At 36.1% G+C, this 144,179-nt stretch overlaps 10 protein-coding genes, 2 long non-coding RNA genes and 1 other non-coding gene across 21 annotated transcripts; 4 read left to right on the forward strand and 9 right to left on the reverse strand.

The window, feature by feature from the left end:
- Window positions 1–7,819: 7,819 nt before the first annotated feature.
- LOC110873605 (2,4-dichlorophenol 6-monooxygenase) lies at window positions 7,820–17,419 on the reverse strand. Of its 3 annotated transcripts, none has more exons than XM_022122555.2 (11): window positions 17,115–17,419; window positions 15,603–15,685; window positions 15,361–15,496; window positions 14,361–14,842; window positions 14,209–14,256; window positions 13,334–13,508; window positions 12,554–12,666; window positions 10,939–11,035; window positions 10,636–10,855; window positions 8,847–9,006; window positions 7,820–8,356 (listed from the first exon to the last, which is right to left on the reverse strand). In XM_022122555.2, exons 1-11 carry the CDS (start codon window positions 17,314–17,316, stop codon window positions 7,955–7,957), a joined length of 2,118 nt encoding a protein of 705 aa, XP_021978247.1. In that variant the 5' UTR covers window positions 17,317–17,419; the 3' UTR covers window positions 7,820–7,954. The 3 variants fall into 3 exon arrangements, with proteins under 3 accessions (XP_021978247.1, XP_021978248.1, XP_021978249.1); XM_022122556.1 differs by having other exon boundaries at window positions 15,361–15,509; window positions 17,115–17,414; XM_022122557.2 differs by having other exon boundaries at window positions 15,578–15,685; window positions 17,115–17,368.
- Window positions 17,420–24,159: 6,740 nt separating this feature from the next.
- LOC110873604 (aspartate carbamoyltransferase 1, chloroplastic) lies at window positions 24,160–31,821 on the reverse strand. The gene is made up of 6 exons (XM_022122554.2): window positions 31,506–31,821; window positions 28,935–29,450; window positions 27,880–28,019; window positions 26,274–26,447; window positions 25,229–25,465; window positions 24,160–24,487 (listed from the first exon to the last, which is right to left on the reverse strand). Exons 2-6 carry the CDS (start codon window positions 29,428–29,430, stop codon window positions 24,380–24,382), a joined length of 1,155 nt encoding a protein of 384 aa, XP_021978246.1. The 5' UTR covers window positions 29,431–29,450; window positions 31,506–31,821; the 3' UTR covers window positions 24,160–24,379.
- Window positions 31,822–35,112: 3,291 nt separating this feature from the next.
- On the reverse strand, window positions 35,113–35,901 carry LOC110870480 (leucine-rich repeat extensin-like protein 3). The gene has a single exon (XM_022119658.1). It carries the CDS (start codon window positions 35,899–35,901, stop codon window positions 35,113–35,115), a length of 789 nt encoding a protein of 262 aa, XP_021975350.1.
- A 1,007-nt stretch (window positions 35,902–36,908) lies between these two features.
- Window positions 36,909–38,107, reverse strand: LOC110873603. 2 transcript variants are annotated; one of them, XM_022122553.2, is made up of 2 exons: window positions 37,954–38,107; window positions 36,909–37,345 (listed from the first exon to the last, which is right to left on the reverse strand). In XM_022122553.2, exon 2 carries the CDS (start codon window positions 37,332–37,334, stop codon window positions 37,119–37,121), a length of 216 nt encoding a protein of 71 aa, XP_021978245.1. In that variant the 5' UTR covers window positions 37,335–37,345; window positions 37,954–38,107; the 3' UTR covers window positions 36,909–37,118. The 2 variants fall into 2 exon arrangements, with proteins under 2 accessions (XP_021978245.1, XP_035831752.1); XM_035975859.1 differs by having other exon boundaries at window positions 36,909–37,339; window positions 37,954–38,063.
- A 2,537-nt stretch (window positions 38,108–40,644) lies between these two features.
- LOC110873602 (GDP-L-galactose phosphorylase 1) lies at window positions 40,645–44,705 on the reverse strand. Its single transcript, XM_022122552.2, has 7 exons — window positions 44,142–44,705; window positions 43,352–43,458; window positions 43,197–43,256; window positions 42,449–42,691; window positions 42,164–42,349; window positions 41,271–41,519; window positions 40,645–41,162 (listed from the first exon to the last, which is right to left on the reverse strand). Exons 1-7 carry the CDS (start codon window positions 44,260–44,262, stop codon window positions 40,833–40,835), a joined length of 1,296 nt encoding a protein of 431 aa, XP_021978244.1. The 5' UTR covers window positions 44,263–44,705; the 3' UTR covers window positions 40,645–40,832.
- A 21,047-nt stretch (window positions 44,706–65,752) lies between these two features.
- LOC110871422 lies at window positions 65,753–66,420 on the reverse strand. Its single transcript, XR_002553723.2, has 3 exons — window positions 66,214–66,420; window positions 65,986–66,116; window positions 65,753–65,808 (listed from the first exon to the last, which is right to left on the reverse strand). It is a non-coding gene; the product is annotated as an uncharacterized LOC110871422 (long non-coding RNA).
- A 6,695-nt stretch (window positions 66,421–73,115) lies between these two features.
- On the reverse strand, window positions 73,116–77,047 carry LOC110870478 (protein FAR1-RELATED SEQUENCE 5-like). Its single transcript, XM_022119656.1, has 7 exons — window positions 76,981–77,047; window positions 75,369–75,597; window positions 74,857–75,222; window positions 74,460–74,653; window positions 73,814–73,987; window positions 73,489–73,763; window positions 73,116–73,313 (listed from the first exon to the last, which is right to left on the reverse strand). The coding sequence occupies exons 1-7, from the start codon at window positions 77,045–77,047 to the stop codon at window positions 73,116–73,118; spliced, it is 1,503 nt and encodes a 500-aa protein (XP_021975348.1).
- Window positions 76,970–84,271, forward strand: LOC110873601 (uncharacterized membrane protein YuiD). The gene is made up of 5 exons (XM_022122551.2): window positions 76,970–77,393; window positions 82,503–82,659; window positions 83,029–83,079; window positions 83,237–83,329; window positions 83,990–84,271. The coding sequence occupies exons 1-5, from the start codon at window positions 77,248–77,250 to the stop codon at window positions 84,047–84,049; spliced, it is 507 nt and encodes a 168-aa protein (XP_021978243.1). The 5' UTR covers window positions 76,970–77,247; the 3' UTR covers window positions 84,050–84,271.
- Window positions 84,272–85,595: 1,324 nt separating this feature from the next.
- On the reverse strand, window positions 85,596–92,039 carry LOC110873600 (CCR4-NOT transcription complex subunit 9). 6 transcript variants are annotated; one of them, XM_022122550.2, is made up of 9 exons: window positions 91,890–92,022; window positions 91,755–91,826; window positions 90,369–90,458; window positions 89,855–89,897; window positions 89,232–89,338; window positions 89,051–89,146; window positions 87,662–87,852; window positions 86,368–86,437; window positions 85,596–85,892 (listed from the first exon to the last, which is right to left on the reverse strand). In XM_022122550.2, exons 2-9 carry the CDS (start codon window positions 91,764–91,766, stop codon window positions 85,785–85,787), a joined length of 717 nt encoding a protein of 238 aa, XP_021978242.1. In that variant the 5' UTR covers window positions 91,767–91,826; window positions 91,890–92,022; the 3' UTR covers window positions 85,596–85,784. The 6 variants fall into 6 exon arrangements, with proteins under 6 accessions (XP_021978242.1, XP_035831753.1, XP_035831755.1 ...); XM_035975860.1 differs by having other exon boundaries at window positions 91,737–91,826; XM_035975862.1 differs by having other exon boundaries at window positions 91,755–91,806; window positions 91,890–92,001.
- A 23,925-nt stretch (window positions 92,040–115,964) lies between these two features.
- On the forward strand, window positions 115,965–116,070 carry LOC118481441. The gene has a single exon (XR_004865650.1). It is a non-coding gene; the product is annotated as a small nucleolar RNA R71 (small nucleolar RNA).
- Window positions 116,071–124,252: 8,182 nt separating this feature from the next.
- Window positions 124,253–126,073, reverse strand: LOC110871421. Its single transcript, XR_002553722.1, has 3 exons — window positions 125,928–126,073; window positions 125,333–125,398; window positions 124,253–124,441 (listed from the first exon to the last, which is right to left on the reverse strand). It is a non-coding gene; the product is annotated as an uncharacterized LOC110871421 (long non-coding RNA).
- A 3,027-nt stretch (window positions 126,074–129,100) lies between these two features.
- Window positions 129,101–129,622, forward strand: LOC110870477. Its single transcript, XM_022119655.1, has one exon. It carries the CDS (start codon window positions 129,101–129,103, stop codon window positions 129,620–129,622), a length of 522 nt encoding a protein of 173 aa, XP_021975347.1.
- A 207-nt stretch (window positions 129,623–129,829) lies between these two features.
- LOC110873597 (imidazole glycerol phosphate synthase hisHF, chloroplastic) lies at window positions 129,830–136,508 on the forward strand. The gene is made up of 19 exons (XM_022122546.2): window positions 129,830–130,047; window positions 130,139–130,221; window positions 130,826–130,920; window positions 131,064–131,167; window positions 131,262–131,431; window positions 131,520–131,634; window positions 131,705–131,760; window positions 131,849–131,887; window positions 132,002–132,100; window positions 132,208–132,270; window positions 132,344–132,406; window positions 132,930–133,012; window positions 133,094–133,202; window positions 133,284–133,337; window positions 133,477–133,564; window positions 134,087–134,124; window positions 134,201–134,306; window positions 134,400–134,566; window positions 136,205–136,508. Exons 1-19 carry the CDS (start codon window positions 129,891–129,893, stop codon window positions 136,262–136,264), a joined length of 1,749 nt encoding a protein of 582 aa, XP_021978238.1. The 5' UTR covers window positions 129,830–129,890; the 3' UTR covers window positions 136,265–136,508.
- Window positions 136,509–144,179: the final 7,671 nt, after the last annotated feature.

Consider the following 144,179-nt stretch of genomic DNA (forward strand, 5'->3'; position numbering starts at 1 on the left):
CTACCCTAATTGAATAAATGCATGTTTACGTGATATGTGTTTCTTTTGTATGTTACGAATTAAATGATTGTATGTATGTTACTTGAACTCGAACCACACAACATTTGCTCGATTTCACAAACCCATTCGGCCCACTATGCATGACTCGAGACCAAGGCAACCGGGTGAAGGGTTCGGCCCACTTACCCTTTTGCGAATACACATACCCATTAGGTGGGTTTTGACTCTCATAATTGGTAAAACCACAAACACACATCAACCCTAATACCTCTCTCCCTCTCTCTCGAAGTCTTGAAGCCGGCGGAAAACCCCCTGTTCACCCGAGACCCTACTGGTTCCAATCCCTTACATCCGGTTAGTGTTTTGGTCATTAGTGGTTATGCTATGAGATTTCACATGTCTTAGATGATATACGATTATTGATGTTGTAAACTAATTTTGATAATCTTGTAAGATTGGATTTGCATGAGAATAACCAAGAACCAAGTTGGTGATGCTTGTTAAACTGCTGTGATGTTATCTAATGCTAATTGTTAATGATGATGTTCATGATAGTCGGCTCAAATATGTGCATCGGGTTATGTTGATTTCTCGGTTACATGTTCATATAAATGGATAGATCATTGTTCATGTGAATATTATTCATGTCGATTGGATTAGGGTTCATACGAGTTCATGTTGTGATGGCCTGTTTGATCGATATTAGGTTAACCGTATGTTTGGATATTGTGTTGATTGATCTGTTTTTTCGAAATTGCCAAGATGTTTGCTGATATTTAGGAATTGATTGAGCTGCAAAAGATGGAAATCTGTTACACGTTGTCTCGACCAGGGTTGCGAGTCGAGAACCCTCAGTCTCGACTCGAGACCACCTTATCAACACAAACAACACAAACCGAGACCACGGTTGCGGGTCCGGTTGCGACTCGAGACCGTGTGATCTCGACCTGATCATGACAACCCGAGACCTGCATTTGCGAGTCCCGTAGCGACTCGAGACCTGACTCGTGACCACCTAGTCTCGAGTGATTTAGGCACAAGTCGAGACCTCCTTTTGTTGCGACTCGAGATCCCTAGTCTCGACTCGAGACCAGCTACACATGCACACTGTTTGGACTTGCACTGTCACGAGCCCAATTGATTGGGCCGGATACTTGAACTTGTTTACGTGTCTGCTATTGGACTGCTATGAATACTTGTGCATGCCATGATTACATTTGCCACAATACGTGTAGAACCTATGTGCTATATTCGAATACGAACCTGACTTGTATGATAACCATGCTAGGACGTGGTTGATCACTATATAGCTTAACCGAACTTTGTGTATCTGCCGAGCAAACCCAAGGTAAGTTCACACTCTTACCAAGGCATGGGATTCCCGGGGTGTTGGGAATGGGATGAAAAGGATAAGGTTGCATAGATTCATACGGGTACCATTACTAGACTACCATACCATCGTCCTCGGTTGTGCAGGATACATATGTAAAACCTACGTATACTTGTATTGCTTACTGTCCTCAGGTTGCAAAGGACACTCACGTAAAATCTACGTGAACTGATACTCACTACTGCCTCGGTTGTGTCAGGCACTTACGTAAAACCTACGTAAACCCCCGCGTACCCTTATCCTCGGTTGTGAAGGATACTTACGTAAAACCTACGTAAACCCCCGCGTACCCTTATCCTCGGTTGTGAAGGATACTTACGTAAAACCTACGTAAACTTGTACGTATTACTGTCCTCGGGATAAGTAGAACACCTATGGTTACAAATAGTCTAGTGGATATACGACATGGGAAGCCCCCACCAATAGAACATACTATCGGCCCAGTAGAGCCACCTGTTACTCATGAACTTACTATTACGCATTTACTTTCTGTGAACTCGCTCAACTAGTTGTTGACTTTCTGCTGCATGCCTTGCAGGACCTTAGGTACTAAAGGAGCTTGCACAAGGAGGAGCAGGTCGTTGTGGGAAATGGATCGTGAATAAACACTCATTACTTTTTATACGTTAACACTTATGTTTGGGTTTATACATTATGCTTCCGCTACATTTACTATTGTTGGTTTTGATAAACACCTTTCGTATTGATGGATAACCTTACTATTTATTTACATGTTCAATATGATTGGTGGCTTGATCCTGGTCATGTCACGCCTCCAAGCGGCGGTACTCCGCGTGTGGATCTTTGGGGGTGTGACAGTTTAACCCCCCCCCCCCCCCCCGAGTTTTAGGGGCCCTGATCCTGATTCTGATTGTTCTGAAAATTTTAGGGTTTGTGCAGAATCACTTGGGTGTCTTAATTAGGGTTTCCTATTGGATAATTAAAATAATAATTAAGACTTTTTGATAGGAGTTGTTACAGAATCACCCCAGTCTGTTCAGTCGTCAATTCGTGATGATATTTATGTCAGAATCCGTACTCTGGTTGTCTTCTCCGCTGACAATCCCTTTCCAAGCCGACTCCAGACTAATAATCAAGTCTACAGTCCATTTAGATCCGGATCTCACCGTTTTAAGTAGAAGTTCAAGAAAAAGATGAAGATAACCATAGGTTTTAGCTTGAAAAGTTTAGATCTAGCATAGATTTAGTGTAAAACGCATGAAATTCCTTAGATCTGAGCTAGATCTTGGCTAGAATGACATCACACCATAGTTTGGTACAAACTACCATGATGACATCACCTTCAAGAGTTCAAATTTTAGAGATTTTACGGTGAAAAGTGAGATTTCAAAGGAGAATCTCGCAGAGAATGATATGTAGATCAAAGAAGTACAAGAATCTAGCGTAAAACGTATCGAAATCGCCGAGAAATCAAAGAAATGAAGAGTGCGTGCGTCTGGTCGAGTGAGGTTGTCACATCAGTGAGAATGGTGATGTGACTGGTGTAACACCCCGTGTTTCCGAAAGTCAAAGTCAAAGTCAAGATTGAAGTCAAAGGAAGAAAAGATCGCTAATTGCGATCTGTCTCTCCTTGCTCAATCCTTGTTTCACTTCTTTGACTGTAGTTAGTCAATTTTATGTTTTTTTACGTTAGTTGTATTATGTGGAGTAATTAATTACAATCGAAGTAATCGAAGTTTATTATCGATGTGAACCGCTTTACGACTGTGAATAATAGGAAGTAACAATGCGATAAAGTCAATTATCAGTAATCGAACTAATCTAATCATTATCGAACTCGAAACTCGAATTACGCGAATTTTGGTTGTTATTATACGTGTGTGTGCCTTATGTGTTACTTTTGCATGTTTACTTTATGTTATGGGTGGTAAATCAATCGAAACTCGAATCAAAATCGAAACTCAATCGAACTCAATCGAAATCGAATTATGATAATTGGTGGAGAAGAGACAGTGCAAGATATAGATGCTTGTATATTGATATAATAGTTGGATTAAAAGTAATTTGAATAGGAAACTCTATCGTATTCTCATCAAACGCAATCGAGATCGAAATATCAAAAATCGTCGCACCGAACACTCGAATCGTGCAGCTGATCGATCAGGCTACCAGCCGATCGAACAGCCAGCGTCCGATCGGACAGGCTGTCCGATCGAGCTGCCTGGCCGATCGGCCAGATTTTCCTCATTTGGCATCCTATAAATACCCCTTGTCACTCTCAAACTTTCTACTTTTGGAAACCTCTGTCTGACCAGCACGCTTAGCTCATCCTTTTCTTAGATTTCTCTCGATTCCGGTAAGATTTCGTCCTAAATCTTGTACTTTCTTAATCTACACGCACTCCTACACCTTTCTGTCTTTCAAATCTTGATTTCTAACCGTGAAATCATCAAGATTCAAGTGTTCTAGGATGATGTCATCATGGTGTTCTTGAAGAACTTCATGTTTTGGCCTCAATCCACCAAGAATAACTTGGATCTAGCCGATTTCCACATAAACAAACAAAGATCTTTCATAGATCTAAACATTTACACGGTGAAAAAGATTGAAAGATGGTTTTTCCAAGTTTCTTTCAACTCTTTTACACTCAATGCCTTCAAACCGATAGAAACGGTGCTTGTGCCGACTTGCTAATCATTCCGGTGGTTGCATGACTCAAGATTCGGATTCTAACCACGAGGTTCACCAAATTTCAGGTTAAACGTTAAACTCCGTTCCGAACAGTTCACCGGCCGGATTTGGGTGATTCCTGTCCGAACAGGAGAAACAAGTAAGAACGAGGGTTCCATGGTTCGACTCGTTCTCAAAACACCTCGGTATAACGACACACAATCAGAACAAACAAGTGTTAGACGAACAGGCTGATCTGGTCAGGATGCTGACCGATCGGACTGCTGTCCGAACGGACAGCCAGCCGATCGGCTAACACATGGTCTCACACTTAATCAATTTATTTTGAAGTTGAGTATTGAACGAACTGTTGTTCGATCGGACTACCGTCCGATCAGATTACTCTTCGGATCATGAGATACTATGCTTCAACACTTAATCGATTTTTCAACATGTTCGATGCACTAGGAGTGCCACCCGATCGAATAGCCGTCCGATCAGGTGACACCCTGCTGCTGAGAACTTGTCTTGCTAAAAGTACCTAACCGATCGGGTTGCCGGCCGATCCAACGACCGTCCGATCGACCGACCTGAAGGGTAAAGATACTCCAATGTTTTCAAATGCTACAACGAAAACTTCAAAAGGTCAAACCATCATACACAAACACATCATTCTCAAAGGAAGAAACAATCCACTAAAACAGCCATCCGATCGGCCTACCGACCGACCGGACAGCTGTCCGAACGAACTGCCAACCGAACGGTCAGCCGTCCGATCGACCAGCTGTCCGACTCTCCAACACTTGTTTTCCCTTTTACGCGTTGCTTATCGTTATAGTATCAAACTATTCAGGCTAACCCTACTCTCAAGCGGTCCCTTCAATCCATCAATGCTGTGAGTATACTCGATCCCTTTTTGTTTTCACACTTTTGGGCGTTACATACGTTACTTATACAAAATCACATCGAACACACTACACAACAATTTAAACGCTAACCGTTACCGCATGTATTACGTGACTAAATGAATGCTTGTTGTTATGTTTACACGTGGAATGTTGTCTACCTGTCTTAACGACGATAGTAATATAGTTTGGACTCAGTACCCGTTCACACAGGGGTTGTTAAGGACAATTACTTGCATGGATTACGGTGGTAATCATGTATTGCGAACTGCCTCGGGCAGTCAACCCGCAGTCATTGGTATCGATAGATCCATGTCGATAATTAACATGCTTCATTTTCCTCTGCGTACGTGCTGGTTATGCGTAAACTATTTCGAACTCTATTATGCTATTACCAAACTTGTATGCTCACCTTTACATTTTATGTATTGACTTTATTTTAACGTATGTGACAGGTGTTTAAGATGCTTATCTGCTAGGAAAGCGAGGCTAGAATAAAGCTCTAGATACCAACAAATAGTTGTCTGTAGTGGTCAAATTAAGGGTCTCTAGAAGCAGATAAACAATTGCTGTCTATTTAAATCTGAGTTGTCGGAACAGAATATTTGCCTGGATTTTTGTCTGTAATAATTTATTTTACTGTTTGAGATACGGTATGGGACGTATTATTTAAATTGAATAGTAATGATAGATGTTATGGAAACTTCTGGACAATCTGTTTCGCTTAGTGTCATGCCCCGATGATTCCGCCATCGGTTGGGGTGTGACAACAGGCCTATTTATAGTGTGAGGAGGAGTGAAGGCGATGTGCACTCGGATCGGATGGTGACTCGATCGAGTAGCCATCCGATCGGTTGGTCATCCAATCGGATGGCTATCCGATCGGATGGTCATCCGATCGGATTGCCACTCGGTCAATACCATCTTTCCGTTTCACCTTGTTTGATTCGATTTGCGAGTTAGATTAAGCGTTGCGTATTTTTGGGTAATAGTATAACTAGATTATAGCAATAACACAAAAGTTTTCAAAGTTTCATAGTTTCAGCCAGCAACAAGACTCCAGTCCCTCGTTCAACCAAGTCTCAAGTTTCACGAGCCTCAAGAGTCAAGCACCAAAGTATCAAGAATTAGACATTCCAAGTATTTAGATTTAGACATTCCAAGTATTTAGATTTAGACATTCCAAGTATCTAGAATTAGACATTCCAAGTATTTAGATTTAGACACTCCAAGTATCTAGAATTAGACATTCCAAGTATTTAGTATATAGCATAAAATTCACCAAGTATCAAAAGTATTAATGACTGCATAGATTAGGGACTAAAATTGACAATATCTAAAAGTCTAGGGACGCAGCTGTTACAGTCTCCCCCTCCTTTAGGAGATTTCGTCCCCAAAATCTAGGAAGAAGAATGCTCGAAGAGCTGCGGATACTTGGTCTTCATCTCACTTTTCAATTCCCAAGTGAATTCGGCGCCACGCTTTCCTTCCCAACGAACCTTGACGATGGGAATTTTGCTGGGCCTCAGTCGCTTGACACCCTGATCCATGATTTCGACCGGTCTCTCCACAAAGTGTACAGCTTCGTTTATTTGCAAGTCTTCAAGGGGAACCTGCAGTTCCTCGTCCGCTAGGCATTTACGGAGATTGGATACGTGGAAAACTGGATGTACGTTGTTTAGTTCTTGTGGCAGGTCGAGTCTGTACGCCACCTTGCCAATCCTTTCGAGTATCTTGAAAGGACCCACATAGCGAGGAGCGAGCTTTCCCTTCTTACCAAAACGAACTACTCCCTTCCAGGGAGATACCTTGAGAAGAACTCGGTCACCAACATCAAATTCTAGAGGCTTATGCCTATTATCAACATAGCTCTTTTGTCTGCTCCTAGCCTTGATCAAGTTATCACGGATCTGAAGAATCTTATCCGTTGTCTCTTGAATAATTTCAGGGCCAGTAAACTGCTTGTCGCCAATCTCATGCCAGTTGAGAGGAGATCGGCACTTGCGGCCATACAAAGCTTCGAAGGGCAACCCAAGTTGGTTTTATAAAAGTCGCAACTGTTCATTCTAGAGAGGCAACTCAAGTTGTTTTTTCTAGGGTTATATATAATAATATAATAATTAAGCAAAGGGGTATATATGTATGGGTTTTTAAAAGTCGCAACTTTTTATGCTAGAGAGGCAACTCAAATTGCTTTTTGTAGGGTTACATACTATCGTTTTTATTATACAACACCTTGTAATACAAAGGTCTATAACCTAGTATATATAATTCTACTGGGTTTTCTACCAAGGTGGTTGGTGGGGTATCATCACCAAATGTATTTAAAGATTATCCATTTTTTTTCTTCTATTTAAACCGATACAGGCGGGAGTGTCATAACTTAGCCAACAATGCTACAACTATTTCCATTAATGAACCATGTCAGCAGCATAACTAACCGCTCCTGCAATTCACCAACGGTCAGTTCAATCTCAAAAATTAGCCGGCCACCAAAACAAGCAGACAAGCTTCAACGTTTTTCACATGTTTTCAGTCGGTTCCTTGAAACCGACCAATTCATTGTAGCCTAGTTCATCAGTTCATGACCAAATCAACATCGACAGATCCCTGTTAAGCCGGCCCAAGCAGCTAGTCGTTTGAAATAAAAAACATCACTTGTATGACCTTTGTTTTCAAAGTCTTGAACTCGCCACTTCACAAATCTCGGTTCGCTTTGCTTGGGTAAACCTTATATTTTACCATTTTATGATATTTTAACTTCTCGTATCGTTTGTTGGATTCTATCAATGTTTTTGGGATATATGACATTCACATTGTATTTCATAAAACTCCAGGGGCATAGCTTTTATACTTTCTAAATTATATATGATGCCGTTTTTTGGGCATGGTGTTCAATCAAAAACATTGAGTTTGTTATTTAAAATTACATTTTCAAGGATCAAGTTCACAAATTAAATAACTCATAATATTTACTTTTAAAAATTACAGCACCATGCATTCAGTTCTTCGCCCACAATATCATGGCTTATAATAATCCTAAAATGGCCGAGAAAACCTTTTTCATTTCGACTGTAACATCACCAACCACAGCGGATTTCACACGCCAAGCAATGTGATCATCGGGCCTGACCAAAATGGCACCCCGATGTGTCATTTTACAAATATCCCACCACGATGATGAATTTGACGGTTGTCTAACCTCGACAACATCAACATAGTTTTCCCATGGTGCCAATGATGTTTTTGTTCTTGCATCCTCGTTCACTAAACCGTTTGGCCACATAACACAAACCTTAACCAAAATGTTATGTTCATTCGCCACTTTTAGTACAACATGAGCTAACCGATAGGATGAATCTATTGGTGCAATTATGAGAAGAAACTCGACTTTGTCTCTAGATATAAGATCCAATGTGGAAATTATCACCTAAAACACGACATATGAATGAAAGGTCATAAGAAGATTAGTTTTTCTATTGAAGTTGGAAGATGTTCGGGTCAGACAAGTTGGGTGACGGGTCATAACGAGTGTGGACAGAAACAAATCGTTTTCAATGAGAAAAACAGGCTGGGTCATGTTGAATTGACCCGCAAAAACTTTTTGACCATTTTTTATATAAACAAGCAATGTATAGGTTCTCAAATCTTAGGTATAAAAAAGAGTTTGAAAAGTAGATAAAAAAGAGTCTGAAAAGTAAATAAATGCAAGCTTTTAAAAAGTAACATTATAAGAAATATTTATTTTATAAAATAAAAGGAAAGAGGAAAGTGAAGAGAATATTTATATCGGTTTGGAAACACCTATGGTGGTAGTTTGAAAACATTTTACTTTTATTTTAAGGCTATATATTATATTTGACCCGTTTGAAGTAAAACACAACCCAATTAAACACACTTTTATAAGTAAACGGATATACCTCTTTTTTGACTTCGGATAATACCCTAACATTCATATGAGGTAACCTCGAGCCTGGATCTGCTGAAGGAATATACTCCCGTCTACGACCCATAGGTGGTTCTGGTTTAATCGGTGCGCCCTCACTGTCAATTTCGGGTACCAATGCTCCTTCACGGTACCTGTGATGAATAGATTCGGGTTAGAGTTTGATGGGTGGTTTGACTTTTGACCAACTAGATGGAATGTATGACAAGCAAATTCGTAATGGTCGCAAAATGAATGGGTTGGGTAAGTAGTTCACATTTTCAGATCAAAACAGATCATTTTGATTGGAATGGATCACCCGTCAGCTCAACACCTTTATCAGGCCTTTTTTTTAGTTGACTAGTGTGTGAGATAGATTTTACAAAAACGATATTTTTCAAAGGTAATCTAAAATTATAGTGCGTCAAACCTAAGTTTAATAGCTTCAGGTTAGAGAAAGACGGTGTTTTGACCAACTAGATGCTATAACAAACTATTTTGTGGAGGTGGTAATATGGGTGTGTTGGGTAGCAGGTCATGACGGCCCAACGGGTATAGACTAGGGGCAGCAATTCTTGACACGACCCGACACAAAAAAACAGGTTTGGGTCGACTAACACGAGCCATTTAAAAAAAGGCCGGGTTCGGGTTGACCCATATTAAAAACAGTTCGGCTTGACTCGTATAAAACGGGTTGACCCGTTAACGCATTTAACTATTCAGAAGAAAAAAAACAAAAAAAACAAACTTTATGTTTTTGTTTTTCCGTTTCCATTTACATAATTAGTCATAATAATGTTAGTTTGGCACACTATATTATTTACTTGTCAGTTGTCACACTCATACTCACCATTAAACATGGTATCGATAACCCGCTTAAAACCCAACAACTCGCTTATAATATGACTCATTTAAAAATACGGGTGAAACGGGTCGTGTTCAGATTGACCTGAATTTATGTGTATACGGGTTAGGGTTAAAATCTTTGACACGAAGGAATAATATGGGTCAGGTTCAGGTTGCACATTTTATGTTTTTGTTTTTTCCGTTTCCACTTACATGGTTAGTCATAATAATTTTTTTTTATTGGCACACTATATTATTTACTTGTCACACTCATACTCACCATTAAATATGGTATCGATAACCCGCTTAAAACCCAACAACTCGCTTATAATATGACTCATTTAAAAATACGGGTGAAACGGGTCGTGTTCAAATTGACCTGAATTTATGTGTATGCGGGTTAGGGTTAAAATCTTCAACACGAAGGAATAATATGGGTCGGGTTCAGGTTGCACATTTTAACCCGTCAACCCACCAACCCGACACAATTGACACCCCTAGTATAGACCAACACGGATAAATTTGTACGAGTTGGGTTGGGTCAGCCCAAACATTTTTTAATTCAATTTTAGCCATCTGACCTGTAATAAAACATAACCCAACTCAGTCCATTCATAAGTGAACAGGTCAAAGTTACCACCTCTGCTAACTTCCAACAACGGGTCTGGTCAGCGCGTAAGAGTTTTTGTTTTTGTTATAAATAATTAATTTGTCAAATATGACTACAAATATGTTATTCCAATAATATTATATTTTTTTAGTATAATTACTTAGGAGGAGGTTTTAGGCATTAGAAATACAGTATGAGATTTGGCCCGTTTCCTTTTAAACTAATACTTTTATCTTACACATTTGACCCTTTAGAGATCAAATATAATCTGAGTTGACCCACTGATATGTAAATAGGTCAAAAACTGTCACTTTTACAAAAGTCATACCTGAAACCTAAATCCTCTGCAGGGAACTGCAGCTGAAGGCTTTTTCCTTCTTCAAAAATGCGTCTTACTTTAGCAAGTCTAGAAGATCCAAGAGGATTATTCTCGTTTAAAACAAAATCCGACAGTTGTGCACGGCCTAAACTGAAAATTCCATCTAGCAAAGTCTTTTGAACTGTTGATGGTAGGATTGAACCTACTGTGTTATTGATAACTTGATGTACTACAAAATAAAAATAAAATAAAAGTGAATCACATGTTTATGAAATAAAAATAAGTCAAATATACTGAGCTTTGATTTGGCACCTGAATTTGCAGTAGCTGGATCAAGCCCAAGTGCAGCGGGAACCGCCATTGCTGCTTGAAAATTTTGGATGCTGAGATCAGTATTGAAAAGTGCAATCTGCCGGTCAAATAATTATTTTTAGCTTTAAATTTGGGTTAAAAAAAAAAGCCTATGTGGCCTATGCAGTTAATGCGGTAAAATATCGGACCGATATTTGAGAATTGAGATATCGGTAATCGAGGTGTGATATCGGTAATTGTAATATCATGCTGCATTTATATATATAGCAATTTAACATTAATAATTCATTATACTCTCCTACCACCAACAATTGTAGCAAGCGGGAAGTAACTAATTAACAATTAAGATTTAAAACACTAATGACAGCAATAAGAAGAAAGACGAATGGTAGAACTACGAAGAAAGGTACTGACATCGGGAAAATCGGTGATATATCGGTCAACATCAGTGCTTAGACTACATCAGTGGAAAGTGAAACAGTAGTTTATAGAAACAGTGTCTATGTAATCAGTAGTAGATTGATAATCAGCGGTTGTATGTAACAGTCCTTAGAGTTTATTAGGTTGTTAGATGTCACTTTCATGGTGACGTCAGCTTTGATTCTCAGTGGTTTGATTTGTACTATAAATAGAACAGTTTGTACTGTTCTATTCAAGGAGTTTTCTCCTTCAATCCAAGCATCTTGTACTATCCAAAGTTGAGCTCAGGCTAAGGGGGAGTTTTAGGGGGTGTTTGGGGTTGAGTTTTGAAAATAGATTATGCGTTTTGAATAATCATAATCAGATAATTAGATAATTAGCTGTAACAAAACGTGCTGCAGAAAGATAGTGTTTGGATTTGATTATGTTGTTTGATATCACAATAATCAGATAATCAACATTGTTTGGATTTGATTATGTTGTTTGATATCACAATAATCAGATAATCAACTATTTGAGTGTTTGGCAAGTATATATATTTCAAAAAAATAAATAAGTGAAAACGTAAAAAACCAGTTTTTGGATTATCACGTTTTCCTGCAGCAAGGGGTGACCTACTTATGGATTATCACGTTTTGAACTCTACAAAACGTAAAAAATCACTTTTTATTAATTTTTTACCAAACACTCAAAATAGATTTTTTGTGATTTCAAAACACAATAATCAAATAATCAGGTTGAAAATGCAATCCCAAACACCCCCTTAGTATGTAAGCATGTAATGTAATCATTAGTAGTTTTGTAATCATTCGACTTAATGAAAAGCATACGTTTACTGAAAACTGTTTCTCCTTGATTGTGTTACAAAGTTTGTTTCTATTTCCGCTGCATTTGATCTCTCTTATATTCATCCATTTGTTCATTTTAATCAAACAAACACAATCATGACAGCCTCTGATCCTAACAAAACTAGTACATAGTAATACTGGCATGGATGCACAAAGTTGCTTTAATTCTATTTATTTCAGGTATTTAGATATTTGACAAATAGTCAGCTTTTTACTGAAAGGGCATGAAGTCAAGTACTGCAAATTTGAAGGGATGTAACCTAGGAACTACAGAGAAATGAATATGAATGGAAAGCAAGATAACTTTATACCAAGTAAAGAGTAAAAAACAAAATAAAAAACAGTACCGGCCTACGCTCCATCTCATAAGTGGGAAGAATAGACATTGGAGCGATGCCCTTGATGACTGCAGCCAGTTTCCATGCAAGGTTATGAGCATCTTGAATTCCGGTATTCATCCCTGCGTTAATTAAAAGTTTATTAACTGATATTTCCAATTGTGTCACTAGCCCACAATCTAAAATATTATATAAGAAATTATTACGGATAGGTTTATCAATTAAAGGTTTTTTGGTTTCATTTATCCATATCACGACAAAAGCATACCCGAATACTGTAAAATGACGGATTTACCCTGGCTTTTTACATCTAAATGTTGCCTTTTGATACATTAATACTAGTGTATTTTTTTTTTCTTTCCAAATTTTGAAGATTATTTAAGTAAACACGTTTTGGCCAAGGGTATTTTTGTTTCTATTTGGCATATTTATTAGGTTTCAATTTATTTTTAAGGTTTTTGGTCAAGTTTGATGAAGTTTAAAAAACAATATAACTTGACGGTGTTTGATCTGCAATAGAATTCGATAGTTTCTGTCAAACAGTTTTCTTTTAACCATGCCTCGTATTATTTTTATTGAAATGAAAAGGTTAAAAAACCACATGCAATATAAATAAAAGTGTGTATTTTTTTTCAAAAGATCCATTTGCAGGTTTAACTAGTTGGGCCTAGAAACGAGCTTTGTAAGACCAGTTTCGAACCATTAGGGCCAACAAAAAAACAAACTCCATTAGACTTACAAGGAATATATAACCTATATTATCACCAAAAAATATACATATCAGCATACCAAAACCACCAGCTGGAGGAAACCGATGAGCAGCATCGCCAGCTAGGATTATACGATTGTCACAGGCAAGATACTTCTCAGCAACTTCAGCATGCATCACCCATGGTTTTATGTCTACCACATTAATGTCTGCCAGCTCATGCCCTACTAATTTGAAGATTAACTTCTTACATGTCTACAAGAAGTTGAAGATGTTTCAGGAAATAAATATCTACAACTGCATGCTCAAGAAAACTGATCAGTCAGGTTCTTATTGCTAGTAAAAAGATTGTCACACCAACTATGTCCCATTTTGGACAAGTAAGAAAGATTAGTAGATTTTTATTTGGTTGCAAAATGACAATCCTTAAAAGTTTCAGCTAGAACCTCAACAGTTTCTGAAATCTAGTGGACCTATTATTAGAGTTCAAGCTATTAAGTTGCAGATTTGATCCATATACTTATAACGAAGATCAATTTGGGTTGTGTTTCATCTCAACTGAAAATATTAAAAGAATTCAACTAAATCGGAAACAAGTTAAACGGGCTGGAAATATAATAGAGTCTCTTTTAATGCATAGAGCCATCTAATTGGTTAATTCAAAGAGTCAGATTACTATTGTAATAATGTTGCTTTTGTAATATTAAACATACTAATTGCTTATTATAAAAAAAATGGACAAAAGTCTTGGCGAGTCAACCCAACTGTTTCAACCCGCACTTTCTTACCCAACGCCCGACCTGCCCATCTACCACTTGAGAATTCTTGCAGTTCACATATACTAGATGAAAAGGTTGAAAACGTGAAATTTTGCTTAAGGGGAGTATATCTTCTCATTAGAAGTCTATTTATCATCACGCAAAGATTAACAATTACATTAAGGGGAAAAAAGTACCTCAGATGTGAAATCCTCAAACATCTGTTGTGGTGGATAGAACGGCATCTGTAAAATAGTTTCATAAAAAATTACCATGTTTCAGACACCATTGCATAATAAACGAGAATTCTAAAAAGAACAAAAATGAAAAAAAAAAGACATTTCAGGACCTGCAATATAAATTCTCCTTGCTTCAAATCATGAGCAACAAGAACCCCAATGGCTCCAGGATTAAAAATAAAAAATAGCATGCCAGGTTTCTCATACATTAAATACCGTCCAAGTTCTCGACTTAAAAAATGGACACTAACAAGCTTTTGTATGTCTTTTTCACCTCTCAGTTCTATTCCAACAAGATTTCTGACTGTACTTCCTGCACCGTCAGCGCCAACTAGGAATCTACACGGGATTTGATTCTCTATGTGGTTCCCTTCCGTAACAGAAGATGTGGTTACATTAATAAAGTTATCAGTAGGTTCAACTGATGTACAAGTGTGTCCCATCAATATCTCCCTTTCCGCCAGGTGTCTATGATTCAATCCCTCGTTACGAATTGTGAATCCAATGGCTTCGAGATGTTTAATTAGCAATGCGTTAAGTTTGTATTGCGAGAAATGGGCCACAGATACTGGACTGACAATCTGGTCAAAGTCTGCATAAAGTGTCACTAAATCATTTTATCCTCATGTGATATTATTAGAGCATTCACATTCTATCCACCAAATCTTGAGAGATGGGTTTTTAAATTATAAAAAGTGGTTTAAGTGGTTGTGAGTGGAGGAGAGAGAAAATGTTACTGTTCATCTGTATATTTGGGGGGACACTGTTCACCCTGTATAATTTTTTAATATATTTTGAAAGTGGTTGTGAGTAGAGGAGAGAGAAAATGTAATATATATTGAAAAAGAGAGAGAAAAAGTATTTGTTTTTAGTGGAAATATATTGATATAGAAGTTGTTTTTTAGTGGAATGTATGTATATTTTTAGTGGATTGGATGTGAATGCTCTTACGGCTCATTGAGGGTAAATGTGTCAGATAATGCTAGTGATATATGAACCAAACAAACATTTATTTACCAAAGACCACCCTAGGTTAACAACAGCACAATAAGAATACCATCAATAAGCTGCACAAACTGATAATTAATATAATAAACTGTAAAGCCATACCTTGACTTTGCATATGGTCAACTGACCCTATAACAGAACCAGTCAGTGATGTACAGTATATGAACTTCCTCCAAAGTTCTACAGGCGGTTGAGACCTTTGAATTTCCTCTGCTAAGCCATCTAATTTGCGAAAAATCTGACAAATAAATCTACATCAAAACAAAGTACATATGTCTAAATTCAATGATGCTTTAACTTCTTTGATCAACTATTTTACCGCTTAATTAAGATAAACAACAGACCTCCATAGACCTATTATTGATAAAATGTGCTTGTGGATGTTTGGAGAATTCATTGCTTCTTTCCACAACTGCACACTTAATACCTAAAACAAGGTCAAAAAATTAAATCGTTAAATTCAGTTTTTTAAAATAGAAATACATTAAAATTTCATGAATAAGTCAACCTCTAGACGATTATGATTCATATATCTTACTACAGATCAATAGATCTACTCAAAGTTTCAGAAAACATTAGTGAGCACAATCAACATTCAACAACAGTCAATACATAAGTGAAGAACTTATGATCAAATGCTTCTCTTTAATTTCGATATTTCATACGCATCAAACAGTAACATAAACGAATAACATCAATTAAATACACTCGCATTACAAATTTCAAAACAGAAATTCATTAAAATCTCATGATTAATTCAACCTCTAGATGATTTTGATTCATATATCCTACTGCAGATCAAACAGATCTACTCTAACTTTTAGTAAACATTAATGAGCACAATCAACAATAGTCAATATCTAATTGAATAACTTATGATGAAATGCTACTCTAATTTCAATATTTCATACGCTGTTTAGGGTGAGCAAAAGGAAAAACCCGACCCTACCCGACCATTACCCGACCCGACCCGAGAACCGATCAAACATAAAATATAGAACTGATTCACTACCCTAAATATAGGGTCGGTTCCGGTCCATAGGTCCAAGTCGGGTTTCACCATGAAAAGAACCGAGAACCGACCCGACCCTATTTTATATGAAAAATTGGAACCGATCTAAATACCTAGGTACTTGGGTTCGGGTCGGGTTGGGTATATTTTAGGTTCGGTTCTCGGTTATTCTCTGTTCTCGGTTCTCGGTTATGTCATAAACGAATAACATCAATTATATACACTCACATTACAAACTTCAAAACCGAATTCATCAAAATTTCATGACTAATTCAATTTCTAGACAATTATGATTCATATATCTTACTACAGATCAAATTAATCTGCTCAAATTTTCAGCAAACATTAATGAGCACAATCAACAATCAACAACAGTCAATATGTAAGTGAAGAACAGGAACTTACGATCAAATGCTTCTCTAATTTTGATATCTCATACGAATCAAACAGTAACAAAAACAAATAACATCAATCGAATCCACTCACATTACAAATTTTAAAACAGAAATTCGACAGGATTTCATGACTACTTCAACCTCTAGACATTTACGATTCATATAACTTACTACAGATCTAAACAATCCACTCAAATTTTCAGTAAACATTAATGAACACAATAATCAACAACAAGCAATATGTAACTGTAGAACTCATGATCAAATGCTACTCTAATTTCAATATTTCAAACGCATCAAACAGTAACATAAACGAATAACATCAATAATACTTAATTTTGTAACAAACTTATGATCAAATGCTTCTCTAATTTCAGTATTTCATACGCATCAAACGGTAACATAAACGAATAACATCAATTGAACATATTCGCATTGCAAAATAATACCTAATTTTGTAAGAAGGACAGAGAGAACGAGTCCAACCGGACCGGCACCGACGATCAAAACCGGCAAAATCGGAGCGTTGTTGGAGTAATTTGTTGATAATACTCTCGTTTGTGTATAATCATATGAAAATTTTCTATATATTCTGGTTTTTATATGAAGAAATGTGTTGAATCTTCTGCTTGTGTGGTCTAAAACCCCCATTGCTGGTTGATTGTGAGGGTTTAGGAAGGTTTCTTTCTACCTTGTGAGCTCTGATTTGCTTCTTTGTTTTCTTTGATAAAACTAAAAAAATGGTCCTTAAACTTGTGCTAAAAAGATTTAGGTAACCTTATAACTTTATGTTATTCTACTTTAGTAAAATATATAATATTTGACTTATAGGGTAAGGTTCGGCTATAAAGTCTATTTCTCCTACAAAGTGAATAGAGTCATAAAACACCACAATTTCAGCCATAAAACACACTCCAAACCCACAAATAACAGAGTGAAAATCACTAAAACACAATATCCAAACTCTAACAATCCATGAAAACTTCAAATACACCATCGTAAAACTATGAATATAAAGCACAACATGATAATCAACATAAAACAAACTAATATTAGTCATTCGATAATTAAAGCCTTATCATCCAAAACACGACACAAAACCTACAAATATGTCGTTTTAGTAATCTTCACTTTTACAATTTGTGGGTTTTTAGTATGTTTATGGTTGACATTATGGTATTTTATGACTTTTTACATTTTATAGGAAAAATAGACTTTGTAGCCTACTTCCACCCATAAAAACTTATATCAAGAAATATATAACTATAAGGTTCAAATATTTTAAAGGTAATTTGATGTTAAGTTTTGTGTTATGGTAAATATGCTTTTGTCAAGTTTTGGAGTGTAAACATAAAATACTCTTTTTTTTTAAGAATTGATGGTCGTCTACTTAGCACAAGGTGTGTTTTACCAGATCAGGTTATGTTTAACCTAATTTTATTGGTTAGTAGGATACTAGTAAAATCTCGTAAGTTAACGGTTTCTCACCGCTATAAAAATATAATTGCATCAAGTTTGCATGTAAACCTGTTCCTTAAAGTTAAAAGTTATTGAATGCTCATAAACATTGATAAATAAAATGTATATTTGTTTATGTTCGTTGATTTAACCAAACAAACATAGAATATTTGATAGACACCCATTTAATAATATCATCCCTTCCTTTACTTGTCTTCATACCCGACCCGGATGTCTTGGTTTTCGGGTTTGTAAAACAAAGGATCATATGGTTCAGTTGAAACTTAAACATAAAATTGAGGGACCATTTTATTGAATTAATTTGCTTTATTAAAGAGCATTATGGTATGCGTTGTATTCATAATAAGAAATTGTCCTTGAGGTATAAAGTTTTACACGTCGTCCCCTTGCAGTTTATACTACGTGGTCACTAAGTCACCAAGCATGTATACATGGTGGATTATGCTTAGAGGTGTAAAAAATCGGTTTTAGAACCGTAACCGAAAAAAAACCAAACCGATGACCGGTTACTGTTTTGGGTTTGGAAAACTGGTTGATAACCGAAACCGGTTTTAAAAAACTGGTTAAAAACCGTTTTTTTTTTTCTTTTTGCAAAAACCAGTTAAAAACCTATCTCAACCGGTTAGACCGATTACTGTTTTAGGTTTAAAAAACAGGTTAATAACCGAAACCAGTTATAAAAACGGTTTTTATTTTGGATTAAAAAAAAACCCGGTTCGGTTAAAAACCGGACTGGTTAAAAAAAACGATTTGTACACCTCTAGTTATGTTGGACGTGTATTAAAATGAATTTTATAGAGTTTTGAATTTTGATTCTTATAGTCAGGGGCGGACCCATATGGTACAGGTCGGGTCCACGGACCCTAATGTTTTTTTTAAAAAATAGTAGAACCGGTATGTTAAATTTGTTAAGAACCCCATAAAATAAATTAGTTGGACACCATAGTATTGAAAATAAAGATGGTGTAGTGGTAAATCCTCTTGTGTTCCAACAAATAGATCCCAAGTTCAAGTCTTCTATCTCACCTTTCTAGTGTATTTTTTTCATCAAGATTAAACTAGTGTTTTAAAACAACTCAACCATCCATTGACCCTCTAATTTGCTTCTTTAATTTGATAAATTTAATATCTCCAAATGATTTTATTTCACATTTTATTACCAAATAAGACTTCCAACATATAGTGGCGTTCATAAAAAAAAAAAGAAAAAAAAAAAAAAAAAAAAAACCTTAAACAAAATTTTGAAGTTATGCCTAAAAATGGTTCTTAATAATGTAGTGGTTTCATGTCCACTAAAGGCTTTTACATTATTTTCTAGCCTAACCCGACCCGACTACAATGACCGACCTGAAAACTTTAATGTTTGTTCGTGAATTTTTTTTTTTATACAAAAAAATGAACCCCAATGGAAAAAATCTTAGGTCCGTCATTGTTTGTTGATCTTAACAATCGCATTAAGGGTACTATAAATGTACTGAAAATTATATTTAATTTATATTTAATTATTACTAGTTTAAGAACCCGTGTATTACACGGGTTGATTAAAGATAATATCTTATTATTATCATCGTTTACATAAAATGTTATGATTAAATACACGTTAAAACGCAAACGAATTTGTAAGACTACGACGACAAATTGAAATACATGAATATGTAATGATCAAAATTCGTTGAAAATCTCCTTAAAAACCACATTAGTTGTGTTATACGTATTGTTAACGTCCTACGTTAAATACTGCTATATACACCAAAAGTCGTTAAAAGTCTTGTTTATACACTTACTTAGAACCAACCTTTTAAAACTCTACATGTTGAAAAGGATCAGTTCAAAAGTCTTCTTCATTAAGACCGCTGACATTAAATAGCTATGAGTAGATGATTGCTTCATTAAAGGTTGTGAAGTTTTCCCCCATTCCTGCAGGTGAACTCTTTAACTTCCATCAACAATGCAACCACTTCTTTCATTGTAGGTCTCTCCGCGGGTGAAGAATTCACACAAAACATCGCGATCCCAAGCGTTAGTAGCATTTCTTGGACCATTTGATCCGGCATCCCTTGTAAGTAGTGGCGGATCTAGAAAATCTTCGTGGCGGTAACGTTTTATAAAAAAGCGGTAACGAAATTGAAAAAAGGTCAAAGAAATGTCAAATTTTCCCAAAATTTATATTACTGCCGGAGGGCCAAGCGGTAGCGAAGGCTACCCCTTCCCCTAAGGTAGGTCCACCCCTGCTTGTAACTTGGCGTCTAGTATGGTGACCGTGGGCTCAAAACTGCCCATTTTCTTTTTGACCCACTCGACTATATGTGAAACCTCCCTGCCCCGATTCTCGACCGCACTACGTCCACTTAAGATCTCTAGTAACACCACTCTGTAACTGTAGACGTCACTCTTTTCTGTTATGTTCATTGTGTAACCATATTCTGCAAAAAAAAAATAGAAAAAAATAAATAAGTCCATATATGAATCTATCTTTTTAAAGTGATTAACAAAAATATTCTTCTAATATGAATATTTAGAATTAAGTTAATCATATTAGATATTCTTGTTCCTCAAGTGGTCTTAAAATGCATGTCAATTTCAAGAGACGGGTCAAATAAAAAATCAGGTAAAAAGAAAACGGATCAAATGGGCCGAAAACATTGCCCAAAACATATTGTTGTGCAAAAAAAGTTTAAAACATACCTGATCCCTATTGTGATATTATAGTTTTTTAACAAAAGAAAATATGTAAAATGTATCCGAAATCGGGTATGTTTTGAAATCAACCAAAGATTTAACTGTTTTGACCCATTACTCAACCCGAAAAATAACATACAAATCATAGGAAAAGTTCAAACTCTTAAAATTATTACATACAAATTACAATGGCATATATTCTAATTGCATGTAAGTACACGATAAGAATCAAAGAGTCTAAAGTCTAAACTCTCAAGTCGGGGGTGTTAAGATTTGTAGATACTAGAGGTTAGAAACATAGATACAACAGGGTTTTAAAATTAGTAACGTTTGGTTTTGGCGTTTTTACATCAATATCAACTTCGTGAAAGCCATGGCCGGCTCAAGGGGGAGTGAAATGAAGCAATGGCTTTGGGCCCCACTTCCTTAGGCCCCAAATTCTAAAAACAAAAATATATTGTATGTAGGTGATTCTGGCTTTATGATTGTTGACATTGGGGTTTATGATCTATAATTATACGTACATAAAGATGATATATGACGTATTGCAAAATACATCTAGTTTCTGTGTACAGCTTGTATAACTATCGTTATGTTTTGTGTCGTTTTAGTTAGGTTTTAGCATTGTACTTAGTAGTTTGAGATTTGTCGGGTTCCGTGAGAGATAGGAAGCTAAAACGGGCGAAAATGAGCTAAATTGGAGAAACTCGAGCCTCGAATGAGTCACGAGTGATCGAACGAAGAAATCTGGGTAAAACACCATGTCGTGTCGCACGACAAGGAAAGGAAGAACCCCTCGCGTCACGCGAGGGGCTTGGTTTGACATAGTTGACTTTGATGGTTTTTGTGTGATGTGATCTCCCTCGCGTCGCGTGAGGGGTCTATATTCGCAGAATTTTTGGAGTTGGGTTAGGATTGAAGGTGTTATAACCAAACAAAATTTCCAACTTGTCATAACTTATCTTGAACGAAAAAAGAACCTGAACGGATGAATTTTGGAGTTGCGGAAGACGATTTTGGAGATCATAAGCTAAAGGTTGGAGCTTTCAAGCGTTGGATTGAAGATTACTTGGGTTTTATCATGCGTTTTCTTTCTTTCTTCGTTTTATCAATTGAAACCATGTTTTGTGATTTTGAATTAAACGTTATTACTGATTTAACCACGATTGTCGGTTAGAAGCTTTATACGCTACCTAGGTCGTAATGAATACCATGTTTTGACGTGTTTTTCTATTCGGTTTTAGAGTATTAATTGTGGTTTAATAATAAAAGTATAGACTTGGTTTTTATGATCTAATGTGTATGTGTATCTTTACTTGTTCAATTGCATGATTAATAACTTCACATATTCCTTGTCAAATGTGATTCGGTTATAGGTTTATGTTAGATCAATTACTGTGTGTTTTTAGTTAATTTATGGTATACTAGACGTGGTATCCATAGGAGTTATTGTCATGAATTGAGTAGGTCTAGATATTCAACTAATCTTAATTACCGTTAGGTGAGAGATTGTCAGTTTGTCTAGGTTGTTAAATTGTTAGGGTTAGATCCTTCGTGAGAAGATCCCCTAGTTTACCTAACTACCTGCTTACCGAGTCAGATCAGGAATCCATAGTTACCCTTGACTTTCGCGTTGTGAGGTAGATTGTCTTTTAGGGTACTTTATTATTAGAGTTGGAAACCCGTGAGGGAATCCACTTAAAACCGGTAAATTAACAGCTTTTAGGGTTTTTTTAGGTTTCACCTTGAGAAGAGTCAAGGGTCCTTTAGATTACCTTTGAGTTTAGCAACTTAAGATCCCGATTCCACAATAGTTCCAATTCTGATAGAAAACTCGTCATACATGTATAGGATTCTAACCTAGGCAGTGTCTTCTCCATCATCTGAATTAATCCAAAGTCATAATTCGTGTCAGTGTTCGAGTTAGATAGTATTTTAATTAATTGCATTAGGTTATTAGAAAAACCCCCTCAAAATATAAAAACAATTTAGTCGAGTCTGTAGATAAGTAATTGAGTCTAGTTAACGTAATTAGTAGAGTCTCGTGGGTTCGATACTCAGACTTCTTAGGTTGTACTACATTGATCGGTACACTTGTCGGTTGTGTGATTTAGGTTTATAGAGTCTTAGGTTGTAAATTTTGAACTTAGAGTGTCTAGGTTAGGGTTAAATATAGTTAGTTTTAATTAAACCACTTTGTGCACATCAATATATGAAAAATAAGATCTAAAACAATTTTTATATATATATTTTTTTATTTTACGAAAAAGACCTCAATTCTGTTATACAATTTTGGCCTAAAAATTTTTGAGCCAAACCTGGCGAGCGAAAGCAAGTAGCGGTGGGTGGCTTTTAAGTTTTAAACATAGTTTATATGAAAATGTGGATAAAAATAAGAAAACTAATTATAAAAATTCAAATAATGTAATCAGTTATTTATTTATTATTAAAATTGAAACACTTCAGTATTACCCAAGCAAAAAAAAATGTTGAAACATTAATAAAAATAGATACGTAGTGGGGTTCAATTTTGAACAAAGTTTATATGGAAACTTAGATAAAAATGAGATAGAAACTAATTATAAAATTCAAAATTATTTAAAGTGATCGAGACACGTAACCGCCGCTGCAACACCGTTCACACAACCACTCCGTCCTAACATCACCCATAATCACCACGTAACCGCCTGCTCGGTAGGTATCAGAATCTTCTTAGACGGTGATAATTATTGTTTATTCTTCAGTTTGGTCCGCCGTTGTTTGGGGGAATGAAAAGTGGATGGTGGTGGGGGTTTGGATAGTGGCGGTTTCAATAATAGTGGTGCAGCGGTGGTGGTCAGCGATGACGGCAGTAGTGGTTGGTGGTTGTGGTGGTGGGTTGGTGGTGGCGTAGACTTGAGAGAGAGAAGGATGATTGTGAGGGGTTGGTGTGAATTTCTTTATTTGAATAAAAAACATATGTATTTTCATTCTGATCCAAAACTTGAAGTTAGTTACACAAATAGTCCCTTAAATAAGGTTGGTTTAATAAATGCTTTAAATAAATAAAATAAAACAGAATTGACAAAATTGCCCTTGACTAACAGAGGTTCATGGAAGGGGTTAAGTCAGTTGGACCAAAATGGTAATGGTGAAACCTTTTTGGATCCACTGACGAAAAATAAAACCTTTGGACTATACTGGCAAAACAGCCCAAACCACAGGGACTAAAATGGCACTTTACTCTTCTTGAAAAAATTTAAACCTTTATCAAAAAGAAACTATGCATCCAAAACAACAATCACAACTTTCATTGGAATATATTTCCATGCACTTTGAAATCTGGTTCAGCTTTCATCATTGAAAATCAAATCATAATAACCAACACTCATAAGAAGACATATAGCACAAATGATGTCTTGGAAGCTTATCATATGTCTATTTGGTCCAAAATTAATAGCACATATAAATGCAATTAACATCCATGCAAAAAAAAGTGTTGATTGATCTAATTCATGCATCTTTCATACCAACATTATTATTCCTGCAATTTTCAAAATTTGAATCATCATCATCATCACCAACCAAGAAGTAAGAGCTTTAACAAAGCCATTCGAATAAAGAGTCCATTTTTCGCTTGTCTGAAGTACGCGGCTCTTGGATCGTCATCTACTTCCACTGTGATCTACATATGATCAATAAGACGAATGTCATTGTTTGCATCATCAAATAAACAAACCACCTCAGATTAAAGAAAAAACGGGTGGTTTCAGAAACGGATATACCCATTACGGGTTTGGATGGGTCAGGCCAACCTGCAAACATCTTCTGTTTCTTTTTCTTGATTATATAACTAATCAGTAATCAATGTGATATATATGATTACCATAACTATATGATAATAATAATAATAATAATACTAGTCTAATACTTTTGGATACAAGTGATCTAAAGAGGTTCTAACAATTTAAATACACTAGAGTTCAATTTCAACTTTTTCGACCGTTTGACCAGTTACCTTTTAACTAATTATTATTTAGAGCACACCCATCCGATAGAGGTCAGATATAACATGAATCAACCCACATTTATTGCGGTACTGAGATGAATACGCACATATGCAAATGCATACCAAAATAAATGTTTTTCTTGGTTGTTTTGTAATGTAAACAACTAAAAGTGAAAAATTGTGACTGAATTTGTGTTGCATACGGCATACCCAAATTTATGTTTAGGATTTAATTTCATACGTATCCTTCTAAAAGATTAAAATATCATATCTAAATATAATTGATTAAATATAACATTCTTCAAGTGTTTTGAAAGGGTGAGAAATGGTATTATGAAATTCAAAAGTATATATTTGAAATTTGAACTTTAAGAAAGACAAGAAATGGCCTGTTATTTTATTACGAGTCACGCTTACCTCATCAAGCCTTGGAAGAGGATGCATGACCACTGCGTGCTTTTGCATTACACTCAAGACATCACGATTGACAATGTATTTGCCACGCGCTTCATCATATAGATCAACTCTTTCCCCAAATCGCTCTCGTTGGATGCGAGTTTGATACACAACGTCACATTTGGATGCCACTTCCATTAGATCTGCACTTTCTTCCCATTTGATTCCTTTTGATGTTAAGTAGTCCTTAATGTCGTCCTACGGGCCCATTTTTAAACCAAGAAAACATATAAATAAGCACATAATTCAGGAATCTAGAAAATATTGTAAGTATAGGCGGGAGCGGGTTGGGTTATGAGTCAAAACAGAACATTTTTTGGTATGGGTCAAATGACATGTTGGGTTGACCAGAAACACTTATCCAAATTTATTGTGAAGAATTAGCTTCGAATATGATTACATAAAACATTATTTCAATAAGAGTTAATTACGTTTTTCGTCCCAGTGGTTTGTTGAAAATAACTATTACAGTCCATTAGTTTAAAAATTGTCAAAACATTACTAGTACTTTCACTTTTGTAACAATTAGAGTCCACCTCCGTTAACCCCCCATCCAATTTACCGTTAAGTTTTTGACAAAACCGAAACGACCTCGTTGCGGAATTTATCGAATTAACACCTGACAACGCCTCCGCGACAGTTACAGACACGGCCGTGGTTGCCGTCGTATTCGCCGCCGTGGAGGTGGCGGCAACGGTAAATTGGATGGGGTTATTTTCAATAAAAGTGAGTCCAGGTATTGTTTTGGCAATTTTTAAACTAATTGATTGTAATGGTTATTTTTAACAAACCACAGTTACGAAAAACGTAATTAACGCTTTCAATAAAAACACATATGGGAGAACTATGTACCCATTTGACCCACTTCCTTTTTAAATATTTTGTTATTCAACCCGTTTGACGGTTGGAGTGAAATTGAAACATGACCTGAATCGATCCATTCATAAGTAAATGGGTTGACATTGCCGTTGACTTTTCATAAGGCTATGGTCTATAAAGTGCATACCTTCATTTTAACAACTTCTGGAGAAACAAAGTAGATTTTCACATCATTGTATTTGGCTAAAAGATACGCAAGGGATCGAACGGTACGGCCATTAGCAAGATCACCTACTAGACCAACTTTAATTCCATCCAGCTTTCCTATCTCTCTTTCAATAGTGTACACATCAAGAAGAGCCTGTTACATTTACCACAACATAGAATCAAAATAAGTAATCCAATCAATTGTGGTGATTAGACAACGTATTTTTTTGGAATAATGGATTTAAATAATCCCAACTATTGTTAATTGGCCGCTACCGGTCCCAACCACAAAAATCACCACTGGCAGTCCCAACTATCACATTAGGGGTGTAAACAAGCCCAGAGGCTCGAGAGCTACTCGTGATCGGCTCGGTTAAAAGCTCGAACGAGCCGAGCCTTAACGAGCCCGAGCCCGAGCTCGAGCCTGAAATAGAGCTCGTTTTGTTATCGAGCCCGAGCTCGAGCCCGAAATACAAAGCTTGTTTAGGCTCGCGAGCCCAAACGAGCCCATACAAAATTTTAATTTTTTAATATATAATATATTAATAATGATGATAACATTGATGAGCCGAGCTAGAGCCGAGCTTTGGCTCGTTTAAGCGATGTTGAAGTGAGCTCGAGCCGAGCTTTTAGCTCGTTTAAGGTTGTTCTCAAAATAGTTCGAGCCGAGTTAAGCCGAGCTCGAGCTTTGGGTTTTACTCGCGAGCCGAGCTCGAGCTCAAAGACGTAGGCTCGAACCGAGCCGAGCTCGAGCTCGAGCATCATAAAAACCTAACGAGCCGAGCTCGAGCCTGGTCGAGCTCGGGCTCGGCCCGGCTCGTTTACACCCCTAATCAACATATTGGCCTCCAATGGACCCTGACTAACAGAACCCTAACGCCGTTAGTCGTCTGTTGCCGGAAAAACGTTTTTGGCCGGAAAAAGGCTCCTAAAAGTCCGATCTAAGGTTACAAACAGGTTTGGGAGGAAAATGTTGAGTTTTCCGGCCAAAAAGGAGTTTCCTAGCCAAAAAGGAGTTACCCGGCGACCTCAGTAATTGGGGCTTTTACTATAAAAAGGTTCCTAAAGGTCCGATCCAAGGTTACAAAGAGGTTTGAGACGAAACGGTTGAGTATTCTGGCCAAAAAGGTGTGTTCCGGCCAAATAACGTTTTTCCAACGACCTTAATAATTGAAGCTTTTACTAGAAAAAAGTTCCTAAAAGTCAAATCTAAGGTTACAAAGAGGTTTGGGACGAAAATGTTGAGTTTTCCGGCCAAAAGCGATTTTCCAGCAACCGGCGACTAACAATGTTAGGGTTCCGTTAGTCAGGGTCCATTGGAGGGCAATATATTAATAGTTGGGACTGCCAGTGGTGATTTTTGTAATTAGGACTGGTGGCGGCCGTAGTTAGGACCGGTGGCGGCCAATTAACAATAGTTGGGAGTATTTAAATCCATTATTCCTATTTTTTTAAGTACATTAGTAAAATGATCCCGCTAGTGCATTCAAAACAAACATAATATTGAATTCTTTTTATATTAATCTTGTCATGATGAAATGTAATTAAAAAAATCACAAGAAAATCTCGGCATTTTCAGGGTATACCTGAGTAGGATGCTGTCCTGGTCCATCACCAGCGTTAATAACGGGAATATTAGCTGTCATGGCGGCTCTTCTAGCAGCACCACTTTCGAAATGCCTCATTACAATGATGTCCGAATACCCTTCAACCGTCCTTATTGTATCTAAATAAAGTATCAAAACAAAATAGTTTGAACGATATGAAGGTGGCAATTTCGTCCCATTTACTCATTAGTGGGTTGATTTGGTTTATCTTATTTTTATATCTCTAATGATTCCAATGAAAAAGGTTAACTTAAAAAAGGAACGGCCGGGTTGAAAGTCGCACAAAGTCTATTTTTAATGCATACAAGTATACAACCTCCTATCTTATTTTATTCAGATATTCAGATTATTATTAATAATTTTATTATAGTATTTTTTTTTAAGCATAATTATCTGCAAAAAAAAAAAAAAAAATCTACATAATGAACGAAAAATCTACAACCTTAAACGGGTTCATTAGGGTTGTAGCTGAGAAAGGGAAACGGGTGGAATGGGTTGAAAGTTGTTCATAGTCTATTTCTAGTGCGTTATGCATACAACCTCCTAAAATCATTTTACTCTAAGTCTCTAAGATTTCTGTTATTATTATGATAATATTGTTTTTGCATTCATAATTATCTCATTAGTAACTATAAAAAGGACAAAAAAGTGTGTGGATGCCCAATCTGACCCAAATGATCAGTTTCAACACGACCCTTTTTGACCCAATTCACTACATACAAATTATCTAAAAAGAGAACATGTCGAACAAGTTGAAAGTCGTCCAACGTCTATTTTTATTTTAATTCATACAACCTTCTAACTCGTTTCATTCAAAGATACAGATTATAATTGTGATAGTATTGCTTGTCACTTCCAGTAACCATGGCTAATGCATTAATTATTTATAAAAAAAAAACACCAAAGAATGAAGAAAAGCTGTGTACCAGTCAACCCAACTCAACCCAACATGTTTTGACCCGTACTGAAAACGACCCATTACAACCCAAACCTGTTTTGACCCATCACCCGACCCAAACACCACTTATAATTACCTTCAAGTGTCTCTCCTTTTGCAGCAGACGAAAATTCACGCGCATTTTCTGTTGTCAAAACTTCACCGCCCAACCGCTTCATCGCTGACTCAAACGAAAGCCTGGTTCTCGTCGAAGGCTCGTAAAAAAGAGTAGCCATTAAAAAGCCTTTTAAGATCTGATTCCCACGTGACTTTTTCTCAATCGTTTCCATTTCACGTGCCACTTCGAATATAGCACTCAAGATCTCTCTATCAAACTGTTGTGCTTCAATCACATCATCAAGCTGAAACAATCGCCCTTTCAAGAAAGCATCGGTGTTTTTAACATCTAGTGCCCTGCATTTGAGTCTACTTCCAGTTTGTTTCCATGTCATCGAGTTACGCCAGGTCAGCTTCAGATGCGACACGTCAGCAGAAATGCAGTTTTTCTTGAATTCACTTGGTTTTTTGCATACGGATTCATGATTTGGCAGCGTCTCACGCAACGTAGATGTCGAAAATGCACAAGATGACATTGTCTTGAGTTGATACTCACCTATATAATTTTTTTTCACAAAGTTGTGATTATACATTTATATCTATAAACTTACAACTATTAATATTTCTTGAGGTATACAAATAATGAAAAGAATAAAAGAATATACATTTTGGGATTTTATCCCCAACCTTGTATTTTCCAAATTCAAATAAGACGCCGACATCAATTTAGCAGGCCGTCAAAATCGCAACAATTTCCATTTTCACTTGTATTTTAAGGGAAATACGTCAACTAATAGTAACCAAGTTTCTTCAGTGTTCCACTAAAGTCACTCAAAACTTTTTTCTAACTACGAAATCACTCAAGTTTTATAATTGTTCCACTGTTATCAATTTTTTGTAAGTGTCAAAAATCATCATCATCATACTCAGTAAATCCCACCAATAGCAAAGCTAAGGTAGGGTCTGAGCCTCTGAGGAGGGTAGATGTAGACAGCCTTACCTCTACCCCGTAGGAATAGAGAGGCTGCTTCCAGTGAGACCCGGCTCGATTGTAGTTTTGTAAGTGTCAAAAATAAGATATCTAAATGGAACAAATATAAATGTTGGTTACTTATTTAGTGATTACTCTTTCCAGTAATAACCAAGTTTCATAATTGTTTCATTTTTTTAAAGGTGTGAATTACTCGCGAATGTCGGGAGATCTAGCATACGTCGTCTTAACCGGGTCCGTGCTAGAGAGCCCCCTCGCACAATAGATCCCCAATTTAAACCCCTCAATGAGAAACCCCTATCACTCAGACTCGAACCCGAGACCTGGAGGGAAAAACTCACCCGCGCCGACCATAGGTGGAACTTAAATATCCGTGGCCACCACTAGAGCACTTAGTGATGGTTATAATTGTTTCATTTGGGTCTTTAAACTTAAACCATTATAAAATAATTCAAAGCAATGAAACAATATTGAAACTTGAGTATTTATTACAACATAAACTTGTTCCTGTTTCATGATTTTATCTCATTAGGGGAGTTAGGACAATCAATTATGTGTATAGCCGTATAGCATAATTTAGGCTTGTAAATTAACCGAACGAACATGAAATGGGCATGTTCGTGTCCGATCGTTTAACTTTAACCGAGCAAACAATTGAACACAAAGAATTAAACCAAGGGGTTTTCTAGCTCGTGTTAGTTAATTAATAGTATAAACGAACGTTAATGAACACATACGAACGGACATAACTAAAAAACATATGAACAAATATAAACAAACATAATTCAATGAGCACCAATTAAAAGTAAACGTGAACATCAATTCGTTTGGCCTAAAAAAATAATAAAATAGACTAAACTGTATTGGTCATATTTTAATTTCATAAAACTAGACTAAATTGCTATGTAGTTAATATCCCGATATATCAGTGATATATCATATATCGGTTATCGGTCCCCTACCGAGATAACGGTGCAAAATATCAGTCAGAATATTGGTACCGAGAATATCGGCGATATTGACCGATATTTGACCAATATATCGCCGATTTTCCCGATTTCAGTACCTTTCTTCTTATTTCTACCATTCGTCTTTCTTTTTATTGGTGCTATTAGTATTTTAAGTGTTAATTGTTAGTTGTTATTGTTAAATGTTAGTGTTTAAGTCTTAGTCGGTTCCTACTTGCAACAATTGTTAGTGCTTTGCAAGTTGCAAAAGGTTAAGAATTTGTTAACGGTAGGAGAGTATACTGAATTGTTAGTGTTAAATTGCTATATATTTTATGTATAAATGAATGTAAATGAACAAACTTAATCAAAAGTACACTAACACACATAAACAAACGACTAACGAGACATGCGTTCATGTTCATTCATTTAACTAAACGAATTACGTTCATTTACAGGCTAAAAAATATTTAAAAAACATCTTAATTTCTTAATATCTCATTTGGCTTTAAAAGTCAAATTCAAGCTACTTTTTAACGCAATAAAAATCAATATCCTCACTTAAAATATCTAAATGAGGGATTGTAACGATAACTTGAACAAGAATGAAGAAAACATCGGTGATAATCATAAATAGGTATGAACAACAATGAGACGGAAGATGAGAAATTACCTACGATCACGAACTGGTACTGGCCTCTGTAAATTGATTTGCAGAACAAAGCGAACAAATAGAGAAAGGTGGATTGAGATATAGTGAACTTAAATGGAGATTTAGGGCAAAAAAAAAGAAAGAAAAACACAAGAATCTATGTAGAGTATTATTGGGGGTGACCGTGCGTGACTTTGGATAGGGCCACAAGCCTAAAATCTATGAATACGCTGGTGCGACTGCGTGGTGGTGGTCCGTCATTTGGTGTTAAATCGATATGTAAGCGGTTTGTCATCAGGGTCATCACCACACTCAAGTGATGGGTTTAGGATTTTAGAGTGTGGGTGATGAGTGTGTCCCTTTAATATTCATATCACAACCGTCAAACACATAGCTCCGTCTCCTTCATCTCTTGGTCGACGAAACCGACGTGTCGGGCCCCTAGGGGGCGATGTTAACGGGCCTCGATGGGCCATCACGACCTGGAGACGCACCCCACACCCACCGGCCTAAAAATCCAACATGCTTTTTTCCGGTTTAGATATCAACTTGAAAAATTACATATTCTGAGAGTTTTCACAATGGATCTTACATATTTACGTGAGTGTAACCTCTATATTTTTTTTATTGTTCATCAATAAATTTGGAGGAGATATTGTTCGTCTCTGTATTTTTTTATATTTTTTGAAAGTGTTTGTGAGTGGAGAAAAGAGAAAAGGTAATAATAAAATTATAAAAAGTATTATTTAATTGAAAATAAGAGAGAAAAAATAGTGTTTTTATTGTAATTATAGAGATGAAGTAAGACTGTAAGAGAACTCAATATGAATGCCTTGATACATATTTTTTCTAATCATATTTATCTTGAAATTGGAAAAGTATGTACTTCTACAAGTTTAAGAAGAGACTTCATATATTTTTACGGCTAACTCACACATCTATTAATTATACTTCTTAATCCAAGAATGTTTATGGGTCGAGTTTAAACTTAAATCAAACCGAAAATTTGTTTTATGAATTTTTGAAAACCATTCGGCTTTAGTTTTTTGTTTTCACAATGGATTTAGTTAGGTTATAGTTTTTATGGTTTAGCTATTCAAAAATTTTAGGCCTAATATTTTGTTAGGTAATTGTCAATTAAGTTACAAATTTAGGTCTAATTTTTTTAGGATACACCATTTGTTAATTTGTATAAATTACTTAACATTCAAAAATAAAAGTTATAATACATAAATTCAATAAATAACATTAAAAATAGACGGTTTACTTTTTTATTTCTTTTTTGTGCTCCTTTAATAAAAAGTCAAGCTTTTCGGTTTTCAGAAAATGTATAACCGAAACCAAATCGTAAACTTTGGTTTTCTGAAAACAGATACAAGTTCATCGGTGATAAAACGTACTCATCGTCCTTGTCCTTTTCCTAAATAAAAATCTTATTTCTTCACACATTTCAGTTCGTTTTTCATTAAAACTTAATTCGCCTAAAACTTAAACTTAATTCACCAAAAATTCAGTTTTGTAACATCCCTAAAATTTTATATTATATATGTATATGGTGAATAAATATAACCCTGTGTAGAGGATTCAAGAAATTTTATGACAAAAGTTAAAATTTATAAATAGAATGGTTAAAGGAAATAATTTTACACAAATCACTCTCTTGAAAAAAAGAGAGAGAGATAGAATGATCGAGAAAAAAGATAGGGGCAATGATGGTAGCCCTCTAGGGCCAGTTTTGGTCCAAAATTCAACTGATTAAGCAAGATTAAACACAAATTTGAGGTTGGTGGGTGTGGAGCGGCGTTCCCGTCCACCTCACCCAATAAAGCCCCTTAACGCCCTCGTGTACCCAGCGCTTTAGTTAAAGGGGCCGCCAAAGGTCCTTCTGTCAGCCCCGTAACAAACGCCATCCATGCATGTGTGAGCCCCCTTTTCCTTTCCACCAATCACCCATTTTCTTGTTTCTTTTTCCCTTTATTTTCCTTTTTCTTTTCATTGACGGTTAAAGGGTTATATTTCATACCATGCTAGTGAGTGGGCTGGGCCTTTAAAGCCCCACTGCTTATGTGGCACTGATGTGGTGTCTTAACTACCATGTAAGCTTTATTCCACACCACCCGTCTTAACATCTAAATATCATTTTGATATGACCCAACTTGATCTAAACCAAACCATACCGAAAAATTTAATATATAACGATAGTCAACAGATCCCAAAAGTTCCATGACCCCGTATAAAATTTGTTGGACTGACCACTGACGAGAACAAATGAACACATGGTTAGAAGGACGAGAAAGGGTGAGTAAAGGGGGATGTGGATGGTGGATATATAAGATAATTAATCAGTTAAATAAAAAAAAAACGTGACTTACACAAACACTCAAGCTAATCATCGTGCCTATAAATTACAAAAGTAATTTAAACAAATCATTGTTATTCATAAAGCCAACTATATAAATCTATATAACACACATACAATTTGTTCTATTAGTTGTTATTGTTGATGCCATCACCACTTTGGTGGGGTGGTAGAGGCTTTGTCCCTCTTAGAGAGAAACCAGGGTTCAATTCCTGACAATGTAGTAAACTTGGTGTAATTTAGGAGTAGTGATTATGTAACCTTTGTTGTTAAAAAAAAAAAAAAAAAAGTTGTTATTGTTGATCTTAAAACAAGAAATTACAACTTTATAACAAAAAGGGGTTGAAACGTCTTACACAAACAAGATGTCCCACCAAACCCCTGATTATAAAAACAAGAAACTTGATTAAGGATAGTTAATCTTCCTCTTTTCTTTTATGCCAAGTTTAACGATTAAGTGACAGATCTAAAAATATTTAATGATGAGTTGTATATGAATTAACCACGTTATATCATATCTAAACTAAAACTTTATAAGGATTTATAAATGCGATTACATAGAATACGTTATTATATCTCTAGACAAATTTTGATAATTTCAATCTCGTATCTGATTTTAAAACCATGTCTCCTGATAAATGGACCGAGGCACTATATGTGTAATTACCATCATGTGTAGTTCCTCAATAGAAAATATACATTATTGTTAGAACTTTAGTAATATGGTAAAAAGAATTTCTCAGACATCCAATTATCGCAATACGATGACACTTACTGGATCTACGACGAACCGAATAATATGGTAAAACACACTATATCCGAACGCATGCTAATGGATTTAGATCGTAAGCTCAACTATAAAAACCGATGAAAGCATATGTAGTCAACTAGTCATAACAACATATACTTTGTAGTATAATAATGAAATAAATACTTTATTAAATAATATAGGCCCCAAACAAATGAACAATAACCGTACACAAGTTTACATAATAATTATCTTTATTTATATTATGCCATGAATTAAAAAGAGCTTATCAACTTGTAGAATATAAGCTAATCCAAACACTTAAAAAGAGCTTATCAACTTGTAGAATATAAGCTAATCCAAACACTTAAAAATAGCTTATTAAATGAAAGAAAATAAGCATAAGCTACTTTAAAATATAAGCATAAGCCAAAAAAAAAAAAGCTAGTCCAAACACCCCCTAAAACCATAACTCCATCATGGCAATAGCACACTGACCACATCAGACCCAAAATAACTTATCACGGCGGTGGCTGGACATCAGACGGAGGTGGTTCACCGCCTTCATCTACGGGCGGTGGACTGCCAATAATTGGTGGTTGATCAACTAACGGTGGACCTTCAGGCGGGAGCTCGGGTCCTTTAGGAGGCTTTGGGGGTTTGGGGGGAAACGGAAATGGTGGCTTCGGTGGTCGGGGCGGGAATGGTGGTTTCGGTGGTCGGGGCGGGAATGGTGGTTTAGGTGGTCGGGGCGGGAATGGTGGTTTAGGTGGTCGGGGCGGGAATGGTGGTTTAGGGGGTCGGGGCGGGAATGGTGGTTTCGGTGGGAATGGCGGTTTTGGGGGTCGGGGCGGGAATGGAGGGAAGGGCCCGGCATATCCACACATACCAAAGGTGCAAAAGGTTAAAAACGGACATCGATTGAAACACCGCCCGCAATGAAACGGATTGATATTGATATCGGTGCATAGACCCCGACAACATTGCCAGTTAAACGGGCACCGAATCCCGCATACTCCACAGTTGTTCACATCTGAGGTCACCTCAACACAACGGTTTCCACAACACCGTCTTCTAACTGGAGATGGAAACCCACCCGAATTACAAATCCAGGGTCTATCCGCGCACCCGACGGCTTGGAGCCTAACTCGCCTAACCCATGGCACCACCGCTTGTGACCCATTTGTGACATTTAGACCCAAACCCACAACCCGGGTTCGGTTGTGCTTGTTGCCTTCAGTTTGCACGATATTCAAAACCAGCAGAACAAGAACCAAGAGGGTGATTCGAATACATTTTAATCGAACCATTTGCAGGATGCATTAGTTTTATAAATGTCTACAGATTCTGAAACAATATATATAAGTATCACGAGTGATGTCATGTTTTTCTTACGGGTGAGTAATTTACGGCTTTTGGGTTGTGTATGTGCTGTTGCGCGAGGGGTAATGATTATTAATGTGTTAAAGAAAGGTTTTTCATTGCTTTATAAATTGTGCTTTGGGTGTCTTAACAAAGACTTTTTTGTGTTATATACATTTCATGTGATTAAAGCAAAACTTACAGCCTACACTCTCACCTTTACAACAGCATATTCACACAAGATTGAAAGATAGTTTACCGGTCAATATGGGCCCTAAACAGTGGACCTAAATAACATCTAAGCCCGTTTACCGGTCAATATGGGCCCTAAACAGTGGACCTAAATAACATCTAAGCCCAACTAATTATCGTTATCCCTAATCACATAATCACTTTCAGAACGCAATAATAACGTCCAAACACCCCTTCATTCTTATGACTAACGTGCTAAGCAGTTAATGCAGCAAAAAATCGGATATCGGTCAAGGACCGATATTTGAGATATCGGTAATCACGGTGGGATATTGGTAATTTCAATGTCATACTGAATTTATATATATAGCAATTTAACACTATCAATTTAGTATACTCTTCTACCATTAACAGATTAACCTTTTGCAACTTGCAAAACACTAACAATTGTAGCAAGTAGGAACTGACTAAGACTTAAAACACTAATATTTAACCGTAACAACTAACAAATAAGACTTAAAACACTAATAGCAGCAATAAGAAGAAAGACGAATGGTAGAACTAAGAAGAAGCATACTGATATCGGGAAAATCGGTGATATATCGGTCAAATATTGGTCCAATATCAGTCAATATCACCGATGATATCGATACCAATATTTTGACCGATATCTCACCAGGGGACCAATAACCGATATATCGGTGATATTAACGTGCACATGCTAAAAGAGATGACATCAATAATCTTACTATAGACGATAATATTATTAACCAAAATAGGCGAAAATATCATTAAATGCTACGTCCGTATGAAAATTTGCAAACGAAATCTTGATTCAGAGAAACAAAGATGCTACCAAAGTTGACAAAATATCAGATTATGCAGGTAAACCGAAGAGATATGTGGGAACAAACCCAATGCGGTTCATGTTTATGGTGCAAATTTGGATTAAAATGAAAGGCGACATACTGGTTCACTTAGCCTCGTTATCTTTCTCTTCTTCTTCCGCTTGTCCATAACGACGTTTGAACTTGGCAACCTGACCGACACTTTGAGCCATCTGTTTTCTTGCTTTAAAGTGATAAACCTTGCCTGTCTCGTGAATTTTGGTCATCATAACGTGTATCAATCGGCCACTTTGGGTCACGTATGAGATCCATTGCATCTGAGGGTGAATCCCTTTCTTCATCTCTTCTGCAACTGAAAGAAAACATTAGAAAAACAGTGATTGTGGGTTTCTATTCCACCATAAATCTGAACAAAGGTAACTACTTGACATGGGTATTATGATCAAACAGCAATTACAGAAAGCAGAACATATGTATCGAGACAAAAATGACATAATCAATTAACCATCTTCATTGGGGCAATAGGTCGAACACTTGGTGGGCATTAAGCACATCACTCATTAGTGATAAATTGGACACAAGGCCCATGAAAGATAACTACTTGACAAGGGTATTACGATCAAACAACAGTTACAAAAAGCAGAACAAATATATTGAAATAAAAATGACATAATCAATGAACCATTTTCATTGGGGCAATAGGTCGAACACTTGGTGGGCATCAAGCAAAACATTCAATAATAATAAATTAAACACATGGGCCTTCAATTTGTCAGATTAAAGGTCCTAATTCACTATCAGAATGTCAAACAACAACATCAGGATCCATTTAAGGAAGACTAAATTACTAAAATGGTGTCGAATTTGACATCAAAACTTAACAAAGGCGATTAGGGTTTTCACTAAAACACACAATACAAATTATTTCCATAACGAGAATGGATTCTTGATAGAGAAAACCTGCTGAAACAATAGAACTTCGGTTGTCACAGGTTCGCGTTCAAAGAACTCGCCGCCAATCTCAGCTTGTGCACTTTAAACATTGTAATGTAATGTCTAAATGACACTTATAGTCCCTAGTGTAAAAAATATTGTTTTTTTTACTATACTAGTTTATTAGGTTATTAGACCCGTATTTTACACGAATTTATGGATACAAATTAAGTAATTTGACAATGTCTTTATAAATTTATAGAAGTGAATTTTTTTTATCCAGGACAATGTGTACATAATTGGTCATGTATAAAAAACGATTCTTTTAGAAACAAACCTACTTTACATAGCAATCGTCACTGACTTTTATTAATTATAATGTTAAAACATACAGCGAAAGGAAACTGTCTTCTTTTCAATTCAAACGGAATCCTTTTATTTGGCGGTATTAATCAAAATCTAGGGATAAACACTTGAGCGCCAATATTACTTCCAGATAATAATATGAGTGCCTCAATAACCTGATCACTCAGTGATATGATTTGTAGTTGAGTTTTATTGCATAAACCATTCTTTCTATCAATATTTCTTAATAACGTTACTGGAACAGTAACATTTGGTAACAATCTATGGTTTGACAAGCCTAAAAGTTTAAATCTATTTAGGGGGTCAAGTTATTCTACAAAGTCTCCTAATTGTAAGAAGGATTTATAGAGTGACAAGTGTCGAATAACCTAAAATTAAACCCACTATATCACCACCTAAAACCTAAATACCCACCCCCACCCTACCCCACCACCACCCAAAAACCTAAACCCCCACCCCCCTCCACCACCCAAAAACCTAACCCCCCCCCCCCAAAAAAAAAAAAAAAAAAAAAAAAAAAAAAAACTAAACACCTACCACCACCCAAAAACCTAAATCCCCATTCCCTCGGCTTTTTTTTTTTTTTTTTTTGGGTGGGTGATGGGGGAGGGGGTGGGGGTTTAGGGTTTTGGGTGGTGGTGGATGTTTAAGTTTTTTTTTTTGTGGAGTGAGTTTTTTTAGGAGCCTTTGTACCCTTTTTACAATTAGGAGCCTTTATATTTGATCTTATTCCCTATTTAGGACATTCGATGAATATAGACTTGCATCAAAATTCTTATGGATATATTCTGACTCCAATAAACTATTAGAACTTAGATATTAACATATCAAAAAACTTAATGACCGTTTTGCTTAAAATAATAATTAAAACAAATTGAATCAAAGGAATTATAATGGTTAAAATATAAATTAAGAAAAAAAAATAATAATTAAAACACATGGCTTTTAAAGGGGTGGGTTAAACCTGCGCAAATGGAAAATTTAATATTATTGGTGTAAGAATAATATTTGTCGTTAAAAAGAAGTTAGGTATTGTGCGACAACATGATGTTATGTAACGTAAGGTTCTTTATCCTATGTAACTGATGTTATATAATGTAAGGCTCTTTATCCTATGTAACGATTGTTTAAGTATTATGTGATCGTCTCTTTTTTGTGTATCTTCATTGAAGTCGCTTTAAGGCCATCTGTTAGGCCATGTGTAACGGTTAATATCTTCCCATGGGACATTTTTCGTTACATCAGCATGATAACGCCCATTAAAAAATGTGTAACGGTCAATGCTCATTAATGCCCATTTTATTCATTATTTTCCCTCCTTTTCTTCTCTTTGACCATTATTCTAGAAATGTCTCCCCCTCTTCATACCCCTATAACGTCCAGGGGAACGGTGTTGGAGGTGCTATCAAACCCTTTCACGCCCATATAATGCTTATTACGCATAGTCTAATACATTGCTAAAATGCATATCACCTTTTACGTCTCACATATCACCTTTCAGATATCATAAAGCATCATTAATGACAAATGTTCTTTTTGAGATCCGGTTCCCTTGATGCGTGGGAACCGGATGGAATCTGTAAACCGTCGCCCTCCGTCAGATATCATAAAGCATCATTAATAACAAATGTTCTTTTTTTTTTTTTTTTTTTTGGGGGGGGGGGGGGGGTAGGTTTTTTGGTGAGGTATAGTTTTTTGATCAAAATTACTCTACAAGAACATTTTACAAAATTACTCTACAAGATCAAAATTACTCTACAGGATCATTTTTAGAGTAATTTTGATAATTACCCTACAAGCAAATATTTACGAAAATGCCACCGCGTTTTTTTGTTTTTTTTTTATGCTATTCGTACGTTTAGTACATTAGAGTAGTTATTTGTACGGAAACTTTACTCATTTTATATATATTAAAAGGACAAGAATACTCAAACTAGACAAAGACACTCATGTCATAAAAACATGCAGCTACGAGTCATGCTCTTACCTGTTGACAAGTTGTCAGTGTTTGGGCACCCAAGTTGAACATAATTGAGTGACTTGGATTCATGGAGCAATGAAAGATTGTTCATTAACATAATAATGAATTGGAACACTAAATTGGACATGAACCTCCCACTTTTCTTAGGTGCCATGACCAGTCGTGTTACTGTTATCTCCTTTTGATATACCGATAACATCAGTAACGCCGCTTTCATAAACATCTCTAATTTTATCGCGTAAAGTAGCTTGTAGTTGTAGCATAATAGCAATGTCAAGCTAATGATGGGTGGTAACACAAACTATTAAGCAAATAATAGAATCACTAATCGCCCTTAATCATCAACTCCAAATACAGGATCAAATATCAACTTTTTTTTTTTTTTTTTTTTTTTTGCAAAATTCACAACTTTTATACATAACACTATAACAGTGTAACAACACACCTCCATAACAAGAACCTAATCCCATGTATGTTAAGAAACATAGGACTTTTTCAGGCACAACATACTAGCTGGAAAAATACCAAAATTACCCTTGTGTCGAACACGGCATCCTTGCTACGCAGCCACAACAACTGCCTCAGAAAGTGACACCTCAGCAAGGGCATCGACGTCTTCAAGATCTCTCTCGTCTTCATCATGCACGCTCTTGTTCTCAATAACAGCACATGAGATGGCTTCAAAGATGATGGCTACCACTTCTTGGAACCGTTCCTCAGAAAGTGACACCTCAGCAAGAAGTCGCCACGCGTTATCCTCGCTGGCACCCTCATAGTCCTGTTTCCGTTTCAACACCATGTGACCGCTAATCTCCCATACCGCTGGGTTCACTTGGGTGTCTAGAAGCTCGGAACTCACTTCTCCGAGCGCTTGTTTCTCAGCATAACACTGTTTTTCCAAGTGATTTATTATAGATAAAATGTTAGATCATTTGGATGTTACAAGTTATAAATCAAATAGGCCGGTTTATAGATAATGATAACCAAGTTTGTTTACCTGAGGTAAAAGGAATATGCGGGTCCCGCAATCTGATATAAGAACATTATAAGGTATATTGTTGTCTTGCAGGCACATGCATGAATCAGATACCGCATTTGATAAATCTTCGAGTGAATATCCACCCTCAAACACAAGACCTCTAACGGGGTACTTGAGAATCTCGGAAATTACAACTCCGCCACTGAAGTCGGTGATTTTTTTAACGGGTGCTTTCTCTATCGGAAAGGGAACAGCGAGATAATAAGCCTGAAAGTAAACATATCATAAGTATAAACATATACATTTCATCTCATATAGACATATACTCCCTATTTCCTTGTTATCATTACAAAAATCTTGATAATATGAGATTTGATAACCCCCCCCCCCCCCACACACACACACACACACATAATACATAGTAGATTAAAGAGTAAAATGCCATTTTCATCCATGAGGTTTGGCAAGTTTTGCGACTTTCGTCCAAAGGTTTGTTTTTTTGCATCTGGATCCAAAAGGTTTGAAAATTTGCCATTTTCATCAGGCTCATTAAGTCCATCCATTTTTCTCCGTTAAATCAGGGGCATTTTGTCTTTTTTTGTTAACTTAAAGGGCAATTCGGTCTTTTTCACTTTATGTACAAGCATTTAAAATACCTCTGACCGAATCTGTTAAACCGAATTTGCCCTTTAAGTTAACAAAAAAGAAAAATACCCCTGACTTAACGGGAAAAAATGGATGGAGTTAATGAGTCGGATGAAAATGGCAAGATGTCAAGCCTTTTGGATCCGGATGCGGAAAAACAAACCCTTAGACAGAAGTTGCAAAACTAGCCAAACCTCAGGGACGAAAATGGCATTTTACTCTAGATTAAATATTTAAATGTAACGGAGATCAAGGTAGATTTAAACCTGAAAGTGAAGGTGATTGATAGTAGCAAAAGCACCCAAACTATTGTAACCCAAACGGAAGTATGGGTTCGCAGCTTCGGACGCCATGTAAAGTGCAAGCAATAAGCTCTCGTGATCAATCCTTTGTGGCAAACACTCAAGAATTCGTGGAATCAAAAGCACATGTCCATATTCAATTGGACTTACCTATTGATAATATTAACAATAACATATCAAATCACCATGTGGCTCACTATGAATGATGAATCTACTAAATTAATGTATAATGTGATCGAGTTAACTTACGTTAATGGCAACAACACTAGGTGAACTTTCCACATCAATAGGAGCGTTTGGATAGAACTTGACTTCACCGTCTTTGCTTGATTCAAACTGAAATAGAATCTCTTCCTGACCGACTTTAGTGAAGTTGAACTTGCTCCCGTCAAATGGCTGAAGAACTTTGTCCACTCGAAACTCGGTTGGGCGCTTTTTGAGGTGGCGACCCTCGTTTAGTTGAGCGATAAACCCATAATCTCCTGGAATCACCTGTTCAATTACATATATAATTAGACAGACTATAACTAATATAGCAGCAACTTAATTGTGTTTGCGCATTTCCCTTATCAAAGATTCATGGAATTCAAGAAAGTTGATTTTAAAAAGCGTGACGCGCTTCGAGGCGTTTAGGTCCTGAAAGCTCAGGCGCAAGGCGAGAGCTTCATGTATGCAAAGCGTTGCTCTATATACAACCAAACAAGCTTTATATACAGTTAGAAGTTGCATATCTCATCTCTTTATCATATCAACATTTTATCACACAAACCACTTGTAATTTCTTGAGTTAATTACATGGATGTTCCCTGTGGTTTACCCATATTGCATGTTTGGTCCCTAACTATGAAAAATTACACTCTTGGTCCTTACTGCTCACTCAAATGTAACACGGGTAATCTTTAGCACTGACAGACGTCAAAAACTCGGTTAAGTTTTCTATGAAATAACTAACTTTGACCCGGGAGCACGTGAGACATTAAAACCAAGACATGCATACCTTAGTTTCGCAGGCGGTAACATCATAGCGAAACAATCCTCTCTCCGCGCGATCCTCCCACTTTAAATACAAATAACAAGAAAGAACAATTTTAGCTTAAAGCTAAAGTGATAATCAAAAACCATAAAAACAAAACAGTAGTTTTCGAATATTACCTCTCCAAGGAGGAGAGACTCCAAGAAAGCAAAAGGAGGCTCCTTTTTGTCACTGGCTTCAATCTTAGCATCACATTTTTGGAAAGCATACAAAGGTAGCTTCGCCCCTGAATCAAACCAAACCACATGTTAATTATAGAAGTCAAAGTAAAAAAGTCAATGTTTTTAAAACCGGACCAGCTGAACCACGAACGGAGCATAGAACCGGTTTGGTTAAGCTTCTTTACACCGGTCCGGTTACACTTCTTTGAACCAGACCGGTTAAGCTTCTTTTCGAGTTCCCATTTAAACCAACAGGATTTCTAATTTTTACCTTTTCCTTCAAAATCTCATCTTCTTTTCCATTTAGTATCTCCATCTTTTATTTATTTAAGTCTTTTTTAATAAAAAAATTTGCAAATTCACACCAAATCATAAACTATTTTCGTATATATGTACTAGATGAGTGCCAGCACGATGCGGCAAGAAACATGTTAATATTTTTAAAATTAAAAAACTACTATAACAATACCATACCCAAATTAAAGAGAACAAAAATTCTCGTTTTTATAGTGTAATTTTTATTTTAAATATTAATGTATGAAAAAATATGGTCGTTTAAAAACCAACAATATATTGTAATTGATTGTACAAGATGTTTTATAGATTGTAATTACTTAAAATCGTAAAATTACATTTTTTGTCATCGTTGTTGTATGGATTATAATATAGTATGTATGATGTAATCCGGTTCTGAAAACATTGGTAAGTAAAAAGGTGAAAGTAAAACGAAAGGCATTTAAACAAACACCTGGTAGGCAACAATCTCTCATGCAGTTCCGACCACACCCACCACCACCACCACCACCTTCCTCCACCTCATCCTTTTGGTAATTCGAAACAACAGTAGGCACCCTCTTGATCCTCAACATCTTCTCCAATCAATCAATCAATCAATCAATCTAAACTACCGTAAGAAACAAGAACCAAGACCCACCACCGGCAAGAAACAGGAGGTCCGACGGACTACCGCCTTCAGACGGCAAAGCCCCACGTCCACCGTGCGTAGAAGGACCACCTTCGACAGTTATAGCGCCCTTACAACGAACTGATCGGACATATACAGATGACCGCTGTGCTCCGTGTATAGCCGTGATGTCTGCAACTTTATGGTCCCGGGTTTTACCCCCAAAAACTAGGAAATTGAGTGGTGTTTGAGTTGGGGAAATGGGGTTGGGGTTATATAGTAATGTTGTCGGATAATGCCAGTAGAAAATCGTCCGATGAGTTTATATGGTTGAGGATCGGCCGTGACGATGGCAAGTGTACGAGTCGAGTTTGGTTGAAAATTGTGGTTATTCAAGGTGTAGAAGAGAACACATAACAACATTATGGGCAAAATTTGTTTTTAACTTTTTTTCTTATTTTGTTTTTTATATTTTCAAAATATGTGGACCTTCGAACACTAAGTTTTTATTGAAATGGTAGTGAGTCAGGTCATCAACGTCGTTTACGTTTGCAGACATGGGTTCCATTCTAAAAATTAAAGACTTAAACTTCGCCATGTTCTTAATACAAAGAAACACATTAGCTTAGGTCTTTTCCATAATCTTTATCGAATTCTTTTAGAAATTGTTGAAAACGCTATCATTATGCATTCTTCAAATGAACCATAGAGTAACTAGACGCAACTTAAAAATCAAATTTGATAAACTATGCTTTTAAAATTTTAAGTTTGATATTAAGCTTTTTTGGGTAAAGAAAAGTTATTAGGATTACCCATGTGAATCGTTTGGGGTGGACAGGGTTAACCATTGAATAAAGTGCGGCTTCGTATGGTTATCCAACTCTAATTTAAACAAACTTAAAATCTAGCAACTTGATGACAACATGTTTAACTTGTTTATTTAAATGGGTCACATAATTTATGGATTAAGGGGTTGTAAACAAGTATTTAGTGAAGTTGTAAATATGTCAATGCCTTAATGGAGAGTTGGTTAGCAGGGCTTAACTAAACGGGTTAATATGTTAAATTGTTTAACTAAACGAGTTAAACATGATAAATCAAACGCGTTTATCAAACAACTTAAATATAATAATCCAAAACTTGATTATTTTACATGTATTAAGGATTATGTTATGATTGTCACACCTAATTAAATATTACTATTAGTATTTATAGAAAAGAAACAAATATAGCATATTAATGTATTATGGTGGGAAAAAGTTGTTAATTACAAAAAATAGAATAAAATGACAGGGATTCTGTGGATTTGCTATATTTGTCTGGTAAACTGTCAAATTGGTTTTTTAGTTTGGTCACTTTGTTCACTTTAGTTCAAAACTTAAACATTTTAAATCTAGATTCCTGTGGTTTTAATTTTATTGTTATTTTCCTTCAAAAATCAAAATCTGGTCAGATTTTTCAGTTAACATTCAGTTTTTTTTTCCTTCCTTTTAATAAAATGTAAAATGATCAGATTTTTTAATTTTTTATCATAAAACGTTAAAAGACCATTTTGCCCTTTATTAAAAGGGAGGAAAAACACAAAAAAAAAAAAAACTAGATATTTACTGAAAAATCTGACCAGATTTTGATTTTTGATGAAAATGACAACAAAATTGAAACCACAAAAACTCAGATTCAAAATGTTTGAGTTTTGGACTAAATTGACAAAAGTGACCAAACCAAACCTCAAGGACCATTTTAAAAGTCATTTTGGCAGTTTACTCGTCTTTGAAAAAGAAAAGATACTTGTGGAGTGTGCTTTTCTATTTGTGGACCAATTTTAAATGATATTCGACGCACATTCCTCTTTTATGTCTACACCACAAAATGGTATGTTAATTCTTATACACACCGCTATTTTTTTTTTGGAGGATTTAAAAAGTTTTGTGATTTGATACCGTTTTCTAGGAATCGTAGTGGACCTAGTAATCAGAAAACTTTTCACACACTTAGTCCGGTTGAATACTTTAAAACCACATATTTTCGTTGGTCGATTATGAATTAGTAATTGGAAAACTTTTTACACAACGTATCCAATTGAATATTTGAAAACCACATATACTTTGTTTGGTCGATTATGAAATGGTATTCGGAAAAACTTTAACACATCAGATCCGGTTGAGTATTATATTTTGATTGGTCGATTATGAAATCGTCGTCGACTGATTGATTCAATGAACCAGATTCAATGACAAGTCACGTGTTCTTGTTAAGGGGGAATATTGTATGGGTAGGGTAAAAGAAATTATGTTATGAAAGGATTACTTCATTAAACATGAAGAAGCCAAGTTACAAGTTCTTTCAATAATAACAAGAAATTTCATTCGTTTAATTAAATGAACGAATATAAACAGATGTCGTGTTTGTTAATTTTGTTTGTGAACGTTCGATAATGTGTTCGTTTGGGTTCGATAGTTCATCGGGTTTTTAATTTATTATATTTTTTTATTTAAATACTTCAAAATTCCCACTACTCAAGTGTTTAATAAATATTAACGTATTATATTCTATTTAAATTATTTAATAAATATTAGGTTAGTATATTATGGGTGGGTCTATGTAAATATTTGTGACGTTTGTGTTCATGAACGTTCGTCTGTGCCTATTTATGTTCATGAACATTCGTTTGGGTTCGTTACCTAAACTTTACAAACGAACACGAATAAAAAATCTCGTTTGGTAAGTGTTCATGAACATTCCATGAACACATAAATTTCTTTAACGTTGTTCGTGTTCGTTCGATTCGTTTATAACCCTACTATGAGACGATAATGTCCCTCCACCCTTAAATTTTTATTAAAAATGAAAAATCAGATTATATTATATAGAACATCCAGGGTCCATATATCATTTCACAATGTATGGCATGCATCCTTGGGGTGTCAAATAAGGTGACATTGAAGGATTTTCAAAGGACATCGAACGAATGGAACGAGATGGGCCAAACTATAAATTAATGGTTGTTTTTTAATCTTTCATTTTTTCTGAGTGTATTAATAACTTGTATAATATGCGTTTTAGTGACTTGCACATATTATTTGTTTTTATTTTAAAATATAGTAATAGAGTAAAATGATAAAAATAAATACGTAATGTTTTAGTTTTAAAAACACTAATTTATATATTTTGATTTCACGTATATGATAAAAGATCAAATACAAATAAAATTAACGTACAAAACGTATGAATTGGGTGAAAATTAAAAAAGGGGTGGTGGCAATCTTGTAATTATGCGAATATCTTTTTTCTCATGCTAAAATCGTACAAACCTACAATCAACGTCCCTGATTATGTTTCAAATTCTTCTATGATTTAATCAGATTGAGTAGCCCCATTTTATATCTAGGGTTTATTACGATTCTCTATCATCTTAAATCATACAAACCTACAAATCAACGTCCCTAATTCTATTATATCGATCGCTTCGTTGTTTTATCATCAATGGTTGAAGAACATTTGAATTCTAATTTGGAAGGTTTGCGTTGTTTTTATTGTAGGAATTGATATACTTTTCACATCAGCTGATTGTTTTTTGTAGAATCAGCTACAAATCAACGTCCCTGGTGTAGAGTAATTTTAACACTATGCATATAGACATGATTGTTTTTAGAATATGTAGAGTAATTTTTCTTTGTACACCTACATTCACATGTGTATTGCAATCTTATATCTGTAGAGTAATTTTTACAGAGTAATTTATTTAGTTCTTGTTTTTATATGTCTAAAGTGTGGGTTAACACTTAACATCATGAATATCAATAGAGTAATTATGTCTGGAGTAATTTTATGTGGACGTTTGTTTAACAATGTAGAGTAATTTTTATGGGGAACACTTGTGTTTATAAAGTTAAAAGGAATATAACATCAGAAGAGTAATTTATATAAGTATAGATAAAGTAATTTATATAGTATAGGACTGTTGCATCAGTAGAGTAATTTATGTAGAGTTATTTTAATTTTATGCATATATGTAACGTAATTATACATCAGTATAGTAATTTTTATATATGAATTTACGTAGCGTTATTTTTATACCGGTAGAGTAATTTCTAATTTATAGTGTAATTATTTATTTATTTTAATTTCAGATGTTGGAATAGAAGGTATAATTTCAAGTTTTCAGCGTTTGTTGCCTTTTGTTGAAAGGACTTTCAAACCTAGCGTATCTTCTTCTATAACACTGGTTGTTGGCATGGTTTTCTCATCTTTGGATGTTGCATATGAGTTTTATCAAATTTATGCCAATAAGGGAGGATTTTTGTGTAAGGAAGGGGTCTCAAATTGAAAAAAATGGTTTCATCGCATATAAGTATTATACATGTTTCAAGGAGGGTCGTAAGCCATTTAAGAAGTTTGATGAAGCTCTAGAAGTTGTTAAAGATGGGAAAAAACCAAGAAAGGGTAGGAATAGGCCCTCTATATGTACGGGTTGTCACGCACATATTGCATTATCTTCTGATGATGGTGAATCGTATAATGTATACAGGTTTGTAGAAGAACATAATCATACTTTGATTTCTCAAGAAGATATGCAATTTGTTCCGTCATCAATAAATTTAACGGTTATAAAACAAAAGAGGATATATTCTTTCTCAACGTAAAACCTAGGTCCTGTAAAATCATTTAACATTATGAGGAAAGAATATGGTAGTTTTGAAGAGGTTGGTGCAACTGATGTGGACTGCAAGAATTTTAAAAGAGATTTAAACTATTTTATTGGAGAATACGGTACTGAAATGATTGTTCAAATATTGACCAATAAGAAAGAATATCTGCGGATTTTTCATTTGAATATACTGTAGATTCAAATGGTGGTCTGACATGATTATTTTGGGCAGACGAAGTTTCTAAATAGAATTATTTGGCTTTTAGTGATGTAATATCATTTAATGCAACTTTCAAAACGAACAAGTAAGTTTATATTCTATTTTTTTATCATTTTTATTGTTACTATTAGTTTTTTTACTTATTTATTATTTATTTTTTTGAGCAAATACAAAATGGTTTTTGTATCGTTCACTGGTATTGATAATCATTTTCATAATGTCAATCTTGGAGTTGGTATAATTGCAAAAGAAACTACCGAAACTTATGTGTGGTTATTAACATGTTTTTTGGATGCATTTAGTCATCAACCAAATGTTATAGTTACGGATCAAGATGCCGCTATGAAGGCAACAATTGAAATTGTTTTCAGGGATAGTAGATATCGATTATGTATGTGACATATTATGAAGAAGGTAGTGGATAAGGTTAGTTTGAGCAACTTATTAGAGTAATTATATTTATTATTGTTGAGTAATTAAGTGATTTTTGTAGTAGAATTAAGTGTAGAGTAATTATGTTCATAGGGTAATTATGTAGTTCTAGTTTTATATAAGTAGAGTAATTGTGTCTAAAGTTTTGGTAGTTAAGTAGTTCTTGTTTTTATCTAAGTAGAGTAATTATGTCTAAAGTTTTGGTTTAACATCATGAGTATCAATAGATTAATTATGTAGAGTAATTATGTCTAAAGTAATTTTATGTGGATCTTTGTTCAACTAGAGTAATTTTTATGGGGATACTTGTGTTCATATCTTTATAGGCATATAACATCAATAGAGTAATTTTTGTAGATTAATATATCTAGTTCTTGTTTTATACCAATAGAGTAATTATTTATTATTGTAGAGTAATTATGTAATTTTTTTAGTAGAATGAGTGTTGAGTAATTATGTTCATAGGGTAATTATTAAGTAATGTAGAGTAATTAAGTAATTGTTGTAGTAAAATTAAGTAAGTGTGCAATTATTAATTGATCATTTATTTCTTTACAGGTTGGGTCTGTATTGTGCAATGATGATACTTTTAAATGACGTGTTTGCAATATTGTGTGGACAGATGCAATTGAACCTGAAACGTTTGGCAAGAAATGATCCACGACTTTGGTCTTTTACAGAATATTTGGTTAGAAACTTTGTTTGACTTAAGATCAATGTGGATTCCTGCGTTTTATCGTGATGAGCCTATGTCAGGGCTTATGTGTACTGCTTCAAGGTCTGAAAGTGAAAATCATTTTTTTTGGTCATGTTTCAATCTCGCAATTGACTCGTGTAGAGTTTTTGTCACACCCCCAAAATACCACATGCGGAAACCACCGTGAGGCGTGTGACATACCAGGATCTAGCCACTAATCACATTGAAGTAATAGTAATATAATAAACTCGAAATCTCATTCAACATGAAAAGTGAAATTCAAACATCTGTTTAAATCAAAATACGTTCAGCGGAAGCATTTGAAAGTCGTTCTAAGTAATTTCAAAATAATATGTTCGTTAAGCATAGCATAACATTAATGTATTATTAAAAGACATGACCCATGACATCCTCAGCTCCCCTGATTGCAAGCTCCGTATCGTGAATTCATCTAACGACCTGCAAGCATGCAAAAAAAATGTATCAACATAAAGCTGGCGAGTTCACAGTTTTGTTTAATGAAAATCATGTTAAGTGTTTTAGTTTAAAGACAGCCAATAATAAACTCGATACCAAAGTGACGTCTGTTTGTTTGCCCTCATCAATGCCTATCAACATTGGCCATGTGTTTAAGGTCATTAGTTCACACTTGTCCTCCCCGGTACGGTATGGTTGTCAAGCCTAATAGCGCTATCAACTAATACCCCGTTACCTCCCCAGCAACTAGTTCGGTAATAAGTATGGACTTTCATGATAGAGTTGAGTTTATTAACTAACATCTAAATTAAACCAAAGTAATAAAAGTATTCCTCCCGGGAATATTAGTTTGTTTGTCCCCCCGGGACGCATGCTTTTGAAAGAATAGTGAACTCACCTTAGTTTGCTTGGTATGATAACGTACTTCTAGCGTTAGTTAATTGTTAGGTCTGTTACACGCGACCTAAGATATAAAGTCATATAAGTGAGTATACGATTAGGGTTGTGCATTACCCTAGTGTCTAAACAAGTGAGTATACGATTAGGGTTCTGCATTACCCTAGTGTCCAAACAATGTGTATGCGGTCTGATTGACTAGTTATCATGTAATAACACACATAGTAGAGTCTCTAGTTAGTAACGTATTTTGAACATTAATACTATCCACAAATAATATATAACTAGGGTGGAGATACAATAGAAAGTTTATTTGGCTAGGAAGGCTAGGAAGTGATCTTGACCATCCATTAAGTTAATCAAGGGCTAAGATTAAATCAGGGAAATTGAAAGGAATAAAAGAGGCGCGTGAGTTTGTTCAAGGGCATTCTAGTCAATCCAAGCCAATAGTTTCTCTCTCCTCCAATTCCCCCCCCCCATTTTTTAAACGTTAATAACTCTTTCATACGACATTATTTTTTATAAAAATTGCACCAAAAAAACGAGCGTTTTTTTATCTTTAAAACGAGTATACTATTGCTATATTTAAAAAAAAATTAAAACCCAGTTGCGTAAAACGCAATAGAAAAACCACCAGTTACGTAAAATGCAATGAAAAAAAACCTAAAAATGACATTTTTCTAAAACGCAATGCACCAAAAACACAAAGAAATGACTTATTTGTAAAACGCAATGGCCAGAAAACACAAAGAAATGTCTTATTTGTAAAACGCAATTGCCAGAAAACACATAAAAATGTGTTTTACCTAAAACGCAATACACCAAAAACACATAAAAAGGTGTTTTACCTAAAACGCAATGCACCAAAAACACAAAGAAATGTCTTATTTGTAAAACGCAATGGCCAGAAAACACTTAAAATGTCTGTTTTCTAAAACGCAATGGACTGAAAACACATAAAAAAGTGTTTTACCTAAAACGCAATACACTAAAAACACAAATTAATGTCTTATTTGTAAAACGCAATGGCCAGAAAACACTTAAAAATGACTCATTCTAAAACGCAATGGACTGAAAACACCTAAAAAATGTGTTTTACCTAAAACGCAATGACTAAAAACACTTAAAAATGTGTTTTTTCTAAAACGCAATAGCCAGAAACCACATATAACTCTCTTATTTCTAAAATGCAGTGGACACATAAAACTGTCTATCACTGTGAACTGTCTGAATTGTCTACGAATTACTATCTTCGAAATGAGCCAATTTCTGGAAAATTAATTTTTCTGATGCATTTTTAGGCAGCTCAACCCCAGCCAGGGGCTCTGCCCCTTGGACCCCGCCAGGGGCTGCCGCCCCTGGGACCCGCTACCAGGGGCTGCCGCCCCCGGACCCCCGCCAAGATCGTAAAACGCAATGACTAAATAAAAAACCCAGATCGTGAAAATGAAATTAAAGAATTTCTTACATGGATCGAAGCCGATTTCTTCATCAATTGACGAAATTTGAATGATAGAAACACTTATCAACGCTCGAATCGAGTGATTATCTCCAAAATCACCGGAAAAAACGAGATTTTTTTATGAAATTAAACTGGGTTTCTTCAAAAAAAAAAAAGCTGAAGAACACGTTGATCGGGTTTTGAATCATTGATTGGAATGTAGTGATTATTGAGATAGAAAATGAAGAAATGGTTGAAGATGATGGGTTTTGAAAATGGTGGGTTTTGAAGTTACTGGGTTTTGAAAAAGGAAGAAGAAGGAGTTGGATTGTCTAAAATACCCTTTTTCTTTATTTTAAATGTTGCCACATGTCATAATCATATGGCTTCCTATCCTTCCTAACCAAAATTAACTTCCTATTTGATCTTTTCCCTATATAACTAATATCCAATTTTCTTGGCCCATCAAAATAACAAAATTCTTCGGCCCACAAATCCACCCTTGCACATGTATATAAAAATTTGAATTTGAAATTCCATTATTTTTCAACTCTTGGCCGGCCCACTCTATATTTAAATGTGAATCTATCTACTATAATAAAAGAAACCAAGTTTTGAACACGTGTCATTCATTGAAATTATCCTCAAATCTATATTTATCTTATATTAATTAAATAAATAAATAATAAATTAATAGTAAATCTTATCGTATTTTAATAAAATATTGTCCTCAAATCTAAATTTTTAATTTAATATATTTTTAAAACAAATACCTCTCTTTTCTATTTATCTTATATTAAATATATAAATAATAAATTAATATTAAATGTTATCCTAATTTATTAAAAAATATTTTTTATTATTTGGTATACAAAATTATATTTATTCAACCCGTGTAAAACGCGGGGTTTTTAAAAATATATTTTTTTATTATTTAATATAAATATATTTTTTTATTATTTACTATACAAAGTTACATTTATATAACCCGTGTAATACACGAAGTTTTTAAAGATATAACTTTTTTATCATTTACTATGTAAATTAGATTTATTCAACACGTGTAATACACAGGTTTTTTTAAGGATATATTTTTTTTTATTATTTGGTAGATTTTTCAACCTGACTATACATGGGTTTTTTTAAAGATATGACGTTTTTAGTATTTAGTATAAAATATTACATTTATTTAATCTGTGTATAGACATGGTTTTTAAAGATATAACTCTTTTTTAGATCTATTCAACACGTGTAAAATACGGGGTTTTTAAGGATGTATTTTTATTATTTGGTAGATTTATTCAACCCGATTATACACGGGTTTTTTAAAGATACGACGTTTTTAGTATTTAGTATACAAAAGTACATTTCTTTAATCTGTGTAATATACATGGTTTTCAAATATATAACTTTTTTATTATTTGATATATAAAATTACATTTATTTAACCCGTACAATATACGAGATTCATAAAGATATAAATTTTAATTATTTAATATATAAAATTACATTAATTCAACATGTGTAATATACGGGGTTCTAACCTAGTGTTATATATTTCACATTATGTACCGACCCTTTAAAAACAATCATGTGCCGACATATTACAAAAAACTGGGACCCGTACCTTGGCACTAAATTCGGACCATCGTATGATTTTAACACAAGTTCATACCATTCAACAGCAACTATGTTCGGACCTCTAAAGGATTGATATTCAGACTTTTACAATTTATACACATATTCTGACCTTTTCTTGCTTCCAACCCAAGTACGGACCCCTATAATACAAGCTAAGATCGGAAATATGATGCGGAACAAGGATGTGCGGACCCTTAAAAAGAAGCATTATGTGCGGACAGACAATTTAATTATGTTCGGACGTATAATGAACTATTAAGTTCGGACCCTCTTAGTGTAAAATAAGTTCGCACCATGTAGTATAAATTCTGACCACCTAATTAACATGTCCGGACACTTACACTTCCTTAAGTTCGGATGCCTTTAAAATCAATTTAAGTTCTCCGTTTAAACTTAAATGCAGACCACCATTATTATTACAAGTTCGGACACATAAATAACTCATCTATGTTCGGACTTAACTCGAATAAAAAATGCGGATCATCCAAGGATTTAATAAGTTCGGACTTTGTGATTATCATACGTATACGAACCCTTGTTCACTTTACAAGTTCGGACATCAATGAAATAACAAATACGGACACTTCCCATAATAACTAAGTTCGGATCCCATTATTTTAACAAGTGCAGATATATATATGCTTGATAACAAATGTGGACATGTCAATTAGATCACAAATTCGGACACCTTATGACTTCACAAGGTCTGACACTTCCAAAAATCCATTTTCTTCGACGTAATGACGAACAGAAAACCCCAAATGCACAGAAATCAATCATGTCAGGCATCAAATCAATCAATCAACAAGTATTATCATACTAAAATCATCAAACAATCATGGCACAATCATTTGTCTACAACAATTATAAGACATTCATCAATCATCAAGCAAAACACAAATTGTTTGGATGTCTAGGGTTTTGCATTGAAATCAAAAGAACAAGATTAACAACACAAAGCATGAACACTTACCTTAGATTGATGTAGAGATGATTTGTAACACCCCAAAAATATAAAACTTTGGGTTTAATATGTGATGTTAATTTAACAAGAGTTAACTAACTAGAAAACTATAACCCAGTTAGTTGGTAGTTTTGAAATAACTTGCTCTAAAGTTAAAACACTTGAACTTAAAGCCAAATGGTTAATTGAGGGACTAAATTAGCCAAAACTGAAAGTTTGGTACTAACTTAGTGAACAAAACACAAAATTCACCCATTTTGGGGTGGGCATCGATCGAACAGAGAGAGAGAGGGGGCGACCAGGAGAAATTTCCAAACCCTAAAATCTCATAATCTTGCAAATTGAAGGATTAATCCAAGTAGAAATCGAGAATTGAGCCTAGAATCATAATCCTCATCACAAGAGGATTGTAAGGTATGTAAAATTTAGTGAAATCCCTTAACTTGAATTTCTCATGATTTTGGGAAATCTGAAAATTTGATGTTGCATGTGTGTTATTTGGTTAGTTTAGAATTGATTTGGTGTTTAGGGGTGAGACCTAACCAATTCCATGTGAAATCATGACCAAATTCAGGGAAACTCCATGAACACCTTGAAGGTGGGTTGTGGGTTTTACATGATGATGATGAACTCTAGGGTTTTGAGTGGTTATTCTAGTATAATTCGACCTTAGAAGATAGTTTCAGAAAGATATGATGTTTACATGATATATGATGGCTTTATTGAAGTTAAGTTAACAAATTAGCAAGCCATAAATATGAATACGAATGATGTAGAAATTCTGCCCTCATAATGTTTGCTGAAATGCCTCAAAGAAGGCTTAAAAACTGAATTGTTAAGTTTTAAACGCATAATTATGAAGTGTGACGATTGTGCGATATGTATGTAAAACATGGAGTTCTAAACATAAAATACTTGAACTCTTTAGGGAAGGAAGCCGGGGCATCTAGCGGACAAACCGGTGTGGATGCACGTTTGAAGGGTTTACTTTAAAGGTATGCAACATGACCCGTTACATTAAGTGAAATTAGATCATTGTAGTTGGTATAGTTGAATATCAAATTACTAGTTGTTATGAAATAAAAGCGATGATGTTGTTATATTGAATACTCGGTTGAATGATGAATTGAACTCGTTGGTAGTTGTCATAAAGGAAGGAATTCCATAGACAAGCCAAACGGGTCAAATAATCAAGTAAGTCATGATTTACATTCCGGAATATGATGGATTGTTGTATGTAGTTGGTTATTATATAACGTGCTAGAAATACCAGACTTTTAATACATTGATACCACAGAATACTGAAATCCGAGGGCTGGGATTTTGGGCGTAATGCTTAAACCAAACAAAAACATAGATTCCCAGGTGCTACCGTAAATTACGGTGTTACCGTAATTTACGGTAGAGGTTAAGGATTTACGGTGGATTACTACTGATTTACGGTGGGTTCAAGGATTCCCAGCACTCACCGTAACTTACGGTGACACCGTAAGTTACGGTGGAGCCTGGAAAACTTTCTTATTTTTGTTATTTCCAATGTGATGTTAAACCTTGTAATCCTATTATTTATTAACATCAAGCTAATGATTTAATGGTTGATCATAGGTAACTAGGTGGGTCTCATGGATGGTGATCAAGTGATTAAATGAAGAACCGAACACTCCATTTTGAAGCTTCCGCAATGTCTTAAATCTTTTGTAGTTTTGTGTATGGGTGTTGAACACGGGTTGAACGAATTATAAAACGATTTGCCTTGGTCATTAGTTGACTAAGGTCTTGTTACTTATGAACTTTGTTAACAAATGACATGTAATTTATTCATAATTTTACTAGAGATAAGTGTTGTTTATCATTAAAAATAAGTGAAAAATTTAAGGGTGTTACATGATTCTAAGAGAAATGAAGAGATCAAGATTGATGATTTGAGCGGGACTTGAATAGCCAAAAGATCAGAGGAAATGTTTAAAGAAAACAACTGTTATAACAACCCTTGAAAAATCACCCCTAAACGCTCTTGAATACACCTCGTATGCGATAATAGGACCTGTATAACATTTATTTTAATAAATACAAAAACAAAGAAAATGGGCCGCTCGTGGGCCGCGACCCAGTTGGCCGCAGGTCTCGCGGGGCGCGACCCCATGTTACTTGCTGTATACCCTTTGTGACACGTGTCATTACACGTGTCGACCCTACTCGCTGACTCACCAACCCTATGGCGGACTTTAGAGCCCTCGCGGGCCGTGAAGGAAGTAGAAGAGGCTCTCGCGGGGCGCGAGAGACCTCTGTCTCAGCTATAAAATGGGATCGAAACGCCATTTGTTCGGTCTTCGGTGTTCAGAATTTCTTTTCTCTCTTAATTCTCTAATAGTCAAATCTCTGGAATAGTACCCCCTATTAGCGAAGCTCTGCCTCGTTGTAAGTATTATAACCCCCGATCACGTATTTGTTACCCTACACGATCGATCTAGGGCTCTGTAACGCATGTCAAGGCTCTGCCTGACTCAGTCGTTGGAGTTCTGTCTCGTGTTACACCCGATTGTTCTAGGACTCTGTAATGCATGTTAAGGCTCTGCCTGACTCAGTCATTAGAGTTCTGTCTCAAGTGGTATGGTTACTATGATTTGGGTTATTTTACTAACACGTGTGCATTGTTTAATTTTAATAGATAATAACCAGGAGAATCACCAGGAAACTACAATAGTATCACCTAAGTAACAATGTGAGTACATTTTCTTTTTCTAAACCTATTTGTGAGTACATTCTCTTTTATAAACTCTTTTTGTGAGTCATTCTCCTTATCTACCAAATTGTTTTACCAAAACCTCAAATGTTTTCAATTACAATTACAGTGATTAAGTCTTTGTAATTCTACACTTGCTGCCAGTATTATGAGGTTTGTATACAGTACTTGATAACCTTCACAATTGGGCATGGGTATCTAATGTGTGATATGACCATAGTCACAGATCCGTCGAGTGACACGTACTGAACGAGTGATTGTGTATATATAAACATTGTAATCGCCCTTAATACTGTAATGTGTAACAACTGATGTTTCACAAATTGGAGTGTACTCGCCAGTATTTCTTGCTGATAAAATGTTTTTAAAATGCGTTTCAGGTAACTTAATGTGAAGCTAATAGAAGCCAGCTGAGGAGCACTGAAGACTTAGAAAAGTGGCTATAAAAGTTACCTAAATAAAAAGGAGACTTTGTTTTCAATAAATAGTGTTTATCCCTATAAATGTATTGCAAATGAAACTCGGGTTTTATCCCACTTGCTTATTATAAAACATTGTGTTTTAAACTCTGATAACTATTTCCTAACTACGGTCCTGATGAAAGTTTTCTGCTGCATAATTAATAAACACCGATACCATATGACTAGTTCACGGCTCCCGCTCCCAAGGTGGGGTCGGGGGCTGTGACAACTGTCATAGTGCAGCTTGTGGGAAGATTAAGGTTTTGATTAGGTTGTTAGAGTTTCACAAAGAACTCTAAACACCCCTTACTAATATTACTTTTACACAACAACCACCTAATATCATGTAATCTACAATTATAATATACAATTACGTATTTGTCATGTAGTACATTAGTTTCGTATAAACCATCCGTTTATAATTATTATCCGCGTTGGTTGTCAATGTTCGAGAGTTATCATGTACGAGTTCCAGTAAATTCCCGAATTACCAACGTAGACTCATTTAACTAACCCTAGTTAAATGCAATGCCATGAATATATGATTAAATTAATTATGGTTAGGTTAAAGTAGTAACCTAAAGTTGCGGTTGTCACATCATCCCCAACTTGAAAGAAATTTTGTCACAAAATTTGATAAGCAGTCTCAGAGAAATGAAACGGTAAGTCAAGATGACTGTGGATTTTCCTCGGGTACCACAGTTTTTTACTCATTTTGATATGGCAATTGAAGCTCAAATATATAATCATCAGAAATGATCATGATACGCGTAATACTGAACCTGATTTTTGTACCGATTCTCCTCTTGAACTACATGCTGCTAAGTTGTATACTAGGGCCATATTTTTTGACATTCAAGAAGAAATCCTTGCTAGTTTTGAGAAATGTTTTTTCAGTTAACGTCAAAGAAGAAGCAGAGAATGCAAGGTTCTTTATTAGAAATATTTCGGCTTTTGGAAATGGTTTCTTTGAGGTAACTTTTTTTTTTATTTCATATGTATAGAATAATTTTATTTATATGTAGAGTAATTCTATGAAGTATAACAACCAATGGTTGATCTATTAGTAGAGTAATTTTTTTTTAAATTTAGGGTAATTATCTGAAATTTTGAATTACCAACAATTGATGTATCAGTGGAGTAATTATATCTATGTAGGGTAATTATATGAAATCTCATAACAATACCAACTATCAGTAGAGTAATTGTAAATATATGTAGGGTAATTTTAAGAAATACAATAACACCAACAGAGAATATACCAGTAGAATAATTGTTTTCATATGTAGGGTAATTATCATTTATTTATTTTGACAGGTATTAGCTATTGTTGATGATGAATTTTCTGCTTCGTGTTCTTGTAAAAGATTTGAGCAATATGGGTTATTATGTCGACATGTTTTCCTTGTCATTAGAATGTTTGAAATTGAGGAAATTCCTGAAAAGTCCAATTTGAGGCATTGGAGAAGGGAAGCAGTTACAAATAGAGCCAATTGTTCTTTTTTTGCCGAAGATAGTTCGAATGTCAACATTGATATGGCAAATCAGGTTGTTCGTGAGATTATGTTTGCTAGTGAATGCCTTTGTAATCGATATTTTACAAATAATGAAGAATTGATCAAGATTAGAGATCAACTGAAAGGAATGATGGAAAAGGCAGATGAGAGTAGTAAGACTGGTCCGTTTTTGAAGAAAAAAGATATGATGGCTTCTCTTCTTGGATATAATCAACCATCAACATCATCTGTTAAACTTCCTCCTGGTATTAGAAACAAGGGACGTGACTCAAACATGAGAATTAAATCTAAAAAAGAAAAAGCAGCTAGTCGTATGGGGAAAGGCGTCGAGGATGTAAGGTATGTGGGAAGATTGGTCATGATATTCGAACTTGCAGTATTCGTCCAGTTGTAGAGGGTGCAGTTTCTACGGATAAATAGCTTATTATGTTTTTGAAATTTTGTAAACTGTAATCGATCTCAAGGATTTTTGGATTCGCAGTTTTTTTAATTGAATACTTTTATTATAGATTAATATTCTTCTTCAATGTGTAGGGTAATTATTGGAATGTAACAAATACCAATAGTTGATCTTATCTGTAGAGTAATTATATCAATGTGTAGCGTAATTATCATATTATTAAATAAAACAAGTTGTTCCCAGCCGTAGAGTAATTATAATCAACGTGTAGGGTAATTATCACAATTATAACAAATAACAACAATTGTTCTTATCCGTAAAGTAATTATAACAATGTGTAGGGTAACTATCAGAATTATAACAAATAACAACAATTGATCTTATCAGTAGAGTAATTATATCAATGTGTAGGGTAATTATCACAATTATAATAAATAACAATAATTATTCTTATCCGTAGAGTAATTATAACAATGTGTAGGGTAATTATCAGAATTATAACAATACCAACAGTTGATCTTATCAGTAGAGTAATTATATCAATTATGTAGGGTAATTATCAGAATTATAACAAATAACAACAGTTGAACAATCTGTAGAGTAATTATATCAATCTGAAGGGTAATTATCAGAATTATAACTATACCAACAGTTTAATTATGCATGAAGTGAAACAAACCATATTCTAAAATAAAGTTCAACAGTATACAACCATATTCAAAAGTTGACAATTCTAAAAGTTAAATACAAACATTAAACATAAGTTCAAACCACCAAATTAAAATAGACATTCAAACTAAGTCCTTTTGCCTTTGATCGAACTTTTTCTTTAAATCCTTTTGATGTTCCGCCTTAACTTTATCATCCATTTTTTGATATTCAAGGGCATCCTTTATAAGCTTAGCTTTCAGATTGTTGATTTCTGACAACAGTATTTTTGTCAATAATTTTTTCCTCAATTCAAAAATTTGTTTTTTATGAGATTTCTCATTTAAAGAGAAGCCGCAATCCCAGTTTTCCACATCAAAATAAGTTTTCATATGGCGCATTGCATAAATGCCGCAGTCAACGTAGTTTTCAGCTGTCCTCCATGGCATTTCCAATCTTTTGATGTTTGCCCTTCTTAGTGTTTTTTTGGCGAATTTGATTTTCTTGAACTCGAGGTAGTCGCACAATGCATTTCTCTACAATATATCAAAAATAAAATATATTAGTTTCTCAAAATTCTAAAATTAGTAAAATTGTAAAGTTATTATTAGTCATACCAACCTATTAGGGATCCATTATATCTATCATGGAAATTTTCACCCATTTTGTTGTTATCGATCAACACAATTTTTGAAGTCTTCATATTGAAACACACGACGTAATAATGTTCTGAAGCTAAAATGGGGAAAAACAGGAGGTCGAAATCTCTTATCGATTTGACTTTAAACTGTTCAAGCCATTAATCCATGTTTTGTGTGAACATCAAAAGTCGAACTTCATCAGTGCTTGTCGGTGCAAATGAAATTTTAACTGTAAATTCACAATATCAATAGTAGATCAATTATATGAAATATAATAATCACAACAATTGATCTATCAATAGAGTAATTATAGCTATATGTAGAGTAATTTTGAAGCTATTTCTACACAAATGAAATTTTATCCTTACAATACTACCACAACAGAATTATATTTTTTTGCAGAAATAATTATCAGTAGAGTAATTATATCAATGTGTAGGGTAATTATCAGTATTATTACAAATAACAACAGTTATTCTTATCAGTAGAGTAATTATAGCTATATGTAGAGTAATTGTATGAAATATAACAATAACAATGAATCTATCAGTTTAGTAATTGTATCCAAATGTAGAGTAATTATCCATTTTCATATTCTAAAATCATTTTAACATAATGATTTAACAAGCTCTAAGCACAAGATTCACACTAATAAATCCTATGATACTCATCAAATTGACAAACGACATTATTTTGAACCCATTCGTATACAAATGAAATTTTATGCTTACAATTCTACCACAACAGAATAATTCTTTGCAGAAATAATAAATAATCTACATATATAGCAAAACAAAATCTAAGAGAGTAAATTCTGAAAACGTACCAATAGAATCGATGAGCAAAAAACCTACTCAGAGAATATCGGCTTTTCATTTTTTCTTCATTGTTTAGCACTTCAGACCAATTGTCAATGATGTTTGATGTAAATTTTACATCATCAAACATTGCTTCAAAAATCACCTTGATTGATTCTATTCTATACACTGACTTGTACACAAACTTTCCGTTGTTTTAAAAAAAGATAGATAAATTAATAAGATATATAAACAACATTTGCAAACAACTAAAACAATACTTACAATTCACCCGTTGGAGAAAATATGTAATCTACTATCAATTATTCATCATCACTCAGCTTCGATCCAAGTTCAACTTTCCGATTAACATAAGGTGATTTATATGCAGAAGTTGGCTTAGATATTCTCTTTTCTTTTGTTTTGTTTGTTCAGGGGTAGTGTGGGTTTCATTAGTTGTTTCTTGGTTGATGGGTACTTGAAGAAATGGAAATGTGTCGAGAAGTGACTGTATTTTGTTTTCATTTTCATCTTGACGCTTTGTTGTAGAAGAATCATCTTCAATAGGATTTACATTCCATTGATCGTTTAAAGCAGAAAACTTATTGAATCACCTGCAATTGCCCTTGTTTGAAATAAAAGAATTTACTACTTTTTTCTCCTCACTTAATAACTTCCCTTTTGTATCTGTCATTCTTTTTCTTTTTGTAAGGAGATTTTAAAGCATAACTAATCTTGATGATTTTTTTTCTCTTTATTGACTGGAATTTCATATTTGGATTCCTATATTAAAAGCACACAATAATATTAATTTAATTTAAATTAGACTAATAAGGAAATTTAATAATAAAAGAAAAATCATTACATGCTGAATGCCCTCTTTGTCAGTCAATTTTTCAACTTCTGTTTGTATTTCAAGATTTTCGGTATGCACATTGATATCAACTTCAGCTGCTACTGAATTGATCGTATCATGATAAACTAAACTTTGATCAACTTCTGGAATTTCATAGTTTGATTCATGTATTAAAAGCAAACAATAAAACAAAATTACCACCTTTAAATTGGACAAATAAGAAAATTCGAAAAAAAATAATTGTTACATATTGATTGCCACGATCTTCATTTCTTCGACATTATGTAAATTATAAGAACCCTATTTTTCATTCAATTTTCCAACTTTTGCTTGTTTTTCAAAATTTTTGGCATGCACGTTGATTTCATCTTCAACTTCTACTGAATTTTCGACATCAGGACAAACTATACTTTGATCAACATCTTCAGAACCCGAGTTAAGTATCACAAATGTCATTAAAATCTTTAATGAATGTAACATTTTGCTTTCTTGTTCAATTTGCTTATTCACCACAGGATCTCCAACAGTCGTTTCTTGAGCATAATCTATTTTAACTTCGATTGTTGGATGCAGATTATCTTCTTTGACTTTTTTATCAACTTCATTGGTTCTTAAAGTAACCACTTCAGCAGCAGAACTTTGATTATCAGCACAAACACGATGTCCGACAGTCATTTCTTGAGCATCATTTGTTTTAAGTTTGGTTGTTGGATGCAGACTATCTTCTTTGACCTTTTCATCAACTTCAGCAGCAGAAATTTGATTATCATCACAAACATAACTAGGATCAACATAATGCTCCTCAACTACCATGTCAACTTCCTCTGAACCAACATTAACTATTAAAACTGATAACTCAGGAATCTTTCCATAAACTACCTCTTCAACGGATTTCACATCGGTCAAAACCTTAGATTCAACCAAACCGGTAATTTCTCCCTCTTTTACCACCTCAATCTTTCTCTGACGCTAAAAACCTAATTCCACCAGAAGCATTACAATCCTCACCCAAACCTTTAAGCTCTTCACAAACTTTATTAAGCTTTTCAAATTCTACATAAATTATAAACAAATAACTTATTTATAAATATAGTTATAATATAAAATATAAATTAAATTAAAATCTTTATCACTTGAGCTTTGCATTGAAGATGTTACCTGAATTTTCTTTATCCGCATCATCTTTGTTATTTGAATCTTGTTTCTTGAAATGAACTTTAAAATTAACTTTTGTTCTTTTAAAAGTTCTATATCACCATACTTTCTTTGAGCATTAGAAATCATAAACTCCAAATCTCTTCTAAGCACGGAAACTTTAACTTCTTTCTAATGTTTTCAAAATCTTGTTTTAACTGCATATAAAAAATATGGTTACTTAAAAAAAGCTAAAATAAAAATAAAATTAATAACATATAATAAAAATTTTCATACCTCAAAATTATTATCTTCAACATATGTTTGTTTTTTAAACAATTTTTTTTATATCACCTTTACCAAATCCTCCATTGTTGAGCTCCAAATCAGACCTTTGGATTATATTTTCTTTGCTCCAAAATTTCGTAGGATGGACATCTGTAGGTGTATCCATTTTCTCGAATTTGGTACCGCAAAGATATACCAACTGAAAATAATATAATAAAATATGAAATTATAATACTTATTATTAAATTTAAAATTAAAATAAAAAAGAGTTACAAAAACTTACAATGAGTAGGAAAATTGGCCCGTTAAAATACGAGTTTGGTTCTTCTCTGTTCCACGATTTTTTAGATTTTTTCAAAGACCGAATAATATAATCGCACCAATTCAATGATCTAATTTCAATATTTGGCTGAAGACGTTGCAGATCCATTGTTGTAATGTCTCCCATAATGCCACACTCAACAATGCAGTTAATAAAAAGCATCAAAAAGAAGTTTTGAATCATCCACATTGCTTTCTTGAATTTTTTCTGAAATTTGCTTTGTTCTAATAGATTCTAAAAACATTGATTCCCAATCAATGAAAAGGTTTTTTGAAGGACCAACATTCAATGAATTAATGTTTGTTTTCCCGAAAGGAATACCAAATAAGAATGCAACTGTCTCTGAAGTTATTTGAATACTCCCTTTTTTTTCCAATTTTTACTCCATTTCTTGTGGATTAAAATGGTCAAGAACAAAATATGCTATTTTCGAAGGAATTTCATCACAATCAAAGTTCAACAGTCTTTCAAATCCTGTACTCTTCTTCATTTTCTTCAGATTTAGAGACTCCACAACATTGTAAAACTGTTTTGGTGTATTCCTTAGTCTCAACTTCTAACAACTTTTCATTTGTTGATTTTTGGTTTCTTTAAATTTATGTAGCCTAAAAATTAAATTAAAATAAATTTAATAATTTTAACTTATGTTAAGAATAAAAACTAATTAAAGAATACAATGGAAAATTCAACTAATAGTAAAATACCTTTAATAGAAACATCATTTTCATTTTTCTTTGGTCTTCCTCTTTTCCGTTTCAGAGCGTTTTCTGCGACTTCTTTTGTTTCTTCTAATTTATCATAAAATTGTTACCAAAGAGAAGTACAATTACAAGGACAAAAACTATTCAATTTAAATATTCGATATCAAGCTTAATTACCAAAAAAAAACTAATAAAGAACATTATAACTTTCATCAACTATTTGATATAGTGTTAACATAACAACTTTATGAAAAAACATTTTACCTTTGTCATTTAAAACTAATTCTCTTGATTAAGAAATTTGAAGGGAAACATCAGTTGGATTCGTTTTAATTTTCTTTGGTCTTCCTCTTTTCTTATTTCTGCAAGTTCAACTGTTTTGGTGCTTTGTTGTTCTGCACAAAAATATTTGTCATTATAATGTTATAAAGATATATCATATTATGAGGTACTTTGTACAAGTTAATATTTAAATAATAATTACTTAAATACCTGAAGTACTTGCAGTTTTAGTTTTAACCTTCACAACACCGTAACGATTTGCTTCCCAATCATTAGAGCTACTACTACCGGTTAATGTAATGCAAAATTACATCTGTTTCTATGTATAGTTTGTATAATAATTTGAGTTGTTTTGTGTCATTTTGGTTTTGTATATTATGGTGTCTTGTGTGCTTTGCAGGGTCCTGGGAGTGAAAACGAGCTGAAACTTTGAAGAAACGAGCACCTGGGAAGAGATTTAGGCTTAGTGGAGGATTCTCATGGAATGAAAATGGATTTTTGATAAGATGAGAAGATAGAGAATTGAATTACGAACCCGTAGACGAAAACGGTGAAGAAAACGGAGTTGAAACGAAGAAGTTATGGCCAAAACGGTTTTCTCAGTTCGTAGGGCCTTAGACAAACGCGAAGCTCTTCCCATTTACCCTTCGCGCGACGCGAAGCCTTCCCTGATTTGTGCAGAAAACTTCATATTTAAGCCCCATTTAAGCCTATACTTAACCCTAATCAATCCCAGACAACCCTAAACGAACTTGCAACAACTAGAAACGAAAATCAGCTGATTTGGAAGCGTTTTTGGAGCATTCGTAGCATTGGTTGAAGATAGGAAGCATAAGGAAGCACTCGGGTCGTTTGGGCGACGGCAAAGAAGTGGTAGGATGGGGAGGGGGTGTTGGGGTGGTGAGGGGCGGTGGCGGCGCACACCAAAGAAAGTGATGGTGGTTATTGTGGTGTTCGATTAGTGATGGTGGTGTGGATCGGTGATTGTATGGTGTGTGTGTGTGTTATGATTGAGATTGGACATAGTGGGAGAAAAGGGGGTGGGTGGTATGCTAGAGAAAGAATATGGAAATGTGAAATATTGGATAGAGATATGTTAGATAAAGATAAAGATAAAGAGATCGAATATTTGGTAGAGCAAGAGATGAAATGTTAGCAGGAGGAGGTACGATGGGACATAGAGGTAGAAAAGGGGGTGGGTGATTGTACGATGGTGTTTTGATATTGATTAGCTGGATGAGTTCCCAATGTACAATCTATAATGATAACTATAGTAATAATGATAACTATAAATTTTTAATTGTATAGACTATAATATTGGAATTTAATTGTTTTGATATTGGTTAGCTGGGTGAGTTCCCAATTTACAATCTATAATGATAACTATAGTAATACGATAACTATAAATTTTTAATTGAATAGACTACAGTAACGATAAATTTTTAATTCAGACATAAATTCCAAGAGTTCAATTCTATTAGATTTAGTTGACTTATGAGGTTATGATGGCCTTTCACTTTCTGTATTTATTTAAAAAACGAAGTTTGTAAATAATTTAAAACATGATTATCTGTTTTTTAGGAATCCAAATAATTTTTGTTATCTTTTAGCAAAACATTTTATTTTTATTTTGTGTAAAAGTGGTTAGAATATATAATAAATAAATTTCTTGAGAGAGAAAGCTAGAAAAGTAATTGAAATTATATGTTTATGTTTCCGACAAATAGTCTGCAAAGGCGGCATAGGTGGCGGAGAGAAGTGAGAAAGGGACATTTGCATGATATACATGTTGTTTTGACCAGTTAAGCATACCTTTTCTAACCTTTTCTTTTATTAGTTTTTCGGCTTTTTTATTATATTATACATTGTACATGCTAACATTTGCTTGACCATTTAACATACTTTTTCTAGCCTTTTTAGTACTTTTTTCAGGTTTTTAAGCTTTTTTTTATTATTTTTCCATGGTATACCTGTTGTTTTGACCATTTAAGCATACATTTTCTAACTCTTTTATTAATTTTTCAGCTTTTTTTATTATATTGTACATTGTCCATGCTAACATTTTCTTGACAATTTAGCATACGTTTTCTAACACTTTTTTATTACTTTTTTCAGCTTTTTCATCTTGTCTAACCCTTTCTTTTATTAGCTTTTGAGATTTTCTATTATATTATATATTGTACTACTTCCTTCTTTTTGTTTCATACCTATTAATTTCCATGTCTGATTCAAATATATTTTTAAACTGTACCCATAAGATAAAAGTAAGGAGGTGGTTTCTAAACCATTTTGCATCCACACTTAATTTTAAAAAAACAATTTAATTATTTTGTTAATTTGATTAATGTAAGGATCCTGTACTAAAAAACATATATATATATATATATATATAGAGAGAGAATAAAAAACAACCGGTTTGACTGAATCATAAAGTTTGTAGAGTAAGTTACTTTTTGAGTCCCTACCACTTGAGTCCAAAATCAAAAAGTTTAACAATCTGAGTCGAGAGGGGCTAATCTCCAAAACAAAAACACTAGATAATCCAAATAAACAAGACACCGCAAACTAGAACATGAAATGAAATACTTAAATGAAAAATAAAAGAGTTAGGCCCTAAATTCAGCATTTTGACTTTAACTCTCCTAAAATTTAGCCCATCCAGATTTGAATTAGCATGTTTGTATCAATACTTACGACCCGAAAAGTCGACTTGTCCTCAAGTCGAAAAGAAGGTAATTGATGCGCCAACAAGCCATAACTTTTTGGAGTCACTTCTTTCAAAGGATGGTCCCACTGTGATCACCATTCAAGTTGTATCATAGCATGTACTGCAATTTTGACGATGCACCATGGTGGGCGCCACTCGCGCCATCCGGGTACACCTTCGTTCGAAGTCTTTCGCATGGGTTCTCCGAACACAGTTAGCAAAGAATGAACCACATAAAGGCAATAACTTGGATATGTATGGACAAGTTTTATAACATTTCTAGAAGGACACATGGTCTTCAATAAGGCTTTTAATTGTGTCGTGTAACACCCCGTGTTACCAAAAGTCAAAGACAAAGTCAAGATTGACTCCTTTGACCGTAGTTAGTCTATTTTGTGTTTATATTACGTTAGTTGTATTATGTGGAGTAATTAATTACCATCGACTTAATCAAAGTTTATTTATCGACGCGAACCGCTTTACGACTGTGAATAATTGAAAGTAACAATGCGATAAAGTCAACTAATCAATAATCGAACTAATCTAATCATCATTGAACTCGAGACTCGAATTACGCGAATTTTGGTGTTAATATACGTGTGTGTGTGCCTTATGTGTTACTTGTGCGTGTCTACTCTAGGTTATGTGTGGTGATCAATCAAAACTCGAATCGAAACTCAATCGAAATCGAAATCATGATAATTGGTGGAGAAGAGATAGCGCGAGATATAGATGATTGTATGTTAGATATAGTGGTTGGGATTAAAAGTAATTTGAATAGGAAACTCTATTGTATTCTCATCAATCGCAATCGGAATCGAAATATCAAAAATCGTCGCACCGAACACTCGGATCAGGCAGCTGAACGACCAGGCTCTCAGCCGATCGAACAGCCCAGCCGATCGGACTGCTGTCCGATCGGACAGGCTATCCGATCGGGATGCCTGGCCGATCGGCCAACCCTTTCCTCTTTTGGCAGCCTATAAATACCCCTGTCATCGTCATACTTACCACTTTTGGAAAGCTCTGACCGACCAGCTCGTGCTCTCATCCTTTTTCTCAGATTTCTCTCTATTCCGATCAGATTTCATCCTAAATCTTACACTCTCTTGATCTATACACACTCCTACACCTTTCTATCTTTCGAATCTTGATTTCTAACCGTGAAATCATCAAGATTCAAGTGTTCTAGGATGATGTCATCATGGTGTTCTTGAAGAACTTCATGTTTTGGCCTCAATCCACCAAGAATCACTTGGATCTAGGCGATTTCCACATAAATAAACAAGGATCTTTCACAGATCTAAACATCTACACGGTGAAAAGGATTGAAAGATGATTTTCCAACTTTCTTTCAACTCTTTTACACTCAATGCCGTCAAAACCGATAGAAACGGAGCTTGTGCCGACTTGCAAATCATTCCGGTGGTTACATGACTCAAGATCCGGATTCTATCCACGAGGTTCACCGATTTCGAGTTAAACGTTAAACTCCGTTCCGAATAGTTCGCCGGCCGGATTGGGGTGGTTCCTGTCCGATCAGGAGGAACTAGTACGAACGAGGGTTCTATGGTTCAACTTGTTGTCAAAACACCTCGATATAACGACAAACAAACCAGAACAATCAAGTGTTAGATGAACAGGCCGACCAGGTCAGGATGCTGACCGATCGGACTGCTGTCCGAACGGACAGCCAGCCGATCGGACAGTCAGCCGATCGACCAGGCCAGCCGATCGGCTAGCACATGGTCCTACACTTGAACAGTTCATTGAAGTCTAGTATTGAACGAACTGTTGTTCGATCGGACTACCATCCGATTGAATTACTCTTCAGATCATGAGATACTATGCTTCAACACTTAGTCGATTTTCAACATGTTCAATGCACTAAAAGTGCCCCCGATCGAACAGCCATCCGATCAGGTGACACTCTGCTGAGAACCTGTCCTGTTAGAAGTACCTAACCGATCAGATAGCCGGCCGATCGATCGACCGACCGTTCGATCGACCGACCTGAAAGGTAAAGATACTTCAATGTTTTCAAATGCTACAACGAAAACTTCAAAAAGTCAAACCATCATACACAAACACATCCTTCTCAAAGGAAGAAACAATCCACTCGAACAACCATCCGATCGGCCTACCGACCGACCGACCGGACAAGCTGTCCGAACGGAATGCCAATCCGAACGGTCAAGCCGTTCGATCGGACTACCGTCCGATCGACCAGCTGTCCGACCATCCAACACTTGTTCTTCATATTACGCGTTGCTTATCGTTATGCTATCGAACTATTCAGGCTAACCCTACTCTCAAGTGCTCCCTTCAATCCATCAATCACTGTGAGTATACTTGATCCCTTTTTGCTTTCAGCACTTTTGGGTGTTACATACGTTACTTATTCTAAATCACCATCGAACACACTACTCAACTACTTTAAACGCTAACCGTTACCGCATGTATTACGTGACTAAATGAATGCTTGTTGTTATGTTTACACGTGGAATGTTGTCTACCTGCCTTAACGACGATAGTACTATAGTTTGGACTCAGCACCCGTTCACACGGGGGTTGTTAAGGACAATTACTTGCATGGATTACGGTGGTAATCATGTATTGCGAACTGCCTCGGGCAGTCAACCCGCAGTCATTGGTATCGATAGATCCATGTCGATAATTAACATGCTTCGTTTTCCTCTGTGTACGTGCTGGTTATGCGTAAACTATTTCGAACTCTATTATGCTACTATCAAACTTGTATGCTCACCTTTACATTTTATGTATTGACTTTATTTTAACGTATGTGACAGGTGTTTAAGATGCTTATCTGCTAGGAAGGCGAAGCTAGAATAAAAGTCTAGAGCATAATTGTCTGTAGATCTTGCAGCTCGAGTCTCTAGACATAGATAAACAATATTTATATTTAAATCTGAGTTGTCGGAACAGAATATTTGCCTGGATCTTATCTGTAATAATTTGTTTGCTATTTGAGGTATGGTATGGGACTTATAATATAAATTGAATAGTAATGATAGTTGTTATGGAAACTTCTGGACAATCTGTTTCGCTCAGTGCCATGCCCCGATGATTCCGCCATCGGTTGGGGTGTGACATGTCGTGGGTTTCAAAAGAAAGTACCAAACAAGAACAGATTTAATACTTTGGTTGGCCCTGAAGTAATGAACCTTTATGAGTTGGTCGCAAGGCGCATAGATGCAGTCTTTCGATTGTGCACCACATTTGGTTTTGGTAATGGTGGAAACGATGCAATTAACGAGTTTGGTATTGGTGCCCGGTTTAGTGTTGGTTTTTGTATGGCCTCCTTGTTATACGACCCGGGTTTTGATTTTGACAATGCAAGAAAATGAGCCGTCGGATTATATATTGGATTAATGATCTCTTCATCGAGTCTACACCGCAGGGCCCATCTGGTTATTCGCCCACCGATCCAAAGGGTCCATTTTATACTAAACGCAATAAAAGCAAAGTGGGCCAGCTTCATGTTTCCCTTGCTAAAATATCGTTAAAGAATCTTATTCTTTTTAATTTAGACTTGTTTCCTGCTTGCATTGATCAGGTAAGACATCTATCTAGTCGATGTATTGTTTCTCGAATGGTTATGAATCTTATGATCTCAAGTTATGTTGTTTCTTTTCTGATTTTTGTAAGACCCTTTCTAATGTTTAACGATTTCCGTATAAATTACGAAGAGCATGTGGTCAATATTGCACGACCTATTCGATTAGTTAGACAATTTACAAAAATGTACAAAGTAATTATGAAGCTTGCTAATGTTCTTTAAAATTGTGTTCGAAAGTGCGAACCAACAATGTGATTCTAATTGGTTTGTAGAAAACGGTTTAATGACGTTATTTGGAATGACGAATATCAAACCGGTAATTAAAATGAAGTTATGAACACTATTTAGAAAAGAATCACACCCGAGTTTGGATTAATAAGTATCTAGGGCCATCCACCATGAATGGTTTGATTATGTTATGAACACCAATGACTTCTTTGGTTTGTTAATTTGAAATCCTAATCTTAGACATCAACAATCGTCTATCATACGCAACCAGTGCAAGATAACCATCACAATATGAGACAATAGTATGCTTTATTAATCAAAAACAAAAACCAAACCCTAGCATAAATCACAACTTAATGGTAGCAATCATCTCTCAACGTCAATGTTGCAAGAAAGCTTAACAATTTCGAGTTCAAAGCAATACCAACAAATGATTCACACAATTTCAATCAAAGATTAACAAATGTTTGTATCAAACCAAAACATGAAAAACAAACCCTAGAAACTCACAACCTTTCACCCGGGGATGATCTTGAAGAAATTAGCCACTCATGGTTGATGATTAATCTTCAAAACTTGATGGAATATGATAATGGATCAAATGGAACCTTCAAAAATATCTCTAAATCGCCTATGGAAGTCCATAATGGAGTTTGTGTAACTAGGTATTCGAAATGGGTTCTTAACTAAAGTTTTCCCCAAATTCACGCGGGGACCAGCGTGAATAGCTCCTGGGACGCCGGTCTCTGAAGTCTTTGTCCGGTTTTCGCCGTTTTCAAGTTTCTTGAAACACACCTACAAAAAACAACAACAAAATCAAAATATAAAATCGCATGGGTGGTTAACAAGATCGCATGTGTAAAAAAGGGTTTCTTGAAAAAAAAAATTAAAATCGCATGGGAGTTCATCAAAATCGCATGTTGTAAAAACGGATGTTTTTTCCATAAGTAAAAAATATATTTTGTATTACCTCCAAAAAACCTTCTCCATGAGCTTTAAAGTCTTTAAACGATATCCTTAATTGGTCACCATCGATTTTGGTATCCATCGGCAGACATTCACTAATAGTTCCATATATCTCTGTCTGTTTATCGAAGAATATAGACCTGGTGTAGACTTTAGCAGCATCTGCTTCCAGAGTGGTTTTGCTCCAATCGTCAGGCTCAGTATATCTTGATATATGATCATTCTTTCTATGATTGAACCTTTGGACATCCATTGAACCGTCAAAATGATTCAAAAGCTCTACAAGAGTGAGTTGTGAGTTCGCCACATGGCAAAAAAATGGTTCTTACTCTCTGATCTTGAAGTTGTTCGCATAAGTCCAGACATTGGCTCATGCCGATAAAAAGCCTGAATCCACATGGATCTCATCACAAACATATCATCAATCCATTTATTTTCGGTAAGACCGAACTCAATCATTACCAACTTCCACTCTCTCTCAAATATTTCTGGCTCAATGGAACCTGTCCATACAATATCACACATTTTCCTTTTAAAATCCTCATTATTGCACAACTTGTGTCCAACCTACATGAACAAAATGCTTTTCTTATCGACATGTAATGGATATATATATATACCCATGGCATTATAGCCTAGTGGTATCTTGGGGGTGGGATAAGGCTTATGACCATTAGGTCATGGGTTCGATTCCCACAAAGGGGGTTTTCCCAGATTTATTGGGTTTCCTCCTGAATTGGTGTATAGGCATTATTGCCTAGTGGAGATGGATATGATCAGGTGGTTCTGCTGGTGGCACGATGATACTCCAGTGGTCCGTCAGTGATCCAAATTTGTCGTTCAAAAAAAATGTAATGGATATATAATGTAAATAAAAAATGGTAATGACACACAATATAGCATACTCAACCTTGTCTGCCACTTTTTTCATTATGTGCCACATGCACAATCTATGTCTGTTGGTAGTAAAAATACCCTCGATAGCCTGTTTCATCGCAGGGTCCTGGTATGTCACTACAAACTTTGGCTGACGTCCAAATGAATTTACAAAGGAATTGAGAAGCCATTTATAAGACTCAATGCTCTCTGATGCCAACAACCTAGCTCCAAGGGTTACATTTCCACAGTGGTTGTCTATCCCAGTAAAAGGTACAAACACCATCTTATACCTACAAACTAAGAAATTAAAAATTATTGAAAAAAGCAACAATTCGCATTGGAGCATATTTTTTTGTAACATGCGATTTTGCCAGTATAATGTGCGATATATTGAACTCCTAACTTTCATGTTTATTAACATGCGATTTTGCCATTTTACGAAATCATACAACATGCAAAAATATTAAAAGAAAGACATTAATGTAACATTTACTTGTTTGTTTTGAAAGTAGCATCAAACGATATTACATCCCTGAACTCCATGAAGTTACGCTTGCATAACCCATCGGCCCAGAACAAACCAGTTAACCGCTTGTCCTCACCAACTGAATATTCAAAAGAAAAATCAACTAAATATTCTTTTTTATCAGTCAGCCTATTGATCACCATGTCTGCATCATATTCTCCTATATAGCTATTAATTTGAGCATCGACCATGGCGCCAACTTTCTCGAAACCACCATATCGTTTTCTCATTATATGAAAAGCTTTGACCGGGCCAAGGTTTAGAGTACCTAGTTCCCATATCATTTCCTTTGGACTTCTGACAATTGCCTGTAAGCTGGTAGCATATGAATATCTTTAGGACATACAAACTTATGATTATGACCATCAACAAATTTCTTGACTGTAAATAATGTCCTATCCACCGAACCAAGCATAAGTTGAGCTTTGCACCCAGTTCTAATGGTTCATCTATTCCTTGTTTTGTATGGCTTTCTTGACTTCGAATAAGCATCGTCAATAACCAATGGCTTATGTCCCTCTTTAGAGCACACAAAATATTTAGTTTTGATTATACCACCACTGTGGGTTTCACCACCTTTGCGGGAAGAAAAACCAGCTAACTTAGCATATGTTTGGTAAAACACGTATGCTTGTTCGATAGAATTAAATTGCATTCCAACCACAGGTGTAGCTGATGCTTCAACCACCGGAATATAAAGCCTTTCATCTACAAAATTAAATAAAAAGAGAAACCAACATGTTTTATATATAATGAAAACTACATGCGATTTATGGTATCATTCTATGCGAAACCAGCATGTTATGAACGCGTGAATTGTTGGACTCATAACATGTGAACTTGACATTTTGATTCCGTGTTTTATACATGCGATTTATGATATCATAACATGTGAAATCAACATTTATGCCTTTTCGTGACATGTGAATTGTTAGACTCATAACATGCGAAGTTAAAACACTTTGATTCCATATTAATTACCCTCTAATAACATTGAAAACCTTCCAATCAATTACAATCATACAAAATTATTACACCGATTATACAAAAACAACTGACATTGAACATTTAAACATCTGAATTAACAAACTTACTATTGGAACACTCATTGACACCACTTGCATTTGCAGAATTAGGATTTCTGACTTCCTCAATCGTAACTCTCTAATCAGCAGCCAATTGAACGTGATCACTGACGAATTCATCATCTTAAGACTCAACATCTGTGTTCCGTCCGGTATCGCTATGTGGATCCATTGAAAACAACAATCGATTAAACCCTAAACGCACAAAAATGAAAACCGCAATGTATTGTTTTAAGAATTATGAAAATTTGAAACTGATACGATTCAAATTACTGGGATAGTGGTGTAACGAACTTCTCGCGATCCGCTTAAGGAATAGTCTAATTTGCCCCATGCCGATTGAATGGATTGTCTGATATACCCTTATGTAAGAAAAATGAGTTAGGGACACGTGTAGGGCTGTGGGCATCGTGTACGTAATGTATGATTATGGGATTTATATTCTACACTTCCTATATAGATATATAAACATGACAACAAATTTTCCATTTTATTAGCCAATGTTTTTTCTTAGATTTATTGGATTTCCTTTTAAGTTAGCTTATATAGACTATTGCCTAATGAAGATGAATATGATTGGATGACTATCCTCGAGACACGATAATCCTTCAGTGGTGATGTGTTGGTGATCCAAATTTGACATTTCAAAAAAAAAAAAAAAGAAGAAGAAGAAGAAAGAAAAATAGCATTCACATCCAATCCATCAAATTGTGTGTGTGAAGTTTTTATAATTTAAAGAGTATAAAAAGTGGTTGTGAGTGGAGGAGAGAGAAAATGTTACTGTTCATCTGTATATTTGGGGGACACTGTTCACCCTCTATAATTTTTTAATATATTTTGAGAGTGATTGTGATTTGTGAGTGGAGGAGAGAGAAAAGGTAATGATAAAGGTATAAAAAATATTATTTAATTGAAAATGAGAGACAAAATATAGTATGGTTTAGTGTAATTTAGGGTGAAAATATGGTGAAATGGATGTTCTGCATTTCATAATATCATAAATAACAAAGAGCAGCTGTTACCGTCAACAACCACCAATCGCTAATCGCTCCGTCGCCGACGACCACCGTCATCGGCGAAAAAGGGCCAAAATTTCAACCAATCACAACTCCGGCCGTACAATTCGTCTAATCATACTTCACTAAACCTATATAAATCTTCTTATAACTTCATTACCTGCAAACAGTTGGTGCCGTTGATGAATTAGGGTTTAGGAACAAGATCTACACGATTAAACATCAATTTCAATTGCGATTTCGATTTCGTTATTGTAATGGACGAGGTGATTACAGCGGCTGATGCAACTTCAAGTCTTCGTTCGTACTCATCGGAATCCTCCGTTTTACCGTCGAATCTTCCGCTTCTTTCTGCTTTTTTGTCGCTGTTCATCGCTCAATTTCTCAAAGTGTTTACTCACTGGTATGTTAATGTCTGTTTTAGTGCGAATCTGTTTGGGTGTTCATGATGTAATCATGTTGTTGTTAAATTGGGCGTTTGTTAGGGTTTTGGATCTGTTATAACTTGTAAATTGATGTTTTGGAGTTTGTTTGTAGGTTTTGTTAGTAGAATAATGTGTACTCTATGCTGTGATTCAAAGTGTTTGTTTACTCACTTGTATGTTATAACTCTTTTGTTGCGTTTTTTTTTGTGTGATTCTCATAATATTATGGTAAATTGGGCCTTTGTTAGGGTTTCGGTTATGCTGAATGTTTAAATTGAAGTTTTGGAGTTTTTAAGTTTTGTTAGAATGGATTAGGTTAAGTAGAATAATAATGTGTTGTTTATATTGTGATTCATGGTGGAAAACAATGTGATTAGAGTAGAAGTTCAACTTCAACATTGGTATGTTGTAACTTAGTTTCAGTTTGAATCCGTTTGTGTGTTCCCGATGAAATTATGTTGTTATTGTTGTTAAATTGGGCGTTTGTTAGGGTTTCGGATCTGTTGAACTTTTAAATTGATGTTTTGTGGTTTTTAGGTTTTGTTGGAATGATTTTGCTTAACTAAAATAATGTGTGATTTATACTGTGATTCATGGTGGAAAACAATGTGAATATGTGATTAGACTGTATAACAAAGCATAAGGAAAAGTTTATGGTCTGATTTGGTATTTGCTCTTAGTTTAGCAATGTAATTGGTTGACCATCTAGTTGTGTGGTAACTCCTTTATTGGAAAGTAGGCTGTTAAATTGGGCAGTTGTTTGGCTTTCGGATCTGTTGAACTTCTAAATTGAAGTTTTGGAGTTTTTAGGCTGTGTTAGAATAATGATGTGTGGTTTATATTGTGAATCATGGTGGAAAACAATGTGATTAGAGTAGATGACAAAGCAAAGGATCATATCTTTGTTTTGGTTGTGAATATGGAAGTGATGTTTAATGGTTGAGCGGTCTGAGCATAACAAAAAGTTGGTGGTCTGATTTGGCTTTTGCTCTTAGTTTAGCAATGTAATTGGTAAACCATCTGTTTGTGTGTTTATGATGGAATCATGTTGTTGTTGGTTAAGCTGGCCGATTGTTAGGGTTTCGGATCTTTTGGACTTCTAAATTGAAGTTTTGGAATTTTTAGGTTATGTTAGAATGAATTGCCTTTAAGTAGAATAATGTGTGGTTTACATTGCGATTCATGGGGGAAAACAATGTGATTAGGGTAGATGACAAAGCAAAGGATTATATATAGGTTTTCGTTATAATTATGAAAGTGTTGTATTAATGGTTGCTTAGTCTGAGCATAATGAAAAGTTTATGGTCTGATTTGGCTTTTGCTCTTAGTTTAGCAATTGTAATTGGTAGAGTGATAGCAACGGGCTAGCAACAATATTCAGGTCATTCGAAATGGGTTGTTGGAGCTCCTTGAATAAGGTTAAAAAACATAATTCCATGTAGATTAAAAAGATACCCACTTTGTTACCACCATCAAGTTATTCCCACTTTTTTATTTCATGTTAATGCAGTTGTTTTCCACTATGTTGTCAAAGACGCAAGGCGCAGGCGAGGCGCATCGGCCTCGCCCGGAGCCTAGGCGCAAGGCGCAAAAAAGCGTGGGTTTTTTGAAAAAAAGCGCACATAGAGAAAAAAATATAAAAAATATGTTATGCTTTGAAAATAAATAAGATTCCACATATAAAATAAAAAAAAAACTATTATATATGTCATTTAAGATCATGTAGCTAGGGGCTAAGATAAGCAAGACGCATAAATAGTAAAAATAATATATATATATATATATAATAGACGTAAAAAAATTAATATTATAAGTTTTAATAATAAACACCTCATAATCTAACCATAAACAATTTTAAAAACTAAATATTACTTAACTTTTTATACTTTTTAGGTAAGATGTTAGATGGATTCTGCACTTCTAGACTTCTTGGTCCACTTTTAGGGTCAAACTCTACATTGTCAGTAACTCTTCTCTTCAGTCAAGGTCATGTTTCACTGTTCACTGTTTATAAACAGTGCTAAATCACGTTTCATCTCAATTAAATACAAAAGCAAGCATCTTTCTTTTAACCTCATCTCTTTTCTACCCTTCTTCTCTCTTCATGTATCTGAAACAATTCCGGCGAGTTCAGGCTTACTTTTGGCTGGAAGGTAGCCGGAAACTTTTTTTGGCCAAAATTTTGCCAGAAGAGCGCCTGGAGTCCCTGCGCCTAACACCAAGCGCGCGCCTGGATGCCGTTTTTTAAAAAAAAACTCAGTTTTGCGCCTAGCCTACCACCAGGCGCTATTGGTGCGCCTCGCTGCGCCCGAGCGCCTAGGCGCACGCTTTTTGCGCTTTTGACAACATAGGTTTTCCAAGCTTTGTTTAATTGTATATCTTGCTTTGTAGGTAGTACTTTAGTATATGTCTATTATTCCATACTTCTAGGGTGCAAGTTAGTGGTAGTTTCTTTCTTTCCTATATGTATTCGTATTTTTATCAATGAAGAAGTTAGTGTGTTTTGATTAAAAGAATTCTCTTTGGTTGGTTAATCTCAATGGATTAATGGATTTTGAGTTAAATTGATTGTGTCTATGCTAGCTCAATTGTGGCATATTGAGTGGTGATTTCTGTATCTTCGGGAGCGATTCGCAGCCTTACTGTTGGTTTTGGTGGTGATATCCAAAACGAACCGTAGATCTATCTTTTATTTTACTGTTTATTTGAACCGGTTATTCAGGGTTTCACTCCTATCATTTCTCTGTCTTGCTGTGTGGTAAGTCCTTTCTAGTTTAGCGTTCTATTGTGAGTTGGGGACATTAAAATTGCAAAGTAATGATCCAAATTGGAGTTTACTTGATAAGTTGATGATACCGGGACATTCGGTGAAAAAGAAGAAGAGAGAATCGTTTCCTTTTGTAGAATTCTCATGCCTTCGCTGGAATTTAGGAGATTTGATGGAGGTTTTGGTTGTGTAGGATACGGTTACCATATTTGAAAGATTGGAAAAGACACTATTGCCCTTCAATTTTACATAAGGTCCTTCTAATTAAAACACATTTTACATTTTATACCCTATTGATCTCAACCATTAGATCAAATATCCAATGGTTTAAAACACTTCTTACCCTTCTCACATTTTAAACACTTTTTATCATATCCCTACCCAACTTACTACCGGCTTACCCTTCAAACTGAATATACCACAATGGACTTGACTGTTGTTTTCTAACTAACCAAATGAAGAAAATAAAAGAGAAAAGAAACGCAAAAAAACATTTAGTTTGTACTTTATTTCACCTTTCATGACTCGCAACGCATGCCCATAAGTAGTTAGTTGAGTAGCTTTATTCTCCCTGTGAATTCTGCCATGTTGTCAAAAGCGCTGCGCAGTGCAGAGAATGCGCCTCGTGGTGTCCTAGGCGAGGTTTTGCGTCTTTTTTGTAAAAGCGGAGTTCGAGCGAGCGCCTTGAGGAGGCGTAGTCACACAGAGGCGATGGCTTTAAACGAGAGAGGCGCAATGAAGAAGATTAAGAGGAGTAACGTACCTGTTAGGTTGCTATTTGCTAACATGTTTCTTCTTTCTTCTCTTCTGCACACCAGATGGAGCGGCGCTCCCGTCTCTCTTTGGCCGATACCTTAAAAGGGTTTTCTTAATTTGTTAGACTTTTTATTTTATTTGCTGGGCTTTTGTTGGTCTTTTTTTGCTATTGGGATTTATACATTTAGTAGGCTTTTATAAAATAACATCGTTTTTCACTAAAACCCTAAATTTCATTGCATCTTTTAATTGTTTTTCACTTTTATTGTATTTGTTTGTTACAACACATGCGGAATTGTTTTTTGACAACATGCGGATCCGTTTTTTTACAACATCCGGGTTTTGTGTTTTTTACAACATGCGGGGTTTCGTTATGGGGTGTTATAACTTATAACGTGCGGAATTCACATCGCGTACACTTGTACGTTAAGGCCAATTGTACAATACACTTTCTCTCTCTTTATATATATATATATATATAGGGTGGGGTTCGGCTACAAAGTCTAGTTTTCCTAAAAAGTGTACAAAGTCATAAAACATCACAATTTCAGCCATAAAACACACTCAAAACCCACAAATAACAAAGTGAAAATCACAAAAACACAATATCCAAACCCTAACAGTCCATAAAAACTTCAAACACTCCATCGTAGAAACTATGAATATAAAACACAACATGATAATCAACATAAAACACACTAATGTTAGTCATTCGATAATCAAAGCTTTATCATCCAAAACACAAAACAAAACCCACAAATATAGCGTTTTAGTAATCTATACTTTGTTATTTGTGGGTTTTTAGTGTGTTTTATGGTTGGCAGTATGGTGTTTTATGACTTTTTACACTTTGTAGGAAAAATGGACTTTGTAGCCAACTCCCACCCTATATATATATATATATATATATATTTATATATTTATTATTTTTATTATTGCACCTACTTAAAAAAGCCCTCGCTTTTTTTGCGCCTTGCGACTAGGCTTCGGGCGAGGCCTTTGTGCCTTGAGTGCGTGATAGAGTCAGAAAATAGAAAGCTTTTATTGATGAATTAACGATTATAATTAGCCACATTCGAGATAGGCTTGATCTCCAATTCTAAGGTAAGAACCCTAATTTGATAACAAAAAACATGTAACAAAATTAACAAAGACTCCTACTAATACTCCCACTAACAGCAGTTACTACTCTATTCTTGAAAACCTATGTGAAACTGTTTCCACTAGGTTTATCCCGCTATTTTTTTTAATTAATCAAATCAGCAGCTTGGTCAGGTACTGGGCTTGGATTTGGGTCGGATTCTGGGCTGTTTGGTACTGGGTATGTATCAATGCGCCTTGAGCTTTTGACAACATAGGAATTCTGTACTATTTGGCCCTGCGAAAAGGGTTGAATTATTGGTATATGTCGAGACCTTTACGATGTTGTTTTGAAATATGCTTGTTTTGTTATAGGACCTCTGTTGTTTTTATTTTGATTGTGGTTTTCGTATAGTAACTATATTTGTTATTATTATTATTATTTTTTTTTTTGAAAATTTAGTTTGTTGCTTTGAATATGTAGGTATAAAGAGAAGAAATGGGATACCAGAAGGATGCTTAGCTCAGGGGGCATGCCATCATCACATTCAGCAACAGTTACATCTCTCGCTGCATGCATAGGTTTACAAGAGGGCATTAGCTCATCATCATTTGCCATTGCAGTAGTTTTGGCGTGTGTCGTAAGTACTTACAACACCTGAATTTCATTCTTTGTTTTTCTTACTGTTTATTAGAGATTTTTACTATTGTTTCGAATTGATTTATCTTTTTATGGGAAATTTTGTAAGATCATATATGTAGGCTCTATCTCTACCAAACTTAGCGTGACACTTAAAATGTTCAGCTAGAACCACTACATGTCTGTAACAAATTAGAATAATGGAAGAGAAAATTGATAGGATCTGAAAAATTAGCAGGCAACTTGATTTAATTTAAATAGTCGGCTCGATTCGAGAGGGGGGATGTCGTAAATTAGCTTGGTCTTGACATTTGTTCATTTATCGATAACGTAACTTTTTACATCAATCGGTTACTTTGATAATTAACAGGTAATGTATGATGCAACTGGTGTCAGGCTTCATGCTGGTCGGCAAGCTGAGGTATATTCCTCTACTTGCTTTCAATATATGCCTTCTTTTCAATAAAAGTGTTTTTGAACGGTTCGTATATCCTTTCGATGAAATGATAATGTTTTAGTATCATTTTAACAAAAAGGAATGTGTTAAAATCATTATGTTATTTTATTTAATTATGCAGCTATTGAATCAAATTGTTTGTGAGCTGCCTCCAGAACATCCACTTTCCAATGTTAGGCCTCTACGTGACTCACTTGGTCACACTCCATTCCAGGTTTGCTCGCAATCTAGCTTTTTTTTTTTTTAGAATTATCAATTTATATAGATCAAGGGTTTGGTGTATATGTTTCTTTTCTTGTATTGTGATGTTTGAATTCATTAAGTGCTTCTATGTGTGTGAAACATAATTGGTGACAAAATATCCGTTTTTCTCTTCTGTTTATTACAGTTGCTTCTAGTTTCGTTAACCTTTTCTTCTTACGAAAGTTGATAGATGCCTCTATGTATATACATGTAACTAGTTGTTTCATATCTCTCTTATGTGTCAAGGTATATATGTAAGATGACCATAACAGATTGCCCGTATCATATTTAGCCGATTAATATAAATTAGAAAAAGATATATAAGAAGGCATCACCGGAATTTAAGATACAAGATTATTAAAGGGATTTAGATATAACAATATAAGTTTTGTAACATTGTTTATGTCATTTAATTAAGTAGTAATAAAATTAGAAAGATGGAGAGAGGAAAAAAAGTTTTTATCTGTAATGGTAAGCTTATAGACCCACATTAGAAAAATTACTCATTTGAACACGTTACTCAACCTTACCACGTCTACAAATAAGCATTAAATGATTAGCTTTTATTAAATAAATAGGAGAAATATGAAATATTTTGAAGAAAATAACCTTTGTTAGGATCTTGATGCAGGTTGCAGCAGGTGCGGTCCTGGGAATAGTGATGGCCTTTTTCATGAAATTGTCGACCTAGTAATGGTGTGTGTTTGTATTTGCCTAAAATCAAAATAGCTATTGTTTAGGAGACCTTGACAGATAAACAAACATGCTTCTTTAATGATTAATCCAAGCTGGTTTCCTACCATCGTTTGGTATTCATGTATAGTTTATTTATAACATGTTTTTGACGTATGCGACTCTGAGAACAAGAACATAAGTTGTGGGATAAATGTGAACATAATTTGTGGCTTGATTAGTATATTCTTGATGTGGGTAAGATTTGGTTTTCTCTAGTTTGAAATATACATTAGCGACTATGTTCGGTTAATTTGAACATACAATCTCGAGAAAAAAAACCATAAAAAACTTTAAGAGTAAGAAAACTACGAGGAGAAAACTATTGCGTATATATAACTTACAAATATGATAATTGTTTAAATGGTATAACATCTTCAACAATCTAAGGACATGTAATAATCTGTAGCTTGGAACGTATTGTGTTTATGTTTATGCTTTTGGGGTTTGGATATCAATTGTATGACACGAAGTGTATTTCCATCAAATGTCGGCACATGGACTTCGATACAACAATGATTTTCTAGAGTTTCAATCAATGTTGATTGTGAACCGTATGGTACTATGGTGGTTTTGAGAAGTGGCATGTGGTGGCGGCTAGGATTTTGGAGATCAGGTTGTTGTTTATGCTAAACTCTACTGGGAGTGGGTTGTTTCTGCTAAGGTTTTGGGGAGCATGTTTTCGTTGTTACTAAACCAAGATTAGAAAACAAGTTATTTCTACCGATAGTGGTTGTGAGCGGCCCGCGATGACACTAGGGTTTCCAACATCCACTGTGTGTGTGCTGCTGGTCTAAAGCATACAGGGAATGACAGATTGTAAGTAACGTGCAGGTCTAGGTTTTAAAAGTGCAGGTCTATTTGGTGACAACAAGCTATTGTGAGCCAACACTGACATATTTTACACAATGGCTAGGTTTTAAAAGTGTAGGTCGTGACGCGGCTTGTGATGGTAGATAGGGTTTAGAGAAACTTGGCTTTGATGCCATAACGAGTAGCAAGGGTAAATGCTCAACAAAGATTCAAGAGAAGCCCTTAAGACACATTGTCAGATCTACATGTGTCAGTTGAACCACCCCAGAACTAATCAAAATCGGTCGGCCAAAAACAAGAGAAGCGGGTTCAAATTTAAATGAGAACTTGTTTAATAAACAAACTCCAGCTGAGATTTATTAGTCTAAATAAGTCTATTACTTATAAGATTATAAATATTATTTTATACATGATAGAAACAACTAAATAACATATGATACTATTATAACTATGTGTATTTAAATGAGTCATTATATATATGTAACAAAACAGTTGAAGAACAAAGATATATATTCATCGAGCCGAGCTAAACCTTATAAGTTGCTACCAGTCGAACCCATTCCCCCTTCAATTCACTAACTTGAAATAAACACAGAAAGGGAATATTTAAATTGCACGTTTGTAGCTCATGAAAAAAACTTGAGCTCAACGCAAAGTACCAACACATAACGAAATTTTGAAGAAAACTGAAAAAAAATAAAAACAAAATTCCTAATTTTCAATAACTAAAAAACATTAGTATTTAGAGATATAGTTAGATATACACAAGACACTGCCCGTGGCATCAACAAAATGCTAGGTTAACAGACCCATAACCAAACAATAATTTAAAAAATTAAAGCGTGGTTAAATAATAATAATTATTTGTTGGAACTTGATATTCAGTTGACCAGCATGTGGTCAAATCCTCCAGCCCCCTGAAGACCAACCCGGGGTCCTTGAACATTATGAACCAACTGTTGAAGCCACCTTCTTGTCGTCGGGTCCTCCTACAATATATTGGGAACAAAAACAAATATTATTTCTGTATTTCAGTAACTATAGTAGAACGAAAGACACGTACATAATTAGAGGATCCATTTACTTGAAATGGGTCGATTTTTATTATACTTCATTTCCTACTTAAATTGAATCTATAAACTTATAAAAAAGCGTTTGACGGGTTGACCAACCTGCCCGCTTTTCCATTTAAAAGCTTAGTAGTGTAGTCTCCTAATTATATATATAATACAGTGGCAATTTATAAACTAAAAAGAAATGGGTCGACCAACTAGACCTTTTTTGACCTGTTGCACTTTTTTGCCACTTATAGTTTTAGCTATAGTTTCCTAATTATATATATACAGCAAAGTGATAGTTTATAAAACTCAAAAAGGTGTTGACAAGTCAACCAACACGGCCCTTCTTATTGAAAAGGCAACCCGACACTCATCTTGCCACTCGTAACTAATTCAGAATGCTTACACGAAGGCAACTGCTAAAAGTAGCATCTCTTAGCATATCAGGAAGACAGCTCCTCAAAGCATCACACGCCCTGTAATATTCAAATATTGCAAAGTTTATATCATATCGTAAAGGGATACTATAAGTATGTCCCTTGCTGTCATTTATACCAATTTCACCAAAAAAACACGTTTTTTGTACTTTTTAAAGACAAAGGACACACTTTGCAATGTAGTTAAACATACAGGACAACTTTTGTAATTTACTCTTTTTAAAAAGACTGCAAATTTCAACCTATAACATGTTGACACCTCATTTAACGTAATTTTGACTTTTCAAAATTTTAAGGGCATTTTCATCCTCAACAAGTTTTTAGCGAAAACCGCTATAAAAGAAACCACATAAATACTTGGGTGGCGTATAATTATAAAGTAGTTTCTATATAGAGTAAAGTGCCACTTCGTCCTTGAGGTTTGGCCAGTTTTGTCCAAAGGTTTGTTTTTTCGCATCTGGATCCAAAAGGTTTGAAATCTTGCCATTTTCATCCTGCTCGTTAACTATATCTATTTCTCTCCGTTAAGTCATAGGTGTTTCCGTCTTTTTTTTTGCCAACTTAAAGGGCAATTCGGTCTTTTTCACTTTATGTAAAAATTGCCGAATACCCTTGAAAAAGACCGAATTGCTCTTTAAGTTAACAAAAACGATGGAAATACACCTGACTTAACGGAAGAAAAAGGATGAAGTTAACGAGCTGGATGAAAATGGCAATATTTCAAACCTTTTGGATCCAGATGCGGAAAAACAAACCTCAGGGACGAAAATGGCATTTTACACTTCTCTATAAGGCCACAGGGGGCGGTCCAATATATAACGCGTGATACAATGTTCAACGCGTGGAACAATGCAAATTCCCACCCCCACCTCTTGCTATAACGCGTTATAGCACCACGGGAATCGATTTTCGTTATTTTCTTCACGCGTTATTCTTTTGTTTTGTGAGGGTAGTTATTGGTTGGGGGGAAATTGTTGGGTGTGGTGGTGAGTGATGACCACCCCCACTAAAAAAGGTTGTGAGTGATGGAAAAATGGTTGCTGACATGGCGGAACATGATTGGATATTGTGAGTGATGAAATTTTATCACTACTGACCACCCCCCCCCCCCTCCCCTAAAAGTGAACTTGATGACAGGTTGAATTCTTGATTGGCCGCCACAAACATTATATCATAAAATATAAGCACAATCAACGCAAGTATGCAACAAAAGATTTGTGCTTTTTTGTAGGTAATAGGTAATGGTGATGTTTATCAACTAACCTTGGATTATCTGACAAACGAAGGTAACATCGGATGATGTGTTTCAAAAGTCGTGAAGACGGTTGTTCAGCAAGTGCAGCAACCATATTTCCCAAAACTCTACCCACTGCAAAAAACCGTTCAGCAGTGGTGCATATGTAGTCCAGCCCAACATCGTCCAACAAGATCTTTTGAACTATAAATGTGGCAACCTAGGATACAAACAAAACTTTTATCAGACTTCTATAAAGCCAAATAGGTGCAGATAAAGGAGGTAATTTCGACCCATTTACTTCTGAATACGTTGATCTGGGTCCTTTTTATCACAAGCGGGTCAAATAGCGGAATTTAGCTAAAAGGGGAACGAGTCAAATGAATCAAATAAGTTGATAGCCTATTTTCAATTCATACTAACTCCGTAAATCATTTTATTCATTTGGATTATAACTGAAATAATACTTTTTTTTTTGTAATAAACACAGTAATTATTTTAAACACAAAAAATGGACAGCCAATATTGCAGGTCAACCCAACTCGGTTGGTTTCTTTCGACCAGCATAATAATAATTTGTTTCAGCATGAACCTGCTTTAACCCGTTACCAAACCTCATATTTTATATCAAACGGTTAAAATAACGAAATTTAGCTGAAAGGGGTACGAGTCAAATGGGTCAACCAGGTTGAAAGTAGCCGAAAGTTTATTTTTTATTCATACCTACTAATTCGTTATATTCAAAGATTTTACTCTGATGGTATTGTTTCCGTAATCATAATTAATACAAAAACCGAACCGCTAAACCGAAACCGAACCCAAAACCAAACCGAAAACCGAATTAACCGAAGATCGGTCATCGGTTATTTTTTGTACCCTTGGTTAACCGAAAATAACTAAATTGAACCGAATCATTCATATTTTTATATATATCTAGCTTTTATACCTCAATTTCATGTATTTTATGTTTTATACCTCCATTTCATATATTTATACATCCAATTCATGTATTTATACACCTCCATTCCATGTATTTCTAAGTAAATATTTTAGTCAAAGTTTGGTTTGGTTATTAACTGAACCAAACCAAAAACCGACAAATTAACCAACTAAATCGAACCGATTAGCTGAAAACCAAACGGTTGATAAAATAGATTAACCAATGACTTCGGTTATGGTTTCGGTTAAGGCTAATAACCGAACCGAACCAAACCGTGCACACCCCTAAATTGTCAATCCAACCCGATCAGTTTCCATCCATATGAAAATGAATTTTTAGTAAACTTAAACCCATTTTGGCATGTCACCCAACCCGCTCATCCGGATCCATCTTGCCACCTTTGGTATGGTTAACGCAAAGTGAATATAGCATTGAACCAATAATTCGATATAAGAAAAAGGAAAGGCTAAAACCGTACTGTTTTAGACAATTCACTGCCCATTTCCATCGTGCGCAGGCACAGGGGGATTATTTCTGTTGAAAGCAGAAAACTGATAACTTCTGTGTCATCAACCTGATATATAAAAGACAAGGTTCCCCATTAAATTGCTTCATAATAATGTTAGGATGAAAAATAATAGTCAGAAAAAATGAAGTACCTTCACTAGTGCACCAATGACACCTAAGCTAGTGAGCCTCAGATACTCAAATGGCCTTGATTTGCTAGTTGTGTTGAGAAAAGGGTATAAATATAAAGGAATATGAGCTGCAAATAATAAAATTATTCAGTATGTTATTTTGGTATGTGGTATATTAAATACTTAAGTAGTTAAGTGCAGTACATAAATTTATGGCTCCCTTCATAAAAATCATTAATTTTATGAAACTAGGTTCTCTTAATGCAAATCAGAAACTACATTGATCCTGCTATAACAAAAGAAGATAAATTTGTATAGATGAAAAGCAAATGCTAAAGGCTAAAGCCAAATTTTAGTAAGATACTAATTTCATTCTTATACATTTGCAATTGGTATAATATTTTGGTATCGGGTGACGATGATATGACAATAAAAGAATAAAACATAAAGAAAATAGAAGATAACATTTTTTTCCGATTTAAGATTTCTAACTAAATTTGGTGCTAATACTGTAATAGTATAATGTTTTCCCATTTTTACAGGAGTGAAAGAATATCATTTCTCACATATGCATTGCCTACTCAACCATTGATTCACAAATTCTATTGATCAAACAAGATAATTTGTGGGAACTTATAATTTACCATTCAAGAACAGCATTCTTGTGTCTGGATGAGAAGCTACACACTACAAAAATATTAGAAAACAGATTAGTATAACTGCATCAACCACTCATCACCACTACTAAGGTTACGATTGTGCCAAAAGCAAATGTAAAAGTATATTTATGATGACCTCAAGTAATTAGCTTTCCAAAAGCATTTGCATAAGAACATAACTCTAAAATAATACTAATAGTAGGGAGGAAAACTGATGAGAACTAAAAGAACAAGGCAATAAGCTAGAACAGAATAAGCACATTAATACGTAACTAGGTGCCTTCAATGTTAGACAATGAAGAACAATTAGCTAGCCAACTAGGTATGAGTGTAACTTATTGAATTATGATACATGATCTTACATTATAAAGTAACTTTTATTACCATTGTATATGGATAAAAGGATGCAAGTACATCAGTTATCATTCAATCGACATGATCAAACATGAACAGATGAAAACGCAATAAAAAAATTTGGCACGACTTTCAAAAGGCGCACCTGAAGAAGGGCAAGCGCATTGCAAACTCTGTTTGATTGAGCTGGAGTCAAATTGGGCGGTGATAGAAAAGGATATATTGAAACTATTTCCTGCAAGCATGCGATACTTGGCATCAGTTGTGCTGTAAATTTTCACAAAATGAACTATTTAGACCACCAAAGCAACAAAATACACAAAGACATGAACCCATGTATCATGGCAATGGTAATATAACTTTAGCTACCTACAAGTCCCAAAAATCTATATGCTTTTGCCAAGCATATCAATGTACATTACAGAAAAACGACACAATCTAAGAACTATAATTCTCCTAGTCATTTCAATCAAAGAGAAGCACACACAGTCTCCAATATGATCTTATACAATATTCTCTAACGAAAACGCATCAATTACCTAATTGAACTCATAACTGATCAAATTCACATACGCATACGCATACGCATACGTAAAAACTCACAGATTCAATCATGTTTTCATGCTCCTAAGCTGTAAAATCAAATAATCAAACTCTGCATCATCGAATTGATACCTAAACAGGTTCAATAACGCTTACGAAACGCATCAATATCCTAATCAAACTCCTAACTGATCAAATTCACTGGCGTATATGGCAAAACTAACCGATTCAATCATGTTTTCACGCTCCTAAGCTGTAAAATCACGTAATCGAACTCTGCATCATCGAATTGATACCTAAACAGACTGAATAACTCTTACTAAAACTCATTAATAACCTAATTGAAACCGTAACTGATCAAATTCACATACGCATATGTCAAAACTCACAGATTCAATCATGCTTTCACGCTCCTAAGCTGTAAAATCAATCAAACTCTACATCATTGAATTGATACCTAAACAGATTGAATAACTCTTTCGAAATGCATCAATAACCAAATGAACTCGTAACTGATCAAATTCACACAGGCATACGTCAAAACTCATAGATTCAATCATGATTTGACGTTCCTAAGTTGTAAAATCACATAATCAAACTTTGCATCATCAAACTGATACCTAAAAAGATTGAATAACTCTTACCAAAACACATCAATAACCTAATCGAACTCGTAAATGATCAAATTCGCATACGCATAGGTCAAAACTCATAGATTCAATCATGTTTTGACGCTCCTAAGCTGTAAAATCACATAATCTAACTCTAACGCATCAATAACCTAATTGAACTCGTAACTGATCAATTTCACATACGCATAGGTCAAAACTCATAGATTCAATCATGTTTTCACGTTCCTAAGCTGTAAAATCACATAATCAAACTCTGCCTCATCGAACTGATACCTAAACAGATTTAGTAAAACGCATCAATAACCTAATTGAACTCGTAATTGATATAATTCACATACGCGTTCGTCGAAACTCACAGATTCAATCATGTTTTGACGCTCCTAAGCTGTAAAATCTCATAATGGAGCTCTGTATTGTCGAATTCATACCTAAACAAAATGAATGAAAGGATTGGTTGTAGAAGACAGCGTAAGCGTATATGTATGGCGTACCTTGGAGAGTTCGAGAAGTGCGTTTTCGCGAAGATCGGGACTGCTTAAATCGAGTACCAGCTGCTCGGCGAACTGCATTTTCCGACTGTTGTTCTGGGTTCCGGCCAAGGGTGTGAGTGTGAGTAATATTATTATGATTATGGGTGCCCTATTATTATTCTTTGATATGAGTGTGAGTAATATTATTATGATTATGGGTGCCCTATTATTATTCTTTGATATAACCGTAGGTTAGAACCCGGGTTATACACGGGTTGAATAAATGTAATTTTAATAAAAAAAAAAGATGTATCTTTAAAACTCGTATATTGCACGTGTTAAATAAAATATAATATCATATTAAATTCTTTTTGAATAGAGTATAAAATTGTTATATTTAAAAATGGTGTTCTTTCTACATGTTGATGCAATGTGCGATAAATGATTGGTTTAAACCAATAATAACAGTACGCTTACCATTATAACGATGCGTCTAAAAACACTTACAATCCCGTATGCTTCGTACGTTAATGCATTTTGTACAATAACCGGTCTATGTATATGTATATGTATACTTATAATAAAAACAAACGTTTATACTTATCTAAATTTTTGATTAAAATTATTTATAGAAAAACAAATATTTATTCTTATCTAATTTTTTGTTTAAAATTATTATTATTATTTAATATGATCATAATAAAAACAAACGTTTATCCTTATCTAAATATTTATTCTTATCTAATATTTTGTTTAAATTATTAATATTATTTAATATGAGAGATAAATAGGAAAATAAGATAAGAAATCACCAGAAAGTGACACGTGTCAAAAAAGATTTTCGTTTATTAGTATAGGAAGATTCAGGGGTGTTTGGGTTAGCTTATTTAAGTTAAAAAGGGACTTTTTGTGAGAAGACTTATTAACTTAGGCTATGCGGTATGGGGGACGTCCCCAAGGCATCGAGGACCGACGACGGTCCGTACACCGTGCCGCCCAACCCGTCGTCGTCCTCACCGTCTAGCAAAGGACATTTGAGACGATCCAAGTGAAGACAAAAAAGGGTGGGGTCCCAATGATTTATGACCGTTTAATAAAAAAAAAGTTAATTTCCAAATTCAAAAACTTTTCAAACGGTCACTTTCACCATTTATATAAAAATCCAACCTTTTTTCACCTCCATTCACCATTTTTAACTCTTTTTCTCATCCCTCTCCCTTTATTTTTTATAAGACATCTTCCACTTTTATAAACTTATATTCTATCATGGATCCCTTCAACAACCCGAACAACCTGAACGTCCCCAACAACCCGAACAATCCCAACAACCCGACCCATCCGAATGTTTTCTCGGTTCCGGGATATTATCCGACGATCGAACCGAGCCAATTCTCTCAATATTCGTCAAACGCCTTTGCCGCATTCCAAACACTCACCGAACCAATTCTCTCAATTCTCTCAAAGTCAAGCCCTTCAACAATTGATGATGCGAGGTGCTTTCAATCTCCAACCGAACCCGACGCAACCCGTTCAACCCCAACCGAACCCGACGCAACCCGAACGATCCGAACCCGATGAGGATGTGGAAGTTGTTCCCGAAACCCAACCGCAAAAAGAAAAAGGCAAACGAAGAAAAGGCAAGCAAGTGGTGGGTGAGCAACCGTCCAAAGCAAAGGCGAAACCATAGACGCCAATCGAGGAAGAAGCCTTAGCGAAGGCTTACATAGGCACGTCTACACACTCGACAAAAGGTTGGTAAAAATAACTTTTTTTTTTAGAATTTGTTTTTTTTAAACATATTTTATAGGTAATAATCAAACGGGTGACGGGTTTTGGAAGGCGGTTTTGGCGAAGTTACTTGGGCTAATGGACCAAGGCCCGTATCGAGACATCGACTCGGTGTTATCAAAGTGACGAAAAATGAACGGGTACGTCAATAAGTTTTGCGAAGAATATAATAAAATATATTCAAGTGGGCGTCGTAGTGGCATGAGCGACGAGGATGTGTTTAAAAAGGCGTTGGAGATGTACAAGGAGAAAAATAATAATACCTCGTTCGCACACGTTCGCGCGTGGGAAGTTTTGCGAACACACAAAAAATGAGCGCCGATTCCCAACGAGTTGGAGATGGTGAAGCGGCAAAGGACATCGGAATCCGGTAGTTATAGCGCCGGTGGATCGGACGCAAGGTGTCACATAAACTTAAACGATGACGCCGAGTTCGACGAAGAAGAATACGCCGTACATGAAGCGGAGCGTCCCCCGGGACGGAACAAATCAAAGTAGGAGCGGGCGAAGGAGAAAGAAAAGCAAAAGGTGGACCCGAAGATGGATGAGTTTATGGCACAATTTAAAACGTACACCGAGGTCACGGCCCAAAAGGCGAAGGCGAAGGAGCGGGCCATCGAAGAAAAGTCTCGTGTGGCGGGAGAAAAGTTACGCGAAAAGGTCCAAATGTCCGATGAAAAGATCCGATTGTCCGATGAAAAGATTCGGCTCAAGGAATGGAAAATATTAACGATGGATGTCGATAGTTATCTCGAGCCGAAACGTTCGACTTTGCTAAAACTACAAAACGACATCATAAAGAAGCATCAAAGTGGTTGATTTTTTTTTAAGTTTATGTTTTTTTAATTATTAGGATTTTTTAAGTTTATGTTTTTTTAAAGTTTATGTATTGTGTTTTAATATTAATGAAAATATTTTCTTAATTTATTTGGTTGTTTATGGGAAATATTAACGATGGATGTCGATAGTTATCTCGAGCCGAAACGTTCGACTTTGCTAAAACTATAAAACGACATCATGAAGAAGCATCAAAGTGGTTGATTTTTTTTAAGTTTATGTTTTTTTAATTATTAGGATTTTTTTTAAGTTTATGTTTTTTTTTAAAGTTTATGTATTGTGTTTTAATATTAATGAAAATATTTTCTTAATTTATTTGGTTAAATGTTTAAAATAGTGGAAGATTAAAAAAATATATAAAAGTGGTGGGGTAGGATCATCTAGGACCATCCTCCCATTTCGACTGGTTTTGTGGGATGGACCATCCTTGGGAGGACTATGATGTGGCGCCTACGTGGCGGATCATCCTCCAAGGGAGGATGGGCACCATACCGCATAGCCTTGTAACTATTTGGAAAGGACATTTAAAAAAGTGTTTGGGTTAGCTTATGAGCTAATAAGTCAATAAGTAGTTTTTTTAAAAGGTGTTTGGTTTAACTTATTCATTTAAAAGGTGTTTGGAGGGGCAGGTGAAGGGTATAATGGCCATAAAATCTCCAAAAGTCCTTTTGCTATTTGAGAAGTTACAAATCTTGACTTCTCAAATTTACCTTCTTACAATACAAACCATAAGTTATTTTAAAAGGGCTTGTGGGTTTGCCAAACACTATAGGGATAACTTATTAACTTATATAAGTTAACAAGTCAAAAGGAGGTGGAAAAAAAAAAGAATCCCAAACACCCCCTCGGTCCTTGTATATTTGTATGCTCGAATATGGCATGTATGTAATTGCATACATTTGTATAAAGAGTTGTATATTACGGTATACCGTATGCGTCCATATAGGGCGGCTAATGTGACGGTATACACGTATATAGCGGTATCCGCCATTCAAAAATGTTATACGTCTACGTATTGTATAATTGATGGATTGATGTGGTCTGCGTATTGTATAATTGATGGATCGACGTGATAGCTAAGAGGTGTGTTTATGATATTTTTTTAGTAAACTACCATTTTGGTCCCTGAGGTTTGGTTAGTTTTGCCACTTTAGTCCAAATCTCAAACCTTTTGCATCTGGGTCCCTGTGGTTTCAGTTTTATTGCCATTTTGGTCCAAATCTCAAATCAGGTCAGATTTCTAAAAAACCTAGTTTTTGTCCTTTTCCTCAGGGGCATTTTGGTCATTATGAGTTTTATTATATCTTATTATTGTGTAGAGAAGACATATGATGACAGATGATGAAACCACAGCCACCTCCAAGTCTCCAACTCCACCACCGCCACCGCCACCTCCTCCCCCCTTCTCACCACAGCTGCCACCACCACCTCCTTCTCACCACAGGAACCATCTCCTTCTTTTCACCATAACCACCATTCCCCTCTGATGTGTGTAAAATGCAACATATAAATTACATCAAATGAGGCATAAAACTAACCCTTTTTTAGTACTAATGTTGGAAAAAGTGTGATTTTGTCTTTGTTTTGTATTTTCAGGACTAAATGAGCTTAAATGAACAAAAGGAACAAACATGCAACAAAAACCAACATAAATACAAAGAAAAGGAATAAACGTGGCATGCTCGGCCCCTCGACAACATCTTCCCAATAAAAAACAAGAAACAGGAGGCTGACCACGGCCCGTGCCCAGCGGACACGGGGGCGTGGTCAGGAGTCTGCAGAAAATGACAAAGTTGTAGAAGCTTCTATTCCCAGCACGGGGGCGTGCCCAGCTCAGCACGGGGCGTGCTCAACGCTAAGATTCGAAGAATCTTGCAAATCTTGATAGTACAGATACGCTTCTACACACGGGGCCGTGCCCAGCGAACACGGGGCCGTGTGGAGCCTAATGCAGACAATTGCAATTAATAAAGAAAGAGAAAGATGATGGCCACGGGGGCGTGTCCAGCGAATACGGGGCCATGGCCGGGCTTCTGTTCAGGCTATAAATAGGGTGCTTGGTTCACTTTAAAGGCATCCCTTGGCAAACCACCTCTCTCCCACTTCACCACCACTCCACCTCCACTACAACACCCACATCCACCACCATCATCCATCATTGACGTGCTGTCGTAGGTACACGCAAATTTAATCCCAAAAACAACTATAGATAGTGGTAAGAGGGTATCGAACTCAGGGAGTATGTGGAAAATATGTCGATTATATAGCTTTGCAATTAAACTACAATTAACCTAATTTGCAGAAAATAAAGATCAATGATTTAGATTGTTGTTTTAGAAAACTAAATTAATAACTAAGTGCAAATCAAAATTGGTTGTTTAACAGATTAGGAAAACAATGACCATCTTAGGATTCAGTTTCTTTAAACAATTGTGTGTAATTCCAACTAGAAAGAGTTACATAGACATAACTCGTATATAGATAATTGAAGTGATAAAAGGGAACAAAGTACTCGGATTATATAAACGCGAGGTTGTTTCCCGATGACCAATTAATCAATAACCAACCCTAACCCTTCCCGTGATATCTCGATTGCCAACGGCACCAAGAACGTACGATTGAGACTAGAAATTGCACTATCAATGAACATGCTACAAACAATTATGCATACACCATGATAAACAAGCAAACACAAGTTATCATTCTAGAAATTCAAAAATAAACACACAAAAGTTCAAGAGAAACTTGCACCTAAGATGATCACCGAAAGTTTTAGCCACACATAGCTTGGTGAATCATCATAACAAGCAATTCAATGTTCATACAAATCGAAAACACAAACCGAATGTTAGAAATTGTCTAGAACCAAGCCAAGATAGCCAAAATCGCCCCCAATGTGTTCAATAATCGACCAATGATGAAAAGTACCCCAAAAGACACCCACAAACTGCATAAATGATGGCAGTTACGATTTCAGCGTCACTTCCACCGTAAATTACGGCTCTACCGTAAATTACGGTGGACATAAGAATGTTACGGTGCATATTCTCTGTTTTACGGTGAGAACCAGGCCAATTTCAGGTCCACCGTAAATTACGGTGGGACCGTAATTTACGGTGACAACCTGAATTTTGTGCTTTGTTTCATCCTTTGCTCCGCACTCAACCCGTTCAACTTTAAACCTTCCAAAGCTGCACTTTTCCTCAATTTAAGCCGCCAAACCGTACCTGAGACATAAACAACAGTAGTTATCTAATTCAAGATAATTACACACTTAAATGAGGGATAAACTTGTCTTTTAACATCATAAAGGGTTGTCCAATGGACCACCCGTCACATCCCCACACTTAACCGTTGCTTGTCTCAAGCAACTCATCAAATCAATTTTTAAACAAGTGATCAATGTAAACCAAGCAAAACATGCAATCTTTTTACTAACCCCTTTTTAACACCCAACTAATGCACCCCTCACTATATCTCTCCTCTCGGTTACAAGTAAGCACTAGCAATATGAGCTAGACACACAAAGGCTAACGGGCAGTTGCAAAATTATAGGCTTGTACCTAAATCGATCCTTCTCCTAACAAGTGCCAAACATGAATGAAAATCAAAGGGACTTTCAAGGTTGTAACGTGGCTAAGTGTATGGGTAGGAAATGGAATATATATGAAGTAGCGAAAATTTAACCCGGTCTTTTTATTACACAATAAAACAAACTACAACTACCAATCTAAACTACTATGTACAAGACAACTAAACATCCTTTCTTTTTTTTTCATTTTTCATTGCTTTTTCTCTTTTTTTTTTTCAAGCAAACAACCATGCAATAAAGCATCAACATGTCTACATCATATTACTACAACTACTACTACTAATACTAAAAGACCGGGTCAAATTGAGCAAATTTTTAGGTAAGTAGCTAGGGGTAACAAATGATAGGCTTTTAGGCACAAAATTGGGCAACTAAATGTCCAAACCCCCGCCCCTCTCGCAACCATGCTCATATATATAACTTATGAGGTCCAACCCCCCAAATCCCACACTCGCACACACTAAAGACGAGGCTACCTAGATGCCCTTATCCTTTTCGCATTCATGTCTAACTAAGGACTCAAACCGCATTCAAGCACAAGTTCTAATGCACCCCCACCCGTAGCCACTCTCATCAAAGATAAGCATTATTTATATACAAATGTGGCTTCAACTCTCACCAAGAATGAAAGGGTATCAAGGGCTGCCGGTGCACCATTTGGGGTTAATCTAGGGTGTTCAAATTCTCACATTATTTCACTTGATTTAAAATTTTTCAAAAACCTCAAAAATTCCCCCATCCCCACACTTGGGATACATTGGCCCCAATGTATGGTTTTAGGAGGCTATGATCACTTGAATTCATTTAACCTCAACAACAAGCTTTTTTACTCAAACCCCAAATTTCTTCTTTTTTTTTCTTGAATTTTTTTTCTTTTATAATTTTTATATTTTTCTTCTTTTTAAAACCAATACACCACCGACTAGCACCGACTCAAACAAAACATCATAACAATCATACACCACCCAACCGCCCAACCATAAACAAAACAAAACAAGCTAATAAATATGCACAAATATACAAAGGAGAAACACAACCTGACTAATAGTAGCGCGGTCCTGGAGGTCCAAAAATGGAAGACATCATGTCGTTCCATTCTCCAAACGCAAACGAGCCGCTACTACTTCCTCCTTGTTGTTGGGCTCCCTCTTGTTGCCTCGGGTCAACCCATTGTGAGTGGTGAAGCTGTGGAGTCGGATATGATACACTACCATCATAAGGCGGTAGCGAGGCATAATCTACATGTTGTGGATCCTCAACCACCGGCCTTCCGGCATGCCAATCTGCATGCATCCTTCTCGCTTGATCGTCGTAATACCGATTATTCGTTTCCACCTCTTGAGAATACGCAAAGGTGCGGTTCCATGCCTCACTACGATCAAAGTTTTGTTTCAAGGACCGCTCTATGCTTGCACTCATCATGGTATTTTAATCATACAACGTCCGCTCCGGACCCGTCCAAGTTTCAAAAACGGAAGCCGGAAGACGTTGGTTTGCTATCACTTCTTGCATGGTACCTTCATACGCCCACCCGGGCACATAAGATCACTCCGTATAATCGTAGAAAGCACCACCAAAACCTCCACCATGACCCCCTTGCCCCACGTTCAAATTCACACCACCTTGTGGTTGCTCTTCATAATCTTCATCCCCGCTCGGGATCTCCGCCTCACTCTCGGGTTCATCCTCTTCACCCGGTAACAAATCTCTCGCATTCGCCTTAAGCACCCTCCATCTTTGTACTTCCGACTTAAGTTTGTGATACCGCTCCGATTGTGTATACGTCCAACAATTCCCCAACTTATCCAACGTAAAAGGTTGATGCCTTTTTGTTGCTCCTCGATCTTCAGATGTTATTGCCTTTTGTTGTTTCATCAACCCCGTGATTATTCGACAATAGGGTACAATGTCCCTTCCATATTTATTCCGGCAAATCCATAAGTGGTTCATGATCAGATAGCGTATCGGAAAACGCGGAGACCCATGCATCAGAGAATATAGAACAGGTACCTCCGGGAACCTCACCTGCTCTTTGTCCCCCCTTCGTGGAATAACATTGAGAACACAGATTGCTAGCAGCAATTTAGCTTCGATTTTTAAGTTCTTCCGATATAGAATACCACTGTATTTAACGGGTAGAAACAGTGCTGCCAACATATCATTCCATCGAACATGTTTCTTCGGTTTAACCAGGAGGTCATCAAGAGTCGGTATCATGTAATCACGGGCTGCAAGACTATCATATTTCCCAAGCTTCTTCAACGTGTCAAACGACATCTCCACTGGAATTCCATTCACAATACCCGTTAGCTTCATTTGTGATGGCCTGTCATATTGGTTAACCTTAAGAGTTGCCATCCACTCTTGAATTTCGGTCATAAACAGGTTGCTCCTATCTTTGTCAAAACATTTAAGCGCTGACTCCCAACCTAGAGCACGAAACTTATCAAACACACCAAACTGTTGGAATTCCACTTCCCGAACTTCCCTTTCACAAATAAAGGCCGCTGCCTTATTCTTCAGCCGATTCATTCTATCATGATACAACGTTGGCTGTCATTCCTCGAGTTGGTCTTCCAATGATCCTGAATCCCATATCGTCTTTTCAGTCGAGTCCAACTCCATCTCTTCCTCACTTTCACTTTCATCCACTCGGCCCAAATATTGTCTCTTTCTCGGTTGTTGTTCCGGTTGTTTACCCTTTCCTTTCGAAGACGAAGATGAACTAGCTTCGGTCTTTTCTTTTGTCCGTGCCATTCCTACACACATTAGAGTAAACAACACAACCAAACGAAACAAAATTAGACTCTTTCACCTAAAATATCCCTACACTTGCTTGTTACTATGGTTGTAGATGTTAGTGAACCATAACTTTTATAAATTTTTTTTTCAAAAATTTGGGCATGGTGTCTCTACAATGTAGAAATCCCCAAAAGTTCACTACTTTACTAACAATCCTACATCTACAAACCATACTCATGTTCAAGAACAAGTAACAAGTCACAACTATGAACAAGCAAGTGGGTATGAACAAACATCAACAATAACCTCAATCTTCACAATGCATCATCAAAATACAACAAATAAGCTTCCATACCTTTGATTTAAGATGCAAGAATGCTTTTGAAACAAAAACTCCAAAAATCCCCAAAAATTTTCGGACTAGGGTTTGAAATCCGAACCTTAAAGCTTTGTTTTCTTGTAAATCTCTTGATAAAATCAGAAACTACGTGAAAAATTAGTCAAGATAGACTCCGATTTCACTTAGTTTGGACAAGAATTGAGAAAGTTATGGAGAGTTGAAGGTTGGAGAAGAAGAAAGGTTTTGTGGGTCTTGTGAAAGAGATGGATTAGATGATAGTGATAGATAGAATGAGAATATGTGGTTAGGGATGACTTCACATGACCAGATGTTTTTATTTGCGTTTTTTTTATGTACATACGGAACCCAAACGACGGATCAGCATTTTCTGTGTACCGTAATTTACGGCCATACCGTAAATTACGGTGAACCTTAAACCAAAATTCCTACCGTAAAACAGGAAACTTGCACCGTAAAGCCCACATGATTTTCACTTCCACCGTAAATTACGGTAATACCGTAAATTACGGTGGCTTCTAGGCATTTGAGATTTCAAAAAAATTGAACTTTTAAGTTTTTTTTTTCAGTTTTTTCGATTTTTTATGTTTTTAATTTGTTTCAAAAACGTATAAAAATCACCCTACCCCCTCGAAAGTCCCGTGTTGTCCTCAACACAATGTTAGAGTAATTCGTGACCCGAATATCCCCACACTTGTTTCAAACACGGATTTCAAGAAAATACGGTAATTGTGCAACTATACAAAACAAACAAAACAAAACAAAACACTACTATTTACACTACCAAACCTGGGCCTCTCATGGTTGTTCCTCATCGACCGGGCGCAAAATGTAGCCCGCTTTATCCAGCTCCAAGTTATTGATGTCGTTCCCCTCCAAGTACGGCTTTAACCGGTGACCGTTCACCGTTTGTTGTTTCAATGTTTGCTCGTCTTGGATGTCTACGTCACCAAACCTTCCAACTCTTCGAATGACATACGGGCCCATCCATTTGCTTTTAAGCTTGCCCGCGAACATCTTGAGTCTTGAGTTATACAACCAAACTTTTTGACCCACTTCGAACGTTTTCTTTCGCAATTTTGCATCATGCACCTTCTTGAGTTTATCTTTATAAGCCGATGCACATTCATACGCCTCGTCCCGAATCTCTTCTATCTCGCTCAATTGCAACTTTCTCAACTTCCCCGCCTCATCATAATCCACGTTAACCGTCTTAATTGCCCAATGTGCTCGATGCGCTAACTCCATTGGCAAGTGACAACCCTTACCATACACCATCCGGTAAGGCGTTGTGCCAATTGGAGTCTTGTAGGCCGTTCGGTATGCCCACAATGCATCGTCTAACTTACTCGACCAATCCTTCCTATCCGTTCTTACCGTCTTCATGAGAATTTCTTTGATTTGACGGTTGGACACTTCGACTTGTCCACTCGTTTGCGGATGGTAGGGGGTGGCAATTCGGTGATTCACGCTATACCTCTTCAATAATTTCCCAAAGTTGAAGTTCTTGAAATGCGAACCACCATCACTTATAATAACCCGCGGGATGCCAAAACGAGAGAAAATGTTGGATTGAACAAATTTACAAACAACCGAATGGTCGTTTGTTCGTGTTGCAATAGCTTCAATTCACTTCGAGACATAATCCACCGCTACCAAAATGTATAGAAAGCCATTCGAATTCGGAAAAGGACCCATAAAGTCTATACCCCATACATCAAATATCTCGACAACCAGGTTGTAATGGCATCTCATCCCTCTTCGATATACTTCCAATTTTTTGACAATTTATGCAATTTCTAGCAAACTCACATGCATCCTTGAAAATTGTGGGCCAATAAAACCCACATGAAAGAACCCGATAGCCTGTTTTGTGCCCACTAAAATGACCCCCACATGCGGACGAATGGGCATGGGTCAAAATTTCCAACACTTCTGTCTCGGGCACACACCTTCATATAACTTGATCCGGTCCAATCTTGAAGAGATCCGGTTCATCCCAAATATATTGTTTTACTTGAACCATGAATTGTTGTCGACGCTTCTTGGTCCAATGACTTGGGATAGCACCCGTGGCTAAGTAGTTGACATAATGAGCATACCACGGTGCAACAAAAGTGGAAATGGCTAAGAGTTGCTCGTCGGGAAAACTTTCATTAATCTCACTAACATCATCAATCCCTTCCACCGGAATCCGAGACAAGTGATCCGCTACTACATTCTCACTTCCCTTTTTGTCTCGGATTTCTAGATCGAACTCTTGTAACAATAAGACCCACCGAATCAAACGAGGCTTCGCATCTTTTTTCTCCATCAAGTATCGGACCGCACTATGATCCGAATAAACCACCACCTTGCTCCCCCAAATATACGAGCGAAACTTATCCAAAGCATACACCACCGCTAGTAATTCTTTCTCGGTTGTGGTGTAATTAAGTTGCGCTTCGGATAGAGTTTTGCTTGCATAGTAAATCACCACCGGCTTTCTATCAACCCGTTGACCCAAAACTGCACCAATAGTGGTGTCGCTTGCATCACACATTATCTCAAACGGCTTTGACCAATCCGGTGGTTGCAAGATAGGAGCCTTGATCAAGTGTTCCTTCAAAACAGTGAAAGCTTGCATACACTCGTTAGTAAAATCAAATGGGACATCTTTTAATAACAAGTTGCATAAAGGCTTAGTGATAACACTAAATCCTTTAATGAAACGTCTATAAAAACCCGCGTGTCCCAAGAATGACCTTACACCCTTAACATTTTTCGGAGGTGGCAAAGATGATATTACCCGTATTTTTGCCTTATCCACCTCCATACCCCTTTCAGAAATTACATGACCCAACACAATGCCCTCTTGCACCATGAAATGACTTTTCTCCCAACTTAGCACTAAGTTTTTCTCAACACATCTTTTTAACACTTTTTGTAATTCGTTGAGACAAGCATCAAAACTAGTGCCAAAAATAGAGAAGTCATCCATGAATACTTCGAGCGACTCTCCAACCATATCCGAGAAAATACTCATCATACATCGTTGGAAAGTTGCCGGAGCATTGCACAAGCCAAATGGCATTCGCCTAAAGGCAAAGGTGCCATATGGACAAGTGAAGGTGGTCTTGTGTTGGTCATCCGGGTGTATTGCGATTTGATTGTAACCCGAATACCCATCCAAAAAACAGTAATATTTTTGACCCGATAATTTTTCAATAATTTGGTCAATGAAAGGTAACAGGAAATGGTCCTTAGAAGTCGCGGCATTCAATTTCCGGTAGTCAATACATACACGCCACCCGGTAACTGGTCGGGTGGCAATTTGTTCACCACCTTCATCCTTGACTACTTGAATACCGGCCTTCTTAGGCACAACTTGGGTGGGACTCACCCAAGCACTGTCTGAAATTGGATAAATAATTCCCGCATCCAACCATTTAATTACCTCTTTTTTAACTACCTCACGTAGGTTCGGATTCAATCGCCTTTGAGCTTCTCGTGTCGGCTTTGCATCTTCGGTGGTAATGATCTTATGCATGACAATGGATGGACTAATTTCTTTGAGATCGGCAATCGTCCATCCGATAGCTCCCTTGTTCTCTTTCAAAACTCCCAACAACGCTTGCTCTTGTGCCAACTCCAAATTAGAGGCAATAATGACCGGTAAAGTGTCATTATCCCCTAAAAATGCATACATCAAGTGGCTTGGCAAGTCTTTAAGTTCCAACTTTGGGGGTTCCTCTAATAATGGTTTGGTACCCGAATCTATCTCCGCCGGTAGACCTTCAAACTGATGAGTCCATGGTGGTCTACCTTCTTTCAACGCCATTGCATCTTGCTTTTCTTCTTCAACCCGGAGTGCATAAGCATGTACCTGTTCAGAAAAATCACACAGGCAAATATCCAAACCATCCTCCTCATACTCATGCGGGTTGCATCCGTCAACTATATCTGCCATGAAACACTCATCAACACCATTAGCATTAGAATTGTTAGTAAAAACATTCAAACGCATTTTTCGATTCCCAAAAGTCATGTCGACCGTACCAAATCTACAATCGATCACGGCTTGAGCGGTGCTCAAGAATGGCCGACCCAAAATTACGTTTTGTTGTTGTTTTGGGTCCGCGGACGAGTAGTCCAAGACTAGAAAGTCGACCGGGTAATAAAACTCATCAATTTTTACGATTACATTTTGAACCATACCCCGGGGTAGCTTATGAGACAAGTCGGCCAAAACAACCGTTGTCTCCACCCTTGCTAACGGACCAAAATCATATTGGTCATATAAGCCCCCCGGTAAAATGCTCACCTCGGCTCCAAATCTAGCAATGCCTTAGCCATTTGAAAATTACCGACTTGTATGTTAATCAATGGCGTGCCCGGATCTTGGAGCTTTACCAACTTGTATGTTAATCAATGGCGTGCCCGGATCTTGGAGCTTAGGAGGAAGCTCCCCATTTAAAACTGCACTTACTTGCCCGGTTAAATCGACCCGTTTAGGCACTTTTTTCTTGTTTTGCCTTTTTTGTGTACATAACTCTTTTAAAAATTTGGCATAGGCGGGTACTTGTTTTATTGCATCGAGAAGTGGGAGGTTTATTTTAACTTGCTTAAACATGTCCCACATTTCTTCTTTTTGGGGACCTCTCGATGCAATAAAATTTTTCTTTCCCGGGTCAAGTAGAGCCGAAGGAAAAGGGACTTGACTTGGTTCACCCTCAACTTTTTCATTCTTTTCATGTTCTTTATTTTCACCCATACCCGGTTTGTTAACAATTAATTCTTTTGGTTTTACCGGTGAAACATCATCATCACTATCATTACCCGTGATGTCCTCAACTACCCCCTCAACCGATTCGGGTGACAAATTGGCTTTAAACTCTTTCCCACTTCTTAAAACACTAACATGATGAACATTAACATTACCTCGTGACGTACCATGCGAAGGGTTTACCTTAGTGTCGCTAGGAAGTTGACCCTTGTTTTTCTTCAATTCAGCCACGTCGGTTGCTAATTGACCCATTTGGGTTGTTAGTGATTGGATGCTTTTGTCGCGAACCTCATCCTTTTGCATTCGAACTTCATCGAGTTGGTTCCGTTTTTGCATCTCCATTTGCATGCTCTTTAGCATCTCAATCATCTCGTTTCCACCTGAAGACCCCCTTGTTCTTGACCCATTTGATATTGTCTTTGATAGCCTTGATTGTTCCCGCCTCGGTATCCACCTTGGTTATTGTAAGGTTGGCGTGAACCAAAGTTACCTTGGCTACCTTGAAAGTTTGGGTTAGCTTGATTTGAAGGGTTCCCATACCGAAAGTTTGGGTGGTTTCTCAACCCGGGGTGGTAAGTATTTGAGTTCATGTTGTTGTAATTTCTACCACCCCCTCCTTGACCTTGAACCGCATGGACTTCTTCGTACTGCCCTTCCATCATCCCTTGGCAATTTTCAGCCGCATGACCTATTTCATTACACAAAGCACAAACATCATAAATCTGGTTAGTAGTTTGAACATTACCATCATCTATGGCGTGCACTTGAGGTCGGGTGTCACGGCCCCCGACCCGGTTTTACCCGTTTCAGGAGCCGCGGGACAGAAATCCTGCGGTATTTAAATTTTAAGCGACAGCGGAAGTCTTTTTAAAACAGGATCTTTCAATAATTTAAACTGCCCGTTTTATAACTGAGGGATAAAATCCCATAATTTACAATAATGTGATTTCTCCGGGAAATTTTTATTTTCAAAACATGTTTCTTTTATTTATTTACACTGAGCCACTTTTCTAAGCTGGGAGTGCTTCACGGCACTTCTCTTTCTTTGCTCACAACATATCACCTGAAACATGTTTGAAAAAGGTTTTGTCAGCGGGGAAATACTGAGTGAATCATTCATTTTTACTAAAACGACACATTAGTTATAATTCACAGTATTAAGAGCGATTACAATGTTTCTGATTATCAAACCAACTACCCACGGTACTTTGTCACTCGACCCACTGGCCCACCTGTCTAGTGGTGTATGTGATTATGGTCATATCACCCATTGGTTGCCCCAATGTTGAAGATTATCAAGTAATGTATACAAAACGCCACATACCGGCTGTAACTTGGTGATTACAAAGACTTAATCCCTGTAATTATAACTTTGAAAATAACTTGGAGTTTTGTAAAACAGTCGATAAAAAGAGCATGACTCACCTTGCAGATTTTACAAGCAGAGTTTAAGCCTTACTGATTTGCCTATGATTAACCTAATTTAAATAAAATGCACACACAAACGGGTTAGTAACTAATTCAGCAGTTACGTCAATTCACGAGATTAAACCCTCACAACAATTAATAAGTGCAATACTTAATAATTCAATGGATTCACAACGAATGACAGAGCATAGTCCGAATTCGAACAGCACTCAAACATTCAAGTCGAAATCACAATGAATAACAAAGTATCAGCTCAATTTGAGCAGCACTCAGACAATGGTTGGATAGTTATAATCGATCGGACGTTGAATCGTAATAGCGATCGAGTTATTACCCTGATTGCGGTAGCACCTCGTGATTCGTGTGTGTGTTGGGGACTGTTTTGAGTATAACTCGACGTACAGACAACAACTTTACGTCGTTTTCACAACAGATTTCAAGTGCCAAGGTCGGCTATTTATACTGATTTTTGGGACTCGCTTACGGACCGTATGCCTGATCCCTTACGGTCCGTAAGCTAAGCAGTCTAATTATAGGCTGCCTAGGCTCGGGACTAGCTTGGCTGAATCAATAATTTTGACCAATCAGAACTTTGCAACGTTTAATTTAGATAATTATTAAACTAGGGTTTGCCCCCCTTGAGTTTTAGGGGCCCTGATCCTGATTCCGATTGTTCTGAAAATTTTAGGGCTAATGCAGAATTACTTGGGTGTCTCAATTAGGGTTTTCTTATTGACTAATTATCGTCCTAATTATTGATTTTAGTGACAGTTGTTACATCCTCCCCACCTTAAGAAAAATCTCGTCCTCGAGATTTACTGAAATAGATGAGGGTATTTACGCTTCATCTCTGATTCCAGTTCCCAAGTGTACTCTGGTCCTCTTCTGGATTCCCATTTGACTTTCACTAGCACTAGTCGTTTGTGTTTGAGAAACTTGATCTTCCGATCTTCTATTTGTAGGGGTTTCTCTACGAATTTCAGCTTTTCATTTACCTCTATATCTTGAAGAGGTACTACCAGGGATTCGTCTGATAGACATTTCTTGAGATTGGATACATGAAACACATCATGTACTCCAGCTAATTCTTCTGGTAGTTGTAAACGATAAGCTACTGGTCCTATTCGTTGGATCACTGGGAATGGTCCAACATATCTCGGACTCAGTTTTCCTTTCTTACCGAATCGTACCACTCCTTTCCAAGGAGAAACTTTCAAGAGTACTTTGTCTCCTACCTGAAATTCTAGTGGTTTGCGGCGATTGTCTGCATAGCTCTTCTGACGATCTCTAGCAGTTTTCAGTCTTTCCTTGATTTGCAATATCTTGTCAGTAGTTTCTTGCACAATCTCTGGACCTGATAATTGACTTTCTCCTATTTCTGCCCAACATACGGGAGTTCTGCACTTGCGTCCATACAGTGCTTCAAATGGAGCAGCTTCGATGCTCGAATGATAACTATTTTTATAGGAGAATTCAATTAATGGTAAATGGCTATCCCAATTACCACCAAAATCAATTACACATGCTCGGAGCATGTCTTCCATTGTTTGTATCGTCCTTTCACTTTGTCCGTCCGTTTGAGGATGATATGCAGTACTTAAATTAAGTCGAGTTCCTATTGCCTCCTGGAAACTTGTCCAGAAACGGGAAGTGAAACGACTATCTCTATCCGATACAATGGAGAGTGGGACTCCATGTAAGGATACTACTTCATTTACATACAACTTGGCTAACCTTTCCATGCTAAAGGTTTCCTTCATTGGTAGAAAATGAGCTGATTTGGTTAATCGATCCACAATTACCCAAATAGCATCATTACCTTTTCTGGTTTTGGGTAACTTAGTAACAAAGTCCATTGTTATGAGTTCCCATTTCCATACAGGCATTTCTAACTGTTGTAGTAGTCCTGAAGGTTTCTTATGTTCTGCCTTAACTTGTGAACAAGTAAGACACTTGGTTACATATTCCGCTATATCCTTTTTCATTCCTATCCACCAGAAATTATTTCTTAAATCTTGGTACATCTTATTGTTTCCTGGATGTATAGTATACCTAGATTTATGTGCTTCTTCTAGAATTTTATTTCTTAATTCTCCCTTCTTAGGTACCCAAATTCGTTTCTTGTGGAATCTCCATATTCCATCCTTTCCTTGTTCTAGTTCCTTTAGGTAACCTTTCATTCCTTCGGCATCGTCCTTGATTGCCGTTCCCTGAACTTTCTTTAATTGTTTCATTAAATCTAATTGTAGATTTAACCGAAGAGCACGAACTCGTTTTTGCTTTTCAGGATACTTACGACTTAAGGCATCTGCGACTACGTTCTTCCTTCGTGATATTGAATATCACAGTCGTAATCACTTAGGATTTCCATCCACCTTCTTTGCCTCATATTTAATTCTTTTTGCCCAAATATATACCTTAAACTTTTATGATCTGTATAGATAGTAAACTTACTTCCGTACAGATAATGTCTCCAAATTTTAAGGGCAAAAATTATGGCTCCTAACTCTAGGTCATGAGTTGTATAATTTTCTTCGTGCTTTTTCGACTGTCTAGAGGCATACGCAATTACCTTTTTTGCGTTGCATCAACACACATCCATATCCTAATTTTGAAGCATCACAGTATACTTCAAAATCTTCGGTTCCTTCGGGTAAAGCTAAGATTGGAGTGTTCGTCAATTTGTGCTTTAGAATCCTAAAAGCTTCCTCTTGTCTAGTTCCCCATTCGAACTTAACTGCCTTACAGGTTAGCTTAGTCAAAGGTACAGCTATCTTAGAGAAATCTTTAATAAATCGTCTATAATATCCAGCTAATCCTAGAAAACTTCTAACTTCCATAGCCGTTCGTGGAACCTTCCAATTGGTGACTGCTTCTATTTTAGCAGGATCTACGTGAATTCCTTCGTGATTCACCATATGACCTAAAAATTGTACTTCCTGCAGCCAGAATTCACACTTTGAGAGTTTGGCATAAAGCTTTTCCTTTCTTAACAAGGTTAAGAGTGCATGCAGGTGCTCACAATGTTCTTCCTGACTTTTGGAATAAATGAGTATATCGTCAATGAACACGATTACAAATTTATCCAAGTATGGTTTACAGATCCTATTCATCATGTCCATAAATGCGGTTGGAGCATTTGTTAATCCGAAGGGCATAACTGTAAACTCATAATGACCATACCTAGTTCTGAAAGCAGTTTTAGGTATGTCCTCCTCTTGCACTTTCAGCTTGTGATATCCAGATCTTAAGTCTATTTTAGAGAAATACCTAGCTCCTTGCAATTGATAAAAAAGATCATCAATCCTAGGTAGTGGGTATCGATTCTTAATTGTAACCTTATTCAATTCCCTATAATCAATACACATTCTCATCGACCCGTCTTTCTTTTTTACAAACAACACTGGTGCACCCAAGGGGATGAACTAGGTTGTATAAATCCTTTGCTTAGTAATTCATCTAACTGCTTTTTCAATTCTAGCATTTCAGTAGGTGCTAATCGATAAGGTGCCTTAGCTATTGTTGTAGTACCTGGAATTAGATGAATTCTAAACTCTACTTCCCTATCTGGTGGTAACCCAGGTAATTCTTCTGGAAAGACATCTGGGTATTCTGAAACTATAGGGATGTCCTGGAGTTCCTTACTTTTAGTGTTAATGATTACAGAAATCATATACACCATTTCTTGTTTCCTTGAATAACTAGCCAATTTCATTACTGAAATGCATTTTAATGGCTTCCGAGGTCTATCTCCTGTAATTAAGATTACTTCTCCTGTGGGGGTACGGATTTCTACGGAATTCTTATCACACAGGATTCGAGCATGGTTGGTGACTAACCAATCCATTCCTAATACTACATCGAATCCGGCTAAATTCATAGGTAACAGGTTTGCAGAAAACTTATGGCCTAACAGTTCTATCTTTCCTTCTTGCAATACTTTGTTTATGTTGACAGAATTTCCATCTGCCGTTTCGACTGTAAAAATCTGCCTAAGGGTAGTTAAAGGTAGGTTAAGAGCTTGGCAGAATGAAGTATTGATGAAACTTTGGTTTGCACCAGAGTCAAATAATACTTTTGCATAGACGTTATGTACTAAGAACGTACCCGCGATCACGTCTGGAATGAGTTCGGCTTCTTGAATGGTCAGCTGGAATGCGCGAGCATTCTTCTTAGTTGCCCCTTCAGCTTGCTTGCCTTTATTATCTGCGGCTTTAACCAATTTAGGGCATTCTGTTTTGTAATGTCCGGTTTCTCCACAGTTATAGCAGACTATGGCTTTCTTTTTGCAGTTATCTTCACTATGTCCTATTGATTTGCAAAAATTGCAGGTTATATAGCATCTTCCAAAATGCTTTCTCTTGCAATTTCTGCAGAATGGCTGGGTTGAGGATTGCCCTGTTCCTCTTCTTTTAAAACGGTTATTATTACCCGTACGAAATCCCTGGGTAATCTTCTGAGCCAATTCCTTCTTTCGATCTTCTTCTCTTGTGCGCACCAGTTCATCGGTTAAAGTGTTGGCTAATTCTACAGCATCGTCAATAGTGCGTGGTCTTGCAGCTTTAACGATGTTACGGATTTCTCCGATTAATCCCCAAATATAACGGGAAATGAGTACCGGTTCTGGCGAAGCCAGGTTAGGTACCACTCTCGCATATTCGAAGAATGTCGAAGTATATCCTCGACAGTCGACGCCTATCATACGATGACTTAGGAACTTGTTTGCCATTTGTTCCTTTTCGTATTCGGGACAGAATTTTCTTTCGACAAGACTCTTAAATTCTTCCCAATTCATCGCATAAGCTACCCTTCTTCCTTTTGCTTGTAGTACTGTGTTCCACCATTCTAGCGCCCCTTCTTTGAACAAGTTTGACGCGTACATCACTTGATCTTCTTCAGCACATTTACTTATTGCAATTACTGCTTCGGTTTTCTCTAACCATCGTAGTGTTGCAGTTGCCCCTTCATTACCTGCAAATTCTGCTGGTTTACAGGCAAGAAATTCCTTGTAAGTGCAACCAGGCGTTGCAACTTTCATTTTCTTAGGGAGTGGGGCCTGTTGTGGATCATGAGTGTCATGATTGCCGCCTCCATTTATGCTATTACTACCGTTATCTTCCGGAGTGCGTTTACTAGGAATAATTTGTTGTGATTCAACAGGTTTCCTAGCAGCAGCCATGATTTCTGGAATAGCATTGGCTATCCCTTGAGTGATGATATTTTCAATATCTTGTCTAGTCATGTATTGGTTTTCCTGATTTTGCTCAGATTGATTCTCTTCATTAACTGGTTCATTACTAGCGTTTTCCATCTGCTAATTTATATTGATAGGAATTATTAGTATCTGATTATTGATAACAAAGTCAACACAGATAAACACATAGATTATTACAACATACAAATATAACCAAAATTGTCGATGCCTCGACTTCTGTTTTGTTTTATAGATTATATTTGCTTCAGTACACACCTTTTATCTTACATTGTTTTATTGCCCATTTTACAGAGTTAGTTTTACGATATTAGTTATAATACAAACAAACTTTTCCAAACCCTCCCTACTATTCTTGGATCAACTGACAGTTCAGTAGTGACGTTCCCTTTCGTCATACTTCCAGGAAATCTGCTCCCCAATTTCCCTGATCCTATTCCCAGTGCCTATCAGTTCTTCACCAAACTGATGAAGTTCGGCCAGGTTTTCATAGCTCATTGGCGGATTGGGGACAGGTTCTGGATCAAACTGTGGGAGAAAACTATAGGGACTATTGACTATATTTTGGAATTGCCAGTCATTGGTCCACCATTCTTCCATTTGGCCTAATGGTCATGTGTGGACTAGTGGGTCTGGAATCACAGGTTCTAGGTTTATTGGGAATTGGGCTGTGGCCGGGTAGGAGAAGAGATTATTGTTGACAGGCTCTATGACGTCACAATTGGCCAGTAGACGGTCTATTTCGTCCTGGAATGTGATCTCCTCAGGCTGTTTAGAGCTTTCTCCAATCTCTATTCCCTTTTGCTTTAGGTCTATACCTATTTTTGTCCCTACTGGTTTGGAACTTTCTCCGGTTTCTATTTCCTTTCCCTTGCTCACACTTACAGGATTTTCTATTTTAGGGAGTCTCCTAGTTGCAGGTTTCCTTCTGCGCACTTTTCTCCACCCTACATATCTTCTCCTCTTTTTAGGTTTTGCTTTCTCCAGCGGTGGAGCTTGGAATTCCAGAGGTTCCTCTATGTCAGCAATGTAACCAGTGAAGTTGTGGGAGACTTCAATTGGCACAGGATAGAGGTTGAGGTTCTGAAACGCCTCGGATAGCTCACTCATGCTGTGTAGCATATATGCAAAATGCACAAAAATGCTAAGTTAAAACTTTTGGAACAAAGTTTAACAAATAATCATTTTTATTGCACACTAATTTGTACAACATAACAGCAAACAGAACACACTCAGATTTATTTATTTATTTACTGGGAAGTACTTATTTCTAGATTTAAAGTTTAAAGATTTGCATTTTCTGCTACGGTAGCGAGCAGATACAAATTTGCCCATTTTTCATCTAGGTTATTTTCCCCTGGTGGATTATTGCTAATTTCCCGAATCTCCGGGTTAAACCTCACTCTCTTGGTTTGGGGTTTCTTTTTCTCTTGACCCTTTCTAATAATCAAATTCCTTTTCTCTGGTGTAAGTGGATTTTCATAATTTGCCTTACGAACAAAGATTCCCTCCTCTAACTCGATGGGAGATTTGGAGGAAGAGGTTCCCTGTTCTTTAGGTGTACTATCTAATTTGCGATAGATAGCATAAATTTTTGTTTACCCATACTGTAATTTCAACAATTAATAAGTTAATGCACATATATTCACAGAATGACAAATAAAATTTTCCTAATTGTTTTTCAATAGGCTTAGAACAGTAAGCTTAATCAGTAAGCTTAAAACAGTGGCTCTGATACCACCTTATTTCTGTCACGGCCCCCGACCCGGTTTTACCCGTTTCAGGAGCCGCGGGACAGAAATCCTGCGGTATTTAAATTTTAAGCGACAGCGGAAGTCTTTTTAAAACAGGATCTTTCAATAATTTAAACTGCCCGTTTTATAACTGAGGGATAAAATCCCATAATTTACAATAATGTGATTTCTCCGGGAAATTTTTATTTTCAAAACATGTTTCTTTTATTTATTTACACTGAGCCACTTTTCTAAGCTGGGAGTGCTTCACGGCACTTCTCTTTCTTTGCTCACAACATATCACCTGAAACATGTTTGAAAAAGGTTTTGTCAGCGGGGAAATACTGAGTGAATCATTCATTTTTACTAAAACGACACATTAGTTATAATTCACAGTATTAAGAGCGATTACAATGTTTCTGATTATCAAACCAACTACCCACGGTACTTTGTCACTCGACCCACTGGCCCACCTGTCCAGTGGTGTCTGTGATTATGGTCATATCACCCATTGGCTGCCCCAATGTTGAAGATTATCAAGTAATGTATACAAAACCCCACATACCGGCTGTAACTTGGTGATTACAAAGACTTAATCCCTGTAATTATAACTTTGAAAATAACTTGGAGTCTTGTAAAACAGTTGATAAAAAGAGAATGACTCACCTTGCAGATTTTACGAGCAGAGTTTAAGCCTTACTGATTTGCCTATGATTAACCTAATTTAAATAAAATGCACACACAAACGGGTTAGTAACTAATTCAGCAGTTACATCAATTCACGAGATTAAACCCTCACAACAATTAATAAGTGCAATACTTAATAATTCAATGGATTCACATCGAATGACAGAGCATAGTCCGAATTCGAACAGCACTCAAACATTCAAGTCGAAATCACAATGAATAACAAAGTATCAGCTCAATTTGAGCAGCACTCAGACAATCGTTGGATAGTTATAATCGATCGGACGTTGAATCGTAATAGCGATCGAGTTATTACCCTGATTGCGGCAGCACCTCGTGATTCGTGTGTGTGTTGGGGACTGTTTTGAGTATAACTCGACGTGTAGACAGCAACTTTACGTCGTTTTCACAACAGATTTCAAGTGCCAAGGTCGGCTATTTATACTGATTTTTGGGACTCGCTTACGGACCGTATGCCTGATCCCTTACGGTCCGTAAGCTAAGCAGTCTAATTATAGGCTGCCTAGGCTCGGGACTAGCTTGGCTGAATCAATAATTTTGACCAATCAGAACTTTGCAACGTTTAATTTAGATAATTATTAAACTAGGGTTTGCCCCTCTTGAGTTTTAGGGGCCCTGATCCTGATTCCGATTGTTCTGAAAATTTTAGGGCTAATGTAGAATTACTTGGGTGTCTCAATTAGGGTTTTCTTATTGACTAATTATCGTCCTAATTATTGATTTTAGTGACAGTTGTTACATCGGGCAATGGCCGGTCGCGCTCTCCTTGATGCTTGAGCTTTTTTCTTTGATGTAGTTGCCATGCTCTCCAAGAACTCCCAATCATCGTTCTCATAATTTGTTCCAAAAGTCCCACCGGTAATAGACATCAAATCACGTGCATCTTCAGCACTCAACCCCTCGTGAAAGGCATTCATCAACTCCCATAATTCAATTCCATGGTGAGGGCAATTCTTTATCATCATATTGAATCGTTCAAATGCTTCATGGAACATCTCACCATGTTGTTGTTGGAAGCTTCTCAACCCCTTTCTTGCATCGTTGGTCTTTTGGGCGGTGTAAAACTCATCCAAGAAAGTTTGTTGCATCTCCCCCCATGTATATATGGATGCCGAAGGTAACGTGTAGAACCATTTCTTCGCCTTATCTTCCAAAGAAAATTGGAACAATACCAGTTTAATATCGTCAGCCGAGAACCCTTGACTCCCAAGAGTGTTACAAATCGAGTCATAAGCCTCCAAATGAAAGTAAGGCTCCTCCGTTGCTAACCCCTTATATTTTGGTAGACTTTGCAAAGAATTGGTCCTCACTTCAAATGTTCGCCCTTGATCATTATGAGGAATGACTACCGATGAAGGGTTTTGAGTAATTACCGGCCTAAAATGTGCTTCGATGCCCCTCACATTTTCTCTAAGGTGTCTCCTTGGTACACCGAATCTACCTCTTGGAGGAGTAGGACCCATTGGCCTAGGTACTTGCCCTTGTGGTGCAATTGGTTGTTGAAACTGTTGTTGTCGCATCGGTGGGCGTTGAGGTGGTCTTTGAAATTGCGGTTGTACATTTTGTGGCCGAATTTGTTGCAATGGGATAGGATGTTGCATTGGTGGCCCTTGTGGTCTTGGCCGAATGTGTTGTGGTATGAGTTGTTGTTGTTGTGGCATTCCACCGACACTTGCCATCCCTTGAGATTGACTTTGCACATATCCAAATTCTCCTTGATCAACCGTAAGCATATCCATCATCATCATACCCCTCAAATTCCTCAAATCCTTCATCATACCCATCTCCTTGAATTCCCGACGATTGTCCAAATGGAAGGGTTGAATATTGAAAACCCGCTTGGTTAGATGGTCTAAATGTTGAAGTAGCATGGACAATGGTCGAAATTGGTGCTATGGTATGGCTTGAATATGACGGACCCGCACCCGGGAAGAAATGGGACAATGGCGGTATAGTAGTGGATGGGTTAAAGGTAATGGTTGGTTCTTCTTGGGTAGTAATGGGTTGTGTGGTGTTGGTTGGTGTAGTGTCATGAGGTGGAGTAGGAATTGTAGTGGAATTTGGTATAGTTGTGTTTGGTGATGGTTGTGTGGAAATAGGTATAAATGATGAGGTCGTTTGACCCGTTGTAGGTGGAATTTGTGAATCAGCCATGATGTTTCTTGGTGTAATTGGTGAAGTGGGTGAACCAATAATTATGTTTTCTCGCAATAAAACCCTGTTTTGCCGTAATGTTCTTTCGATTTCCGGATCAAATGACAATGGTCACGCTTTGTGAGAGCCTCTAGTATGCATGCACCTGTAGAACCTGCACACTAAACACACCAGTGTAAACCCGAAAATAACAAAGCAAAACTAACAAACTAACACACGTTGCGCACTACCCCCCGCAACGGCGCCAAAATTTGACGTGCTGTCGTAGGTACACGCAAATTTAATCCCAAAAACAACTATAGATAGTGGTAAGAGGGTATCGAACTCAGGGAGTATGTGGAAAATATGTCGATTATATAGCTTTGCAATTAAACTACAATTAACCTAATTTGCAGAAAATAAAGATCAATGATTTAGATTGTTGTTTTAGAAAACTAAATTAATAACTAAGTGCAAATCAAAATTGGTTGTTTAACAGATTAGGAAAACAATGACCATCTTAGGATTCAGTTTCTTTAAACAATTGTGTGTAATTCCAACTAGAAAGAGTTACATAGACATAACTCGTATATAGATAATTGAAGTGATAAAAGGGAACAAAGTACTCGGATTATATAAACGCGAGGTTGTTTCCCGATGACCAATTAATCAATAACCAACCCTAACCCTTCCCGTGATATCTCGATTGCCAACGGCACCAAGAACGTACGATTGAGACTAGAAATTGCACTATCAATTAACACGCTACAAACAATTATGCATACACCATGATAAACAAGCAAACACAAGTTATCATTCTAGAAATTCAAAAATAAACACACAAAAGTTCAAGAGAAACTTGCACCTAAGATGATCACCGAAAGTTTTAGCCACACATAGCTTGGTGAATCATCATAACAAGCAATTCAATGTTCATACAAATCGAAAACACAAACCGAATGTTAGAAATTGTCTAGAACCAAGCCAAGATAGCCAAAATCGCCCCCAATGTGTTCAATAATCGACCAATGATGAAAAGTACCCCAAAAGACACCCACAAACTGCATAAATGATGGCAGTTACGATTTCAGCGTCACTTCCACCATAAATTACGGCTCTACCGTAAATTACGGTGGACATAAGAATGTTACGGTGCATATTCTCTGTTTTACGGTGAGAACCAGGCCAATTTCAGGTCCACCGTAAATTACGGTGGGACCGTAATTTACGGTGACAACCTGAATTTTGTGCTTTGTTTCATCCTTTGCTCCGCACTCAACCCGTTCAACTTTAAACCTTCCAAAGCTGCACTTTTCCTCAATTTAAGCCGCCAAACCGTACCTGAGACATAAACAACAGTAGTTATCTAATTCAAGATAATTACACACTTAAATGAGGGATAAACTTGTCTTTTAACATCATAAAGGGTTGTCCAATGGACCACCCGTCAATCATCCACCTTAGAGTGTGTGTAGTAGTCTCGGGATCCAAGATTGATAGTAAGAGTTCTTGTCAATCAAAGGCCATGTTTGGCTAAGTCTCTTACATCACTTGGTGAAGACAAGCATTTAATGTAATATCCTTTGATTTTTAATCTTTTCGCACTTTTTATTTGGTTCTGTATTAATGACTTTAATAACTAGTTTCTTATGTTGAAGGTGAAACTTCTTTATCATTTATCCGTGGTGTCTTGGCATTACTTTACTGTCTATATAAAGTAAAAGATTTTCACCATTCATATCTCTACGGTCTATATAGAGATATGTTGGCTACCTGGTCGGGGGTTAAGGGAATGGTTTGGTAAGTTCTTGCCTTGTTCAGTGTATAGATCCTGCAAGGACTTGTGCCAAGCTTACTAGGACCTCCTTCAATACCCACTGGTATTGGATGGCGGGGGTGCGAATGGCTTGATCCCCTCATATGTAAACTACTATTAATACATTAACCCGGCTACTTGGAATTGTATCCCTGCTGACTCAAACCACTTAGCCGATGGTAACGTCGCCTTCAAAAGAGGGGCCTACCACTTTACGCATTAATAACTTAATTAATTATCTTCCAATATTCCAACCCTTTGGGATTGTATCCTTGCTGACTCAAACCACTGGGTTGAGGGTAACGTCACCTTCAAGAGAGGGGCCTACTACTATAACTAAGATAATCTCTTAAAAAGTGCAAACGTGCGGAAATCATCAAAGGTTACATTAAAGGCGAGTCGGATCCAAGTGATTCATCTTGTCTATCTGTTTTTATTTTATTTTTATTTTCAACATTTTAGTTTTTATTTTTCATGTTTAAAACCTTTTCTAAAAATTTTAATTTGATTAGACGTTGAGGATAAACCGGTACTAAAAGCTCTTGTGTCCTTGGACGACCTCGGTATCTTACCAACGCTATACTACGCTCACGATGGGTGCACTTGCCCATGTGTGTGTTTAGTGTTAGTAGAATTTCGTGTTTTATAAATTTAAAACTTGACTAATGTAAAATGGGCTTAAATTATCAATAAAAACATATCACACCCGACACACACCACCCTCCTCAACATCACCTAATCACCATCATCATCCCCCTTTTCCCCCAAAATCAAAACCCTAAATTCAACTCGCTAACAACTGCAACCACCACCGTCTCCAACTAGAACCGCCACAGAACCACAACGTCACCATCACCGTCTCCGTCACTCTGTCTCTCTCTCTCTCTCTCTCTCTCTCTCTTTGAAGCCACAGCCACCAGTGACTCCTAACGGTCTCCTGTCTTTCGGTGGTGTTAGAGAGAGAGAGAAAGAGAGAGAGAGAGAGAGAAAGAATATGCTTGTGCCGCTAAGGATCTTGATGGACTGCCACTGATTACGGCGATAGTTAGCCATCGGCCAGAGACGGTCAAATGGTGAGGGTGGTTTTGGGGTTTTGGGGAGGGTGTAATTATGTGGTTAGTTCTCGTGGTTTGGGGTTCCGAGAGTGAAGTGGGCGATGTATGGTGGCCATGGTTTATAAAGCAATGTATAAACTGCCATTTCAGTAAACTGCCATGGTTGGTTCTCATGGTTTGGGGTTTCGAGAGTGAAGTGGGTGATGTATGGTGGCCATGGTTATTCACTATAGATTCAAATAGGGTTAGCAGATGGGTGGTTCTCGTGTGGTGGTGGTGTTTGTTCAGTTCAGGTGGTGGCTGGATTTAGTGGTGGTGATGGAGGTTGGTTGGAGAGGAAGAGAGATGGCTGAGAGAAAAGATGGGGAATTACATGTATTTATATTTTTTCTAAAGAGTTAATTGCCATTTTAGTCCCTGAGGTTTATCCAAATTTGCCATTTTAGTCCAAATAGTTTTTTTCTCCCCTCTGGGTCCCTGACTTTTCCCTTTTGTTGCCATTTTGATCACATGCCCTAGCTCCGTCCAAAAACCCCATTTTTAACCAGGGATATTTTGGGGATTTCAATTTAAATCTTTTCAATTGCCGTTTTGATCCAATTCTTAAAAAAAACAAAAAAATAGAAATATATATATACATATATAATATCAATAATGGTTATTATTTTATTATATATAATATATCATATATAATACATCACTAACATACATACATCAGTCTCTCTAATATCTCACTCTCTCTGTCTCTCTAAAACCACCACCACTGGGTACTCCTCCATCTCCAACAATGGCAGCCATCACCACCTTCCACCATCACCAACATCAGACACCATCCCCACCATTTCCGTCAACATCCACCGTTCACCATTCACCACCACCACCATTCACTGTTCACTATCACCACGATCCTCCACTGTTCACCATCACCAGCATCCTCCATTGTTCACCATCAAAACCCAAATCTGAAAACCCCAAATCCAAAAACCCTTAACCTTAAACAAAAAACCCAAAATAGTATACAAGTTGCAAATCATACCAGATGAGCGGCGGTCGGAGCTTTCTTGGGGTGGAGAAAGGGGCGGCGGTCGGAGCTTCCACATATACACACATCAGTTGCCGGCCATACTGTGTTTTCCGGCCATGGCTCTTGTCAGAAACAACGAATCTCAGTTCAATTTTTTTTCCCAAAATCGTCTCATCTCAACAATCTCGGGTTTCTTTCAGATATGGGGCTTCTGAACCCGCTATTGCAACCGATTTGGGTGGGTTCTAAACCCACTATTTTAACCGATTAGGGTGGTATTTAAACCCACGATTGCGAACTCATCCGAAATCCATTTTCCGGCGAGTGATGGCTATTTAGACACCAATAGGGTCATCGTCTTTAGGGTTTCATGTGAAGAAAGTGAAAGGGGTGAGGCTATGATGGTGAGTGGTTGTGGTTGTAGTGGTGAATGGCGGTGGTTGTGGTGGTGCACGGTGGTGGCAGTGGTGGGGAATAGTGGGGGCGGTGGTGTGGATGAAAGAGATGGGAAAGAAGAGAGAGAGAGAAAATTAGGTTTGAAGATGAAACTGATATATTTATATTAATATATGTTTATATTTTTAAGATCATTTATATTAATATAAATATATGTTTATACTTTTATGACATTTATATTTTTTAGTTTATTTTTTATATATAAAATTAGTTTTGGATGAAATGGCAATAGAACAAAACATATATGTAATCTGACCAAAATACCCTTGAGTTAACTGACATTTTTTAACAAAGTTAGAGGATGTGATCAAAATGGCAACAAAATGGAAAAGTTAGGGACCCAGCAGGGAGAAAAAAACTATTTGGACTAAAATGGAAAATTTGAACAAACCTCAGGGACTAAAATGGCAATTAACTCTTTTCTAAATAAATGGATAAAATAACTCAAGTGCCCTCATAATGACCAAAATACCCCTGAAGAAAAGGACAAAAACCATGTTTTTTTAAGAAATCTGACTTGATTTGAGATTTGGACCAAAATGGCAATAAAACTGAAACCACAGGGACCCAGATGCAAAAGGTTTGAGATTTGGACTAAAGTGGCAAAACTGGCCAAACCTCAGGGACCAAAATGGCAGTTTACTCTATTTTTTATTGATACTGATACATGAGAAAAAAAATGGTGATGGATGATGGATTATCTGTGTATGGCATGATTTATAGTTGAGTGGTAGATTAAAAAAGAGTAAATTACAAAAATCGTCCTTTATGTATGTCACTTATTACAAACTGGGTCCTTTGTCTTCAATAATTACAAAAAACGTACTCGATGTTTGCAAACCCTTTCAAATTATGTCTTTTGGCCCTAACTCAGTTAATTTTGTGATTAAATCTGACCAAATGGACCCCACATGAGGGTATATTGGTCATTTTACCCTAAATCTGACCATGTCTTCCAACACTTTCTTTCTCTCCCTATTTTCCCAAATCACTTCACCAATCTCCAACCATCGCCCCAAATCCACATATCTTTGCTCATTCAACCCATACCCACTTCGACCCATCTCCAGATCCCATGTTTTATCAAGCCAATCGAAGACTAGTTTCATAACCTTACTCTTCACCTGCAAGTGATAACAGCTCAAAAGATGAAACCCCAATTGATCTTCGTACGTAATTTCTCATTTCTTGATTTAAAGTTTCGAACTTTACATCTTGTTCTTTTGATTTGATAACTTTGTTGCATAATGTTGATTATCAAGTGACATATAAGATGATATGCGTTACATTTTGCATCTGATTCCTGAAGTAGAGGCGTGCTCAGGAATCGTTTGCATAATCCAGAAAACATTTACACGGAGACAGCCCATGTGTTTTGAAAGGTTTAACATTCACAATGGTTTTGTAATTTATCATTTCAACTCACACTTTCCATTTTATTTTGGGTTCCTCAAGCAGATTCAAACCTGCTCTTTTCCAACCAACTTTCTAATTTAGGAATTGAACAGATTACGTTTGAAGGTTAATTCAAGCGTGATGAACAGTGGACCCCACAGGAGGGCGGTGGTCAAGTGACGGTGGTCGAGTGGTGGTTGTGTAGAACAGAGAGAAATGGGTGAGAGAAGTGTGGGTTGTTTATTGTGGTGGTGGTGCTAGAATGGTGGTGTGGAAAGAGAGAGAAAAAGAATGAGAGATGAAAGAGATCCGCCATTCAAAGAGAGAGAGAGAAAATATGTGAATTTTTTATAATTTTATTTTTTTTAGTTTTTAGGGTAAAATGACCAATATACCCCCATATGGGGTCCATTTGGTCAATTTAATCATAAAAATTAACTGAGTTAGGGCTAAATGACATAACTTGCAATGGTTTGCAAACATCGAGTATGTTTTATGTAATTATTGAAGACAAAGGACACAATTTGCAATAAGTGACATACATAAAGGACGATTTTTGTAATTTACTCGTTTAAAAAATAAGAATACTTGACTATGGCTTTGCTTATCCTCTAGCCATATTTTTTTCATGATTATCTCTAATTTTTATGTTAATCACAAGAGGTTAGTACATTGAAGGCGTTTAAAACTAAACTTTATTATGTATAGTCTATAATTTATAGCTATATGAAATGTTATGGTTGGGTTGTGACTCAACATGTGAATTTAGCATTTATTGTGGCTAAGAACTTGATATATACAATAACAATAACAACAATAATAAGTAAATTAGATTAGATTCGATTTTTAACGTAGTTGGTATTTTAGTCATTTTACATGCAATTAACATGTTACGTTTGTGTGAGGACCAAACCTGTAATTTCATATTCCCTGGTAAGTTTCATTACATGATATCTTGATGAGTTCATGTAAACCCTTGCAATACCATTATACCATTATATGTAAAACTGCATCTGGTTCCATATAGTGAAATGGTGATTCCACACCATGAATTAGACCATTGTTTAATGATATTTTTGACGTTAATGATGAAAACCAATTGTTAATTGTTTGTTTTATCTGGATATAACTTTGATGGCATCAATGATTTATGTGATTTTTATCCATTTGGTTTATGAACACCAAATGTTTGATGAAATTCCCTGAGTATCTTGATTTCTTATGCTTTTAATGAATTATATCTTTTAGTATTTAAGGTTTTTTAGGCACATGTATATCGGATGCACTTTAACTTTTACTTTTACACGAAAATTGTAAGACCCGTACTTATAGAATATAAAATTATGCAATTGATTTCGTGATTAAACCAAAATACATGTGTAACAAACGTAGCGTAATGGTTTGCTTCAAAGTATAAGTCATCATTTTACAGAAACATGAACAAAAAAAGACAGAAGTTAGTAGGCATTCGAGTATGTTCGGTTCTTTGAGTAGCTTGGTCCTCCATCTGGTGCCTGATTTTTAAGTTTACCTACCATAAATGTTTCATTAAACGATTAGTAAAATCGATGGAACAAACGAAAAAATGTCAAGGAAAACATTTACTAAATTGTGCACTTAAACTGAAATGTTCACTCTGTTGATGTATGCATTTTACTACATTTTGTCGAAATGTGCACATCATTAATCACTAATATATGCACTATGCTGAAATGTGCACATTCCTGATGTGTGCACTTTACTACATTTTGCTGAAATGTGCACATCACTAACATATGCACTATGCTGAAATGTGCACATTCCTGATGTGTGCACTTTACTACATTTTGCTAAAATGTGCACATCACTAACATATGCACTATGCTGAAAAGTCTGGGTCCGGACTTGTTAGCTCCTAAACCATTCTTTCGGTTTGGCGTTTTACTCAAACCGACTCGTTAGGAGGTATTGAGTATTCTATCTCAATCCTCCCATATTCATTATTATCAATCTCTTTTCCCCAACTACAACCACAAATGTAGTTGGCAATAATGGACAATACCTCGGCTTTTACGGCCCCGCGGGTCACTTATACCTTGGTTTTACTTGTCCGCTATCTAGCTTATGGCCTTATGGTCCATAAGCGACCCGTGTGATTCGCCCTCGTGGTTTTCATCCTCCACGAGCGACAACCATCATTTTTTTAATCATTTTCGCCACAGTCCTTGACCGTGTTCATTGTGTTGGACATTACCTCCGTTTCTATGACCCCACGGGTCACTTATACTTCGGTTTCACATGTCCCAACATGTTTTGTTCAAAAACTCGTTTTCTTTTCATTGTCATCATTTATACTTCATCTTTTCAACTAATCTTTGCAACATCTCTTACTAACAACTTTAATAATAAATACATCAACAAACGTAACAATAAAGCTACGTACCTCAAAGTTTTCCTTTCAAACGCGTGTCTGTCCCGACTTGAGCTCCTAGAGCTTCACTTGAGTTGCCTAAATAGTACAACCCAAATATCATTAGGACCTCATGGTTCATATTCATAACATGTAAACTTGCCAATAATTATTTATGTAATTCTCATCAAGGTTTTTCATACATTATCAACAACCAATTTTCACTTAGGCATTTTGTCATACACCTTATGGGCACAGATTTTAACCTACATCTATTAGCTCAAGTAACAATTCCTAACCATGTAATTTCAACTCAACAAATTCAATCTCCCATCTTAACTCAAATTAACATTTAAATTCAATAAATCAATATCATTACATCTTTTTTTTTTTTCTACACATACAATTTGGGTTTTTCACACTAAGGTTGAAACCCACTTTACAACATGTTTAAACAATCATCTAGACAAATCAAAGAGCAATTACTTCACATAATCTATAATTATGATAGTCTAAACCACCTCTACAATCAACAAAACTCATACTTTTATTTACTAGGTCACTAAATCATCTTTACATGAATTTTCCCCAACTTGAGAATTCTACCAAGAATGAAATCAAGACATACCTTATGTTGTAGTGATCTTGTATGCTCTGGAACTTCAAACATGCAAACAAATCACCTTCTAGTTCATTCAATTTCTCAAATTTCTCAAGTTTTAGGGTTTGAAGGAGTTTCCCCCTCTTTCTCTCTCTAAGTCACGACACACACACACACATGTGTGTGTGTGTGTTTTTAATTTATGCCCTATTTATATTTTTAACCTTTGTTAGTAACCCATTTTAGTCCCTACACTTTGGTTTCTTATTTAGAAGACTCCATCTAACCCCTTTTTCTAATAAAACACATCAATTTAACTAGGTTGGATTATCCTGGTTATTATACTCATAATATTTTCCAAAATAGTAAATATTAACTTTTTTTGAGGTGTTACAAAAATGCCAACACTTTCATTCAAGGCATGTGCATGGCTATAGTTCCTATGGTTTTATCCCTTTAATGTTAAAAGTTGCAAAATGTTAGGATTTCTTTGTTATCTGATGTTCTTATGCTTTTCGGATAAAATCTACATTTTATAACATCTACGATATCTGAGCTAACTCGAAAACATCAATGAAATAACACACAATACATTATCAAATATTTATCCATTTTAACTAAAGCAATTATAAAAAAAGATTGTGATACATCAATAAAATATGCTTTTTCCATAAATGTCTAGTGGAGGAAACATTGTGTGAACTTTTGAGGTGATCGGCATACCAGAGACAAGACATCCCCGGTTCGAACCACAATCACGATGATCATATATTTTAAGTAAAAAGTTGAAGAATGTTTAAGGTGAATATGAGAATAATTTGGAGAGTTGAGAGGTGTGGAAAACAATAAATAGTTTTATGTATTTGCAAGGTTCTATAATAATCCTTTTTTATATAAATTTAGTTGTCGTCTATCGACTATAGATCCCAATCCCACATCTCTTCACTCACGAGCGTGAGGGCAACTACACCCACACCACTCACCGCTACGACATAGACTACTTGTGTGGTGTGTTGTGGTCATGGGTCCAACGTGATTATCCTCCCTCTCACGAGACATTCCATTACATATGATCTTAAGGGCCTCGAACTCTAATGCGACCCTTTCAAGGGCATCTCCACTTAGCCGATGGACCAAAGGGCTTATAACGAGTTTAGTAAATGTATTCTCCTGAAGTTGATAATGGAGGAGGGAACACTCCTCCTACCCGAGAATCCACAAATCACACATTGCCACCTCATTTTTACCCACAACTACCCTAATACCACTAATTCACTAAACTAGTGTACTCCTTTCATCTGCCCTAGAGCCAAAGAACCTACCCATTTACTCTATTCACAATGGGTATGCATACCTGTGAATAGAACCCGCTATCAATACCCGAAGGCGTGGCGATGGTGTACCCGCGTCCGGTGTGTACCTATAAGGATGCCCCCTCCTCCCTAACAGTTCCAGTCCCATAATAAACATGGGAGATGGTCTTTTTTTAATGGCTAACAAACTATTAGCGAAATTCACCACATCACATCAGGATACGAGATGGGAGATGGTTGGCAACTTCCGAACCATTAAGTGTTGAACCAGTAAGAGGTCTAATTCATTAAGAGCTAATATAATGCTTAACTATTAAGAGACAAATGTGTGACCAATTAAGATAAGATGTCTTAACCATTCAGAGGCAAATGTCTAGGCCATTCAGACATCTGCTCGCGAAACAAAAAGTCTGAATCATTAAGTGCTGAACCTATAAAAGGTTTGAATTATTAACTAAGAGCCGTAATAAACAACTCCTAGGTGAACATGTAAAAGGGCATGTTCTTTAAGGTGGATATTGAAAAAGCCTATGACACACTTAATTGGGGGTTTATTGGGGTCATTATGTGCCAAATGGGATTTCCGATGAAATGGGTAAATTGGGTTATGGCTACGGTTACTACGACCAAATCCTCGGTATTAGTGAACGGGTCTCCAACCCAAGAGTTCGTGTGTCACAGGGGTCTTCGGCAAGGGGATCCTTTATCTCTGTTCTTATCTTTAATAACTACGGAGGTTCTGTCGAGGGTGGTTAATCAGGCACTCTCACTCGACTTGCTGCAGGGTATCCAGTGTACGGCCCATGGTCCTATGTTGTCTCATTTCTTGTTTGCAGATGATGTTGTATTTCTGGGCGAGTGGTCGGAGTTATACGTGCACAATTTAAATAGAATTATGAGATGCTTCTATTTGGCGTCATGTCTGAAAGTCAACTTAGGGAAAGTAGTTTGATTGGAATCGGAGTTGATTGGGGGGGGGGGGGTTCATAACATGGCATCTATCCTTTGATGTAGAATCGGTTCTCTACCTTTCAAGTATTTGGGGTTACAAGTTGGGGCAAACATGAACTTAGTACGGAATTGGAAACTGGTTGTAGAGATATTCAAGAGTAGGCTCTTAATATGGAAAGCAAATGCTTTGTCTTATGGGGGTCGGTTAACTCTTATTATGTCCGTGCTCAACTCACTCCCGACCTATTACTTCTCATTGTATAAGGCACTGTTGTAAGTTATAAAAGAGTTGGAGCGTTTAAGAAGGGATTTTTTGTGGGGTACATCTACGGAGCAACAAAGAGTAACTTGGGTGGCGTGGAATGATATCATGGTCCCTAAGGAGATGGGTGGCGTGGGTATTGGGTCGCTTTATAGAAACGAACATCGCGATGCTCGCCAATTGGTGGTGGAGGTTTAAGATGGATAAAAATAGTATTTGGAAAAGGTAATTTGTAGTATCCAACATAATAGTAGGTTTTGGTCTCCTCTGCCTTGCCAGGGTCGTGGAAGCAAGTTGTCGGTATTGCGAAAGAATTGGCTGGGTTGGGGATCGATCTACCCAATTGTTTTTGGGCAGCCGTAAGAAATGGGTTAGGGACATCTTTTTGGAAGGATTGTTGGGTCCTTGACAGTCCTTTGTGCTCTCAGTTTCCAATACTTTTTCAGTTGGAGAACAACAAAAATGCATTGGTGGCGGATCAGGTCAAAGTGCAATCAGGTGTGTGCTTTGTAGCATTCAGCTGGGTTCGGGCTCCAACACAGCAGGTGGAGCTCAACGAGTTGGGTTTTCTGTCTAATTTAGAGAGTGAAGTGGAAGTCTCTGGTGAGGAGGATAGGTGGATGTGGGTCTTGGGATCGACAGGGCAGTTCTCGGTCCGTGGTCTTTGACAACAGATGCGGGACGATGTAAATTATGTTGCGGATCAGATCCAGTTTTGGAACAATTGGTGTCCGGTAAAGGTTAATTTCTTATCATGGAGGTTGTACTGTAACCGGTTACCGACGAAGGCAGCTTTGTCAAGGCGAAACATTCATCTTCCTTCTACGACGTGTGTGTTGTTTGGTGACTATGAAGAGACTACCGATCACTTGTTTGCCTCCTGTAGGTTAGTTCAGCAAGTATGGGATGAAATTTCTCGGTGGTGCCGTAATCCTACCCCATTCTTATTTAGTGCGAAAGATGTGTTGGAGCTACATCTGCATTGTCGCGGTTTAGCAAAGTGGAAGAGAGCCTTGTATTCGGTTGTGCAGACTTGTATCTGGTGCATATGGCAAGCCCGTAATGAGGCGACCTTTGACTATAAAAGGATGTCTGTGGAAAGAGTTGTAGAGGAAGTCAAAGTTTTGGGTTATCTGTGGCTAAAACATCGATACGAAGGCAAGCATGCTTACATGGAATCACTAGCAAATGTTTGATTTATCTTGTATTTCTATGGGTTAACACTTTGTTAACCTTGTCTAATGGAAGGGTTTTTTTTTTATTTATTTTTATATTTTTTTTATTGCCGTTGAAAACAAAACAAACTCCTAGCTACCATGAAGTATCTCGAGGGTCATTTAACACGTGGAAAGATCTCATATTAATTATTACACTAAAACCTTTATTACCTCACAAACCATTTCACCATTTTTAGGTTCTTGACTTGTAACAGCAGCGGCGGCGATACCGTGGTGTGTACCGAAAATGGATACGACGACGTTCAATTCTTCAAACTTCACCGCCGTTCCTGGTTCCCTAGGGTTACGAAACCGGCCACTGAAACTACACCGAACCGCCATTCATTTCAAATCTTTTACAAACTTCTCTGTTCGTGCATCCGCTGTTGGAGCCAGTGATTCCAGTAATTTCTGTTTATTTCAGCTTTTGTTAATATAAAATCTCAATTATGTTATACATATGTTTGTAATTGTTGTTTGAATTTGAACATGCAGCTGTGACTCTGCTTGATTATGGTGCTGGTAATGTTCAGAGTATTAGAAATGCAATTCGTTATCTAGGTCTGGATATCAAAGATGTAAGTTTTTTGCTACTTTCTGCATGACTCAGATTTTAGATATTTTAACTTTAACAGAGAGTGCATGTTAATTGTATGCATCCCTTTTCAATTGCATTTGTTTTCTCATGAATTCAATCTTAGGCATTTAACTTGTATGCAAAACCAATCAAAACTACGTAGTTTTGATTAAAGTTAATTTCACTCTTTTTGTTTCATTATTTTATCTCCCTCGATGCCTTTAATTAAAGTGACCTAGTTTTGATTGGTTTCGAATACAAGTAACATGCCTAACAACACCGTATTCACTTTCCCTATCATATATTTTAGCAATCTTAATTTATTTTTGTTGCATATTGAGGCAAAAAGCACAAAATCTGGTATAGCTGCTTGATCTTGCTTCGAGATATGCAATTTGACGAAATATATACATTAAGTACGTAATGTGCGTAACCAATTTGGCAATCTAAATGATACTAGTGGAGTAGGGTTTCGAAAATCTGGTACACAGAGTATTTTAAAATGCAATTTAATTTCGTAATTATGGTTTTTTTTTTTTTTTTTTTTTGTAGTGCATATACGGTGTTTTATTTGTTTAATATTGATTTTTAATCCTCCTATCCAGGTTCAAACACCAGAGGACATTTTGAATGCAAAACGTCTTATATTTCCTGGGGTTGGAGCTTTTGCTTCAATGATGGATGTTTTAAACAAGAACGGGTAACTTTAATATTTAGCATGCTGTTTTTTTTAACTTTACATTTGCAGTAGGTACATTCTGGCACACAGTAAATATATGATGATTTTCCCACAAGATAATAAAAGGTCGCTTACAATTTTTTTTTTCAAATTCATTGTCTTAGGATGGCTGAAGCTCTTCGGGCATACATCGAGAACGATCGTCCATTTTTAGGCATTTGTCTCGGTCTGCATTTACTCTTTGAGTCAAGTGAAGAAAACGGGCCTGGTGCATTTACTTTTTTTTATAATTTAGCCTGTTTTTATTTTGCCCGTTTTTTATTTTTATTGATGTTAACTGAATTGTTCAATTATTTTTTCAGTGAAAGGTCTAGGTTTGATTCCTGGGGTGGTTGGACGTTTCGATTCTTCTAATGGTTGCAGAGTGCCTCATATCGGTTGGAACGCTCTGCAAATTAAAAACGATTCAGTTATTTTGGATGAAATTGCAAATCGCCATGTGTATTTTGTTCATTCTTACCGAGCTGTTCCCGTATGTTTGCTCGTCTTATTCGTCTTGTAAATCTTCAATTTTTACTGACTGCTAACTAAAGCATTGAACAAGTTTTATCTTTATATAGTCAGAAGAAAATGAAGAGTGGATTTCATCCACCTGCAATTACGGGATTGACTTCATATCATCTATTAGAAGGGGAAATGTACACGCGGTTCAGTTTCACCCGGAGAAAAGTGGAGGCGAGTTTCATTTCTTCGATCTTGTAAACTTTTTATGACACATATACTTAACCCTTTGAGATATTCTCAGATGTTGGTCTTTCAATATTGCGAAAGTTCTTGTTGCCAAATTCATCCATAACTAAGGTAGCCTTTAAGCTTTTAAATTCTTTACAACTATATGTGCTGTTTATTTTTTATATATAAAAAATCTAACACCGCAATGTGAAGACAGAAGTCATTTGAAGGGAAGGCTACAAAGCTTGCAAAGAGGGTGCGTTGTGTTTATTAACCAAAATTACTATAACTAAAATTGCATATTTTTATATGTACATTTGGCACCTAATATTAACTATATATCATATTAATTGACGTTTTATATTTGAAGGTAATTGCTTGTTTGGATGTGAGAACAAATGATAATGGCGATCTTGTTGTTACAAAAGGTGATCAATATGATGTGAGAGAACAGACAAAAGAGAATGAGGTATCTTAAAAATGTTATATTATTAAATTAAAACAATATACATATTAAAATTTTAATATATAAGGTTCACTTCAAAAGATCGTAACTAATACGTTTATCTTTTATAGGTGAGGAACCTGGGTAAGCCAGTTGAACTTGCTGGACAGTATTACTTAGACGGTGCTGACGAGGTATACTGATTATTTTTATATTACTTATTAGTTTTAATCATATGTGGGTTCTAATAAAAGCTATAATACGCAGGTTAGCTTTTTGAATATCACCGGGTTTCGTGATTTCCCTCTGGGTGATTTGCCAATGTTGCAGGTATGTTCAAGTAATTAATGCGCTAATAACGATTACAAAAACAACATTATTAGGGGAGGAGGGGTGGTTCACTAGTGATAGTTTCTATCACTCCCACTATCCAATCAAATCATGCCATGTCATCACCCAATTTTCTATCACTAGTGATAGAAATGTAGGGGGGGTGGTATCACTAGTGATGGAATTCTATCACTCCCAAATTTTTTATTTTTCATTTTAAATTAGAAATTATAAATTTCAATTAAATTAAAACCATTTAAAGGTTCCTCAAACAAGTGAAAGGGTTCTTTTCAAAAAAAAACAAGTGAAAGGGTTCGTCAAACAAGAAGGTTCGTCGCCAAACATGAAGGTTCGTCGCCATTTTCTTTCATATTCAACGCGTTATACAATCAACGCGTTACAAAAACAACGCGTTAATGTTTATACCGGCGGTGGCCTATCACGCGTGATATATCATTCCGTTATTATATAACGCTACCGCCCCGACTTCCCTTACAATACTTGGTTGTTGTGTGTTTGATAGATTTTGAGGTACACATCAGAGAATGTTTTTGTACCATTGACAGTTGGCGGTGGCATTCGAGATTTCACGGATGCGAATGGCAGGTATTTATTCTGTCACATTTTTGTATATGTTTTTTTGAGTCATTAACTATTTAATTTTAATAAATGTTAATATGTTCACAGGTATTATTCTAGTTTGGAAGTTGCTTCAGAGTATTTCAGATCTGGCGCAGATAAGATTTCTATCGGAAGTGATGCTGTTTATGCTGCAGAAGAGTATTTAAAAACAGGAGTAGGAAACTAATCTTTATTCAATAAATTAAAAAAACATAATTTTGGTGTAATTAACTCATTCTTACATAATCTTTTACAGGTAAAAACTGGTAAGAGCAGCTTAGAACAAATTTCCAGAGTCTACGGAAATCAGGTTATTGTTTTTTTTTCCGCATTTCTTACATTTCGTTTTTCTTAAGTATTACGTGGCTACAAAATCGTGATACAATATTTATGGTACGAATACTTCTATACAATTATTGCTAATATTTCATTTGATATTGATTTTACAGGCAGTGGTTGTAAGCATCGACCCTCGTAGACAATATTTGACCAGTCCTTATGAAGTTGGATTTAAATCAGTTAAAGTAACAAACTTGGGTAAGTTGATTTATTTTTTTACTTTTGATTTTATCTGTGTTTATTGATTTTAACGATAGAGTAAAATGCGATTTTCGTCCAAAGGTTTGTTTACCTGCATCTAGATCCATAAGGTTTGAAATTTTGCCTTTTTCATCCCGCTCGTTAACTCCATCCACTTTTCTCCGTTGAGTCAGGGGTATTTCCGTCTTTTTTGATAGCTTAAAGGGCAATTTGGCAATTCTGTATTTTTCAGGGGTATTCGGTCTTTTTACATGAAGTGAAAAAGATCAAATTGCCTTTTAAGCTAGCAAAAAAGATGGAAATACCCCTGACTTAATGGAGAAAAATGGATGGAGTTAACGAGCCGGATGAAAATGGCAATATTTCAAACCTTTTGGATCCACATGCGGAAAAACAAACCTTTGGACGAAAGTCGCAAAACTGGCCAAACCTCAGGGACGAAAATGGCATTTTACTCTTAACGATAAAATGAGAATTATGAGCATTTTATGTGCCCAACTTACTAATTGTTTCTTTCAGGACCAAACGGTGAAGAGTATGCCTGGTATCAGTGTACAGTAAGTTTCCCTCTATTCACCTTAGAAAATGCTAATTAAGAAAAAAATAATTATTTTATTTTGAAAATATAAATAGGTTAATGGTGGAAGAGAGGGTCGACCAATAGGAGCTTATGAGCTTGCAAAAGCCGTTGAAGAACTAGGAGCTGGAGAAATATTGCTCAACTGTATTGACTGTGATGGTAAAAATGAAATCATTTTGGTTTGAATGACCTGAAGAAAAAAAGTCATCATTCACAACTTGATGTTTCTTTTTCCTATGGTTGACTTTTTAGGTCAAGGAAAGGGATTTGATATTGATCTGATAAAACTGATATCTGATGCTGTGAGCATTCCTGTAATTGCAAGTAGCGGTGCAGGAAAAGCCGAACATTTTTCCGAGGTTTTTTCACAAACTAATGCTTCTGCAGCTCTTGCTGCTGGGATTTTTCACAGGAAAGAGGTATCTTCCTTTTTCACTGACATTTTTTATCTTATTTTGATTTTTATTAGTAATTTGCGTATTAATATTACAAAAGTGTTTATATTAAGAAAACCAATATATTTTCTTATATTTTATGAAAAAGTCTCTCAACCTGATTTGGGTAAATTATAGACCCTCAACTTGTAAAAAATGAAAAAGTCACTGAACAATTTTTGTATATAAAAGTCCCTAAACTTGTCTAAAATGCTTGTGCTTGTGAAATTTTCTAAATAGTGACTTGATAAAGTGACATTATTTCTGAAAAATGACTTGTTTGTTTACGCACGTGAATAGTTCGTTTAGGTTTTTTAAAGGAACGGACACGAACATGCCCATTTTCTTAATGAACGAACATAAACAAAAAAATCTGTTCGTTTATATGTCTGTGTTGGTTATAATTAAATGAACAAACAAAAACAGGCCCATGTTCGTGTTCGTTCGGTTCGTTTACTGGCCTAGTTATACCATCTTACTTTGATCAATTTAGGAATTAGGAGTTAACAATTCACTGTTAAAAAATCATTTCTATCGTACGTGTATTCTCGATAAGTTGGGATTTTAATATACCAAAGTTATGTTGCGGACCTTTTTATGAAAAATAATAGAGTATATTGGTTTTATAACAACCTTTTTAGTGTTTTTGATTAGCATCCTTTTCATTTATACCCTTACCATATAATAATATTATATTATATTATATATATATATATATATATATATATATATATATATAATAACAATTGTTGAAGGAGCTTATGAACAGTGGGATAATTAGACAAATTTTGTGTCTTATTTACAGAATTGCCATGACTTCCTTTTAGGTTAAATAGTGTGGAATAGTTGGATTAATTTTGGGTCTTATTTACATAGTTGCCATGGCTTTCTATTGGGTTCAATAGAGTGAGAGGACCAGCTTTGCACATTAGAAACTACAAGTCATTTTATAGAAAGTAGAAGTTTAATTTTTAATGCAACAAATACGTGTGTGTATATATCCTTTTTATTTAATATATATTATTAACAAGTCATTTTAAAGAAAATAGAACTCTAATTTTTAATGCAGGAAATACAACCTATATATACCCTTTTTATTTAATATAGATTATCATATCTATTTTAATTCCTTCATACATATACATTTATATATAAACCTTTTTTTTACTTTAATGCATATGACATAACCTTTTGTCATTTCGTGATTAGACATTACGAAATTTTTTATTTACGATTCAATATTCAAACACGAGCCGCCATTACTTCATACATGTTTCTTAACGTACATAACCATGTTAATGTTACCGCTGCAACGCGCGGGCGTCACCAACTAGTTGTTAGAACAATCTCAGTGAGATCTTTAAGATGAGTCCAATAGTGGATATGATATAAATTCTTTAATCATGCATTTATTATTGTTACTCGTAAGTTTTATAATTACTTTGTTTAGTTATTAAGCAAATATAAAACGACAGGTTCTAAAAGTACGAGTAATGTATATAAAATAATCAGTGTTAAAAAGTTTTGGTGCATACGTTGGAGATGCCTAAGTGGACGCGAATAGCAAAACACTTGTATTAGAAGAAAATCATGACGCGCTACATTGGCTTTTGAACTGTATAGGTACCGATTCAGTCAGTAAAAGACCATTTGTTGAAGAAAGGCATTGAAGTAAGGATGTAGCTTCCCATTCAGCAATAAGATAACTTGCGAAGAGTGATCATGTTTTTGAGAACTTGTTTTGTTACCAAATGTATTTTGTTAACATGAGAACTTGTTTTGTTACCAAATGTATTTTGTTGTGGAAAGAAGTGACGGAAACAATCATTTGTATGTTCCAAGTGAAGTTGGGCTTGGATGGTGCGTCGGTCAATTTTTTGTACAATGTTTCGAAAATCTTTCCGACTTTGTAGTCCAACCGGTAAAACAGACACTGTCTCTGATGTGGATTTAACAAGCTAATGAACTGGGCACATGGATTAATCGACCAGTTTTTTTGCAAACCTTGTGAAATCGGTGGCAACCACATCAAAACTGATTGAAAATAGAATTTTTTTTTTTGGTTTTCGCAAGTGTTTGGTTAAAGTTTCTGTCCAATGATGCACACCAAATTCTATACTAGTAAAATTAGTATATTTTACTCGTGTGGAAGGAGTGTAAACGGACCGTGCCAAGCTCGTGCTCGCCTAAACTTAAGCTGCATTGATTTATGTTACTTGAGTCTAGAGCTCGACTTGTGAGGGTTTTCAAGCTCTGATTCGAGCCAAGCTATAGCTCGCCCAAGCCTAAGTTGCATTGGTTTATGACTTTATTTTTCTAGAGTATATTGTTTATGATTTATTAATTATGTTATCATTCGGTTATTAGGTTAGAACCCCGTGTAATACACGGGTTGAATAAATGTAATTTTATATACCAAATAATAAAAAAATATATCTTTAAAAACTTTGTTTATTACACGGGTTGAATACAGGGGCGGAACCACAAGGGGGTCAGGTGGGTCCGTTGACCCTCCGGCCGGCCAAAGCTAAGGTTATCGGAGGTATCTACCGGAAAAGCTTTTTATTAGTTGGACCCTTCACAAATCTCTGGTATAGTGTAGTATACTAGTTAAAAGAGTGAAAACATATTCAAAAATAGAAGAAGAAGAGGAAGACCCAGGCAGTTCCGATCGGAGATCACACTGTAAAATAAATGGTTACCTGCTCGAAGAGAGAAGATATATGAGTTGCTTTTTAAAATATTAAAATAATAGAATATTTTATGTAATAAGTTGGGACTTGTGGTACTCATTTGTCCTTTGGTGTTCACGAGGAAATAAAAAAGGCAACGGTAATCTTTATTTTTTTTTTTGAACAGCAAATTTGGATCACTGACGGACCACTGGAGTATCATCGTGCCACCAGCTGAACCACCCGATCATATCCATCTCCACTAGGCATAATGCCTATACACCAATTCAGGAGAAAACCCAATAAGTATGGGAAAACCCCCCTTATGGGAATCGAACCCAGGACGTATTGGTCCCAAAGTCTTATCCCACCCCCAAGATATTAAATGTACTGTATTTATATTATTATTATTTATTTTTCCATTAAGTTTCATGATTTTATTTTATATATTTAGATTATTTGATTACATAATTTGTATACTTACTGATTTATTTGTTGCGAGGTTTATGATGCTTTTGGTATTACCTTTTTTCATTGAATAACTAGATAATTTAGCAATTTAAAACTTAAACATTGAGACTTGCTGACTTGGTCAAATTCGTTAAATACCGAATAAAGGTCCCTTTCTTAGATCATGTGTAGTGGTAACACCTTATAATGCCTCCACCATGGGGCATTATCCGACACGTGGCGTCCTAGTCAGCAAGGGGCATTATAGCAAAAGTGGCGTAGTGGGGCATTATGCCAATAACCCCCATTCAAGCATTTCTCAATTTTTTTTAAACTTAAATACTTCATTAAATAAAAAAAAATACAATACTAGAAATAAAAAAAAAACATCCGATTAAATTAAAAAAAAAAAACACTAGTTTTCGTCTTCGCTTTCTTCACCCTTGCCAACTTCGTCTTCCTCGTCCTCCGTTTCTTCCTCTCCCTCAGGTGGTACGTACCGAATCGACCATGCGTGGTGTACCAAATCAACCATTAACTGGGAATGGTACGGTTCGTAACGCAACTCTCACGCATTATTCACTCTTTCTTCCATTGACGCCTGTGGATGCTCCTGTTGAACGGCTTCTGGCACATAATTCTGGCATATTGCCTTTTCTTCGTCTTCCAAAATCATGTTGTGCATGATTATACAAGCGTACATAGCATCTCTCATTTTTTGCTTGCTCCATGCACGACAAGGATTTCTCAAGTATTGCCAGCGTTGTTTAAGAACCCCAAAGCATCTCTCAATGTCTTTTCGTGAAGACTCTTGAAGCTTTTTAAAGTATGCTCTTTTTTCATAATAGGATCACTAAACGTCTTCACGAAAATCGAATACCTAGGATAAATTCCGTCGCTCAAATAATATCCATGAGGGTAGTAGTTTCCATTTGCGTAAAACGACGCTTTTGGAGCTTTGCCAGAAATCCACTCCTCTAACAACGACGATTGTTCAAAAACATTGATATCATTGCATGACCCGACCACGCCAAAGTAAGCCGACCAAACCCAAAGGTCCTGTGAAGCAACCGCCTGAAGAATAATAGTGGGGCCTTTTTGGTCACCACGTGTGTGTTGGCCTCGCCATGCAGTCGGGCAGTTATCCCAACGCCAATGCATGCAATCTATGCTCCCGATCATACCAGGCAAACCATGCTCGGCATTATGTACCTCGTAGATCTTTTGAAGGTCCTCCCATGTAGGCGTTCTAAGATAACGCGCACCGTACACATCAGTTATACCTTTATAAAAAAATATACACAAACATAAGATTCAAAAAAAAAAAAAAAATTCTAAGCATACTCGTCGTTTAAAAAAAAAATAAAAGTAAAGTATAAGAATTGTACCGCGACAAAAATGTTCCAAGCTGTCTCGTGTTGTTTTCTCCGCCATTTTTAGATACTCGTCGTTGATGTCGGTAGTGTTACCATAAGCAAGGATTCGTAATGCCGACGTACACTTTTGGATACCGGTAAATCCAAGTGCCCCTCTCGCATCCGGTTTTTGTTTAAAATAATCGTAGTTGGCTTCCAAGTCGTGGACTATGCGTAGAAACAACCTCTTACTCATTCGGAACGCCTAAAAAATTCGTTTGAAAATGTCGGCGCTTCGTCAAAATAGTCTTTCATCAAACGATCGTGTGCCGCGCGTCGGTCTCGTTCAACATAGCCTCTTTTATTTTTTTCTGCTTGGGGCCGACGAGAATGGTTGACATATCTCACCGCTAGTTGACAAACACTTGTAACCGCCTCTTGCTCAAACTCCTCATCGGTCGAACCATCGCCATCCGCAAAATACTCGTTGTAGTAAAAATTTACCATGGATGAAGAACTAGGAGAATCCATCAAGTTTTTTTTAAAATGGTGGGATTTTTTAGAGAGGTTTTGAGATTGTTTTTGTTGAAAATGAATGAGTTTTGGTTGTTTATATATATATATATATAATAGGTTTAAAAAAAATAAAAATTAAATCAAACTAGCCGTTAGGAAACTAGCCGTTTGATTGGTTGTTGTTTTTCGATTAAGCGTTTTAATTTAAACGCCGGGAAAATTTTTTTTGCATTAAAACGCCCTATAACGCCTGGTGTAGTGGGTTATGGGGCGTTATAGGGCGTTATTTTTGAAAATTTTTTATTGAAAACGCTCCATTACACATGGTCTTAATGAAAAGGTTATATTTTCCTATAACAAAAGAGCATTGTGGAATGGTTTGGTCATTTTTGCTCGTTAGAGTATAGTATACCCACATAATTAAGATGCAATTACGGTTGTAAATTTTTATTTTATTACGACCCCCCAGTTATAAATTTCTGGTTCCGCCACTGGTTGAATAAATGTAATTTTATATACCAAATAATAAAACAATATATCTTTAAAAATCTCGTTTATTACAGGGTTGAATAAATGTAATTTTATATATTAAATAATAAAAAAATTATATCTTTAAGAACCCGTGTATTGTACGGGTTGAGTAAATTTAATTATATATATTAAATAATGAAAAATGTTACATTTTTAAGAACCTCATGTATTGTATGGGTTGAGCACATGTAATTTTATATACTAATCAATAAAAAGTTATATTTTTATAAATCTTGTGTATTATACGAATTAAATAAATCAAATTTTATATACCACATAATAAAAAAAGTTATATTTTTAAAAACCCGGTGTATTACACAAGTTGCATAAATGTAATTTTGTATAGTAAATAATAAAAAGATTATATCTTTAAAAAACCTCGTTTATTACACGGGTTGAATGAATCTAATAAAAAATTATATCTTTAAAAAAACTAACGGATATACTCGATATATGAAGGATGAGGTGATTGCAGTGATGGTTCTTACAAATGGCACGTAAACATAGTGAATATCGTATTTGAGTATTTGAGTTGAGAGTTGAACACAAAAATAAAAGTATAGAACCAATAAACATTGATTAATGTTTTTGTTTACCCTTTATAAACATTTTTGAAATAGGCTCTACCCTTAACTACTTTAGTATAAAATAAATAAATCATTTACATTATATTAATTTATATTTAGTGTACGTCTTTTGCTAATTTCAGGATAAATAATTTTGAAATCTACTAAATATTTCAAAATATTATATTATCTCCTATACGAATTGTTTAAATTTATATTAAATTTAATTTTATAATTTTCTTTTAATTAATATTAGTTATCTATAATTATCTCCTATACGAATTGCTTGAATTTATATTAAATTAATTTTATAATTTTCTTTTTATTAATATTAAAAGCAACGACATTATAGCCGTTTGAAGTGGCCAACGGTCGAAAAAAGGGCTCAAACCCTTCCGTGACTACTCCCGACTGGCTTCATTTACTGATCAAGATTTGGGGATGGCGGCATTGTTACCGCGCGGTTAGCGATTATCGCAAGCCATCCCGTCAAGTAGGGGTGTAGACGAGTTTGGCCGAGCCCGAGCTCGGCTCGTCATGTTTTTATGAAGCTTGAGCTCGAGCTCGGCTTAGTTCGAGCCTACTTATTTGAGCTCGAGCTCGGCTCGCGAGTAAAACTCTAAGATCGAGCTCGGTTCGCGAGTAAAACTCTAAGATCGAGCTCGGCTCGAGCTATTTTGAAAACTACCTCAAACGAGCTAAAAGCTTGACTCGATATCGCTTAAATGAGCCAAAGCTCGGTTCCCCAATTTTGTCATCATTAATATTTTATAATATATAAAAAAATAAAATGTTGTTTGGGCCTGTTTAGGCTCGCAAGCCTAAATGAGCTTTGTATTTTAGGCTCGAGTTCGGGTTCAGGCTCGATAACTAAACGAGCTCTATTTCAGGCTCATGCTCGAGCTCGTTCGAGCTTTTAACTGAGTCGACAACGAGTAGCTCTCGAGCCTTTGGGCTTGTTTACACCCAGAGGTTTGGGCTCGTTACAAGTGATCTCTAATAGTCTAAGATATTTTAGACGATCGAAAAAAGGGCTCAAGCCCTCCGTGACTACTCCCCGGCTGGCTTCGTTTACCGTTTGAGATTTGAGGATGGTGGCAGTGTTACCACGTGGTAAACGATCATCGCAAGCCATCCCGTCAAGCACCCCCTTCACCCCTAAGGATGATTTAGGAGCCCCAACCACTTTCTTTCTAGGGAAATACCAACTTCAGTTTTTAATTTCACTCACTTTCACAAATTTGACTTTCTATTTTTCTTAGAAAGATTAATAAATACTAAAATTAATGGTACTCGATATAACAATTCAAACGTATGCCTATGATGGCTAGTTTAACTGGTTGGAGGTGTGAATGTTTACCCACTTATATGATGTTTTTGTCCGAGAGATCCTGAGATCAAATCCATACGGAACAATTCATGGCCTGGATTGTTGTGGCAACCTTTGGATTCCTATCCGGAACTTTGGTGGTATAAGGCGATGTCCTTACCAGGTAATCTAACCATCTAAAAAACAGTTCAAACGTATATATGTAAATTTATATTTTTATCAAAAAATTGATTCAAACTTACATAAAATAAATCAACATAAAAAAATACGTCAAGATGAAATTAAGCACATGGCCAACTCAAAAAATACGAGGACGTGTAATGTGTTAAAATTGGAATGAACAAATTTTAATTTGATATTCAGATTAAACCATTTTAACCATAATTTGCAATAACTAAAGTTGTGAGTGTGTTTCCCGATTTGAAGGCAAGTGTATACTGATGTAGTGAATTTCGTCAGTAATCCATTTAAAAGATTGGTTCTGCGTTTTAAAAAAACACAAGTACAGGTAAATGATATAACATGTCAAAGCAAACAATTTATAAACAAAAACAAATATACTTTAACTGATATAAAATATGAGTTAGTGATCAACAATAAAACATATTGAAAATATAACCATTGACGCTTATTTTTATTTTTTTCTAAATGGCAAATTTGAATCACTAACGGAGCATTAGAGTATCATCGTGCCACCAGCAGAATCATCCGATCATATCTATCTTCACTAGGCAACAATTAATGCATATACAGCAATTCAGAAAAAAACCCAATAAATCTGAGAAAAAACCCCTTGTGTGAATCAAACCCAGGATCTAATCGATCCTAAGTCTTATCTCACTCACAAGATGTCAGTAGGCTATAATGCCATGAGCTAAGTATCAACACTTAGTAAGTCAAACCCAAACCCCGTTTTAGCATATAGGGTATTAAAGTTTTTAACATAAATATTTAAAACATCTGAGATATACTTAGGGTGGTGGGTATCGTTTAATCACTTAGGGTGTTTGAGTTGATCTCTAGCCAATAATATCATGCCATGTCAAGTCTCCATTCCACTCTCCATTCCACTCTCCATTTTGCAATCAATCACTGGCAATGGTTCAAACACAGAGATAATGGTAAAGAATTTAAAAAAAAAATTGTGATTGGTTGAAGGGGTTGGGACCCACTATTAAACCCCTCTCTCTCCTCCTTCCCTCCCCTTCCCGCATCGTCGAGTAGTCAGCGAAATCACCACTCCCCACTCACCGATTTGAAGCCGGCAATCGTTCCTCGTGCGGCAAACTTGGTCCCCGCCATGACTCCTCGCCATGATACCGTGTACCTTTAGGGTGGGGGGGGGGGGTATGGTTAATCACTCTAGGGTCATTGAGTGATTCTCTACCCAATAATATTAAGCCATGTCAACTCCCCATTCCATTCCCATTTTGCACTCAATCACTAGATATGGTTAATCACTCTAGGGTGTTTGAGTTATATATTTTTTATTTTCTAGAAATTATAAATTATGCATAAATAAATAAAACATATTTTAAACTAAATAAAAGTACTTTTAATTAAAAAAACACATTACATTTAAAACTAAAAAATTAAACCATAATAAACCTAATATTTAGAAATTGCATGGCCAATTATATTTTTTTGCGATATCTCGTTTCCTCGCCAGAATAAACGACAACATCTCGGGTGGAGCATGGTCGTGTGGCTCAGTAAATGTCTTCAAATCCCAATCATACATAAGTTGTTTCACTGTATCGCGTTGTTCCGCCACTAACGCTATGGTGTCTTCCTCGCGTTTCTTTCTTATATTCGTCCACTCTATCGCCTGTGCTTTTTTTTTTCTTCTTTCATAAGAGTGTATTGCGCGAGCTTCTCGGTGAGGGCCTCTTGGCTATCGTTTGATGATGTTGCGGGCCTCTTTTCTTTCTTTTTTTGTCTTGTTGGTGAGGGGTCTACGTTTATGTCCGGTATATCGATTGGTGACTCAGTTCCCGGTGTACCCGTATTGTAGTTATCCGAATCGGACGACTTTCTTTTTTGTACCAAACTTCCACTATCTTCACCCAACAATTGTACCGGTGCCCATTTGTCATGTTTGCGAACGACCTCCCATGCCTCAATATGTTGAAAACCACTCGGATATTTGGGTTTGAAATCACTTAAAGCCCTATTCAT

This window comes from Helianthus annuus, chromosome 8, assembly GCF_002127325.2.
Source record: "Helianthus annuus cultivar XRQ/B chromosome 8, HanXRQr2.0-SUNRISE, whole genome shotgun sequence".
Lineage (NCBI taxonomy): Eukaryota > Viridiplantae > Streptophyta > Magnoliopsida > Asterales > Asteraceae > Helianthus > Helianthus annuus.

Bases quoted from the DNA above. Each gene is read 5' to 3' on its own strand.
- LOC110873600 (XM_022122547.2), bottom strand. From the start codon at position 91,967: ATGCAGTTCGCCGAGCAGCTGGTACTCGATTTAAGCAGTCCCGATCTT. The intron at 90,459-91,889 runs GTACGCCATACA...GCATGCTTGCAG, and splicing joins CACTTCTCGAACTCTCCAAG to GAAATAGTTTCAATATATCC. The intron at 87,853-89,050 runs GTACGGTTTTAG...TTTGTATCCTAG, and splicing joins GCAGTGAATTGTCTAAAACA to GTTGCCACATTTATAGTTCA.
- LOC110870480 (XM_022119658.1), bottom strand. From the start codon at position 35,901: ATGGTTCGATTAAAATGTATTCGAATCACCCTCTTGGTTCTTGTTCTG.
- LOC110873597 (XM_022122546.2), top strand. From the start codon at position 129,891: ATGGATACGACGACGTTCAATTCTTCAAACTTCACCGCCGTTCCTGGT. The intron at 130,222-130,825 runs GTAAGTTTTTTG...CCTCCTATCCAG, and splicing joins TAGGTCTGGATATCAAAGAT to GTTCAAACACCAGAGGACAT. The intron at 131,635-131,704 runs GCGAGTTTCATT...AGATATTCTCAG, and splicing joins TCACCCGGAGAAAAGTGGAG to ATGTTGGTCTTTCAATATTG.
- LOC110873603 (XM_022122553.2), bottom strand. From the start codon at position 37,334: ATGAAGAAAGGGATTCACCCTCAGATGCAATGGATCTCATACGTGACC.
- LOC110873601 (XM_022122551.2), top strand. From the start codon at position 77,248: ATGGACGAGGTGATTACAGCGGCTGATGCAACTTCAAGTCTTCGTTCG. The intron at 82,660-83,028 runs GTAAGTACTTAC...GATAATTAACAG, and splicing joins CAGTAGTTTTGGCGTGTGTC to GTAATGTATGATGCAACTGG. The intron at 83,080-83,236 runs GTATATTCCTCT...TTAATTATGCAG, and splicing joins ATGCTGGTCGGCAAGCTGAG to CTATTGAATCAAATTGTTTG.
- LOC110873604 (XM_022122554.2), bottom strand. From the start codon at position 29,430: ATGTCATCTTGTGCATTTTCGACATCTACGTTGCGTGAGACGCTGCCA. The intron at 25,466-26,273 runs GTATGCACTTTA...ATGGGCCCGTAG, and splicing joins CAGAAGTTGTTAAAATGAAG to GACGACATTAAGGACTACTT. The intron at 24,488-25,228 runs GTAAGCGTGACT...GATCATATGTAG, and splicing joins CTCTTCCAAGGCTTGATGAG to ATCACAGTGGAAGTAGATGA.
- LOC110870478 (XM_022119656.1), bottom strand. From the start codon at position 77,047: ATGACGGTGGTCGTCGGCGACGGAGCGATTAGCGATTGGTGGTTGTTG. The intron at 74,654-74,856 runs GTAAATGTTACA...CTTAGTTTGTAG, and splicing joins GCTACTTTCAAAACAAACAA to GTATAAGATGGTGTTTGTAC. The intron at 73,988-74,459 runs GTATTTTTACTA...TTGTATGGACAG, and splicing joins GATGAAACAGGCTATCGAGG to GTTCCATTGAGCCAGAAATA.
- LOC110870477 (XM_022119655.1), top strand. From the start codon at position 129,101: ATGCGGGACGATGTAAATTATGTTGCGGATCAGATCCAGTTTTGGAAC.
- LOC110873602 (XM_022122552.2), bottom strand. From the start codon at position 44,262: ATGTTGAGGATCAAGAGGGTGCCTACTGTTGTTTCGAATTACCAAAAG. The intron at 43,459-44,141 runs GTGTTTGTTTAA...GGTTTGATTCAG, and splicing joins GAGAGATTGTTGCCTACCAG to GGGCGAAGCTACCTTTGTAT. The intron at 41,163-41,270 runs GTAAACAAACTT...TTGGAAAAACAG, and splicing joins GCATATTCCTTTTACCTCAG to TGTTATGCTGAGAAACAAGC.
- LOC110873605 (XM_022122555.2), bottom strand. From the start codon at position 17,316: ATGGGGGTTTTAGACCACACAAGCAGAAGATTCAACACATTTCTTCAT. The intron at 15,497-15,602 runs GTCTGTTGTTTA...TTTATTTGTCAG, and splicing joins TCAATAATAGGTCTATGGAG to ATTTTTCGCAAATTAGATGG. The intron at 12,667-13,333 runs GTATGCTGATAT...TAATTAACGCAG, and splicing joins TCCTCCAGCTGGTGGTTTTG to GGATGAATACCGGAATTCAA.